Source organism: Aplidium turbinatum, chromosome 5 (assembly GCF_918807975.1).
Source record: "Aplidium turbinatum chromosome 5, kaAplTurb1.1, whole genome shotgun sequence".
Classification (NCBI taxonomy): Eukaryota; Metazoa; Chordata; class Ascidiacea; order Aplousobranchia; family Polyclinidae; genus Aplidium; species Aplidium turbinatum.
In genome coordinates, this window is record NC_137476.1 from 35,332,380 (window position 1) to 35,451,807 (window position 119,428).

General features: G+C 38.8%; 4 protein-coding genes across 4 annotated transcripts; 3 read left to right on the forward strand and 1 right to left on the reverse strand.

Annotated features, from left to right (window-relative positions):
* Positions 1-48,255: 48,255 nt before the first annotated feature.
* LOC145770445 (peroxisomal carnitine O-octanoyltransferase-like) lies at positions 48,256-61,310 on the forward strand. The gene is made up of 12 exons (XM_082582094.1): positions 48,256-48,388; positions 52,951-53,052; positions 53,329-53,462; positions 53,759-53,877; positions 55,595-55,746; positions 55,838-56,061; positions 56,919-57,132; positions 57,625-57,785; positions 58,048-58,145; positions 58,750-58,954; positions 59,402-59,506; positions 59,951-61,310. The coding sequence occupies exons 1-12, from the start codon at positions 48,274-48,276 to the stop codon at positions 60,146-60,148; spliced, it is 1,827 nt and encodes a 608-aa protein (XP_082438220.1). The 5' UTR covers positions 48,256-48,273; the 3' UTR covers positions 60,149-61,310.
* A 9,867-nt stretch (positions 61,311-71,177) lies between these two features.
* On the forward strand, positions 71,178-92,514 carry LOC145770089 (peroxisomal carnitine O-octanoyltransferase-like). Its single transcript, XM_082581676.1, has 12 exons — positions 71,178-71,311; positions 72,792-72,893; positions 76,559-76,692; positions 77,273-77,391; positions 77,805-77,956; positions 78,979-79,202; positions 80,976-81,189; positions 82,320-82,480; positions 83,161-83,258; positions 87,437-87,641; positions 89,020-89,124; positions 91,098-92,514. Exons 1-12 carry the CDS (start codon positions 71,203-71,205, stop codon positions 91,293-91,295), a joined length of 1,821 nt encoding a protein of 606 aa, XP_082437802.1. The 5' UTR covers positions 71,178-71,202; the 3' UTR covers positions 91,296-92,514.
* LOC145770090 (peroxisomal membrane protein PEX14-like) lies at positions 73,280-74,645 on the forward strand. Its single transcript, XM_082581677.1, has one exon. It carries the CDS (start codon positions 73,300-73,302, stop codon positions 74,416-74,418), a length of 1,119 nt encoding a protein of 372 aa, XP_082437803.1. The 5' UTR covers positions 73,280-73,299; the 3' UTR covers positions 74,419-74,645.
* Positions 92,515-95,995: 3,481 nt separating the features above from the next.
* Positions 95,996-115,712, reverse strand: LOC145770842 (solute carrier family 2, facilitated glucose transporter member 8-like). Its single transcript, XM_082582577.1, has 11 exons — positions 115,649-115,712; positions 113,433-113,604; positions 111,767-111,883; positions 110,826-110,915; positions 103,385-103,484; positions 102,574-102,734; positions 101,657-101,845; positions 99,409-99,514; positions 98,740-98,910; positions 97,797-97,993; positions 95,996-97,285 (listed from the first exon to the last, which is right to left on the reverse strand). The coding sequence occupies exons 1-11, from the start codon at positions 115,708-115,710 to the stop codon at positions 97,148-97,150; spliced, it is 1,503 nt and encodes a 500-aa protein (XP_082438703.1). The 5' UTR covers positions 115,711-115,712; the 3' UTR covers positions 95,996-97,147.
* Between the last annotated feature and the right edge of the window lie 3,716 nt (positions 115,713-119,428).

The window sequence follows — 119,428 nt, forward strand, 5'->3', positions numbered from 1 at the left end:
TTAGTTAATAAAATATTTTGAAATAATAATCTTTCCCACCCAACTGCTTCTGCCCATCCAACCAATTGATTATATATGACATGTTTATACCGATTTAGCTTTGCCATTTGTCTGCAGACGTTGAACCAACGTAAAAATAACGGATTTTGCTGTCTGGGAGCTCACTTGCCTTTCAGAAAAAAACACAACCTGTTCTGTCATTATTAATAACTGCATGGCTTGTGTGCTTTATTATTGCTCAGTAGTTTATACGTTGCATACAGCCGCGAGCATAAACAATACAAGCAGCAAAAAACCACCAAAATCTAATTGGTGTGATTAACGTAATCCGCAAGCAATAGCATGAAAAACGATTAAACAATGTGTCCTGTACCTGATTTGGTCAAGGTCATATCGAGCCACACAAATGTTGTAAAACAGGTGAAAAACTTAGTTAAAAACAACATGTCGTTAATACGCTGTTTACACATCAACCAGCAAGTTAAAAGAAATAATATTTCAATAAAATAGCCAATACTGTATGTGCAACACGTAAAACTGAAAAAGTATTATCCTCAAATTCTTTTACGTGTTCAGAAATTCGTCCACTTTCGAAGCTGTGTTTTCATTTGTATGGTGTGGTGAATATTTTTTACTTCCTGAATCATATTGAAATAAGTTTCATGCAAAACCAAAGCTTTCAGTAATAGGCTACAATGAATACAAGCAAGCCACCAGAGAAGATGTAGATGTCTGCTTCGAATCCTTGCATAAGTTCGCAAGACCAAACACAAACTAATGCAAAAACATACCGTCACATGGTTAGGAATAGAGAGTCCCACCTAGCCCAAATAGAACCCAATCATTTCCAAGCACACTTCTATGGTTCTATGGGATCGAACCGATGTCCTCTGATCGAAGGTCGGCTATTCTCCCATCCAGCCGAGTATAGACAATGCACAGTTGTTAGTATGATAGCAGGTCGCTTATCGTCAGCTCGTTTTGTCTTAATAATATTCTATAAATTATTCATATGCGACTATAAAGCTAACTACAGGACCATTGCTTGTTTGAATTAATCTTTTTTCTTTTTTATACATACGAGCAAGCCACGCAGTGTGATAAACAAGCTTAAAACTTACTTCTCCTTTTAAAGAAAATTGGACGATGACTAATGCAACAACCAGCAGTCTTCACCAATGCACATTACTATATTGATTCTATTTGTATTTTCAGTACCGGTACCAGCCCAGACAACCACTTTATCTGGTCCAGAACTTTACCAGATCTGCACCAGATGAAATGGCTATCTGGGAGGCATGTTTCAGGTATTAACATCACTACACTGTTTTAGAACAACACTGTAGCCTGTACGTTTATGTAAGACTACTAACTCTCCATTTTACTCAATTGTTTTGCTTAGGTTAGGCTGCTAAAAGCTTTATTGTTGTTTAAATCAACCATCTACTACGTTTGAACAACAAAACATAAATTTTTTATTGCTTCAAACCTACTACACATAGCCGTAGAAGAGTAAAAAATTTTGAGGGGGCGAACAAAATTTGCCCAAATTTTCCAAACTTTGCCCAAATTTTGCCTTTGCAAACATATTGTGAAAAACGCAATATTACTCACAACCTCTGAGATAGTGTAGTCTAAGAACTCCACAATTTCATCAACTTGGCAGTGTACAAAAACACAGGCAGCAAAACAAGGCTGAATTAACTTTAAACTTAATAAACCATCAAATTGAAATAATTTTCTTGTGGCACAAAAATATGTATATATATATATAGAGGCCTAACTGGATTCAACAACAAATTAAACTGAGAATTCAACAACAACTGGACAGCAGTGGCTAAATATCCATGCCCTCAGATCATTTCAAAATCTCAAGACTCAAGGTTCATAAATTTGCATTGAAAAAATCTAAAATGACAACCTATTTACTCATCAAACTAAAGTAACATTACTTACTCCATGCTACTTAAAACCTTGCAACCTGAAAAGAATTCGGCAGTTTATCATACTATGAGCATCAAATTTGCACCTTTGAAGAAAGCTAAGTTGCTATTAATTAGTATGAATATTGATCTCATTACAGTGAAGTTGTAGCCAATGTTTTTTCATTAACATCATTACCAAGATATTTTAAGTTCATGATGAAGCAACTACTGAAATCGTAGGCACTGAACTAAAACAACTCATAGGCCTATCCTAGTATCCTATAGGTAATAGTTTCAAACTCAATCCTTGCCAAAAAATACAGACAACATCATCAATATCATACTATCTACATTGCCCGATATATTAACTGCATGAATTGGATGCCAAAACAACATAACACTTGCCTGTATATTTGATCATTGATTGCTATAATACTGTGTCATTCATGGTAAATAGCTGAGCATATCAACCCTAGGACCAGTAAACACAAACAGCAGTTAATACAAAAAATTCTTTTTATAGAAAACAATTCAACTGTAGCCCACAAAAACATGAAATCAAACACTGGAAAATTCACAGGTACTAAAACGAAGCTTAACATTCTCCACAAATTGCAACATACCAAATACAATATTTTCCAAAATTGAAGATGGCACTGTTTACATTCATGGGAAAATTTTAATGTATGTCATACAAAATATTACACTATAACAATATACAAAGTTTTTAAACTGGTAAGATGTTCAAAACTCATGGTAAGATTGATTCTCTCAATAACTGGACATTTTTACAAATAAATTTATTAGTAGAATATAGATAAAGAAGCAAAAAACCTCATAAGATTACCAGTACAAAGCAGGGTTTCAAAATTCCACCAATGAAGAAATGTGTATATCCTAATGATTATTAGTAATAGCTTACCTCTGCCTTCTTATTGCATTATTTTACATTTTGCAGATATGATATATCATATGTATACTAAATCGAAGCTTAATATTCTGCCCAAATTGCAATATACCAAATACAAAAGTTTTAAAATTGATGACACTACATTTAACATTTAAAAAAAATGTTAATGTATTTCATATGATACAAAATGCAACACTATAAACAAATTCCTAAACTAGAAAGATTTTGAAAACTCATGGTAAGATTGATTTGCCCAATAACTGAACATTTTTGCCCAAATATTTTTACAAATAAATAGGCTATCATACATTAGTAGAATATAGAGAAAGAAGCAAAAAACCTCATCAGATTACCAGTACAAAGCAGGGTTTCAAAATTCCACCAGCGAAAAAATGTAGTGTATATCCTAATTCCAAATGAACTTCAGTGATAAGCTTACCGGTACCTCTGCTTGCTAATTGCATTTTTTTACATTGACACTCTGCAGATATATACTGAATCGTGAATCGAAGCTTAACATTCTGCCCAAATTGCAATATAACAAATACAAAAGTTCCAAAATTGATGACACTACATTTAACATTTAAAGAAAAATGTTAATGTATATATTACATACAAAATGCACATAAATTAATAAGCAAAAACCTCATAAGGTTATTAGCAGGCTACCCAGCAAGCTTAGAAATCTCACCTGTGAAGAAATGCAGCCTATGTACATGCTGGTGAATATCGGTACTAATAAGCTTAACTTTGCTTGCCAATTATGTTCTTTTACACTTTACTTTTTGCAGGTGGTGTTGAATCGAAACTTATCATTGTGCCCAAATTGCAATACCACATGCAACAATTTTCAAAATCGATGAAAATGCATTTTACATTGATTGGAAAATATTAATGTATATATCTCATAAATTATAACAATTACGTAAAGTTTCTAAACTGGTAAAATGTCGAAATATCATGATAAGATTGATTTGCCCAAATAAGTGCAGATTTTTGCCCAAATTCGCGGCGTTTTTTTTTCAGCGGGGGAGCGACCGCCCCCCTGCCCCCCCATCTCCTACGGCTATGCTACTACAAGTAGTATTGAAGTACATCTTAGTTCATAACACCTGGAAAAAAAGTAGATCTCAGTGAAGTAAGACTGCCACGTTTTGATCCCACAGTAAGCTCACAAATTATGTTTGATTAAGTAAACACCTTCTATCATTTCACGTAGGTTAATGCAGCATAACAGCCTCCAGTGTACTGTGTTTTAATTTTTACTCTCATTTAGTCAATGTATGTTTGCTGATTTGGTTACTGTGAAGTGCTTCACATCCGTTTAATATAAAACATTCGTCTTGCAAAAATAAGAAGCTCTCTAAGCAAAACACCTTGTTTGACGTAACAAATTGATAGTGGAAAATAACCTCGTTCACATCCATGAAAATGCTTTAAGTATATCAAAATTTACACATAAACAACTTGGAATTTCAAATATTAACAAAATACTACAGTCTAAATAACAAAAGCTGAATATTTTTAAAGTTTTAAGATTTTTTTTCTATTCTTAATTTATAGCAATTTTTAGTTTTTCAAAAATGTCTACATTTAAAAGTTTTGTTGTATGCGGCCTAAACATGCTGTGAGCTTCAAGTTGCTTATACCAGAAGGGTTCAGATATCATCTATCGATAAATAACCTACACACGTATGTGTGCTGTGCTGACGTGAAGCATCATTTTGGTCGTCCTCTTAAAGGCGTTGCTGTCACGTCATTAGAGCAATTTAAAAACTGCAACTTACCCCACATCAAAACACCCATGGACTTGGCGTGACATGTATTTATAGTTTCATGCTTTCAAAGCAACGCATTTTTGAATTCGTAATTTTCTCCTTTTTATTAAAGATTCAGAAAAGAATGCAACAAAATACCAAGCAAAGCACAAACAGGCATCTTAAACCTTTAACGCGCACGTTCTACCCCCAATAGTGTACCTTACAGAAATATTCTAATGAAACGGCTGGATGTGTTATGTTTTTCTTCAACATATACGGTTTACCATGCCAGTTCTTTTTGTCATATCTCTGTTAGTAGTATTTGTATATTAAAGTTTCTTTTAAGACGATAATAGGATCATTGACAAACGCTGCCTTTATATACATTTTCAATTATACTCTATTCATAGAAATAAGCAAGAGCTTTTGGTTACTTGTCTTATCAGTTAATTCACACATCTTAACAACCTTGAATGCTCAACATTAATTTCTCAACGAACAATAATGTCTTTTGTTAAAGTTTTGCAAGAAAAGTTTTCTTGTAACTTCAAAATTAATTTTTTCAATAGGTAGATTTAAGGTAAACGTATACCTTTCAACGTTTGTACGTTAAAGTTTGTACGTATGACGAATGACAAACGTTGCCTTCATAGTTCATATACATTTTCAATTATACTCTATTCATAGAAGTAAGTTTGAGCTTCTAATTACTGGTCTTAGTTCTGGTATTTAAGTAATTCACACATCTTGACAACGTTGAATGTGGAACATTGATTTTTCAACTAACAATAGCAAAATTTATTTTGTTAAAGTTTTGCAAGCAAAGTTTTCTTGTAACTTTAAAATTAATCTTTTTAACAGGTACATTTAGGGTAAACGTAGTTCACCACCCTGTTAAAAATTCTACGTCTCCGTAAACAAATGAAACCTCTGTTCAGATTTAAACGAGAGAAATGATTGATCATTTTTGCCACTTTAGACCGTGCGAAAATTGACAGTGATAGCAAGCTGTAATAAAATTAGGAGGTTGTTAATCTGAAAATGAAGTTTAACTTTTATTGAGAAATTCTGTAATTTAACCATGAAATCAAAGTCGTATTATAAATCATAATGTGCCAGTTTCATTCGTTCAATTGTTCAAATACTTTTCAAACTCTACATTATGAAGTTCTTTATCATTTCTATGTCGCATGCCAAATGCTAACATAACTGTACTTTAACAGATACGATCTTTTATGAACTGAGTTGAGATCTCTCTCACTCAAAATTCTGTCAAGCCCAATCGTTGATTTACTTTGATACGTTAAGAGAAGCCTTATACGATCTAAACTGAGAAGAACGTGATAAGCTATATCAGCTATATGCGGACACTTTTAGTCAAGTATGTAATTTTAAAAATGATAACATTAAAAATTTGATATATCAAGCAAAATGAAGCAAAGGATAAAAGGGTAAAGGAATGTTTGAAATTATGAAAATTCTATCATGTCAGATAGGCTACCATCAATTTCAATCATTGAATTTTTCACGCCTACAAACGATAGCTCAGAATGCATAAAATGCCAAGTTGGGTTATGTGTAAACAAACTACGCATAAACAAACTAGATAAAATATTTTTTTCTAATAATAATGATGCAGAAATAATACAGCCTATTCCCCGAGAGATTGCACATTGTTTCAAAGGTCAAAACTACAACAAAATTTTTCTGAAAAGAATTGAAATTATTTCTGCATGGTAATTAATACACAACTACGCTTTCATTTGGAAGCTTTGATACATGGCTGTGAAAAATGTAGTAGCCTACAATGACTTTGCAGTTGTTTGACACTAGACTGAGAATAAGTCACCTACAATTCCTATAACAAAAATATTTTTTTCCGGTTTTTCCTCTTTTCTACTTCCGTTTTGACATTTCAGCAATGTAATTTCACTTAAGAATTACCACAGATATTTAAATCACATCTCACAGCAGCCACTCCTCGTCTGTCTCTACCATCTACTACGATCGCTGTTACGACAAATTGTTAGACTTGGACTATGGCTAGATGAAGAATGTGCGATTTTGCTGCATTCTGTTCTGCTTGACATTTCAATAGAAACAAAATTATGCGTATATATTAAAAACTGTCAACGACTAACAAATGTATTTCATATAATTTGTTCTGCTTAGCCTTTTTCTTGAGGTAAAGCACTTTGTATAGTGTTGATGGTATTTACCGTTTAAAAACAAATCTGTTTGAATGTGTTAAAAACTTTTAGCTATAATTATTTTCTTTTTTCTTGTGAGGGCTTGAGACCAGCTATCGGCCAGAAAAGGCAATTCTGAAAAAACTCCAACCAGTTATCTGACGCTTACATCTGTACACTTCCGTGGCTTGTTATGGGGACTGATTTAGCTTGCAAACTAAAAACCTAACACTCCCTGACCTAACATTGTAAAAAGAGCGATTCAATATACTGTAAAATAAGCATATCTCAAAATTTAACAGCACCTTTAATATACGACTACTTCAATATTTTTGAAAACTTTTGAGAACAAATTTGAGAGAAATGCTTCGAGGGTTCTAAAATTTTTTGCACAGTTCTAAACTTCGTGTTTCGATACAACTGCAATATGGCATGTTCTTGTTTTGTCGCTTCTACTTTTTCCAGACCTCCTCTGTGTCATAGCAAATAATATATTTCGTTTTGATAGTCTTCCTGTACCGCCAGAAAAACCAACCAAAGTGTTTAAAATCAAGTTAATCAAACAAAAAATCTACTGAATCAAAGAAAAACAACAATTTTTAGAACACGTACTGCGGAAACGAAACTTAGAACATCTCTCTCTCAGTCTCACAAGCTAAATTGAAGGGAAACTTGACCATGGCAGACATTAACTTACTTAACTCAACAAACTGAGAAAGCCAACACCAATATACTCCTCATACACACAGAAAAATACCAAGAATTTTGGAAAAGTTTCATACAAGAGGCAGTCAATGATTGGAATCAAGTACGAAAATAAAAGGAGTCGGAAACAAAGCAGGAAATTAAAGAAAAATTTGCCGAGTTAATGACTTAAAGAAACAATAATGATCTTTTCGGACTTTTATTACTCGTTCCTTCCGTGCCGTTGTATATTTCGTGCTTATGCATAATTTATTTTACGACGACTAAGAACTTAATATCCGTAATTCATAAAACTCTAAACCTGGTTAATTTTAGAAATTTTGTAAAAGCAACTGCATCTAAACCTGAAAGCTTATTAGTATCCACAACGCGACAACCTTGCTGAGAGGTCACTACTCTTTACTTTTTCCTTGCACAATGGGGACGATTGTTTCAAAAGTATGCAGGGATTGCATGCAATTCATGCAAATGCGTGGCGCGTTTTACCCAAAATTTCAGAGAAGTTTATACTTTACACTGCAGCCATACAAAGGTCAAAACTTGCCGCAAGGATTCTCTAAATTTAATAAAAACATCACAACTGCACCTCGAAGTTAATTAGTTTAAACGAGTTCCTTTCTAAGAGGCTAAAGATGTATAAATTTTGTAGTCTTCAAGAACGATTCCCTTTAATGTCGAATTGTTCAAGTCCTTATGCAAAGAGTTTGACAAAACCTTTTTAGCTTAGCTATATGGCTGTACGTTTTGTATATCAACTATGTAAACTTGAAAAAAAAACATACAAAATCTATGTGACGAATATAGCCGACTATTTGCCTCGATTTTGCTCATGTATTTTGATTGTAGCAATTATACTGACGTCACATCATGAACTTAATGATGTTACGTCAAAGTTCTCCGTAAGCATTTTGTTTTCGTTGCAAACTATGAGCAGTTGAGCACCTTGCTGAAAAGCTAAAGCATACTTTGTAGAAGCTTACAAAACAAACACAACTGTGCCATTTTGAAGTTTTACTCATGAAGTGTTGAAGTATGTCTTTGTCAAAAGATATATCTGTTTAGTAACTTCTTTCACTTCATTATCGCAATCAATTGTAAGCGTGTTTCTTTGCCTAAATCTCCACAAGTAACTCTTTGTTTCATTTTTAACATCAATCACTGTCTTCACTAATGTCTACATAACAGTCACAGCACAAAAGAAATTGCAAACCCGTAGGGCTTGCAAGACCCTGACGAAGTGGCAGCAATAAATAAAGCTATATACCTCTTTTGGCATGTCACAAGGCTACGATTGTTTCATAGCACATCTTTTGCCTTTTTCTTTTCTGTTATTGAGCCAATTACCGAACAGAGCGGTTGGTTTCTTGCTTGCCAAATTTCGAGATCAAATTTCGAGATGAAATTTCTTTCATATTTGTTGCACCTACGTAGGTTGATTAATAAAATCAAAATAGTGCTGCAAAGAACAATGTTATATGTTTTGGTCTTGCTAATTTTAAATCAGTTTAGCAATTGCGAGCGACTTTCCATCCAGTCACGAGTGGGTCATGATCATCTGCTCCCTCCAAACAAAATTAAGAAAACCTAGTAGTTTTTACCATTTTTGTAAAAATTTCTCACAAGCTTTGGCTATTAATATTTATTAATCCGCTTACGTCTATAAATTATATTGACCCATCAATGGCATGAAACCTGTACAGTATTTCATACAGGGTGACCCAAAAAGATGCGTACCCATGAAAATTTCAATTGTGACTTTGATTGAAAAGCTATTTATTTCAAATTACAACCACACATCATTCAGTTTATGGAAGACCATTGACCAGAGCTTCAGCTTTTTCTGTCAATTTTTAGTCAATTTATGGCTTTCCCAAGATGTGTTCCAAATGTGAAAAAATTGAATAAAACATGGGTACGCATCTTTTCAGGTCACCCTGTATTAGCAGTGAATTTATGATAGCATGGGAAGTGATGATGCGGCTCAAAAACTGATAAAAATGCAATATTCCAAGGTAAAACATTGATTTAAGTTAAAAATCGTTTCGGTTATTCCAACTTCAATAGAGGTAGGAGGTGGGGTAAGCCTTTGGGGAAGATGGGGACACCTCGAAAGTATTTTTGAAGTTTCACTGCTACGTGAAAATCATAAAAAAAAAAACTGTTTGTGCTTATCTTCGTAGCCAGCTCAGTGGCCTAGGGGTTGCACCTTCGGCTCTAGGTCTATAGCGCTGGTGTGTCTGAGATCGATTCCAGATCAGGCCATAGTCTACCGAAGAATTTAAAAACGGGACCGATTGTGTTCTTTCTTGAATAATGCAGTGAGAATAAGTTGGGTAATAATATAATGCTCTAAAACTTGATTAAGAAACAAAATTTAAAAAATGAAGAAAAAAATAGTCCTGTCGCTAAAACACCTCAGCAGTTACAGAGCGACAAAAATAAAACAATAACATTGAGAAAAATAGCCAATAGAAATAGTTCAGCTCTTCTAAGAACTTTTACATGCAATAATTACCAGACGTTGTATGTGTCCGAAATCTACTTCTACTCAAGTTTTCCTAAAAAAATTATTGAAATTTTAAAGTCGTCATAAAAAAAAATTTATAACAAATATTTTCACCGCAACTTCTACATTTTTAATTTTTGATTAACTTTGGTCAAGTTAATTTTTTGGTCACAAAATACGCAAAAAGAAAAACAAACTAATTAATCGAAAACTTTTCAAAATATTCTAAAGGACAAGCCTCCAACACCCACAAACATATTTGCCTTTTTGGATCTGAATTGTACATTTTACGTATTTTCTTAAAACTGTTAGCTTCGTTGAAGTTAATGAGCCACTGAACTTTTTCTAGATCTTCCACTATCCTTTCCACATCACTAGAAACACAAATGGCGCCAGTATTATTATTATTATTGTAACTGTCTCCGCCGCCAGTGTAGCCAAATCGTTTAGCATTCGCTGGCTTCGATCAGTCTTTCAACAAGGTTGATAGGATCTCCATTCTGTTTTGTCCTTTGCGATGTTTTGCAATCGATGGAGATGTGGTGTGCTGAGCAGGGATCCCAGGCCAGCTTTTCTGATGTCAGATCTCAGCAGTTGTAATAAATTGGTACGGTGACGTCCGGTTCGGCCTTGGTACTTTTTGCTGCCAATTATTGCAAATTCAAGGGCTTTCTGGGGAGGTGAGTCCTGGTGAAGTCTCAGAATGTGTCCAAACATGTTCCATCTCATGGTAGAGATCTTGCAAGACAATGGTTCACTGTTGCATATTTTGTAGAGGTTTTTGTTCGAGATAAGACTGTTTGGTCAAGTATGACCAGTTATGACACGTAAATGTCTTCGATGACAGGCATCCAATCTTTCAAGACTTGCTTTGGTAACAGACCAGCTATTGCAGTTGTAGATCATAAATGGGATGCAGTACGCGTTGTACAATCTTAGTCGCAACTGTCCTACTACTACAACTGTCCTGTCAACTATCGTCCTCTTACACCCAGAGAAGACTCGCATTAGACTAGAACTAGAGTCAACCTTGTCCAGCCGTAGCCTAATCCCAGTTATATTAACCAAATAAGAGCAGAAGGCTAAAAGTCTACTTTTTTGTTTTGCTGCAGTCCCGAGTGCACAACCTTTTAATGACACGTAGTAGTTGCATTTTTCATTAAACGAAAAACCCTCATTCCAAAAGCTCTCTGGAACCATTTGGCTCGGAAAATTCAGACTTAGGCCTAACCCAGGCAAAAATAAAAATGCGACGTCGTTACTTACTTCCCTACAGAGCTCGTAAATTGCAATTTAATATCTTCGAACCTGTGCACTTTTGTTGGCGTGGGAGCTTGCATCTTGCTTGTCACCAGGGTCGTTGAAAAGATAATTTAGGCCCGCTATCAAAGAGATATTTGGGCCCAGTACCAAAGAGATATTTGGGCCCAGTACCAAAGAGATATTTGGGCCCGGTACCAAAGAGATATTTGGGTCCGATACCAAAGAGATATTTGGGCCCGGTACCAAAGAGATATTTGGGCCCGGTACCAAAGAGATATTTGGGCCCCAAATCAAGACAATTCTAAGAAAATTGCATCCAAAGAATAGGAGGTGGTATCACAAAGTTTTCGGGCCCGTTGGAAAGGTTGCAGGCTCTTAAAACCATCCCGGTGCAGGATCTAAAAATACCCCGTAGACCAGTGGTTCCCAACCTTTTTGTTGTCACGGACCCCTTTAGACAAATTATTAATTCTGCGGACCCCTACCTAAACTTTGCCTGACACTCACTTAACATACTATTGGCTATTGCAAAGAAATTTATTTTCACACGAGTCAGTTCAATCACAATAGGCCTACTATTGACTATTTGTAATAATTATGCTACTCAACTACTGTACTGTGTCATATTGCATTGCCGCTGTGATTTCTGCGGCAAATATCAGGTTAAACAGTTGCTCAAATAAGAAAATGAATGGATTGTTCAAGAAATGTCAGCAGTAGCCTATTTGAATATTAAAGTGACCCAAAGTGCCATGCCGAAACTTTTTCAACGTAAGCAAATTTAATGAGATGGTTGTTGTTGCCTTTCCTGAACTAAACGACTGAACTGCGGTTGAGTATTTGACAATGCAACACGCATGTCATCTTTATTCTTCAACGTCCACTGTCCAGGCGATTTCGATGTTGTTTTGTTGTAACAAGAGCTGAGAGTCCTGCCTCGCAAAGGTTAAGTGGTTATGAATGGTAACAAAACAAGAATCGCTTGCGTTGCCAAGAATGGGTAGGTTTGCAGTTGTGAGCACCAAAATTCTTCCACAGTTTTTGAATGAAATTCAATACGTAATAACTCTTTTGATCTCAAATCAATTAGGTCATCTTTACTGAGATCGTCATCGCTAATGTTGTTCAAGTTAAAAAGAAAAGGATTTCGAATCCATGTTTCAACTTCGTTCGGCAGGTGTTCTCAATTAAAATAACGTTGAAATGAGATTTGCAGGGTTTCAAGTGTGCGCAAAATTTTTCTCTCATAGAGATAAAAAGAGTCCATTCTCTTTCGAGTGTCATCCATTAAGATAAGATCTTCTAACATTGGAAAGTTAGCGCAATTACCTGCTTCCAATCAGCGTTTCCAAACCGGCAACTTGGCTAAAAACGCTTTCAGTTTTTCAGCTGCATCAATTATTGTCACACCTGGTCCTTGAACGCCACGATTAACATTGTTAATATGACCGAAAATATCGGCTAAGTATGCCATGCCGTATAGAAAACTTTTACTCTCGAACAATTTTGAGAGGGGACTTCCTTTTGCTTTCAAAAGAGTTGATACCTCATTTTTTAGCTGCTGCAGTCGTTTTAAAACTTCTTTAGATAACCAACGTACGGTACCTCAGAATGATACAAAACTACTCCGTAATCTGACCCTACTTCTTGACAGAGCGCTTTAAAAGTACGGTGGTTTATAGCTCTGCTTTTGATGAAATTAACGACTTTCACGCAATTCGTCAGAATTTCTTTGAGACTTGCTGGTAAAGTTTTTGCTGCTAAGGCGTACGTGTGCAAGAAGCAATAGGTAACTACCACGCGAGGAGCTTCGTTTTTTACTAAAGCAGAAATCCGGATTTGTTCCCGAGCATAGCTGGTGCTCCATCCGTGCATATAGGCTAGAACAAAGTTTTTTTTTTCCGAAATTCATCAAAGTAATCACGGACCTCCAAATGCTTTCTCACGGACCCCCAAGGGGTCCGCGAACCCCAGGTTAGGAACCACTGCAGTAGACCCTCTGTCTACCCTACAGCGTGCCACTCGCTGAAGTACCCTACGTTGCTACATAGCCTAAAAGCGAGATGGATTTTGTACAAACAGATAATGCATTTACATTTCAACTTGACAACATCACTGATTTGCTGACTGTCCCACAGCGAAAGGATAATAAGCAACGTTGAAAGCAAATGCAAGCTTTTAAAGCAATATTGAGAATGTACGCCTGTCATTACTTGTCTTTAGTGCACTTACTCCTACACAGTATAGGCTGTAATTTCAATTGGCAACTCCGCGGATGCAAAAACTGAACTAATTATGTCATAATTGCACGTAGGAAAGTGTACGACAGAATAAAGCTGAAAAAGGTTTTTCAAAAATCAAACTGAGTGGCCTTTGTGCTTATTCAACATCAAACTGGTGAAAGCATCGCCTGAAATAGTTTAAAGCAGGCCATTGTTGAAGCAGCCAGTTTAGCTTTGGACTTTTCACTGCTGTCCTAGACAGCAAATTTAGGTCTTTTTACATTGATCCAACATCTACAGACAAAGAATCAATATAAAAAGCACGGATTTTGCTGCCTAAAGCTTTACGCCATACACGGATTTAGAGCTACTCTTTTTCCTTTTGACGCCTTTGGAAATGATTTCTGAACTCGCGACGCATCCAGCGATAGAATTTTCAGTAGTTTTTATTTATTTGTTTGTGTTTCCAGCCTTCATTTGTCTCTCGGTGAAGTAAATTAGAATCGCGTTATGTGATTGTTAAGCCATAATCAATTGTTGCGGTTTCGTAATAATGAGTTCGATTAAACATGTCCATTTTATTATCATTTATCACAATTGAGTTTAGATACGAAACGAAACCACTATGCAGCGCCCTTTAGAAAATTAAAACAACTCACCGCCGCGACGCACAGTTTGAGAACCATCGACCAATTAAAATCATCCTTAAATTTTTGCTACATTGTAATAATAATAATGCTTTTATTTGCGCCCATTGCGATAACATACAGTACACTGCGATACAACAGACGACAGGAAGCAGCGAAGTGACATATAGTCTTCGAGTCAGCTTGCCATTAGTAAATGCCTAGACACATCAGCGTGCTCTGGAGCGGTGTCGAACCCACGTACTTTCGAACCTCGCGCAGACGTTTTCACCACTCGCTATGCAGCAGCCTACTAGCCTACTCTCAATAGTAATACCTATACAATTTAACCCATTCTAACGCATAAAGGTTTGGACAATAATGATGGAAGTAGGTTAAGGCATGAGAATTTGGTTAAAAATCTGCAAGTTTTGTTAAAAAACAGTTATAGCTTTGGCATGTAAGACCACTCATTCTTATCAAAGGTTTACTACAAACACTCTTCAAATAACTTAAAGCTTACACGATTTTGCTCAACTTTGATTGATATCTTTCAAGAAGAAGCTTACAATAATCTCCTGAATTAATGTGATGAAAAACAAATTTTCTTATCAATATGCTGCTTTAATAAATCGCGATTAATAATTAGTTGCTCATACTGCTGACGTCACAATTGAGATCGGACCCACCACGTACCCACCACATGAATCTAAGCAGCCAAGATATATTTTGTTTATTTTACAAACATTAAGTTGGATTTAATCGGCAGATATTACGAACGTTCTGACGAAGTGTTTTTGACCGCCTACCACCACGCTTCTAAATGGAAAAACAATTATTCTTAACACGATAAGCAACGCCTACTTTTTTAAGAAATGACCATCCTATTGTTTATAGTAGTTGAATAATTAGCCTAAAAGTAGCATATGAGTCTAAATTCAAAATAAAGCTTCAGACCAATAGTTTCCTAACCAGAGTCTATGAACACTTTGGAGGTTCCTGAAAAGTTTTATGAGCTCATTTTTGTATCAGTTCACTGCAAGGCATTTCAAAGCTTTTTTTATTGTGAGAGTATTAGAGAGTCCATTGGGCATTGAAACTACAAGCAGAATATCTACATTAAGCTCACCGTTAATTTAGTTTGTGACCTAAACACTAACAATTTGCGACCATGCTTGACATCACGACCCATAATTTGAGAAGTCCTGTACTGCTGGCCTATTACACATCCAACAAGGAAGAGGTGGAAACTAAGTAGGCTACAGCAACATGTAAAAACACGACACATCGTTAAAACGCTGATGAACATTATTGGGGTCCTATAAACATTTGGGCCACTAAAATAATCTCGGACCTGAATCCAAAGTATAGGCTACCCTCTGGATCTTCCCTAACAAGGCTCATCATCATCATTTTGTTCCTTCCTCGTATGGAGGGTTGGATACAATGCGCCATTGTTCTCGACCATGAGCTGTGCGTACTGCACATTCATAAGTTAATTTTGTCCATTTTGTGATGTTTGTTGTCCAAATCATTCTTGGTCTGCCTTTACTTCTTTTACCGTTTATCTTCCCTTCTATTAATGATCTTTTTAAGGAATTTTGCCTTATTGTGTGTCCGAAATACTTCAATTTTCTTCTTTTGATTGTTTGTAAGAGCATTTTGCTTGAATTGAATTTGGAGAGTACTTCATCGTTAGTGATCTTTGGTAACAAGGCTACTGGTGACATAAAAAGGGCAGCAATTTGTTCAAATAGACAGTAATTTGTTCAGGGTTGCAGATAGAGGTAGGCTACGCCATTGTTCATAGTAGTGACGCAGGCTAGTTAGATGGATCTCAATCACCGAGACCCATCAGTGTTTGTATTGTTTCGCTCAGCTACGTAATAATAGCAAATAGCGCTTTCTGCGACTTGCGACTATAAAATGAAAGAACAAACAGCATAGGCTGCGCCTCATTATCAACTGTTTTCCATGATACAACACACATTACACCAGTGGTGTGAACTGTGAACAGCGAAAGAGATTGTTTTGACTCTAGCCTTGCAAAGAAAAATTGCTTTCCCAAACAAGAAGTAGCCTCTAAGATTGTGAATAAGGGAGCGTTCTTCCTGGTTATCAGCACAAGGCTGAGCACCCACTAATTACCTATATAGCGAGCAATTGCTAACCGAGAACCATAACGGTGCGTGTAGCTTCCACGCTACTCATTTAGACTCAGCTAATCAACAGGTTTATAGCTAATATGCTTCTCATCAGCCAATTGTGGCAAGAATTGACAACGATAGGCCCCTTGTTTAGCCCATGTGGCTGGGCTCGTCAATATCGCACCTCTAATTTATGCCACAAGAGTATTCGACCACCACTTTTACCAGTCAGTTTGACTCTTATCCTTGCGGAAAAAGAGCCAACAAAACCAGCAAGCACCAGGGGAGGACAATGTGAAAAAGGAGCGCTCTTCCTGGCTATCAGCTTAAAGCTGAGCACTCACTATAGTAGGCTACTGTAGGCTACAGCGAGCAATTGCGATTCGCCAACCATAACAATACCATTAATACAACTGTATGTTTCTCGGTAGCCGATTGTAGCAAAAATTGCCAGCAATTGGGCAGCAAATGGCTATTGGCCAGCAAATGGCTATTGGGCTACTTGTTTCAAAGTGTTGTCAAATGGAAAATTTTGTCAAAATTTGGGAGAACTTAAGATTTGGAGAAAAAATTTTTCTTTTCGCTTGCTGCGAGCAAGGTTGCATTCCTAGAGGGTCTTAACCCCTCGAAATAAGAATAAGCTTACTGAAGTGAGGAGGCTCTGGGAGGGCTTGTTTAAGCTTTCATTTTCAGCCCATCTGGTTGAACAACAACTTCTCGATTGACGGTGAACAGCTTTCTCACAACAGAACCATAAACTTGTCAATTTACAGCAGCTTTCTCGAAATCCGCGAAGCTTCATCGGGAAGTGTGCAGCGTTACAACAGAATTAGATGTCTTGTCAGGAAAGTAGGTAAAATGTTTTTTTTTCATTGAGTTATTGCAAATCAAATAAAATTAATTATCTTTGTTCATATATTTAGTCATTCCAGTTGCTGAACCAGTCAATCTAGATCAGGGGTGGGGAACCTGCGGCCCGCGGGCCGAATGCGGCCCGCGTAACTGTTCTATGTGGCCCGCGTCAAAATTTCGTAAAATTTTTTTTTTTCTTTTGCAAAAGTGAAATCATTTGAAGCTAAATTACCTGTGGAAAGTACAACTTGAAAACAATAACACCGCACATTTTCCTACCTTGCAAGAGCAAAAGCTTTCTACAACAGCCAAATATAGGCTACCCATTGCCTATGTATGTGTCAATCTTATGGAGACATTTAATGCAAGATTTTTGGACATAAAGAGTAAAGAAATGGAGTTAGATATTTTTGCCTCTCCTTTCAATGTGGTTGCAACTGATGTTCCTAGTAACTTCCAACATGAAATCGTAGAGCTCACAGAGTGACGGTACGTTGAAAGCGATGTACCAAAATATTCCACTGCTCAACTTTTATCAACGCTACATAAATGCTGATGATTTTCCAGTCATGCGGAAACATGCTTTGAAACATGTGTCTCTGTTTGGAAGCACCTACCGTTGCGAGCAGTTTTTTTCCAAATTGAATTTAACAAAAAGTTGGCTTCGCTCCAGACTGACTGATAAAAACGTGGAGATGTAGTTAAGAGTTGCAACATCTTCCGTGTCAGCAGACATCACACGACTCACCAAAAATAAAAACTTTCAGAAATCCCACTAGCTGTGAAAGTGAAATAAATCATTGTCTACTTCGCTGCATTTTTTATCTGTAAATAAAATTTCGAAATTTTAGTGGCCCGCCTGTGTTATTTCTCATTTTATGTGGCCCGCAATACTAAAAAGGTTCCCCACCCCTGATCTAGATCATAAACAAGTGAAAACAATTTATTGATATTCGAGTTAGAATTCTTTTTGTGCTGGCACTAATATCTTTCTCTGATGCGCACAAATAAGACAAACAACAAAATTTTAGAAATAAATTCTGAATCGTCTTGAAGACAAACTGCGGATTTATTTCAAAATTAATATTTTATTTTCCAATTGTTGGCAATATTTCGCAGTCACTGAGTCTCTTATGTAGCGGACGCTATGATCACAAAATTTCTTTCAGCCTAATCAAAGCAATGTCGCTTCTACTTTGTTCGAAGTCTTTGCTATGTTTGGCGTATAGGCCTATTATTTTTCGTTGTGATTGTCAGAAATAAAAAACTAACTAAACTGAAAGTAACCTAAAATTTTTAATAAAATATTTGGCAACACTTCAACTTTTGAATATAGATTACCTTTTAAAGTTGCCAGATTGGGCGCTTTTACGCCCAATTGGGCTACTTATGATTTCTCTAGGCGCCAAAAATTCGTGTTGGGCGCGCTTTTTTGGCTGGCGCCCAACTGGGCTACTGTTTTTTTTAAATATAATAAGTTATAACTTTTTATGTAAAAATTGTCTCATGTTTAAGATTTTTACCTATACAGTAATTTGTAGTTATTTCATTGAGGAGCAGCGCTTTTGAAAGCCTCGGTCTGGCAAGGTTACTAATTAGGTATAAAGATGCCAATTTTCAAAAATGTGCATGTTTAGGCTTTGATATCTGGCAACTTTGGCAACCTAAGTGATCCAGGTTTCTATGAAAATACAGTCGACATCAGTTCAGTTTGTTTTTATTTGTGACCATGTGACCAATCTATGTCTTCATGTGACCAATCTATGTATTTGTGACCAATCTATGTCAAACATAGCAGGGGTCTAGAAAAAGGTAGAAGCGACAAAACACGGACGCTACAACGTGCATGATGCCAAAGCAGGACAATCAGTTATGGCATGGTCGCAACACTTTAATAAAATGTTTACAAATGTGGAAAGATGAGAAAAAAAGGCTAGTGAATTTTTTTTAACAATGTATATGAGTAAAAAAAAAAAAAAACAAGACAAAAAGATAGTTTCTACGTTGATTGACCTTGGTGAGTTATCAAAAGTTATGATGGTCTTGAGGGGAACACTCGGTGCTCTTCCACAAGACGCCCTGTTGGTCAACCAGACAAAATGATGACGTCACACACATTGGAATGGACTATTATGAAGGAGGAAGTGCGGGGTGGAATTGCAATGAAACACACCAGAAGAAAATTGTCTTCCATTTATTGATTTGTTGTTCAATTTAAAGAAATTTGCGATCGTTGAAAAGCACAAGCATAGATCTAACCAACTAAATTAATACAAAGTCCCAAGATACTACTAGCTCCATCTGGTGGCCACTTAAACTTGACCAAACTCAAACCATTATCAAAAGTTTATTTGCAATGATAAACACATTAAACGACAACCAATTAAAAGAACATGTTACTGTTTGTTGAAGTGCTAACTTTCATTTTTATACCTCATTTGATATACGAGCAATCGTTGTTCGAAGACAGCCTCCCAACGAAGCTTTTGCACAATGCATTTCAATGGCGAATCGATCGTCTTCCAGTTCACGCCCTGCATGTTCACGATAATTAATTTTCTCCCATTTATTCATTTCTTGCTCAATTTCAACAGATTTGCTATCGTTGAAAAGCACAAGCATAGATCTAACCAACTAAATTAATACCAAGTCCCAAAATACTACTAGCTCCATCTGGTGGCCACCTAAACTTGACCAAATTCAAACCATTATCAAAAGTTTATTTGCAATGATAAAAACATTAAACGACAACCAATTAAAAGAACATGTTACTGTTTATTGAAGTGCTAACTTTCATTTTTATACCTCATTTAATATACGAGCAATCGTTGTTCGAAGACAGCCTCCCAACGAAGCTTTTGCACAATGCATTTCAATGGCGAATCGATCGTCTTCCAGTTCACGCCCTGCATGTTCACGATAATTAATTGTCTCCCATTTATTCATTTCTTGCTCAATTTCAACAGATTTGCTATCGTTGAAAAGCACAAGCATAGATCTAACCAACTAAATTAATACAAAGTCCCAAAATACTACTAGCTCCATCTGGTGGCCACCTAAACTTGACCAAATTCAAACCATTATCAAAAGTTTATTTGCAATGATAAAATCATTAAACGACAGCCAATTAAAAGAACATGTTACTGGTTATTGAAGGGCTAACTTTCATTTTTATACATTATTTAATATATGAGCAATCGTTGTTCGAAGACAGCCTCCCAACGAAGCTTTTGCACAATGCATTTCAATGACGAATCGATCGTCTTTCTGGATTCACATTGCGTGATCGCGATAATTAATTGTCTCCCATTTATATAGAAAAAATGCTAAAGTCATAGAAAGGATTAGGATCAGGCACACAAATAGCCTAATTCGTGGTGTAATGGCTTGTCCGAATCAAGTAATCTAACAAACACTGATCAATAGGAAAGCGATGTGTGCTCTAGAGCGGTGTAGAACTTTGATCCTTTGGGAGGTCGTGGAAGAATTGTTGTCACTCGGCCCTCAGTCGACATCAACTGGAAAAAAGCTCGGTTAAGGAAGCAAGTGATGTCAGCTCTAAGTGCAGGAGCCAGAAAATTGTTCCTATTTGGATGGAGAAACCTCTGCAAATAATAAAAAGCAACAACAACCAGCGAGACAGTGGGTGCGGATACTTATGTTTTGTTCAATGCTTAGCCAAGAAATTTTTTCACAACACTTAGGCTAAGCCTAATAAACCTAGGCTTAAATATGGATCAAAGGTAAGTAACGAAACCGTAATGAAATGACTTGGGCTTGCATTCTCGTGTTCTTTCATTACCACACGAAGTCTTTTTCCTAAAGGCATCCGTGTGTGTAAACAAAATGATTCATAGGTCCAAACCTTAAACGTTGAAACACAAAAATCATTTTACAAACGTAAGTTAAAAAAATTATTTTGTTTCATCTGACATTGCACTTTTGTTAGCCTAGTTTGTTAGATCTATGCTTGTGCCAGTACCGGTCTTTGGGGTGTGCAAACCGTGCGATCGCACAGGGCCCGCAAATTAGGGGGCCCGCAATTTACTCAGAAAATGCAGTAATTTTGTCATTTCCAATGGAAAAATTCAACAAGTGAATTCAACAAAGGAATTAGCAACAAGAAAGACTCAATGGGTGCAACCTATTTCGTCCCCTGAAAAGATCGAGAAAAAAAAACAACATGGCCGAAGTTGCTGATCGGAGTTGCCGCAAACATTTCAAATTTCTCTCGATCTTTTCAGGGGACGAAATTTGATTTTGTTAACTCCGATTTCAGGGTACGAAATCGGGGTACGAATTTTTCAGGGAACGAAATAGGTTGCATCTAGACTCAACATAGCTTTATTTCCAAAAAACGCCCAAGAATGCATGATCTTATTCTTTTGCTATGCCACTGGACAGCACCATTTTACAGTAGGATAATATTCATACCCAAATTTTGAACATGCTCTCAAAATGCCCCAAATTCAAAGTAATATTTCAAAATTTTCTGGGGGAGGCCCCCCAGACCCCCCGCTGCTGGGTGTCAGACCGTCAAACCACCCCCTCCCCTTTCAAAATAGGCCTCCCCAGCTACGCTACTGAGTTGAATCATTGTCATTGGGGCCCGCAAATCATATTCCGCACAGGGCCCAAAATAGGTTCGACTCTCGGGGTGTGCGCTTGAGCAACGCATTTCAGGACTGCTCTCCATTCAGCGGCACCTAGTGAATGGAATAATTTCTCGGCAACAACACTTCAACAATCGGAAAACTTCACTCTGCCAATCTCGGTAACCGGCCCTGCGTCAAGTGCCTCTACAAGTATGCGAACAAGTACCAGGAATAACCTATCAAGGCTTTGTCAGTCCGAGGATAAAGATTCAAAACCAACCAAACCCTAAGACCGGCACTGCTTGTGCTTTTCAACGATAGCAAATCTGTTGAAATTGAGCAAGAAATGAATAAATGGGAGACAATTAATTACACTGGTCTACACAAAATTTCAGGTTTAGGTTTTGACAACCCATTTTAGCTAATTTTGGGGCGCTGAGTCCGAAAATGAACTCAGATTTTCTCTATCACATCACGTTTTTGAGATATGAAATATCCCTAATTTTTGAAAAAAATCAATTTTTGCCCCCCCTCTGTTGTCAAAACAAGGAATTCTGATGCAATAAACACTGTTTTACCTGCAATAATCTAGCTTTAATTAACAAACAAGCATTCTATATTATATTCACACAAATTTGCGTTGTCTTTATTAAAATTTCATGCCTTGGAATAAAAAATAGGCATGCAAAAGAGCAACCATAATAACATCAAACGCTACATTATGCTGACGAACATGTCGATAGGACAGTGACAAGGTATTTTCTGAATTATAACCTACAGTTCACACAATATGCACATAGACATTCCAATGGAGTGCAGAAATTCTGAAGACACACACAGAAATAGCAAAGTGCCAAAATAAAGATTGACTCAAAGGGACTTGGGCAGGGCGAGTTCAGAAACAGTCAAAAAAAGAGCTTTCATAAATATGAACTCTTTACTTATAAGCTTAAAAAGGCTCTTTTGAGGGACTTTCTTTTATGAGCAGCATCTGGAATTTCTCTTTTAAAACTACAACAATAGTCGGCCATCATGACAATCTCACCGACCTTGATAACGTTCCTGCATAATTTTAATATCCTGGTGGAAACGTTCACCCTGTTCTTCACTAACTTTCTCAAGGTTTTCTGGAAACTCATCCGCATGGCTTTTCAAATAGTGAACTTTGATGCTCATCCTGCATCCCAAATCTTCAAAACTAAGCAGTAGCTCCCTTAAAAGATCTTTATAATTTTCTGCTTTTCTGTTTCCCAAAAAATTTCTCACAACAGCACCGAAAGCATTCCAAGCTCTAGCCTCGAATGGCAACATTGAATTTACAAAATTTTCATCCTTTAACAATTGCCTGATTTGTGGTCCATTGAAAATCCCAGCTCTTTTTTTCTCTTCACTGAGACCAGGAAAAGCATAACATATATACTTAAAACTTAAAACTTCATGATCCAAAGCTTTTACATATTGTTTCATGAGACCAAATTTGATGTGAAGAGGAGGCAAGAGGATCTTTTTGATATCAACTAACTGATCACGTATGATATTTTTGTTTCCAGGTGTCAAGGTGAGCCTTGGAGGCCACTCTTCTTTGTTCCAGTGCTGATCCTTGGCCCTGCTGTCCCAGTAGTATAGGAAACATGGGTATTTGGTGTAGCCACTTTGTTGCCCCAGCAAAAAGTTCACCATTTTTAAATCTACACAGATGAGCCAACCATGCTCATGGTACTTTAACTTTTCAAGAAAGGTTTTGATGTCCTGATACTCTTCTTTCATTGTCACCAAATGTCCTATCGGAATAGAACCGTACACGTTACCATTGTGAAGTAGAACACACTTCAAACTTCGTTTGGAGCTATCAATGAAAAGTCTCCATTCGTCTGCATCATACTGTGGTAATCCCATTTCTAGAAGAAGCCCTTCTATATTGTTGCAATAAACGAAATTGGGCCCCTTGTTTAAAAAGTTGGCTCTTTTTTGGCCCTTTTTGAACGTGCAGTTGGCTCCTTGCCAAATTTACATCTGGTAACCCTGCTGCACAGAGATAGCAGCTGACCCACAGATAACGCCTGAGAAGCCAAGACAGGGAGTTCAAGCCAGCATGGAAAAACTCAACGCTACCAATCTCCACTATGTCCTATTACGATTATTATCATAACAGGAATTTTTTTTATTTTAAAGGAAATCTGAACCAATTTATGAATTTAGTGTAAAAATATCTCTATGTTTGAAAGTTTATAGCTGTCAGAAAATAATTTTATTTGACATTTTACTGCACTAAAAAGGGTAAAAATTGGTCAATTTCATTAATAATGGCAACGATAGAAAGAAAACTTGATGTGATAGAGAAAATCTAAGTTCATTTTCAGATTCAGCACCCCAAAGTTAGCCAAAATCAGTTGTCAAAACCCAAACCTGAAAAAAAAAGTTGAAATTTGTAGACCAGTGTTATCGTGATCACGCAGGGCGTGAACTGGAAGACGATCGATTCGCCATTGAAATGCATTGGGCAAAAGCTTCGTTGGGGAACTGTCTTCGAACAACGATTGCGCGCATATTGAATAAGATATACAAATGAAAGTTAGCACTTCAATAAACAGTAACATGTTCTTTTAATTGGTTGTCGTTTAATGTGTTTATCATTGCAAATAAACTTTTGATATTGGTTTGAATTTGGTCAAGTTTAAGTGGCCACCAGATGGAGCTAGTAGTATTTTGGGACTTTGTATTAACTTAGTTGGTTAGATCTATGCTTGTGCTTTTCAACGATCGCAAATTTCTTTAAATTGAACAACAAATCAATAAATGGGAGACAATTTTCTTCTGGTGTGTTTCATTGCAATTCCACCCCGCACTTCCTCCTTCATAATAGTCCATTCCAATGTGTGTGACGTTATCATTTTGTCTGGTTGACCAACAGGGCGTCTTGTGGAAGAGCACCGAACACTCTTGATGTGTTAGCTCATCACGAAAAGCAATTAAACCATTTTTTATGTTTAGGTACTTGTTGGTAGTTATTTTAACAAGCAGTTAAGTGAATGCATGGTTGCCAATCTGTCTGAAAGATGTGAAGAACTGGAAAAACACTTATAATTTGAGACTGATGATCAAGCACTCTGGAAGAATTTTGTATAACAACCTATCTCTTTACTGCTTAGGCTCCATTTTAGATCCTCCAAAAAATTGGGCTACTTTTTGCATAAGCTTAAGCTCTTTTTTATATCAACCTCTGCCAACTCCACTACCTTTGCAGTTTGCACTGCTGCAATGCTCTAGGGTTGCCAGATTGGGTGCTTTTACGCCCAATTGGGCTACTTTTGATTTCTCCAGGCGCCAAAAATTTGCGTTGGGCGCGCTTTTTTGGCTGGCGCCTAATTGGGCTACTTTTTTTTTTAAATATAATATAACTTTTTATGGAAAATTGTATCATGTTTAAGATTTTTACCTAATTCGTAGTTATTTCATTGAGGAGCAGCGTTTTTGGAGGCCTCGGTCAAGCAGGGTTACCAATTTGGTATAAAGATGCCAATTTTCAAAAATATGCATGTTTAGGCTTTAATATCTGGCAATCCTGGCAACTTAAGTGATCCAGGTTTTTATGAAAATGCAGTGGTCAATGGACATCAGTTCAGTTTGTTTTTATTTCTGACCATCACAACGAAAAACAACATATATCAAACATAGCACAGGGGTCTAGAAAAAGGTAGAAACGACAAAACACGGACGCTATAACGTGCATGATGCCGGTAGGCATTTTAACAAGCAGATTTCTAATGAACCACGAACCAATCAGAAACTACGCTGTGCATGACGTCATCAAGGTTGCGTTTTGGAAGAATAAAAGAAAAACGCAAATTCTAGCTAAATTAAATCAAAACTGTGCCTTCGGTTGTCTTGGCGCATTGGGTTAGGGCGGTGGTAGTCATTACAATGACGTGGGTTTGATTCCCACCTCTGTTATAGCTCTTTTTTTCTTCTGTAATTACCAGATAAAGTTTAAAGCAGGGAGTCGAACCGTTTGATTTTTCCGGTTCGGGTCCGGTTCTGGTTCAAAGATTGTTTCAAAATTAGGTTCAGTTTCGGTTTGGGTTCGAAGAATCTTAAAACCGGTTTTATAAGTTCCGGTTCGGGTCCGATAAAATTAAGCCTAGGCCTACTGTTGCCCAACTACTAACTAGCCCAATTGGGCGTGAAAACCGTAAGGTTGGCAACACTGATCTCAACACTGCTTTGCTCAATTAACTTGCCTTTTTTGTTTGTTGCACAAGTTTCAATCAAACTATATTGTCTATGATGTCACAGAACAGAAGTTGCTTACCTCAAAAAATTCCTCTCCAAAGCATCGATGATAGTGGATCGTGTATTACGGAATAGGCTATAATTCATCCGTACAATGTGGCCTCCGAGATAACAACATGCTACGTAGCCTACAACTTCACTTACCACAATGCGAACAATGACGTAATGCTGGAGTGAACCGCTTTTTTCAACCGGTTCGGGTTCGGTTAGGGTTTAAGCTAACTCAAATTTTCGGTTCAGTTCCGGTTAAGGTTCAGACAAAATCGCACCAAAACCGGTTTACAAAAATCCGGTTCGGGTTCGGTTCGACTCCCTGGTGTAATAATAATCAATTTTCTGGCTGAATGCTGGAAGGGTCAACAATTGGACAGACAACGTTGGTACAAATCAAACGTCATATAAAACCGTTCAAGTCTACTGAATATTACGTCATGGAAGTTGCTAGAAAATGTGCCAAAATTGCACCATCGTTCATAGACTTGTGTCAAACTTGTTAGGACTTGTTTGGGCCTGTTTAAACAGGAAATATTACATTAGCTTTAAACACCTGTTGAAATGACTTCATAATTGTCTTTCATTATTGCGTCACAGTACTGCATACGTGAATTTGAGATATTGCTATCTATTCTGGTCATTCGTAAAATGATTGTTTGAAAGTTGGCCGCACATTTAACTGTTGGCTTAGTGCTTGCTAGCTGGACAAAAGTTCCGTCTTTTATCCAATTAATCTGTTCTGTAGTGACAGTTTTCAGTGGTGTACGCGTTGCACCCCCCCTATTTTCGATAGCCTCGGGCTAATTTTACTGGAATACACTGTTTGAATAGACGTTTCGAAAGTGTGTTTATTTTTGGGTCATTGCATGCAGACGAACGGATTTGGGAATCTTACGTTACAATTTTCCCACGAAGAGATTATGGTTTACCGCTGTAACCATAAAAAATAAAAGACGATTTTGTTAGCTGGTAGGCCAAGAAGCACTTAGAAGCATAAAAAAAAATAAAAGACGAAGTTTGTAGTTGGTAGGCTAAGAAGCACTTAGAAGCAAAGAAATAATAAAAGAAGATCTTATTGGTTGGTAGTCTAAAGAAGCAAAGAAAATTAAAGACATTTCTTCTCGGTAGGCAACTGAAGAACTTTAAGCTAAACAGTAAAGACATTTCTTCTCAGTTTGGTACAGAAGAAAAATAACTTTGACATTTATCGGCAAGAAAGAAGATTAAAGGCAATCCATCTGTGCTTGAAGATTCAAGTCGAAGAATCCAAGCAAGTTTTGTGGACTTTAGGACTTCATACTCGTACAGCTACGGTATCGTGCATTTAAATTCTTTTTTGTATTTTTACGGTCTTTGCAGTTAAGTTTTTTATAACTACTGTAATTTTGTGTGTTTGTGTAACTTAATTTTTTAATTGTTAAATTTAGCCCTAACATTTAATATGTCTACACTCGGTGGTGACAGGGACTCGACCGCCGTCGACTCGACTGAGTTTAAGCCTGATGATGTTCTTTGCGGTCGGGCAGGCCATTCTGGGGAGGGACCCATTAACGACGAGGCTAAGTCAGTTCGAGAGGCCCGGCATCTTAGACGGGATATTTTGACTCAAATTGGGAAACTTTCTGTGGCCCTAGGTTCTTTGAGTGATAAGCAGGAACTGTTAATTTTTCGATCTAAGTTATCTACTTTAGAAGAGGAATTACGGCATTTCCATGCTCTTTTGACTAAAATCTTTAACTCTGCAATCTTGGCAGAACTTCGTGATAGGGTAGATCCCGAATTTAACTCGTTAAAAAATAACTTTGAACAAAAAGAAAGTGAGTTCTCAGATATGTTGGATGCTGACATACATCCTGAGGATAGCGCCTCAAATGTAAGCACTAGGATGTCTAGGACTTCGTCTCGGATAGTGGCACAAATTAACCTGCAGCTAAGACGAGAGGAGCTCCAGATCCAAGCTGAGGCCGAAGCAAGAGCTGCTGAGGCCATCGCGAGAGCTGAGGCCATTCGAGCTGAGGCTGCCGCGAGAGCTGAGGCCGAAGCGAGAGCGGCTGAGGTCGCCGCGAGAGCTGCTGAGTTCGCACTCAAAGACGCTCAGTTGAGGGCTGAACAACGAAAAGAGGTAGTTTTAGCTGAATATCGATCAGAGGCGGGCTCCCGGCGTAGCTCTAGGAAGGGCTCTTCTAGGCATTCCAGAAGTGAACATCAATCACAGTTTAATTTACCTAACCTTTTCCAGACGCCTGTTCAATCTGTAAGTGGACCTGTACAATCCACATGTTTTCCAGCTGTTTCAGGAGGTCTCGGGGCCGCGGCTAAGGGTCTTCCGAAGGCTGTAGAGCCAAGGTCTGCAAATTACAACCGAACTCCTCCCCCAGAGCGTACAGGTCACGGGGCCGCCATTAGCAGTAATGCTTTGTCGCCTTCACAGTTTTCTGCGCCGCTAGTTTTTGATCGCCCAGCTACACGTAATTTGGGTGGTTGTGAGAGGCGTATCGCGTCTCCTGATTTTAACGTGTGTGAGGATCGTGATCGGGCTGTGCATGTGACTGAGCCCACTCAGCCCCTTAAGGGATATAGCTTGTCTTCTCCCGCTAAATCGAGTTCTCAACAGCAGGATTGCTTTTTTGAATACCAAAATAGTAGGACGTTCTTCGATAAGGCGGCCTTGATTGGTTACGATGGTAATAATATGCCATTTGTCTTCTTTAAAAATCGTGTTATGGCCTTGATGGCAGCTTCGCCCTTTAAGGGAACTCGTTTGACTTTGTTGCAAGCAGCTTGTGTTAGAACAGCTGCACAAACGATTGCTAATTTGGTTTCCGACACTCCTGGCTTGTCAGAGGAAGACAGGATAGAAATGTCGTTAGCTCGCTTGTCCCAACGTTTTGGAGTTCGTGGAGGTCTTTTCGCAGAACCAGAAATTAGAAAGTATCGCTATGGTAGCAAATTGACTTCGATCTCTTCCAGTGATTTGAAAGAGTTTAAAGATGAATTGTCGCAGTGTTTGCTTTACGCGAAAGCTTATGGTCAGCGTGATAAATTAGAAGGACGTTTTGTTTTGGATTTGGCTAAGCGACTCCCGTTTGACGCTAAGCAGCGTTATCTTGACTTTTTAGGTGATCAGTATGGTAGCACTGAGGAACCTACCTTTCAGAGTTTGTTTGAATTTGTAGTACGAGAGGAAACGCGCAAGTCGACTGATTTTAGCATTATGCTAATGGGCGATTCTGGTGAGTCGCAGCAATTTAAAAAGTTTGGCAAAGGAAAATTGCCTTCATGTCCGGTTAGGCAGACGTCGGTAAAACCCCATGATAATGTGATTTCAGGGAGTTCGCAGTACTCGACTGCTGTTGGCGCACCGCGCGGCGGTGTGGCCAGACGTAGTGACATACCGGCATGTTTTTGTTGTTCATCACGTGGTCAAGTTGAATATCATTTTTTGTCTAATTGTAAAGAATTTTTGCGCTTGACACCTAAAGGTCGGAGAGATGTCATTGTGAAAGCTGGAAAATGCTTGAACTGTTTGCGCCAGCATATGGTTAAGGACTGTAATCATGCAAACAACTGTCGTCAGTGTGGGCCTAACAACGATAGGAAACACTATTTTCTTCTGCATGATTTTTATGTGACGTCACGTGATTCTCTGGATTCGGTCGGTAAAGATGATGCTGGTGCCAGAGTTCCTGTGCGTAATGTTAAGATTGGAAATGTTAAAGCAGCCTTTAACCGCGTTACTGCTGCTCGTGTTTTGAATCCAATGACTGGCAAATCGAAGTTGGTGTATTGTCAGCATGATCCTGGTTCGCAGTTGACCTTTGTTTCGAGTGACTTGGTGTGCGAACTTGGTCTTAAACCGTATGATAAAGCGTCGTTTAAAATGGATACTCTGGCTGGTCAGAAACCTACTTGTGCTGAACTTGTTAAACTCAACATTCAGTCGTTAGAGACGAATGAACTGTTTTGTGATATAACTTCGGTGGTTAACCCAGCTTGGGCTGACGATGTTAAGACTTTACCACATAAGCAGGATTTAAGTAGTTTCCGTCATTTTCATGACGTGAATATGTTTCATTTGAATGATTGTAGTACTGTAGATGTACTGATTGGAAACGACAACGCTTATTTGATGTGGGCAAAAGAAGAACGTGTTGGTGAAAATCGCAGTGTGGTAAGTCACCCTTAGTTGAAAGCGTTGCTAAAGTGTGCAGAGTGCAGACGTCTTCAGAGTCGGATGTCATCTCTGGCTTTCAGCGTAAAATTGAGTCTCGTGATATGGAAATAGCAGACCTGAATAAAGTCATTCAGGATTTGACTTTGCAAAATGAAACCTGTGAATTGTCTCGCAATGATATTTTGGCTAGAGAACTTGTCGAACCGAATATTGAGTTGAAAGATAGTCGATTTGAGATACCTGTTCCGTTGAAGGAAGTTATTGATTTACCTAACAATTTTGTATTGGCGTCAGATAGAGCTGCTGATTTAAAGAAGAAGGCTTTAAAACAATCTGAATTCCGAGGAACTTGTGTAAATGATGTAATGTCTTCTTGTCCTGAATTGTCTGACTTGTTAAACCCTCTGGCAGATGTCTTGGCTAGATTTCGGCTTGAAAGATTTGGTTTCATGGCTGATGTGACAAAATACTTTTTTCACATTTTGGACTCTTCGCTACGTAAGCCCAATTTTATTGAACTGCTTACGTACACAGGCAGTGCCGTTCGGATCGTGAACGAACGCCCTTTGGTACCTTTGAGTGACGACCCTAGGGATTTTACTGTCATCACCCCTGCCTCACTTTTGACCCCATACTTAGACCCATACTGTGCTGTTGGGCAACCACATGATCGTGACCAATTAAGAAGGGATTATCGGTTCAATTTGTCACTTTCTCAGCAGTTTTGGAGTAAATGGATCGATTTTTACTTGCCAGGTCTTCAGGGCCGGAAAAAATGGCTAAAAATGGCCGAGAATTTGGAGCCTGGTCAACTTGTAGTGGTAGGTTCTCTCCAAGACATTGGTAAACGTGGGAAGTATCAACTTGGGAGGGTGCATGAGGTAGTTCCACAAATTAGGAAAGGGAAGCCTGTGGTTCGTAGAGCCAAAGTTGCCGTCTGCAACTATGATGAGAGTACGGGGAAAGTGAAAGTAGACTACGTGTTGAGGGATATTTCGTGCCTCGCCCCCGTAAAGAACACCTAAGTGTTAGGGTTGAGCCTGGTTTTGTCTGCGGTGGCCGATACTTGTCTGAGCCCGGAACAGTCGGTTATTATCGCAACTATTGTATATAGCGTCATTTTGCGTGTACCTAATACCTATGGTACCAATTTCATGTATCGTCGTGTTTATTCTTATTGCTGTTCATTCTTTGCATGCCCTTTGTATTTGCGTATTAACTTAAACGTGAGTGATTCAAAAAATTTGTGTATCGTGTGTTTTATTCATTGGCTCACGATTGTCCTTCAATTCTTTTTTAGTTATGCCATGTTAGACTGTCATAACTAGGGGCCGCTATGTTACGGCCAATCTCTGTACAAATCAAACGTCATATAAAACCGTTCAAGTCTACTGAATATTACGTCATGGACGTTGCTAGAAAATGTGCCAAAATTGCACCATCGTTCATAGACTTGTGTCAAACTTGTTAGGACTTGTTTGGGCCTGTTTAAACAGGAAATATTACATTAGCTTTAAACACCTGTTGAAATGACTTCATAATTGTCTTTCATTATTGCGTCACAGTACTGCATACGTGAATTTGAGATATTGCTATCTATTCTGGTCATTCGTAAAATGATTGTTTGAAAGTTGGCCGCACATTTAACTGTTGGCTTAGTGCTTGCTAGCTGGACAAAAGTTCCGTCTTTTATCTAATTAATCTGTTCTGTAGTGACAGTTTTCAGTGGTGTACGCGTTGCACCCCCCCTATTTTCGATAGCCTCGGGCTAATTTTACTGGAATACACTGTTTGAATAGACGTTTCGAAAGTGTGTTTATTTTTGGGTCATTGCATGCAGACGAACGGATTTGGGAATCTTACGTTACAATTTTCCCACGAAGAGATTATGGTTTACCGCTGTGACCAAACGTAACATCCAATTGGTTCGTGGTTGGTTTGGACAGAAGTTCATGGATTGGATATCTGCATGTTAAAGTGCCTTCCCATGATGCCACAGCAGGACAATCAGTTATGGCATGGTGGCAACACTTTAATAAAGTTTTTACAAATGTAGAAAGATGAGAAAAATTGAATTTTTTTTAACAATTTGTATGAGTAAAAAAAAAAAAGATAGTTTCTACGTTGATCGACCTTGGTGGGTTATCAAAACTGTTGATGGTCTTGAGGGGAACACTCTTGATGCGTTAGCTCATCACAAACAGCAATTAAACTATTTTTTGTGTTACTTGGTGTGGTACCGGTACTTGTTTGTAGTTGTTTTAACGAACAGTTGAGTGAATGCATGGTTGCCAATCTGTCTGAAAGATGTGAAGAACTGGAAAAACACTTATAATTTGGGACTGATCATCAAGCGCTCTGGAAGAATTTTGTATAATTGCTTATCTCTTTGCTTAGGCTCCATTTTAAAAACCCCAAAAAATTGGGTTACGGTACTTTTGGGCTACTTTTTGCATAAGCTTGAACTCTTTTTTATATTAACCTCTGGCAACCCATTGAGCATTGAATGCTGGTAGCCACTTTAACAAGTCGAAATTCTGCCACTGCGAATGACTACAATGCAACAGTGTTGTCAGATTGGGCGATTTATCTGCAATTGGGCTACTTTTAGTTGGGCTTGGCGCCAAAAAATGTTGGTTTGCGACTTGCGCTTTTTTGGGCTACTTTTAGTCTCTGATTTGGCGCGAGACGGCGCCTAAATTTGGCAGAATTTTAAGTTGTTTGATAGTGAATTTTGAGTTGGCAGTACTGAATAATTGGTAGAATCCGACCAGCCTTTGAAAATGTGGGTAAAGTTTCGGTTTATTACGGAAAAAATGACGTTATTTTTTTGATTCGGCATGAGGATTGATTTTACTGCTGACCATTAGCAGCTTTGACTGTTGTTACAGCAATGCTGTATTCATTTTCATCCGGGAGAATGGAAGGACTGACTGGCGAGTGGCGAAAGCGAAATTGCACTTGTATCGAATATCGGAAATTATAGGGTAGTTATGATCTTGGTTTAGTACGGTACCGTACCATAATTTTTGAAGCTTTTATTGGTGTCTAAGCTATAAATTAAAGTGGGAAAAATTGAATGTCAGTGGAGAAACTTACTGAATGTAAACTGGTCTTCCTTGTATGATTGAAAAACAATGATAGATTCTTGTATTTTTTGTACCAAGGTGTACGAGTTTAGAAATGCTGCAGGGGAGTATAAATTTAGAGAAGTTGCTCAATTGGCACTAACAATGTAGCCTATACCAATCAGCAATGCATTACGGTAGTTGAGCGAGCCTTTTCGAGAGTTTCTGCAATCAAAACCAAACTGCGAAATCGTATCGGACTTCAACTTTTGTCAGCGATTGTGAGGATCAGAACTTTGCTGCAACAATTGGAAAAATGCTGTTTGATCCCCGGTCATCAATGCGGAAGCATGACAGCTCTATATATGAAAATGAAGCTTCAGCAGTTGATGATAGAATTTTGTTGGGTGTTGGTTCTTGGTAGTTCATCTGAGTTGACGGGCTTATGCTATGCATTAGCATCTACTATGGAACCATTTGTATCTTGAATTTGAAAATAGGAATTTGTATGAAGTTTGTATAGCATTGGCTCGTCTAAGTTTTTTTCTATTGAACATTGCTTGATTCAATATTGAACATTGTACTTATTGTATGTTGTATTAATGTATGTATTTTGTATCTACACAATCAGCATGATGGACAAAGATGTTGCTTTGCCCATGACTTTTGGGGGCGTGCCCAAAAACCCCCCTAGAAAGCCTGCGCCTTCGTTGCTCAACCGTCGACGTCGCGACGGCAAATTGGGCTACTTTTAAGTTGCTTTGGCGCATTTTTGGGCTCTTTTTTTAAAAAAAATCTGGCAACACTGCAATGCAACCGCCAACCAATCAGAACATGTTATAAGAGGCTACCGTCCAATTGTGACCCTTCTAGCACTCAGCCAGAGAGTTAATGCTTGTTTTGAACTTTATTTGGTAATTACAGAAGAAAAAGAGCAATAGCAGTAGTGGGAATCGAACCCGCGTCAATGAAATGACTACTTTCTAGCCCTAACCCTAACCCCTCAGCCAACCAGCTGAAAAAAATCCATCACTTAATTTGCTTTCTATCGTCTTCTTTTCGCCATTTTTTACGTCACTTAAACCGTAGCTTATGATTGGTTGGCGGTTTCATTCTAGTCAATTTCAGTGGCAGAATTTCGACTTGTTAAAGTGGCTACCCACAGCTGCACAGAGAAGCAGCGTTGCCAGATTGGGAAATAGGATATCAAATAAAAAAATTCTGGTGAAATTTAGAGGTCTTTAGTACCACGCTTTTTGACCTTGGAACCAGACAACGTTTTGGTGAAATCTGGTGAAATATTCCCCACTCAAGTTTTTCCAAAATTTTTTAAACTTTTTAGCAAAAAATCTCTGCTCGTGCAGAAAACGTTTTGCAAGAGGTTTGTGCATGCGTGATGGCTGTGTTCAGTTCAGAGTGACCAATTTGCGCTCTTTAATCAATCTTTTGAATCTGACAGCAGCACTGTACCAGCAATCGTGTAGCTTTTGCCACTGGCATGGTTGCAATCAGTGGCGAGACAATGCTTTTTGGAGAGTTATTTTTACTAAAAAACTGGCCAAAAAAGCAAGTTTTATATTTAAAATTAGTGAAGGAGGTTGTTTTTTTGCCCAAAAATTAGAAGTTTATCAACATCAGTGATCTTACATAGGCTACACAAGCATACAGTGGCCACTTGTTTCATTTTCATGGATATCCTGCGCAGGATATGCAAAACTCTTTCAAATTTTTTCATCGGGATGTTATTGCATTGTTTGTTTGTTTGTTTATCTTTATCCTGCATTGCGGGAAAGCGGACTTGAGCGCTATGCATCGGTGTACGCCTTCCGACGTACACCTGACCCACGCTGCAGCCGACGGCAATGTCTGTTTCCGATTGTCTACTCTATTTATGACTTAAATTTGGTACTACCCATTACTCGAAATCGATCACTGGGTAGAGGCAATTATCGTAAAGTTTCTTGCCCAGAGAAACAACAGCAAGTGCGGGTGGCTGGAGTCGAACATACAGGCTCTCGACTGCGAGCCTAACGCGCTAACCACTCGGCCACTGCTGCCATCTGCATCTTGGAGTGCATTTTAACCAGGGAGTCGAACCGAACCCGAACCGGATTTTTGTAAACCGGTTTTGGTGCGATTTTGTCTGAACCTTAACCGGAACTGAACCGAAAATTTGAGTTAGCTTAAACCCTAACCGAATCCGAACCGGTTGAAAAAAGCGGTTCACTCCAGCATTACGTCATTGTTCGCATTGTGGTAAGTGAAGTTGTAGGCTACGTAGCATGTTGTTATCTCGGAGGCCACATTGTACGGATGAATTATAGCCTATTCCGTAATACACGATCCACTATCATCGATGCTTTGGAGAGGAATTTTTTGAGGTAAGCAACTTCTGTTCTGTGACATCATAGACAATATAGTTTGATTGAAACTTGTGCAACAAACAAAAAAGGCAAGTTAATTGAGCAAAGCAGTGTTGAGATCAGTGTTGCCAACCTTACGGTTTTCACGCCCAATTGGGCTAGTTAGTAGTTGGGCAACAGTAAGCCTAGGCTTAATTTTATCGGACCCGAACCGGAACTTATAAAACCGGTTTTAAGATTCTTCGAACCCAAACCGAAACTGAACCTAATTTTGAAACAATCTTTGAACCAGAACCGGACCCGAACCGGAAAAATCAAACGGTTCGACTCCCTGATTTTAACCCTGGCCGTAAAAGTTTCCATTTTTAAAGTAAAAACAACAACTTTTTCGGTTAAAAACTTTTGCTGTTTATACTGATGATTATGACTGCTACAGTTAGGCTATAATCCGTGTATGCAATGTGTGACAAAACATATGTTTTGCATATTCGTTTCATTTTAGTCTTATGTCTCAAAAAGTCAAAAACTATTTGTATTTTTAGGCGAAATTGCTTTATTTAGGGTATTTTAAATATCTGGTAAAATTGAATGCGATCTGGTGAAATTTTAGTTACTTTTTGGTGCCAAGCAGCTTTCAACATCTGGCAACGCTGCAGAGCAGAGTGGTCTAGTGATGCAAGCCGCGCCGCGCCGCGTACGCGGCCGCTTTTGACTTTTTCGCCGCGTGCCGCGCCGCGCCGCGTGGAAGGTTGAAATGACAAAGCCGCGCCGCGCCGCTTGCCGCGTAAACTTTCAAGAAATTAATTTTTCGTAAACGTAAACTTTCAAGAAATTAAACTTTCGTAAACGTAAACTTTCAACTTTTCAAGAATCAGCTATGAAACTTCAAATTTAGATTGGAAACACGGATCAGTTATTTTTCCCTTCGGAAACCCTAAGATGGAAAGCTATGCAAATGCAAGGATGCCAGAGCTTGGTTTTTCCACCTAGATCTGGGTTTTTTTGACCACATCTGGGTTTTAAGTTTTTTTATTTCAAATTTAGGTAAATCTAGGTTTTTTTGTTTTTTAACTTTGTACAGAGCTTGCATGGTATTAAGGCACTGGGATTTTCGATAAATGGTCCACACTGCAACACAAAAATGATAAGGCACCGGCAGTGGTGGGCACTAGTTACTTTGAAAGTAACTGAGTTACAGTTACAGTTACTTCGCTCAAAAAGTAACTAGTTTCAGTTACAGTTACCGTTTTTTAAAAAGTAACTAGTTACAGTTACAGTTACTAGTTGCAGTTACTTTTCAAAGAAAATGGATGTATATGAGTACTGATCTAGAACTATTCTTCTTTCTATGAAGTACAAGATAAAAAATACATGATAAAGGGCAAGATGATACTTTGTTCGTAGCTGTTGCCTAACTGCAAAACAGCGACCACTCTGCTAGCTGTCCACATACTATAATGCTTCTAAGAATCCATAATCTAACCCCAAAACCAAAACGTCCGTCAACCGAATTGAAAACAATAAAAAATTGAAAAAAACGACATGCACAGGACACTCCGTGATAAGCAATAGAGCGTGTCAATATTTTTATACGGGTATCTAAAATGAACGAAGAGTCACAACATCAATTTCTTTTCAGAAAGATCTTTTTCAAAATTAATGTTGATCGCTAAGTCCAGCTTGCTTTGGCTCCAAAATATCCTTTCCAAGGGAGAGCAGTCTTGCAACAGCAGCACTGGAGGGGATAGGGGTATTGTATGGTTTGGTTTTTGAATGGTTTTTGAATCTTTATCCTCGGACTGACAAAGCCTTGATAGGTTATTCCTGGTACTTGTTCGCATACTTGTAGAGGCTCTTGACGCAGGGCCGGTTACCGAGATTGGCAGAGTGAAGTTTTCCGATTGTTGAAGTGTTGTTGCGGAGAAATTATTCCATTCACTAGGTGCCGCTGAATGGAGAGCAGTCCTGAAATGCGTTGCTCAAGCGCACACCCCGAGAGTCGAACCAGCGCCGCGTGATCTTGAGCCCGACGCGTAACCACTGAGCTAACGGGGTGGACGCAAGAACAAACGCCTCATGGCTTCATTGGGGAATGCATCAGACGCAACTGCCTTTGTTGGGTTACGTTCAAAAAATTCATTTAAAATTTTTGCGGCACTAACTTCCTTTTATTTTGTGTTTTCAAATAACAGAGCAAAAAAGTCATCTGTTGCATGCCTGTCAACATCAGTGTCGCTGTTGCTTGCTGCATCGTCGATGTTGAAATTGCTGTGGTTCTGTAATAGGTTAACAATTTAGGGATGTAGAGGCGTCTTAATTTCTTCACCCTTGTAAAGCCAAGAAAGTCGGAATTGTGGGTGAAAAGCAGCAGCTAACTGGCAGTCACTATCATCAAAAACATGGCCAAATCTGTTTTCCAAAGATTTCAACAGTCGGGTTGTAATGGCAGGCAGACAGCCACCTTGTCGCTGTTTCGAAGTTCTTGTAGTCTTTTCCTCGTCATGCCCATATATGCCTTCTCTTCTGATTGCAGAATGTCCAGATATTGGCATATTGGTGGCATTACCAGTGGGGTTTGTTTCAGTCTCTGATACTTTAGACAAAAACTAATCCATATTGATTTTCCACTACTGACTACCGCGTCTACCTGTGTTCAAAGCTATATAACCAAAATCTACAAAAAAAGAATCGCTTTACAAAAAAGGAGAAGCTGAAATTTCTAAAAACAGACAGCTTAGTGGGGGAACAAACAACGGATTGTGGCGTCACAGACATCAATCCGTATAGAACACTGTAAAATCCTACCTCGCAGTTTACGCGGCCTCCTTTCTGTCGCTGGTACACCGCAAAATCCTATCTCGCAGTTTACACAGCTCCTTTCTGTACACAACCTCGCTTCTTGTCGCCAAATGCCTATAATCTCTTCCAAACAAATAATTTGACCACTACAAAAAAACTGCCATAAACTGAAAAACAAACGACCAATTTTTGTTTCGGAAATCAAGTAACTGTAACTAGTAACTGTTGAAAAACGATAAAATAGTAGCTAGTTACCGCTTATCGTTACTTTTTCAAAAAAGTAACGAAGTTACAGTTACTCAAAAAGTAACTAGTTATGTAACTAGTTACTTTTTTAACTAGTTACTGCCCACCTCTGGGCACCGGTAATGTTTTTTGCATCAGCTACTGCAGTCAGTGAGGTACAGGATGCTCAAGAAATGATCCAACTTTATGAAAATGTGGATGACTAAAAATTGGAGTAGTACAACTATTTGTGTTACTGAACATTTATTTATTGTGAATTTGAGTTATTCTTTTCAACATTAAGTTCAAATGAAAAAGGCTAAGCAGGGTTTATTGCTAAGAACCAAGTTATCGTAGTTGTACAACAAACTGTAAGCAGTATGCAGGCATGATGATTCTCCTCAGCCGCAGTCTACAACTCACACTGCAAAAATTTTAGTTCAAAAGTCAAAACTAACTTTAATGGCTAGCCTATAGCCTACACTCATACATCTAGTTAGTTTTAGAAATTTTGGTTAAACACACACTGAACCTTGCTAGCTAGACGCTTTACCTTAAAAGTAATTTTGAACCAAAATCTTTGCTGTGAGCCCATATAGGCTTACCAAGCTCTTGTTTTTGTATATATATAGTTATATTACATTATATATTAACTACCATACCAACATAAGCATGGATATCATTTTGTATAATTATATATATAAGTATTTAAAATAGTGCTGAAAGCACACGCAGGTTTTTTTAACCGCTTTACTACATATTTTCTGGACCTGGGTTTTTTTTGCCTCATCTGGGTTTTTTTTAGCACACAATCTAAGTTTATTGGAAATTTGTCGCTGGCATCCCTGTGCAAATGCAAATTGCAAATGGCTTGCAGTTGACAGGGTTTTAGGGCTTGCTTGTCAGGGAAGCTGTACGAATGTTTTTGGTTAGTAGCCTAGCTGATAAGCTCAGTTACCAGGCTATAGGCCTAGCGCAACTACCGCATTATTTACTATATCAGTTAGCCCAGTGAGTTCAGGCTATAAGTTTTACTCTTGTGTGTGTAGTTCATATAGCCACTGGCATTACCGGTATAATTGCATTATTGCTTACAAAAAGTGTTCAAAAGTCCTGATACTGGATCCAGGAACATTCTATTTGTCTTAGTTTGTATTATGTCTTAGAACTTAGATGCATTGCTGATAAGAGAATATGATCTGGTTAGCCTGGCCAATTAGTGCACAACTGTATTGGTACTAGGTTACCAGTTATATGCCATGGATGCTTTTTCCTACAATTGACTTTCTAAACAATAACTCGTTAAAATATTTTTTTTTAATTTTGTAATTTGCGGTGTGCGGTGCGGTGCAGTGTCAAAGTTCCAGATAAATTGCGGTGTGCGGTGCGGTGCGCGGATAGATGAGTCAGTTGCGGTGCGGTGTGCGGATAAAAATTTTGGGTTCGCTGCATCTCTAGAGTGGTCGGCTGATCGCAGTCAGACAGCGTTGCCAGATGGGGAAACAGGATACCAAATAAAAAAATTCTGGTGGAATTTAGAGGTCTTTGGTGCCAAGCTTTTTGACCTTGGAACCAGACAACTTTTTGGTGAAATCTGGTGAAATTTTCCCCACTCAAGTTTTACAAAATTTTTTAAACATTTCAGCCAAAACTCTCCTCGTACAGAAAACGTATTGCAAGAGATTTGGGTGCTGGTTTAGCATCGGCCGCCTTGGTCAGTGACGTCAGAAAAATGTGTGACGTCATGCAAAAAAACGCAACTACTTTTAAGAAGGGTGCAAAAACGCGGAATAGAAATAAAAGCGGCTTTCTCATTTCTGCTTCAGCTTTCTCATTTCTGCTTAGATAGCTGGAAAGCACGATGCTTCATCTACCCGAATGATTTAATTGCCAAGGCGATTCGATCATTGTTCATCATAAGCCGCCACTCGTTTGCTGTGATCGGTGAATAGTGCCTCCACCAAATATGCTGTAGCTTTCTCATTTCTGCTCGGATTTTAACAATTTTCCTATTGTTGGAAAGCACGATACTGCATCTATCCGAATTAATTGGTTGCAAGTTTAAAGTATGCATTATATTGATCTAGCGCTAACTTAAACTTTACTATTTTGTACCAATTCTCCGCAATTCATTTTTTACAATAAAAATACCAAACCAACATAAACTAAAAGAGTATTATATGTCTTGCTTTATTAACCTAATAACTTTCACGTTTATATGTTATCTACAAAACCAGCAATCGTTGTTCAAACGTAACCGCTCGACGAAGCTTTTTTCCAATGCATTTTTCAAGGCGATTCGATCGTGGTTCGGTATAAGCCGCCCACAGTTTGCTGTGATCGGTGAATATTGCCTCCACCAAATATGCTGTAGCTTTCTCATTTCTGTTCGGATTTTAACAATTTTCCTATCGTGGGATGGCATTATGCTTCATCTACCCGAATGGATTAATTGCCAATCTAAAGTAGGCATTATATTTATGTAGCGCTAACTTAAATTTTACTATATTGTACCAATTCTCAGCAATTCATTTTTTACAATAAAAATACCAAACCAACACAAATTAAAAGAGTATGTCTTGGTTTATTCATATGTTAACTTTTACCTTTATATCTAATCCACAAAAGGAGCAATCGTTGTTCAAACGTAACCGCTCGATGAAGCTTTTTACCAAAACAATGCAAACACAAAGCGATCAATTTCGAGTGTTCATTTTACGCCGCCCACAGTTTGATGTGATCAGTGAATACTGCCTCCACCAAATGTGCTGTAGCTTTCTCATTTCTGCTCGGATTTTAACAATTTTACTATCGTTGGATGGTCTTATGCTTCATCTACCCGAATGGATTAATTACCAATCTAAAGCAGGCATTATATTTATGTAGCGCTAACTTAAACTTTTCTACTTTGTACCAATTCTCCGCAATTCATTTTTTACAATAAAAATACCAAACTAACATAAATTATAAGAGTATGTCTTGGTTTATTCATATATTAACTTTCCCATTTATATCTAATGCACAAAAGGAGCAATCGTTGTTCAAACGTAACCGCTCGACGAAGCTTTTACCAAAACAATGCAAACACAAAGCGATCAATTTCGAGTGTTTCATTATACGCCGCCCACAGTTTGATGTGATCAGTGAATACTGCCTCCACCAAATGTGCTGTAGCTTTCTTATTTCTGCGCGGATTTGAGAAATTTTACCATCGTTGGAAAGCACGATACTGCATCTATCCGAATTAATTGGTTGCAAGTTTAAAGTATGCATTATATTGATCTAGCGCTAACTTAAACTTTACTATTTTGTACCAATTCTCCGCAATTCATTTTTTACAATAAAAATACCAAACCAACATAAACTAAAAGAGTATTATATGTCTTGCTTTATTAACCTAATAACTTTCACGTTTATATGTTATCTACAAAACCAGCAATCGTTGTTCAAACGTAACCGCTCGACGAAGCTTTTTTCCAATGCATTTTTCAAGGCGATTCGATCGTGGTTCGGTATAAGCCGCCCACAGTTTGCTGTGATCGGTGAATATTGCCTCCACCAAATATGCTGTAGCTTTCTCATTTCTGTTCGGATTTTAACAATTTTCCTATCGTGGGATGGCATTATGCTTCATCTACCCGAATGGATTAATTGCCAATCTAAAGTAGGCATTATATTTATGTAGCGCTAACTTAAATTTTACTATATTGTACCAATTCTCAGCAATTCATTTTTTACAATAAAAATACCAAACCAACACAAATTAAAAGAGTATGTCTTGGTTTATTCATATGTTAACTTTTACCTTTATATCTAATCCACAAAAGGAGCAATCGTTGTTCAAACGTAACCGCTCGATGAAGCTTTTTACCAAAACAATGCAAACACAAAGCGATCAATTTCGAGTGTTCATTTTACGCCGCCCACAGTTTGATGTGATCAGTGAATACTGCCTCCACCAAATGTGCTGTAGCTTTCTCATTTCTGCTCGGATTTTAACAATTTTACTATCGTTGGATGGTCTTATGCTTCATCTACCCGAATGGATTAATTACCAATCTAAAGCAGGCATTATATTTATGTAGCGCTAACTTAAACTTTTCTACTTTGTACCAATTCTCCGCAATTCATTTTTTACAATAAAAATACCAAACTAACATAAATTATAAGAGTATGTCTTGGTTTATTCATATATTAACTTTCCCATTTATATCTAATGCACAAAAGGAGCAATCGTTGTTCAAACGTAACCGCTCGACGAAGCTTTTACCAAAACAATGCAAACACAAAGCGATCAATTTCGAGTGTTTCATTATACGCCGCCCACAGTTTGATGTGATCAGTGAATACTGCCTCCACCAAATGTGCTGTAGCTTTCTTATTTCTGCGCGGATTTGAGAAATTTTACCATCGTTGGAAAGCACGATACTGCATCTATCCGAATTAATTGGTTGCAAGTTTAAAGTATGCATTATATTGATCTAGCGCTAACTTAAACTTTACTATTTTGTACCAATTCTCCGCAATTCATTTTTTACAATAAAAATACCAAACCAACATAAACTAAAAGAGTATGTCTTGCTTTATTAACCTAATAACTTTCACGTTTATATGTTATCTACAAAACCAGCAATCGTTGTTCAAACGTAACCGCTCGACGAAGCTTTTTTCCAATGCATTTTTCAAGGCGATTCGATCGTGGTTCGGTATAAGCCGCCCACAGTTTGCTGTGATCGGTGAATATTGCCTCCACCAAATATGCTGTAGCTTTCTCATTTCTGTTCGGATTTTAACAATTTTCCTATCGTGGGATGGCATTATGCTTCATCTACCCGAATGGATTAATTGCCAATCTAAAGTAGGCATTATATTTATGTAGCGCTAACTTAAACTTTACTACTTTGTACCAATTCTCAGCAATTCATTTTTTACCATAAAAATACCAAACCAACACAAATTAAAAGAGTATGTCTTGGTTTATTCATATGTTAACTTTTACCTTTATATCTAATCCACAAAAGGAGCAATCGTTGTTCAAACGTAACCGCTCGATGAAGCTTTTTACCAAAACAATGCAAACACAAAGCGATCAATTTCGAGTGTTCATTTTACGCCGCCCACAGTTTGATGTGATCAGTGAATACTGCCTCTACCAAATGTGCTGTAGCTTTCTCATTTCTGCTCGGATTTTAACAATTTTACTATCGTTGGATGGTCTTATGCTTCATCTACCCGAATGGATTAATTGCCAATCTAAAGTAGGCATTATATTTGTGTAGCGCTAATTTAAACTTTACTACTTTGTATCAATTCTCTGCAATTCATTTTTTACAATAAAAATACCAAATCAACATAAATTAAAAGAGTATTTCTTGGTTTATTCATATATTAACTTTCACATTAATATCTAATCCACAAAACGAGCAACCGTTGTTCAAACTGGTATAAAATATTATTGTTATAAAAGAGAATTGGTACAAAATAGTAAAGTTTAAGTTAGCGATACATAAATATAATGCCTACTTTAGATTGGCAATCAATCCATTCGGGTAGATGAAGCAAAATGCCATCCAACGATAGTAAAATTGTTAGAATCCGAGCAGAAATGAGAAAGCTACAGCATATTTGGTGGAGGCAGTATTCACCGATCACAGCAAACTGTGGGCGGCTTATACTGAACCACGATCGAATCGCCTTGAAAAATGCATTGGAAAAAAGCTTCGTCGAGCGGTTACGTTTGAACAACGATTGCTCGTTTTGTAGATAACATATAAACGTGAAAGTTATTAGGTTAATAAAGCAAGACATACTCTTATAATTTATGTTAGTTTGGTAATTTTATTGTAAAAAATGTATTGCTGAGAATTGGTACAAAATAGTAAAGTTTGAGTTAGCGCTAGATCAATATAATGCATACTTTAAACTGGCAACTAATTAATTCGGATAGATGCAGTATCGTGCTTTCCAACAATGGTGAAATTTCTCAAATCCGCGCAGAAATGAGAAAGCTACAGCACATTTGGTGGAGGCAGTATTCACTGATCACATCAAACTGTGGGCGGCGTATAATGAACACTCGAAATTGATCGCTTTGTGTTTGCATTGTTTTGGTAAAAGCTTCGTCGACCGGTTACGTTTGAACAACGATTGCTCCTTTTGTGCATTAGATATAAATAGGAAAGTTAATATATAAATAAACCAAGACATACTCTTATAATTTATGTTGGTTTGGTATTTTTATTGTAAAAATGAATTGCTGAGAATTGGTACAAAGTAGTAAAGTTTAAGTTAGCGCTACATAAATATAATGCCTTCTTTAGATTGGTAATTAATCCATTCGGGTAGATGAAGCATAATGCCATCCAACGATAGTAAAATTGTTAAAATCCGAGCAGAAATGAGAAAGCTACAGCATATTTGGTGGAGGCAATATTCACCGATCACAGCAAACTGTGGGCGGCTTATACTGAACCACGATCGAATCGCCTTGAAAAATGCATTGGAAAAAAGCTTCGTCGAGCGGTTACGTTTGAACAACGATTTCTCGTTTTGTAGATAACATATAAACGTGAAAGTTGTTAGGTTAATAAAACAAGGCATATTCTTTTAATTTGTGTTGATTTGGTATTTTTATTGTAAAAAATGAATTGCTGAGAATTGGTACAAAATAGTAAAGTTTAAGTTAGCGCTAGATCAATATAATGCATACTTTAAACTTGCAACCAATTAATTCGGATAGATGCAGTATCGTGCTTTCCAACGATGGTAAAATTTCTCAAATCCGCGCAGAAATGAGAAAGCTACAGCACATTTGGTGGAGGCAGTATTCACTGATCACATCAAACTGTGGGCGGCGTATAATGAACTCGAAATTGATCGCTTTGTGTTTGCATTGTTTTGGTAAAAAGCTTCGTCGAGCGGTTACGTTTGAACAACGATTGCTCGTTTTGTAGATAACATATAAACGTGAAAGTTGTTAGGTTAATAAAGCAAGACATACCCTTTTAATTTGTGTTGGTTTAGTAGTTTTATTTTAAAAATTGAATTGCTAAGAATTGGTACAAAATAGTAAAGTTTAAGTTATAGCGCTACATAAATATAATGCCTACTTTAGACTGGCAACTAATCCATTCGAGTAGATGAGGCATCATGCTTTCCAACGATAGGAAAACTGTTAAAATCCGAGCAGAAATGAGAAAGCTACAGCATATTTGGTGGAGGCACTATTCACCGATCAAAGCAAACGGGTGGCGGCTTATGATGAACAATGATCGAATCGCCTTGGCAATTAAATCATTCGGGTAGATGAAGCATCGCGCTTTCCAACTATCTAAGCAGAAATGAGAAAGCTGGAGACAGTATTCACTACAAATATTTAAAAATCAATAGCCATTCCGCTTTTACTGCTATTCCGCGTTTTTGCACCCTTCCTAAAAGTAGTTGCGTTTTTTTGCATGACGTCACACATTTTTGTGACGTCACTAACCAAGGCGGCCGATGCTAAACCAGCACCGAGATTTGCGCATGTGTGATGGCAGTGTATTGCAAGTTCAGAGTGACCAATTTGCGCTCTTCAATCAATCTTTTGAATTTGACAGCAGCACTGTACCAGCAATCGTGTAGCTTTTGCCACTGGCAAGGTTGCAGGCAGTGGCGAGACACTGCTTTTTGGAGAGTTCTTTTTACCAAAAAACTGGCCCAAATCAATGACAAGTTTGAAGGAGGTTGTTTTTTGCCCAAAAACTAGAAGCTTATCAACATCAGTGACCTTATATAGGCTACAGGCCACTTATTTCATTTTCTTGGACATCCTGAGCAGGATATGCAAAAGTCTTTCATTTTTTTTCATCGGGATGTTATTGCATCTTTGAGTGCATTTTAACCCTGGCAGTAAATGTTGCCGGTTTTGAAGTAAAAATAGCAACTTTTTTGGTTAAGAACTTTTGATGTTTACTGGTAAATATGACTGCTACAATCAATCATCAATCAATCATTTTATTTTTCGTCATTAACGCGTTCGGGACAAAAGAGATACTAACTACAAAAATCGATTTAAACCTACCAGCACGTTAACAAACGGGAAAAGGTGGCAAAACCTTGAAAGTTTTAAAACATGCCTGAATGAAAAATTATGTAGTAGGCTATATATCAGTAGTTGGCACGGCCACAAAACCCAAAAAAAACAAATAGCAAAAAATAAAGGCAGTGGCTATTTGACCGGCGCCGGTCTTTGAATCTGAAACACTATTTGACCGGTCATGACGTCACTCTATAGGCACTTCTTTCTTTTTCTCTTTCAAAGCAAAAGACGAGAAGAGTGCGTATATAACTTGTAAATTCGACGATTATCTTCAACTGATTGGATGACGCGTGGGTTACGTCTCTGGTTGCTGATGCGTCGTTCGCGTCGAATGATGTGTGACCGTGTTTGCCGAACGTCGAATGCGTCGTTCGGCAAACACGGTCACATCGCAAAAATGTAATGCGTCGTTCGGAAAACACGGTCACATCCTCTTACTCATAGTTGAAAAGACATAAAAAATTTGGCTGTAGGCTTCCGAAAATAAAAATTGACTACAAAAATGCAGCAGCCTAACGATTGAGTCACTTCGGGTCAAAATTTAGTTAAAAATTAAAAAAAAAAACGCTTCCACGAAGTATCGAACTCATTCCCTCTGGAACACCAACCAGAGACTTGACCCACGCGCCATCCAATCAGTTGAAGATAATCGTCAAATTTACAAGTTATATACGCACTCTTCTCGTCTTTTGCTTTGAAAGAGAAAAAGAAAGAAGTGCCTATAGAGTGACGTCATGAACGGTCAAATAGTGTTTCAGATTCAAAGACCGGCGCCGGTCAAATAGCCACTGCCAAAAATAAAACAAAAACAGAAAGAAGCACACATGTAGTAATGAATGACAGCCTAATGAAAAGTGTTGTGAATTGAATTTGCCAATTTTCCATTGAACAGTTATAATCGTGTATGCAATGTGTGACAAAACATGTATTTTCCATTTTCGGTTCATTTTAGTCTTATGTCTCAAAAATAATTTGTATTTTTAGGTAAAATTGCTTTATTTAGAGTGTTTTAAATATCTGGTGAAATTGTATGCAATCTGGTGAAATTTTAGTTACTTTTTGGTGCCAAGCAGCTTCCAGCATCTGGCAACGCTGCAGTCAGATGGTGGCATTGGTGGGGACATTTCTCCCCAATTTGAAGACCTGAAATTTTAGCACCCGCTGCTAGCGTTGTTTTCCTAGCTTACACTGATTCAACTACGAGCAGCCCTCAAGTATCTTAGTATTTATTCAATGTTTGCTAGGCTTGTTTTCTCAACATGCGACAGGATTTTTAAACAATGTAAGCAGCAATCAGTATGTGTTGTGAGCTAGAGAATACAATTAAAAATGACAATAAAATCAAATGTCAAACAAAACCGAATGCATTTATTTGCTATTGCTGTGTTTTTATCTGTATTCCTGTGCCTAGCTTAATCTTACAATTCTGGTAAATGATTTTGCTTTTTCATGCACCATTTTCCACACATCACTGGCCTAGTTTTGCTTAACCAAACTTCAAATTGTGGTCCCTAGGTTTCTTTAGTTTAGTGTAGCGGTGGCATATAACAAGATCTACTACAGTGTTACTTTTGAAGAAAATGGTTACCAGAAAAAAAAGGATAAAAACGTTTTCATTGGAAGAGTCACTTCCGAATTTACTTGTTCCTCCTCTTGAGGAAACAATACAAAAGTATTTGTACTCAGTACAAGCAGGTAAATTATCTTATTTAAACTAGGCTAACTAATTTGTTATATGTGCTGCTCTATAACTATGGGTATCCTACTTTGTAGTAGCTTTTAAGTGACCTAGGTCAAGCAAAACTTTTCATTCAAATGATTCAATTTAGCAGTATCTAGCCTCTACTAGGGTCCATGTGCAAATTTATGACCATCGACGTATTTGCATCCATTTTACAAGTATTTTGCATTAGAAATTAACAGTTTGTTTATCAATTCAATTTTATTTTTCATTGCTGGTGCGAACATGTAGAGAACAGCAAAGTAAACACAAATTTGTCACCAACAAAAGGGAAAGATGGCAAAACCAAAAGGTTTAAAATATGCAAAAACATTGTTTGGATGTCACTGTTTTTAATTTGCACAGCCACCAAAACTAGAAAACAGACAAAAAAGTTTATGTGAAATATAGTACAAAAATAAGGCTACAATTACAATCAACACTTGCCAGTGCAACAAGGGCGATTTTAAACATGAGCTGAAGTTAAACTAAACAAGTCCAATATTTTGTTATTACAACTTACAAGTGTAAGTTTTATTTGGTAATTGGTTTTCAAAGTATGCTTTTAGAAAAACTCCTTTTTTATAATAAAATATGGCATCATGACTTTCAAGTGGCATAAAAATAAATGTGGCAACAAGAAGTTCTTTTATCAGGGTCTACGTGTTGTTACTGTTATCGCATCATATACTACAGTAGCCTACATGTTTTTTACAGATCATTTTATTAGGTGGATAGCGTAGAATTATTCTGCTACAGTTACTGTGGTGTTCGGACACATTTTGGAATTAAAAAAGCAATCACAAAATGCTCTATTGTAATTTTAATACACACAACAATGCCACCGAATCATTACACGCTTAAGAGTATGATAATATCTTTTTATCAAAAAAATGTAACTGTTTAAGTTAACAAATACAATTTTCAGAGGTCCTTCAATATTCACAAATTTGCACATGGACTATATAATACAGTAGGTATATACTCCTGTAAGCTTTTAAGCTTACTTCGTAATACTTGAAACACTTCCTGCTGCATTGATTGTTTCTTTGGGGAGGAGCTAGTTGATAAAAGCTGATACTGTGGTCGCTGTGCAAACCAAAAATTGATATGCTACTATTAAGTATGGCTTCTATAAGTTATGTATGGGAATACAAAATAATTCAGATAATATGCGGTGAAGTGATCGGTGATCTGACAGAGAAAGCGGTAATCTAACAATGAAATTTTCTACGGTTCGAGAAAAAGTTTTCTCTGCCTATAAATTGTTGAATGGTAGTTTAATTAATTAATACAAAATAAGTTATATATTGACACATAAAAATCGGAATGGCCCGTTTCGGCGAGTCCGATTCGGCGAGTCCGATTCGACTAGTCCGATTCGGCGAGTTCCCTATTCGGCGAGAGCCCTTTTCGGCGAGTGCCCTATTCGGCGAGTTTTTGACATTTTTAAAAGGAAATTATCGGGTCCGTTTTTACATCGTTTTAACATCGCTAAACGTTGAAATCGTGCAGAAAGGAATAAAAATAAAATGTTTGAACTATTAATTAAATTAAAATTCGTCATGTCAGTTCAGTTGTTTTTATTTCTGACCATCATATGAAAAACAATACACGTCAACATAGCAAAGGTAGAAGCGACAATTCACGTCAACATAGCAAAGGTGTAGAAAAAGGTAGAAGCGACAAAACGCGAACGTTAAAACGTGCTTGTGACCGAAGTAAGTTATTGAGTTGAAAGAAATTTGGCAAGGTTGCATCACCTTCAAAAAAATTTAAGATATGAAGGAAAAATAAAACAAAGAAAATGTTACAAAAAAAATAATGTTTATGTCTATAAGTTAGTACTTTTGAATAGTTAAAATCATAGGCGCCTAACTATTTTTTTGGCCGTGGGGGCGAAAGCGTGTTTCATCAGCAGCAACGTAAATTCAGCGAAATGTCACGCAGATGGATGACGTAATTATGTCGTCACACTAGGATTGCTTTTATTGCCACACTCGGAGTTATGGCTACGTTCGACCTACCATTAATTATTATAAACAAAGCTCGACCAAAACACATGCTATGCGTCTGCGTTGGCTAGCGGTTGATGGACTGCGACTCTTTAAGCTAAGCGCAACATACAGTTTAGCAACGAACTAGATTTATTAGCATGAAACAAGAGACGAAAAGGTTTACTAAAAGAAACTGTAAATGGAATGAAAATACTAACTTGATCATATGCTTGAAAATATACCTGTTGAAAGCAAAATCATTCATGTTTACATCAATTCAACAGCACGTCACCTTTAATAAATTTAAAAGTTGCTGACATCCGTAAATAGCCCTTGAAAAATAGTTACAGAGAGACGTTTGATTAAGTTTTCGACTTGACATTGCTCCCTTTTCACTACAATATCGCAACTTATCGCTGACCAGCTTTCAAGTTTCAATTCGCTGTAATACGCCCGTTTTCGTGTTGCAGATGAAACAATAAAAGATGCGCATATTCCCCGCCTTTGATCGGGTTTCTATGGCAACGGACGTGTGTGCGCCATGCAGTTTGCGCGAGTCTGTTGTTGTATTGATTATGCCGCTTGTGCGACTGTGGGCAGTGCGGTTTGTACCAGCCCTTGTTACGTTGGTTAGTGGTAACCTCGGGCCGAGACTTCAAGTTCATTTTCACAGCAACCGATTCACTGCCGCGACAATTCTCTGCAGAGGTTTCGACTTTCGAAAGCGACAGGAGGCTGTTTGCAAGCGCATTAAGTTAAACGCACGCTGCGTCAACGTAGCAAATTATGTTGTTTTTGGGTGCATTCAACATCTGATGACATTGAATCGACGCAAAATGGTAGATTTTGCTATGTCACAAGCAGCAAAATCAGTCATTTTTACATTGATTCAACGTCTGCAGACGTTAAATCAACGTAAAAATGACAGATTTTTTTGTCTGGGATGGGATTGTAGCATCGCTACTCCTTCTAGTGATTATTTACTGCGAAGCTGTTGCGGTTTGTATTTAAAAATGTTTTCCTGCTGCCGATCGCTAGTTCATCTATTGTTTTATGTATCAATGCCGCATAAAAAGTTGCTCCCACGCGGAAATATGCGTGGGGGCCTGGCCCCCACGGCTTAGGCGCCTATGGTTAAAATGATTAGTTTGGATCAACAAATGTGTGACCTACACTCCTACAGCTTAGATTGAAAGGAAATTATCGGGTAGGCTACCGTAGCCTAGTTATACCGACCAGCAAAAATTTGTTCCAAGAACCCAGTTAGCCTAACAGTTTATTTTTACATTGTAGTAACAGAATGAAAAGGCTAACCAAATGTGTGGCCTATCGTTTTAACGTCGCTAAACGTTGAAATCGTGTAGAAAAGGGTGCTTTTGCTGACTAGGATACGTTGAAACTGAGAAACATTCACAGAAGCCCTACGATACGTTGCATTTTTAAGATAATGTATTCAGACGTTGAATCAATGTACAAATGAAATGTTATGCTAAATGGGTTCTTGGAACAAATCGTAGGGCTTCTGTGAATGTTTCTCAGTTTCAAACGTATCCTAGTCAGCAAAAGCTCCCTTTTCTACACGATTTCAACGTTTAGCGACGTTAACACGATAGGCCACACTGCCCACACATTTGTTTAGCCTTTTCATTCTGTTACTACAATGTAAAAATGAACTGTGTTCTTGGAACAATTTTTTGCTGGTCGGGATAACTAGGCTACGGTACCCGATAATTTCCTTTCAATCCAAGCTGTAGGCCACACATTTGTTGGTCCAAACTAATCATTTTAACTATTCAAAAGTACTAACTTATAGACATAAACATGATCTATTTTATTTTTTTTGTAACATTTTCTTTGTTTTATTTTTCCTTCATATCTTAAATTTTTCTGAAAGTGTTGCGACCGTGCCAAATTTCTTTCAACTCAATAACTTACTTCGGTCACAAGCACGTTTTAACGTTCGCGTTTTGTCGCTTCTACCTTTTTCTACACCTTTGCTATGTTGACGTATTGTTTTTGATATCATGATCAGAAAGAAAAACAACTGAACTGACATGACGAATTCAAGCACGTTTTAACGTTCGCGTTTTGTCGCTTCTACCTTTGCTATGTTGACGTGTATTGTTTTTCATATGATGGTCAGAAATAAAACCAACCGAACTGACATGACGCATTTTAATTTAATAGTTCAAACATTTTATTTTTATTCCTTTCTGCACGATTTCAACGTTTAGCGACGTTAAAACGATGTAAAAACGGCAATTATAATTAGGCTACGGTACCCGATAATTTCCTTTCAAAAATTTCAAAACTTCGCCGAATAGGCCACTCGCCGAAAAGGGCTCTCGCCGAATAGGGAACTCGCCGAATCGGACTAGTCGAATCGGACTCGCCGAATCGGACTCGCCGAATAGTAGCAGACCCCATAAAAATGATGCTGATGAATCAAAACAATGTTATATTAACAAAAAGGCATGTTTTTGAAAGGGATTTATTTTCTTGTACTGGTACTGTATGCTATGTATCATTTTTTGTTTCAGTTGCAACTTATGATGAACATCGTTACTCAAAAAAAGTTTGTAAAGAGTTTATGGAAAAACAAGGGCCGTTTTTGCAGGCACAACTAAAGAAAAGAGAAAGTGGTAACGCTTGGATCCATTAAAGTATTTAACTACTCCTATAGTCTGGCTGGTATTCAACTTAATTGTATTATATATAATTTAGTATGGAGTAATTATTTGTTGTGTTTGTCATGAATAAGCAATAAGCCTCCAGTATAGTAGGCAACTATTGCAATTAAGGTTTGCTTAGTTGTCAGTTTTATATATGACTTCAGTCAAGTGTTGAAGTTATACTTGTATGTGAAATGTGAACATTAGATCACCTGCTTCTGATGCAACTTGCTTCTGCATATTTAGTTCATAAGAATTGGGTAGAAGAGATTTGGTTGGACAATGGCTATCTTGAGCTTCGAGTACCCTTGCCAATGATAAATTTTGCTGGGTCATGCACTTTTCATGAGAGATTCTGGCCACTTCAACATGGTACACAGGTAGAATGATGGCAGTGAAACTATATTAAGCTGCTGAATATGTCATCAATATTTGAAATTAGAAAATTCATGTGCTTTTTTTATAAAGAAATAAATTATAAATTGCATCAAAACATTGTCAACCAACATTTTTTAAGCTAAACTTCACTACATTGTACTTGCAAATGGAAGATTCTTTACTAGCAAGAGTAAAATAGGACATTTCGTAGGCTTGCAATTTGTTGTTTTTATGTTGTCAACTGCCAACAGGTTCATGTTTGCAATATTTTTTACATTAACATGTTTTTTTGACTTAGATTGAAAGAGCTGCATTTGACCTACACGCTTCTACTGTATTTTGGAAGATGTTGGTAAATGAACAAGTTGAGCCGCATCGCAACAGTAAGGGGAATCCCTTTTCAATGCATCAACTCAGGTATAACTGGATAAACACTCTTGTTGCATTAGTGCAACTGCATTTTATATTTACACATGCTAGCATACATTTCCTTGTTTTTGACTAACCATCATGATCTAGCCCAGCGTTTCTTAACCGGGGGTGCTAGCACCCCTTGGGGGTGCTGGAATAGACTGTAGGGGGTGCTAAATGCGTGCAGTATAATATCAAAAAATGCCATTTTACTTTTATGCATTTTTTCGTCTTTTTGCCAGTATCAGCAGTTGTCATATCAATGATTGCTGTTTCGAAGTAGCCTACATGATTTGCTGTTGTTGTAGTCATCTCCCAGTCAAGTACTCAAATTGATCCTGAGTGGATTGTGCGAACTTAGGCTACCTGGTGGGTGCTTTGTTGTAGTAGTTGCTCACCTCTCGCTTCCAGAAACCACTATGGCAAAATACTTTACCATAAATCACTCATATCCAGAGTGGATACAGCAGCCCTTCTTGGCAGACATGAGTGATAATAATAGACTAAAGGAGGAGCTGATTGACATGCAGGTGAATCAGAGTTGTCGGACAAAATTTCGTCCTTCCGCTTGCTGATTTCTTGTGTGATCAGTTGACAGCATATCCTGCATTGGCACGAGCAGCATTGGAATTGATCGTGCCATTTCCGACTAACTACCTGTGTGAAAAGGCGTTCTCCACCATGCTCCAAATCAAAACAATTGGCCGGAGCCGCCTTCAACATGGGTTGCTCCACGGTATGAGAGTGGCTTTGACCACCACGAAGCCTCGGATAGAGAAATTGGTCACACATAAGCAACAACATAAATCACATTGATACATGTGTATAGTTACCCAGCTGGGTAACTTATACTTATGTATGCTTAAGTTTGTCCATGTTCTTTCACTATTCTTGGGTTTTCCTATTTCTTTTATCACCAATGACGACAGTAGTTTTGAAAAATAAACAAAATGATCAATTTGTACTTCGCTTTCCTTTCAATACTGCAGGCAAAAGTTTAATGGCGGCGCCGAAATTTTGACATGCTTTTTGATCGCTTGCGGTATTTTTTGTCGCTTAACAAACTGTGCGGTTGTTTTAAGAGAGTTGATTCACTTACATATGGTTAAATTTAATTTCTGTTGGTGAATGAAAGCCAAATACCAAATCCTGAATTTACTTCATTAAAACAACTGCATGGTTTGTTAAACAACAAGAGACTTCATTACAAAATATATCGCCAGCGATCTGAAGGCATGTCAAAATTTCGGCTTCTACTAAACTTTTGGTCGGCACTATAGCAGTCGTATGTCAACGATAGTTAGGGGGTGCTAGACTGTTCAGGCCTGTTTACAGGGGTGCTAGAGTCAGAAAAGGTTAAGAAACGCTGATCTAGCCTATTTACTACAAAGAAGTAAGAACTAGTAAAATTTACAGTGTTTTACTACTATGTTGTAATTTAAGTGAACCACAGCTGAAAATGATATGGATGCAACTTTAAAAACCTAAAATTAAAAAGCATTACAAAAATACAAAGTTTTTTTCATTCTTTTGGTTTTACATTATATTTACTGTACCGGTATACTAAACTCTGTCATTTACTTAGTTTGATATTTTTGTATTTTCGTTTTTCGAGTGAAGTTTTAGTGACTTTTTTAAATTTATGTATTCTCAGCTATGTCACAGATGCAGCGATTGGCTGTTTCTTTCCCTTATCATTTAAAGATATTTATGATTTCTTCAGGACAGCTTTCAACACATGCCGCATTCCACATCGTGGAAAAGATGAACTGATAAGTTGTTTCAAAACTGCTTCTGAGGGAAGTGTACCTTCACATGGGATTGTAATATGCAAAGGACATTTGTTCAAGATTGAATTACTTGATTCTCAAACAGGTGATTTGTTATCGGACCAGGACCTGATATTACATAAAGTCGAAGCACTGGCGTATGTGGAATGTGACTGAAAATGCTTTTTAAACTTCAGGCAAACCTTACACTCCGCCTCAATTCGAAAAGTCTCTGCATTCAATTGTGAACAAATGTGACGCCACAGAGGGTCAGAAAGTAGCTGCATTCACTGCGTTGGATCGAGATACCTGGGCCGACTTGAGAGATCATTTGATCAGCAGAAGTGAAAAGAACCGCCAGTGTCTTCATGATATCGAGACGTCGGTTTTCGCTCTGTCTCTTGATGACGTCATATCTAAGGTCAGTGATTTTGCACATTGTTATAAAATGTTTGTATTTGTTTGCGATGTTGTAACAAATGCGTTCTACTTCTTTGTGGATCGTTGGGTTACCGATCTACCACACACTAGTTTTCCGTACAGTATAATACAGTTGATCTACCGTGCATAAATTTTAGTTAACTTAATTACCGTGTCCTGATATGTCTTTTCTTGGTTGAATGGGTTTATTAGTCATCAAGCCCTTCAAGTGCTAACTGAACAAGTTGATGCAAAGAAATTCATTTTCACACGAGTCAGTTTAATCATATACACTATACAGTATAGCTAAACCAAGCTAGAACATTACTTCGATGTCACCTTCACAGAACAACCATCCACCGATTTACTAGACCTTGATTACAAATAGAACTGACCAAGTTGATCTTGTTAATATTTAATTGTATTTGTACACAGTCAAACATATTCTTAAGTAAATTAATGAAATCCCTTTGAAAGCACAGCGTTGCCTTGTTGTCTCTATATAAAAGTGGTAAACCCAGATTCGTCGTCGGCTCCAGCTCGTGTCCGAGCATCGGTTTTGTCTTCAAGTCGGATTTGGTTTTGCATGCCCAGTCTATGGTGGAATCCAAGATTACATGAGAAAAAAATTCAACCGAATGCGCCTAATGATGATGGCCACCAAGACGATGGCATGATAACATCCGGGCATGGACTGAACTCAATTATGGCGACAATCATAAGCAAAGGGATGTAAGTTCACCACAGATTTTTGCTGCAAGGAAAGATTCGGCCACCCTTACTAGTGGAAACAAAACTAAGTGTAGCTGATGATGTACGTAGCCGCATGTTTTCCTTCAGTGTATTCTCATTAATTAGGACTTTGGTGATTTACTGCACAATGCTTTGACTGGAGACCCAGCACAGCGGTGGAGAGACAAGTCGTACTCTGCAGTGTGGAACTCCAATGGGGGGTACGCGGGAAGTGGGGAGCACAGCGCTGTGGATGGAATGGTGATTGTTATGTTTAATGAGTTTGTTCTTCAATATGTAAATCGCTGTGGTGGAAAATGGAATGGATCATGTGATACAAGTAAGGATACGTTGATGACATTTCTATAATTTATCAGTTTTATTTAATCTCATTCTTAAGTCTACTATTTTTATAATTACAGAATCAACCAATTGAATCAATCAATCACTGGTTTATTTTTTTTCTCAAATTATCACGACAAATACACTGGTACATTACATAGAAGTGAGAGAGGAAGGAAGCGAAAGACCTTATGAGGTCACCAAGTCAGCTTCCACCCCGGCGGCAGTATTTTACAAAAAAATACTACCAATGAAAATTATACTGAAAACACTTAGAGAAAATAATGAAACGTTGAATAAGGTAAATGGTAGCATGGCATGGATGCTATACGTAGATGCACACATGGTACATTTAAAGCTTTTGCCCCATTATAGTTGCTGTTTCATGCTTCTTTCTTGCGAGTGGATGTTACTCTTTGCAGTTTATAAAATAGTGTGAGCTGTTGCGACTTGAGCATTCTAAAGTTGTAATATGTTTCGATTCTCGCAGGCAAATCTTGTCTGGTTGACGAGCTGACATTCGATTTGGACGAGCGGCTTTGTGAAGGTATTGAGAGGGGAAGAGAAAGTGGGAATAAGTTCAACTCCTCTGCTCATGTGATCTGCCCTTCGTACGAGGGTGTAGGGAAAGTGGAACTTCAGAAGAACAGTGTAAGCATGGTTGGGATAATTGTGCCTGTGAAAAGCTTTGACGTTCAATCAGGATCGCGACAAAAAATTTGTGTTCAATTCAATCTGTCAATCTTAGTTCAATTTTCTGGCCAGAAACACTGGAAGACGATAGAAATTAATTACCGAGCAAATTGTGTTGTACGTTCTCGTAAAATACTTTAGTGACATTGATTTCAGATTTCTCCAGCATATTCAAGACTCTATATATTCAATATCAGAATTTAACTTGATGCTTCAATAGGTATATCCGGAAGCTTTCGTTCAGATCTGCTTGCAGCTAACTTACATGAAGCTTTTCAACAAACCTGCAAGTACATATGCAACTGCAACAACGCGACAGTACGTTTGCTAATATTGCATTGGGCTTTTGTCGTATTGAGGCTTATGCTTTGTTGTGGAAAACTTATGCAAACGGGAAGATAAGAAAGGAAATCTTCGTGTTCACCTTCAAGCATATCTTGATCCGTGTATGACGTATGGCTATATTTTTAAAGTATGATCTACTTTTGAGCACGTACCGATCTTTAGTGTGATGTGGTGTCTCGCTGCAGTGTACTCACATGACTTGGTACGGTAACTGACTCGCTGCAGTGTACCCACACATTCGATATGCTGACTGACTCGGTGCATATTTAATCATTGGATAGGGCTCCTATTCATGCTGTAATATAAGAGATGTAGTCTGGTGCAGTGGAGTAGACCGAAACTGAATCATTTAAAAGTCAGCTGCATAGCAGCTATGGTGAAATTCGTGGTACGAAACTTCAAAAGGACCATGGTTCGAAACCGTCCAAAAGCCTGCTGTTGTGTCTTTGGCATGCCATAATGGCATTGCTGAAGGTGAACACGAAGATGAACTTGATCTTTGACTTTATCTAGATCTTCAACCATCTGGACCGGACCAAAAATCATTAAAATGAAATATTTCACCTTCTCCTTTCAGATTCTACCACGGTCGCACGGAAACCTGCAGAACCTGCATACCGGAGGTAGTTGACTTCTGTAGAGCGTTCATCTCCCAGAAACCCCATCAAGAACTGATCCTCCTACTCCAGGATGGCTATGATAAGTTGTATCGTCTCATGAGGGATTGCCAGGATAACAAAGGATGTGATAGACATCTCTACGGCCTCTCCCTGGCTGCTATTGTAAGTTCATGTTAGGTTTGTTTGGAACGTGTATTGATCGTTGTGAATGAAAGAACGTGATGTTTTGTAGAAAGTTTTACAATTTATTGAGAAAACAAGACTTGTTTCCAGAAATAGTAGTAATAACAATAAATATTGAAAAGGTTTGGGTGTTCATCAGGATAGTTCTCGTTTCTGATTGCAACTATAACAATAGCATTTGCAAAATTTCATAAAAATATTTTCTTTTTGTCATAGCACATGACTGGGGAACTGTGTTGCTAAAGCTAGTGCAATTCGCTATTACCACAGCGAACTCGCAACATCAGGCTAAAACAGGCCGTTAAAATCGACATGGTGAAGTAAGCAACGATCATGCTGCTAAAAGTGAAACTTAATCTATTTTATAAAAACATGTTTTTCAATTTTTAAACTTTAAAAAAGTAAACGCTCTCCTACAATAAACAGGAGGAAGGCATCCCTCTTCCAAAGATCTTCACCGATCCCATGTACACTAAGACCGGTGGGAATGGAAACTTCATTCTTTCAACAAGCTTTGTGGGATTTTTTAATGTAAGTTGGAAAATATTTTTCAACACAGTCCTCTAAGTTCTAAACTGTTTATTTTTGAAAAGATTATATTCTCAAATGTTTCTGAAACTTGAGCTAGTTGTTGTGGACGAATAATGCTTCTATTTTTACGTTCCTTGTTGTCAAGTCATCCTTCTCTGTGTCTTCTCACTGTGCTTTGTTTTATTTTCTCTTTTTTTTTCGTCACTACCATATTTCAAACTTGCTTTTCTAAATCTTTCTCGTACATTTCGTTCAAGATGACCGGGAGCAACCAATTATATAAACCTTCTTTTGAGCTTGTGTGGACGGGGATGTATCCTTTTTCTACCCCAGCTTCACGATGGCCCTAAAGTATATGACGTTGTATCAGTACTTGTAATACATTGTATCAACGTCAAATGCATGCAAATAACAACGGACTAAAAACCTTTACTGCTCTTCCAGTCCAGCGGAGCTGTGTGTCCGATGGTGAAAGATGGGATCGGGATGTTTTCACGCATAAATGATCACCGCATTGTCATCACACTAACCCAGTGGATGAATTCCAAAGAGGTTGACGTAGAGAGGTTCCGCGTCATGTTTGGAAAAGTCGTTCCACAAGTTTTTCAACTGTTTCAGTTGTTAAGAAAAGCTAAAATTTAGTTTTGTGTCTTCATTGTTCCAACTGAATTAGTTGAATCAATATATTTTATTGCAAATCCATCTGCTTGTGACGTAATTGTGTGAGATGTATTTTTTTATTTATTGATTTCAAATTTGATTTTTTATAGGCAGCAGAGGAGGGTATCCGCTACTTTAAAAGTAACGCGCTATCGTTATATATAATACGCCAAAAGAGCGGCGCTACCGCTATTCGAGCTACCAGTCGATGAAAATTAACACCCTACCGCTACTCAGACCAAACGTAGCGCGCGCTACTTTTGTTTCAAACTGACTCTGGAAAACTCTATTCAAGAACCTTGTAAAGTCAAAATGACCTTCAAAAAGAATGATATCACCTTTCAATAGTACATTCGTTTGCACTAACATTTCAATGTCGTCATGGAAAACAAGTATAAGGTGAAACTTTATTCTTATTTAATGGTTCCATCAAAATTTTCTGAAAATGATCATTATTTCCACTTTAAATTGAAAAGTAGTAGGTGGCGGAAATACGACTAAAGCAAATGTAGCGCTTCTTCGTAACCGTTACATTGGGAAAAAATAACGTTGCTACTTCAGCGCTATCGCTACCACAAAAGTAGCGCGCTACTGCCCACCTCTGATAGGCAATTAGGCTATAATCATTCTCCTAATCAAGTAATATTATGAAGATTATACACATTATATCAATTACTATGATATATCATTTGGGCTTGGGCTAATACCGTTTCCCTTTGCATTGTTGTTGATTGTGGGTTTATAATAACGTCCTTTCATGTAGCGCGGTATCCGTCAGATACGCGTTTCACTCAGCGCTTTGCATGAAGATATGACCCATACACAGCACAATGACGCATGTAGCGGGTAGCCTATTAAACGATGGTATGATATGTACGATAATATTGATATGGCAAACCACCAAGTGCAATATGATTAGTGATTAGAAATGCTGCTAGTTTTATTCTGTAATTTTATTCTGCTATTTGCCAAAGCTGTAATTATTTGCACTTTATTTTCTGTGTTCGCAAAACCACATTAATTATTGTCATAAAAATGTGTATGTTTTAACGTTTATCGATTATTTCTAGGTCTAAAATTATTGTTTATTTCTTCATTTAAAATGCCCATGCTCCTGTGAAAATAAATCTCAAATTCGTTTAAATTAGCCGATAGGGGGTACAATGGCAATGCTTAGTTACGAAAATTTAATATCATCTTATTGAGTCTCGACGATAGCGAAAACGTGCGATCGTAAGTTAATAGTCGCAATAGTTTCTATAACCTCAGCAAACCCTGCTGCTCATGAGGGTTGATCATTTCTAGGTTGAAGGCCGTTAAGAGGATCTGAGCTTCGTACCAATGAGATCCTCTGGCTCCAAATTGAGACACTTGTAGCCCGCCCTATCTAACGATTACGAGGTGGTTTATTCAAGTTGCGTGGCCCTTGGAATGGTTACTGGCCCCTAAATTCAACCCGGGCCCTGAGCCAAAAATACCTCCTGGACCTCCCTGTCAATGCTACTGCCTAGGTGCCTTTGCTTGAGACAGAATTGAGACCTTTTCAGAATTAAATAGTCATATCTCAGTAGCCAGGGTATAACATCTCCAAACTACATTGGCGATATCTGCAACAAAAGCTGTTCGAAGAATTCACGCAGCCGTTGATAAATTGACGCTTGCAATTCAAAAAACGTCCAACCGATAACTGGTTCAGGTTATTTATTGTTAGTTTTGAGGCTTTCCATCATAAAGTAGGCTAATGTGCTCACGCAAGGTTCATGCCGCTACAAGATAAGTTCTTTAGCCTATCCACTCCGTCCCCAGACAGTAAAATCAGTCATTTTATATTAATCTGCATACTTGTAGAGGCTCTTGACACAGGGCCGGTTACCGAGATTGACAAAGTGAAGTTTCCAATTGTTGAAGTGTTGCTGCCGGGAAATTATTACATCCACTAGGTGCCGCTGAATAGAGAGCAGTCCTTAACGTGCGTTGCTCAAGCGCACACCCCGAGAGTCGAACCAGCGCCGCTTGATCTTGAAGTTTTGTTGTTCATGAAGTCACGCGCGGACCATTGCTCCTTTAAAACGCAGAAAAGTAACTTTATTCACGGTGTGTTTGCAAGGTCGGGTTAAGGTAGACCTGCACACATTGCATTTACTTGAATTCTCCCACTAATGTTACTTGCTGGACCCGCCCTTGGGGTAAAAGGAGAAAGAAGTTTAAATTTAGGTTCAACATAGACTGCTTGAGAAAGCTAATTGTTTGAAATAAAATGTTTCAGATGATCACGTCATTTTATTTGTTACGATAGCGCCATATAGCCTAAGCCTACCCTAGGCTATGAAAGAGTGGATAAAACTTCCACAACAACACAATGAATGACAGGAGGTTAGATTCTGGCACAATCAGGATGGTAGATATTTAAGTGGTAAGACAGTCCATGGACTTCTAAATAGTAGAATCTGGACTGGAAACGCAGTGACCAACAGTGGGCCAACAGCCAAGTAGGCTAACTAACCCTGTTGGCCAACTGTTTGGCCTACTGTTGGTCACTGCGTTTTCAGTCCAGATTCTACTATTTAGAAGTCCATGGACAGTCACTACACTATGACGTACAGTAGGCCTAGGGCCTATTTGAAGAGGTTCGCCACGAAATATTTTTACGCTCATGATTTGCAGTCAGTTTCAATAAATAATCGTTAAATTTCTTTTTTTAATTCAAATAGGCCTACTTTTTCATTTTTTTAAGACCAGTTCCATAAATATCAACACTTGTTAGGTCTTGGACAATTTCTGGCCTCTCAATTTTAAATTTCTTTGATGAAAAAGCAATTGTCTTGAAGTTTCCAATGGACATTTTCAGAGATGTCATAGCCTATATAAGTAGGATAAGTATCAGAGGAAGGGCCGTAGCAACAAAGAACGTGGCCCCCTCCGAACATAAGTCCGAGGGGCCCTTACAACGCAAAAACTGGAATGGTGGTATTTATTTTACACAACATGCAGGGTTCATATTATGTATACACAGTAGAGGGCAAAGTTTCGCTAACCGCTAACTGGCGAAGCTAACGCTTTGGTTAGCGGATGAGCACGTTTGCTAATATTTAGAAATTTTAGCGGACTCGTTAGCAAAAGTAAATTTATTGGAAATCCGCTGATTTCTTTGTTGAAAGCTAACTTTTACGTTAGCTGCGCCCTCCACTTTGTATACATAGGTCTACAGTGACAGTGTGTAGCTTACATGTATTCCATAATTAACTTACACAAAGCGCTTCTTTCGAGCCTTGTTCTGCACAAACTGCTTAATCAATGCGTCATAGTCCAGGGATCTGGCAATCTTGTTTTCGATGGTAATAGTTTGTTTATCTTTATCCTGCAGCAATGGCCGAGTGGTTAGCGCGTTGGGCTCGCAGTCGAGAGCCTGCATGTTCGACTCCAGCCACCCGCACTTGCTGTTGTTTCTCTGGGCAAGAAACTTTACGATAATTGCCTCTACCCAGTGATCGATTTCGAGTAATGGGTAGTACCAAATTTAAGTCATAAGTAGAGTAGACAACCGGAAACAGACATTGCCGTCGGCTGCAGCGTGGGTCAGGTGTACGTGGGAAGGCGTACACCGATGCATAGCGCTCAAGTCCGCTTTCCCGCAATGCAGGATAAAGATAAACAAACAAACAAACAATTGCAAGAGCAGAAAGCCTGTCATCTGTCATGGTTGAGCGTAGTCTATTCTTGATCAGTTTCATTCTACTGAAGGTCCTTTCAGCACTGGCGACAGTAACTTGTGTGGTCAGAAGAATTCTGATGCAAAGATTCGGATATATCTCCTGAAGGCTGTTCTTGTACATTAAAAAATTGCTTGCCATGACAAGTCCTCTCTCTTTCTCGATGACATAAATAAAACGATTCAGCTCCATTATTAGTTTGTTGGCATCAATGTCTCCCATTTTTCTATTAAAATTTTTGCAGTGATTGTCCAGTTCCATTGTCCGCCCTGTTAGCTCAGTGGTTACGCACCCAGCTTAAGACAACGCGGCGCAAGTTCGACTCTCGTGTTGTGCACTTGAGCAATGCATTTCAGGACTGTTCTCCATTCAGCGACACCTAGTGAATGGAATAATTCCCTGGCAACAACACTTCAACAATCGAAAACTTTACTTTGCCAATCTCGGTAACCGACCCTGCGTCAAAAGCCTCTAGGCTACACATAGGCCTACGCGTAACTACCAGGAATGACCTATCGAGGTTTGGTCAGTCCGAGGATAAAGATTTAAAACCAACCAAACCAGCCATTTTTTCTGATAGCCTACACTTCTTCACGCTGCTAGCGTTGTACAGAAATCCTAACAACTTGTACCAAGGCCTATGAGAGGGGGGTACGGAGGGTACGGCGTACCCTTGAGGGCTCAGGACTGTTATTGTCGGGGGGCCCGAAATTGTGATTTTATAGTTTACGCGCAAAATTGTTTGGTTAAAACCATCCTAATCGACTAAATTCAAACATAAAAGTTGTTATTCTTTAGTCCTGGGGAGCCGTAATGTAGAAAAAGGACCCGGAAAGGTAATTGAGTGCATTGCGAGCAAATTAGTGGCCCAATGTGGTGATTTAATGCTTTACCTGCAAAAATGTTTTGTTAATAGCACCCTAAATTAAATCATAAAAGTTGGTTATTCTTTTGTCCGGGGGGGGGAGGCATAGGTTAGCAAAAGCATATGGTTGAGAAAAACCTGGGCTTTTTTTAAGCACACAAAAAAAAAGAAAAAACTACTAAATCCAACGTTTTCGACACCACATAGCCTAGTGCCTCATCAGGAATAATTATAGGCTACATTTAAGAGAAATGAACTTGAAAATTTTACATTAAAGCTGTAGAAGCGACACCTTTCAACAGCGCCATCAACAACTGACACACGAATTCAATGCAGGATACACAAATTGGCGAGGAACAGATCACATGATATGCACAACACAATACACTAAACAATAGTTTTATTGCAGCCCGATCTGATTATTGCGCACAGATATCCAATTCTGCAGTAAAATTTTGTATGGTATGTAATATGCCTAAGTAAACATCACGCGTTTTGCCAAAGACAAAGGGGGTCCGAAGTGAGAGGGGGGCCCGAAATGACTCTTTGTACCCCTAGTAAAAATTTCTCTCAGAGGCCCTGACTTGTACCACTCCACGAGTTGGTCAAACCGCAAAAAACAGGAGATATGGCATGATCAGTGAGAACAAGAAAAAATTGCGATTTGAATTTTTTCTTCAGCAGAAAGACGACTCGAATCATTAGCACATTCGTAACCAAACATTCTCTTCCTACAACGCACCGTTTTTTTTTTTTTTTGGAAACACCTGCTCAATACCACTAAGCTCTACTATTTCGCGTGCATTTGTGACCACGTAGTTATATCCTGTATTTTGATAGTCTTCCAAAAACTTCGGCGGAGGGGCCCTCATTCCTTGCGGGGGACCCCTCCGATCGGAGGGCGGTTGCTACGCCTCTGATCAGAGGTGTAGGTTACGGATCCAAGATTTTTAAGAACAGGATTCGATCCTATTCTTGCTTTTTGTGATCCGGCAATTTCTAGATGTTTCAGATCCGGATTAATTTTATGTATAAAATTTTATTATGAAAGTATTTCATCACACGCATAGGCGTAGCCAGGGGGGGCGAAAGGGGCCATGGCCCCCCCCCAAATTTTCCAAGTTTGGATTTCGAAGTTGAGCCCTTTGTTGAAAATGTAATAAAATTTGCAGAAATTTATTATGTTTTCCAAGACATCTGGCTATTAACACCCCCAGGACTTGTTTTAGACACACAAAAAGGCACCAATAGATTTTGCAAATCGTAAATCGCGCAAACTTTACGCGATTTACGTTTCTTTTAACTAATTTGTGGAAGCAATTCCAGAATGGCTTATTCTCTTGGTTTTTGTGTAGTTTTTGAGTTTTTGTGTAGCTGAGTTTTCGGTGTTCTCTAATTTTAGCCGCAGTTTTTGCCCGTTCGTGTGTAAGAGCTACCTTTAATAAGTTAATAGCTGTTTATCTGCTAATAAATTTCATACAAATATTACCCTAAAAGTGTTTCCAGAAAGCGCTATAATCCATTATTTGAGTGCAATTTTTCAAAAATTTTCCGGAGGAGCATGCCCCCGAACCCCCCTAGAATACGCGTGCCTTCGGCACGCTCTAACCCCACCACTTTCATTGCTTCCCTTGCTCAACCCACCAGGATATGCCACTGCACATCAAGTGGCGATGGCTTAAATCAAACACTTTGCCGTCCTCTTCAATTCATCAAATATTTGGCCCCCCCAAATTTTTTTTCTGGCTACGCCACTGATCACACGGCAATTCACACTTTTGTCTAAGAGTACCGTAGCCTAGTTTGCAAAACGCATTCATTAAATTCAGTAGTCTACCCTATAGCCTACTCTTTTGTAGGTTTGATTGATTGATCGAATCTATATTCTCGGACTGGGAAAGCTTCTTGCAGAGCTTAATCCTGGCAGTTTCGCATACTTGTAGAGGCTTTGAATCACTGACGCAGGCTGGTCACCGAGATTGACAGAGTGCAGTTTCCGATTGTTGAAGTCTTGTTGCCGGGGTACTATTCCATCCATTAGATGCCGCTGTGGTGTGGCTTATAGGCCTATGTTGCTTAGCCTCAGGGGTGCATTCCTAAAATTTTATTTGGAGGGCTCTAACACTTACCTGTGTTGTTATAGACAAAGTATGTATAAGTAATCGGTGTAGGTTAGCCAACAATGTTTACCTTTTCTAAAAGGAAACACTGTTCAGTTTGTTTTTACTTCTGAACATCATCTCGAAAAACAACTCATGCTAAAACATAGCTTGAGGTACAGAAAAAGGTACAGAAAAGAAGCAACAACACGTGAAAACGTGGTTGAATCCGATATAAAATTATAAGTTTAAAATTTGACTTGGTTGCTACACTGCAATCTCCTTTGCTTTTTTTTACGACGTAGGCCTACACTTGAAACTCGATTTGCATGAGCTAATTCCAATCTCTTAACTCAATTGTAAACTTATTTGTATGAGCCAATCCTAAGCACACTTGCAAAAACATTGACTGCAATAGGAAAGTAAGGAAATGCAATTCTTGAAATGAGCGCTTGTGGTTGCAGTTGCAGATTTGCTATATAAAAAACAATAAGCTGCCAATGTGACAGTTACACTAAAATCTCATTTAGTTATTAACAAACAGTTTAAAAAACTCCAATTACAGCAAAAGCATATTCCAAGTTGGTGCAAACGAGATTACACAAAACAAATAGCCTGTCTGCCAGGTCTTTGGTTTTATGGGCTAAGTTATAAGCACCACGACAGTCCTTGATTTTAGCCAGCAAACAGTTTTTGCAGAGATCTGAGTTCATTCAATGTGGGCAGCTTAGAATGCTTAACTTGAATATCCACAGCCGACCGATGAGTCTGCAACCACTTCTGAGTTGCCGCAATGCCATTCCATAAATGAGGAGGTGGTCCATTGATGCTGATGAACAACAATGCTGAAACAAGTGATATGGTCAGCCGTGATCGTAGCGGTGTGATGACCAAGTTCATTTGTGAAAATCCACGTTCGGCTTCAGCAGAACTTATAGCAATCATGTTTAGTACCTACTACGTTCTTGAGCAACTTTATCGTATCTGGTATATGACAAAGATTGTCAACATACAATCGAAAAACGTGGTTGAATCCGATATAAAATTATAAGTTTAAAATTTGACTTGGTTGCTACACTGCAATCTCCTTTGCTTTTTTTTACGACGTAGGCCTACACTTGAAACTCGATTTGCATGAGCTAATTCCAATCTCTTAACTCAATTGTAAACTTATTTGTATGAGCCAATCCTAAGCACACTTGCAAAAACATTGACTGCAATAGGAAAGTAAGGAAATGCAATTCTTGAAATGAGCGCTTGTGGTTGCAGATTTGCTATATAAAAAACAATAAGCTGCCAATGTGACAGTTACACTAAAATCTCATTTAGTTATTAACAAACAGTTTAAAAAACTCCAATTACAGCAAAAGCATATTCCAAGTTGGTGCAAACGAGATTACACAAAACAAATAGCCTGTCTGCCAGGTCTTTGGTTTTATGGGCTAAGTTATAAGCACCACGACAGTCCTTGATTTTAGCCAGCAAACAGTTTTTGCAGAGATCTGAGTTCATTCAATGTGGGCAGCTTAGAATGCTTAACTTGAATATCCACAGCCGACCGATGAGTCTGCAACCACTTCTGAGTTGCCGCAATGCCATTCCATAAATGAGGAGGTGGTCCATTGATGCTGATGAACAACAATGCTGAAACAAGTGATATGGTCAGCCGTGATCGTAGCGGTGTGATGACCAAGTTCATTTGTGAAAATCCACGTTCGGCTTCAGCAGAACTTATAGCAATCATGTTTAGTACCTACTACGTTCTTGAGCAACTTTATCGTATCTGGTATATGACAAAGATTGTCAACATACAATCGAAAAACGTGGTTGAATCCGATATAAAATTATAAGTTTAAAATTTGACTTGGTTGCTACACTGCAATCTCCTTTGCTTTTTTTTACGACGTAGGCCTACACTTGAAACTCGATTTGCATGAGCTAATTCCAATCTCTTAACTCAATTGTAAACTTATTTGTATGAGCCAATCCTAAGCACACTTGCAAAAACATTGACTGCAATAGGAAAGTAAGGAAATGCAATTCTTGAAATGAGCGCTTGTGGTTGCAGATTTGCTATATAAAAAACAATAAGCTGCCAATGTGACAGTTACACTAAAATCTCATTTAGTTATTAACAAACAGTTTAAAAAACTCCAATTACAGCAAAAGCATATTCCAAGTTGGTGCAAACGAGATTACACAAAACAAATAGCCTGTCTGCCAGGTCTTTGGTTTTATGGGCTAAGTTATAAGCACCACGACAGTCCTTGATTTTAGCCAGCAAACAGTTTTTGCAGAGATCTGAGTTCATTCAATGTGGGCAGCTTAGAATGCTTAACTTGAATATCCACAGCCGACCGATGAGTCTGCAACCACTTCTGAGTTGCCGCAATGCCATTCCATAAATGAGGAGGTGGTCCATTGATGCTGATGAACAACAATGCTGAAACAAGTGATATGGTCAGCCGTGATCGTAGCGGTGTGATGACCAAGTTCATTTGTGAAAATCCACGTTCGGCTTCAGCAGAACTTATAGCAATCATGTTTAGTACCTACTACGTTCTTGAGCAACTTTATCGTATCTGGTATATGACAAAGATTGTCAACATACAATCGAAAATCGGAAATAGGAGTGATGACATGAAATCTCTCCTCTATTTTTCGTAATCTCTGCTCCCCTTCTTGCCATGGAACTTCGACTGCAGCAGGCCATAACTCTGGTACAATAATTTCCAAACTCTTCACAGAATTTTTATTGTTGGTGTCCACCATCCTGCTTCCAATGTTGTCAACCAAAGCTTGAATAAACCGATTACGATCAAAAGAAGGGTAGTCTCTACGTCGAGCTTTGAACTGGTCCAATGTTGTGCCTTTAAAGGAGTAGTTTTTTGTACTTCCGGAACTCAAGTTAACAACTTCATCAAACGAATACTTTCCTTCTTGAATAGCTTTTTTTATTTGAAGTAGAGAATTAACAGTCCATTTGACATGACGATTAGCTACTACGAAGTTGATATTCCCAGTCTGGAGAGTTTCTGACAAAAGTGATAATTGGCGATTGCTATCAACTTATGTTCGTGTTTTTTTGCAGTTCTGTTGTGAGAAAGCTGTTAAAGTGTTACTTGTTCAGTCGAGAAGTTGTTGTTCAGCCAGGAATACTGAAAAATGGAAGCTTGAACGAGCCCCCCCCCCCCCCCTACATCAAGCCTTTTCGCATTTCGGGGGGCTGAGCTCCCCCGAGCCCCCCCCCCCCCCCCCAGGAATGCAACCCTGCTTAGCCTAACTACATCATGCATTATTGTCTGATTACCGTACCTCTTTTTGGTTCTAACTTCTTATATAACAAGCATCCTGACTTGCCATATGCAATTTATCTTCATTCAATTGCATGCTACAATTGCGTTAGCCTAATCAAAATCTTAGTGTGAGTGTTGCCACTAACTCAATGGTTAAAAAGTTTTTCTGGGTTTGGAAATGTTGCCAGGAGTTTATTCAAAATGTATGTTTTTGTGTTCAAAATTAAAGAAAATCATGCAAATTTGAGTTCCGGATCTCGATTCTATCAAAAAATTGGATCCGGTGAAAAACAGTAGGCTAAGATCCGGATCCTGTTCATGTACCCCCTCTGTTAAATGTAGATGATTTATGGTTGTTTTAATTCAACCTGACGCTTTAAGAGAAATTTAATTCCTTTACTACTTTCGCAATAACCAATCTCATTTTGAAGCTACTCAGCGTTTCATTTTGTCCCACCCACCACTTTGATCTTAACGCGGCAAAAAATTGACCTTTTTTCCTTTGGGTTTAGTAGGCTACCATTGCAAGCAGCTTATAAAGTACGGTAGACAAAACAACTTTAACACAAAGACTTTGGTTAGAGATTTTAGAAGATGCACAGTTTAAAACAATTTAAATATAGGCTACTTTAATTTAGTCTGTTGTGTGTGAGGATGGTAACTTGCGAATTGCGATGGGCTACAAGCATAGCCCAAACAATACGAAAAAAAGTAGCACCTAAACAGGTTCTTCTCGTGTCCTTAATGTGACGAATGACAAGCATCGACAAATTTCATTTAAACTAAAGATAGGCTGATGCTTAATAAAAAAATAAATATTTGCTGCAGTGGTAGTCTACGAGCAGTTTTAATTGGCTTATTTTACTTAGCTTGAGATCGTAAAAGTTAAAATTTAACTTATGATACATAACTTCTAGAATTTTGTGTTGTAGAATAGGAGTTGGTGGGACTTGTGTTTTCAGTATTCCTCTGGCAACTCTGCAATAATAAGGTTTCCTCCGCTAAAAGCCACCAGTTCGTTTCGCGTTTGTTGCTGTCTGCGGTCAGGAGTTCTCTCAAAATTCAAATGTCTGTTGGAAAAGCAAAAACATTTTCGCTAGAAGATGAGCTTCCTAGTCTTCATGTTCCAGCTCTTGAGACAACAATCGAAAAATATTTGCAATCTGTAAAAGCAGGTAAAGTGAACTTTTGATACCGTACTGCACTTGCAATCATTCTTTCTCTACAATGATGTAGTAACCTTGTGATTGTTTTACAACCGAGTAGCAGAGCTGGCAGAAAGATAAAGTAAAAAGCAGTCAAAACGAAAATTTTGAAAAAAGAAAAGCCAACAAATTTTCTAAAATAAAGTAGGCTACCGTAGGTCAAATAGTAAAATAAAAGCATTTTTCTATCAAAACTTTAGTGAATTTTTAGCATCATCTGCACAAAGCATCGTCGTTGTTGCGACAACTGTTACGTTAGTTTAACCGGTTACATTGCATTAACAGTAGCTAATAGCCTAACTTTTGCCCATTATTGTGTTTGTCTGCCTGTCAGCTCAGTGGTTTTGCGCCAGACTCAAGATCAAGTGGCGTTGGCTCGCCTTTCGGGGTGTGCGTTTCAGCAACGCATTCTAAGGACTGCTCTCCATTCAGCGGCACCTCGTGGATAGAATAATTCCCTGGCAGCAACACTTCAACAATCGGGAACACCACTCTGTCATTCTCAGCAACCAGCCCTTCGTCAGTCAGTGGTTCAAAGCCACTACAATTATGCGAAACTGCCAGGATTAAGCGGATAAAGATCAAATCAATCATCAGCCTGCTGTGTAACAATTGGCTGACGCAGTTTTGTCACAACATTGTAGTGATTTAAAGTATACATTTCTGTAAAAATTCAATTCTTATTCGATGTATTTGGTCAAATACGAAGTGTGCGTCTTGGTCAAAAGACAATTAATTTGGCCTGAAAATGCACAAAAAACGATCAAAGCAAGACTAAGTTAGTCAAATATTTTTGAAGGCAAGTACGGTTTTGATTTGTTTTAAATCTTTATCATCGGACTGATAAACCTTGTTAGGTCATTCCTGGCAGTTTCGCATAACTGTTGAGGCTTTTCACGCAGGGCCTGTTACCGAGATTGACAGAGTGAAGTTTCCGATTGTTGAAATGTTGTTGTCGGGGAATTATTCCATCTACTAGGTGCCGCTGAATGGACAGTAGTCCTGAAATGCGTAGCTCAAGCGCACACCCCGAGAGCCGAACCAATGCTGCGTGATCTTTAGTCGGGCGCCTGAGCTAACGGGGCTGATGCCCATCTCCTTATTTGTTTTATCACATCAACTTTTACATTGAATACTGAAAAGTTTGGGTGTTCATCAGGATAATTATCGTTTGTAGCACTAGTTGCAACGTTCATCTGATGAAAGTGAAAGTAAAAGCAATAAATCAACCTGTTTGTCGTTGGTTTTACTTTCAGTTTCATCAGATGAACGTTGCAAGTAGTGCTAGAAACTTTTAGATTGTCCATTTTGTCTTATCAACTTTCTTTCGTTGAAACTCTGAAACCTTTCAAAAAGATTTCTAGATTCGCTGCTGACCTATAGTCTTATGCATTTTTTGAATTCGTTTTTTTAATTTATCAACATTTATTTTTGTGTACTTTTACTTCAGTTGCAACAGAAGATGAATACGAAATTACAGCAAAAATTTGCAAAGAATTCGTTAGTAAGGAGGGGTCGATTTTGCAAGCAAAACTAAAGAACAGAGAAAAAGGTAACAATCGATGACTACCATCAAATAGTGTGGCATTAAAGGATGGATGCACCAACAACAGATCGTCCATCGATTAAGCAAATCGGTTGATTAAGTAGCTTATTTGGTGTGGGCTACTACGTTTCTTTTATGCATCAACGGTAGTCCGCTAATGAAAATTATTGATCCACAGATAAAATTTGCACACATTGACTCTTGATTACCTAATCAGACGATTAGCTTACTCGGTTGTGAAAAGATCTTCAGTTTAGCAGGCCATAGCCTAAAGAAGGGTTGTAGAGCAGGGCTTCTCAAACTATGGGTCGCGACCCCAAATGGGGTATCTTATCTTTGTGTTGGCTCTTTCTTTGTTTCCACAAAGATAAGAGTTAAACTGACTGACATTTGCTTGTGGAATATTATTCAAATGTCTGCTGAAAATACCGAAATTCCAACAAGTGTTCCAGTCTTGGAACAAAACGATTCTCGTAATGACTTAGTCCACACTGCTGTAAAGTTTCTTCAAAACCCTAAAGTTCAATCTAGTCCACTGGAACAGAAGAAAAACTTTCTGAAAAAGAAAGGTTTAACAGATGCTGAAATTGATAGAGCTGTGGAGTTGGCTGGTGTTTCCACTGTAACTCCTGTAGTTGAAAACCACTTATCAATATCACCACACCAACCTATTCCGATTCAACCACTTCCAGTTTCAGGATGGGTTCGGATACGGGAATATTCATCTCTTGCCGTCTTAGTCGCAGGAATTGCTTATGGGTTATACTCATTATACAAGAAATTCATTGAACCATTCTTCTTGAAACGGCAATCAGAAGAAGATAAGAAATGGGATAAAATGCAGAAAGATGTCTCTAAAATAAATACTGAAGTTACAGCAAGTTTGCAGAAAGTGCAGGACATAGTGAGCAAACTGCAACAGCAAATCACCGAACAAAATACCAAAATACTGAGCATGTCAAGTAATTTGGAGTTGTACAGGGATGCGGTTGAAGATGACACGTCTGAAAAGGCCGTCAGCACATTGCGTGGAGACATAACGTCACTCAAAGGACTCTTGCTCAATGCAAAGCAATTTCCTGCCAGCCCGGCCATTCAACCTGCTATACCGAGCTGGCAAATGCAGCCTACAATGTCATCATCATCGAGCTCACTGATACCAAACGGCGTGTTGCCAAGCTCCACGCCAACAGGCAAATTCTCAACCTCCGAGCCACGCCGGCTTCCAAGCGATGTTAAGTCAGAGAACAGTGAAAACAAAAATTCAGGGGCGCACAGAAAGAAAAATCCGGCCGATCTTGAACAAGATGAAGACGAATATTGTGCCAACGGCCCTCTCAACGGTGAAGATGTGCCTGACAGTACAGACAAGCTTCTCAACGGCCATTCTGGTGGTATTTCCCTGGTTGGAACCGAGACCACTACCACGCCTGAAGTGCTTGATCGTCCAGAAATAGTCATTGGCAGCCCTGTGAAGCCATTGTCTGCGGCCGAAGATAGTTCTGTTATTGACGATTCTGAAATTGATTAAACTTTGCAAAACTAATCATCTGCTCGTGTACTTTTGAATTGATTTGCTATTTCCACGTTCAATTTCCTATTTTGGTCGCCTATCGCTTTTTATACATGAGATTTATTGGAATTCTAATTGAGTTTACTACTGATGTAAATTGCTTACCGTTGGTCACAGCGGTAAACCATAATCTCTTCGTGGGAAAATTGTAACGTAAGATTCCCAAATCCGTTCGTCTGCATGCAATGACCCAAAAATAAACACACTTTCGAAACGTCTAAAAAAAAAAAAAAAAAAAAAAAAAAAAAAAAAAAAAAAAAACCCAGCCTCATGGGCGAAACACGTGTCTATCGCTGTCAATTCTTGCTACAAATCGGCTGCCGAGAAACATATTGTTGATTGGATGGTCTGAATGGCTTAGCGTGGAAGCTACACCGTTATGGTTGGCGAATCGCAGCTGCTCGCTGTACTAGTGAGTGCTCAGCCTTGTGCTGATAGCCGGGAAGAACGCCCCTTTCTTCACAATGTCCTCTGCCCTGGCGCCTGCTGGTTTTGTTGGCTCTTTCTTTGTTTCCACAAAGATAAGAGTTAAACTGACTGGTAAAGCGGTGGTCGAATAAATTTGTGGCAGAATACGGTGCGATACTGATGAGCCCAGCCTCATGGGCGAAACACGTGTCTATCGCTGTCAATTCTTGCTACAAATCGGCTGCCGAGAAACAAATTGATGCATTGTTACGCTATCATTGCTGTAACGTGCTGACCAAAAGTAACCTTATCGCTCGCATTATGATTTCAGAGTAGCTTATCAACTAGTTTCTGAAGGAACCAGTTACAAGATTAATTGACTATGGATCAGTGGTTAGGTTCCGTAGATTCATGCGGTAACAATTGCAAGCACAAAGAAAACAATTGAAAAGTCAGAAAGAAAAAGAAAATATAATGATCAAAATGATCCGTTTTAATGTCATTAACGTGGATGTCCCCATAATGCAACAAAACTTTAATTGCAACAAAACTGTTGGTGTTTTATTTAAATCCAAGATGTTGAAACTTGACTTTAATCCGATCATATATTTAAATGAAAAACGTATCTGCTTTGAGACCTAGTGAAATATTTAGGAGTAATAATTAACGACTTGCTATCCGATGATGAAGACACGAAACGACAATTACGGTCGTTGTATTGTGCTGGAAACATGTTAAAAGCAAGGTTTTCCAAATGTTCGATTGCTGTTAAAAATGTGTTGTTTCGTTCCTATTGTATTCCTTTTTATGCCTGTCAACTATGGTGCAACTATTTTTCAACCAATAGTAATCGCTTACGTGTTGGATACAATAATTGTTGCAGAATGTTGTTTAATCTGCGGAGACGACGCAGCATCACCTCTGCATTCGTTGATAACAATACCACAACTTTTCAAGCTCTCATTCGTAAAAAATTATACCAGTTTGTAACACGATGTAACTTGTTTTCCAATCAATGAATTAATGAAATAATGCCAACAGACTGTTACTATCAATCTTTGTATGTGGTACAATGCAACTCAGCTCTCCACAACTTTGCAAGCTCTCATTCGTAAAAATTATACCAGTTTGTAACACGATGTAACTTGTTTTCCAATCAATGAATTTATGAAATAATGCCAACAGACTGTTACTATCAATCTTTGTATGTGGTACAATGCAACTCAGCTCTTCGGAGTTGAGTATCTGCTTTGTTTCTACATTTTATGTTTGATTGTAAAATGGACCATGTTGAGTCTGATGTAAATAAATAAATAAATAAATAAATGGGGTCGCATAGAAATATATTTTTCAAAATGGGGTCGCAGAGCAAAAAAGTTTGAGAAGCCCTGTTGTAGAGCATTCTTTCTCTAGAGCAGCTTGCTGTTCATAATCATGAGAAAAATCAAGGTCTATGTTTGAAGGAGTGCCACTCTGCAATCTACATCATACCTTTAAGTGTCTTGCCAAAGACACAGCCACATGTTCTTGAGCGGTGTCGAACCGGCGCCCTTTCGAACGTCGAACCAGGGCTCTCGCAACTCTCTGTGCGGCCAACTAAAAGATCTACTTCAATGCATTCAACCCTAAGGTTGGAACAATTGCGCTTTAAGTGATTAAGCTTGGCTTTAATTATTATTCTTTTAAATAGCTCATAAGAATTGGGTTGAAGAGATTTGGTTGGACAAAGGTTATCTAGAAGTACGAACGCCCATCCAGTACACCAACTTTTCTGGGACGTCTACTTATCACGAGAGATTCTGGCCGCTTGAAAATGGAACTCAAGTAAGCTTTATTGGTTGTTGTTCAGTTTACACACCACAAAACAACATTTACAAACGAAACATAAACATTACGTAACAAAACCTCGAATATATGATCTAATCTCGGCTCATTATAGTTCAACATACAACGCAGTTAGCTGAACTGAATAAAGCAAAACCGAGTAACTTACATTATTACACTGAAGCCATTGCTTCACTGCTTCAGTGCTAGTGTAAGCAAGAACGTACTTCATTTTTCAGCTGGCCTACTGTATTTGAAAGGTTTTTGGTATAACCCTGGGATTTTGGACTCACCTGCAGGCTATCAAAATAGCAACAGGTAGCCTACTCTCATTTTCCGCTTGGCCAGTGAGGTGGTTAGTTTAAATAGCTTTATGGACAAATTGGTAAAGTTTCTATTTAGTCCGACGACCTTTCTTTTGGTCGTAGGACAACTCAGCAATTACATTCCAGCTAATGCCAAGTCAGCAAATGAGATTTACTGTACGTGCTCACGTGCTCGATCATTGCTTGCCAAACGTTAGGCTATATTGTGACGCCATTTGCCGCAACGCTTTATTTTATGTGCTTTTTTTCAACAGATTGAAAGAGCTGCATTTGACCTACATGCTTCTACTGTATTTTGGAAGATGTTGGTAAATGAACAAGTTGAGCCGCATCGCAACAGTAAGGGGAATCCCTTTTCAATGCATCAACTCAGGTATAATTTCTATAGCCTATCTTCTTTGCCGTTTCATCTCGTTTTACTTGCTTTACTTGTTTAAATTTGCAGCTGAACTCAACTGTTCAAGTTTGTTTTCGATAAGTAGGCAACGAAACTACATAACAATAATAATCATGTTTTATTTTGCGCCCATTGCAACAGCATACAGTCGACTGCGATCGCAGATGCGATACAGCATGAAGCAACTAAGTGACTTTAGTCTTCGAGTCAGGTGCTCCCTTTTTTTTAGCATACCATAAAGTGTCTTTGCCGAGACACAGCGCACGGTTAACTCGTCAGTTACCGCAAGTACTGACTTGGTATGCTAAACTTGCTGCATTAAGAATATTCAATCTTTTGTACTAGTAGCCCAATATTTATTGTACCATTAACATATCAGGATTTTACAGAACGGCTTTCAACACATGCCGCATTCCACATCGTGGAAAAGATGAACTGATGAGTTGTTTCAAAACTGCTTCTGAGGGAAGCGTACCTTCACATGGGATTGTAATATGCAAAGGACATTTGTTCAAGATTGAATTACTTGATTCTCAAACAGGTGATTTAAAAGTTTAACCATTGCTGTGGATAAAAAAATAGTTTTCCTAATTTACGTTTCTCCAATTAACTTTGATGTTTTATTATCTACAGTTTTGCCATCGAATTCAGTCTTGGAAAATATTAGCCTACTAAAATGAACTTGCAGCACAGTTACTCTCAAACTTTACTTGACACTACAAAACTAGTAAACATGACAAAGTAAAGCGTCCTACGAATGGTATTCCTCAGGAATCGGTCCTGGTTCCCCCATCTGTTCAACATTTGCATGACGATCTGAAACACGAAATTCGAAGTACGCTCACGCGAATTTACAACGATGACAACCTGTTTTCATACATATCTGAGGCCGATTTCTAAACGGATTTCAGGCGTCTCAGCACCGTTTGGAGTCAGATGCAAACATAATTTACATTTCACCTTTTTAAAGTTTTATTTTTTCATATTTGTAACACTTCAACAAGTGAAACTTCACTTTTTCTGTCTTGGTGACTGACCCTGTGTCAAAGGTTCAAAGCCTCTCTAGGTGCAAAATATTTGCGAAAAGTGCAGAATTAAACTTCTTCTGTAGGTTTCTCAGTCCGAGGATGAAATTTCTACACATGGTCAATCTTCAGGTTATGAGAATGACTGTGCCAAGAAAGACATCCGTGCGACTCACCTACCAACACGCTGACGTCGTGACTGTAAACATCTTTTGGTGCACGTAATAAATTATCCAAAGGGGGGGGAGGGGGTATGGCGTTGTATTTGTTCTAGATATGCGTTATTCTCAGCGCTTTACAAAGCAAACAGTGTTAGCGCAGCCGTGAAGAAACGCAATTCAAACATCAACACTGAAAAAGAGCAAATAGTTTGCGTGATATTAATATTTTTCGTCTAAAATAGTCCCGATCTCAATAAGTGTGACGCCAAAACTTGAAATGGAACCTAAATTAGGGGCAAATGCTTTTGGCTTTGATGTTTATAATATACAGGTGCTGTAATATTTTTTGATTGACTCAATATTTATAAAAACTTCAGGCAAACCTTACACTCCGCCTCAATTCGAAAAGGCTCTGCATTCAATTGTGAGCAAATGTGACGCCACAGAGGGTCAGAAAGTTGCTGCATTCACTGCGTTGGATCGAGATACCTGGGCCGACTTGAGAGATCATTTAATCAGCAGAAGTGAAAAGAACCGCCAGTATCTTCATGATATCGAGACGTCGGTGTTCGCTCTGTCTCTTGATGACGTCATATCCAAGGTCGGTACATCAATGCCAAAGCTGGGATATGTGAAATCGTTTGCAATAGTATTAAACCATAGATGACTTACTACTAGATTTGAAACTCAGCAATCGTGCAAAGTAAGTTATCTATGATTAAACTCAATAAAGTTTGTTAAATGCGATGGGATGGCATAGCGGATACGGCGCTCGCTTGCGAAATCGTGAAATCCTGTTTCGACTGCCAGCTTGGTTTTAACTGCCTGCCGGTTGTTAAAAACAGTATTCACCTTTATTCAAGATGTAATAGGCCACATTTGATAGATTAATTATTGCTAAAGGAAAGCGTTAGTAAAATTGTAATTGCTGAAATGAAATAACTGGTCACCCCACTCTCAGTTTTGCCTTAGCCTTAATGTAATGAAAACCTTTTATCAGCCCTGATGTTTGAAACCAATTACTTTTTTGATGTTTTCGCTTAATGTTGCTTCGTAGCTCTTTATATACTCATGCTTGAGGCCAGTAGCGTTGACAGGGAGGTCCAGGGGTGTTCTTGGATTCGGGCCTGGTATGATTTAGGGGCGTGTAATCTTTTCAAGTGGCCCGAAGCTTGAAGAAAACGTATTGTTGGAATGTAGTGCGTTTTATTAGATGTGTCTTGGTTTGGGGGCCGAGGGTCTCATTGCCACCGCACTCGTATTTATTGCTCACTACGGACACGCTCGCGCTTGCGGCTGTGTCTGTGGTAAGGCATTTAAAGACATGCTTAAAAGTGCACAAAGATATACCTTTAACAACTACCGGGAGTGAGGCCGGATACGACGTATCGAATCACATGCCTTCTGACCTTTGTACGTACTTAGTCTCGCTTTGTCTCATTTGTAGTTCCAATAAATTGCGCATCTGCATTTCCAGGAAGATCTCCACCAATTCGAGGATGTGCAAATACTTTTTTTAAGTTTTTGCTTGCTGAGCAGTTTTGCAAACAAATAGCTTTGTGGTATTTTTCACTACAGCTATGTATTGTACACAAAATTGGTGCTTTGTCAAATATTTGTCCAAAGACTTGCGTTTGTGATGAACAACATTCTAATATTCTTGAGTACTCTTTCGTGGCGACGGCAATAACCTTTTTTGGCTTTATAGGTCAAAGTGCACATGCGTCACATGGTTGTGGGTGTGTCAGAGTTCTAGCTTTTTCTATCCACAGATGTAGGGTTGCCAAGTGATATAAAGTCAAATTTACCTTACAATTTTCATTTTATGTATATTGCAGATATGTAATTCCTGATTAGGTAATTGTCGAAAACGTTAGAGTTTATTTTTAATTATGTTATATTTGTGTATATAATACACCATGTTGAACCCGCTGAAGTTACTTTGTTTTATTTCTCTATGATATAATGTTATACAAAAACAAAAACTGTCCCATTTCTATCTGGCTATTAGATTTTTGTAAAATTATTCATCCCTAAAGATATCATTCCAGTTTTAGGACACCTTTTGGCATGTTTGAGTTGCTTTTTTGTACAGTATTTCAAACAGAAACAGCGATGTGTATCAAACGAAGCTTGAAAAAAATTTAACTTGCACTGACTTGAAACTGGGCTATCTTCCTATTTTCTTTATCCACATATTTTTTCAAAATTATTGCCGGGAAGACATATTTATGTAAAAGCCTACGTCTACCTGAGATACGGTATGCGGCTCTAAAAACAAAATGCAAAAGAAGCGTAGCTTGGAAGGCTACAGTGGTTTACGATGGGCTAATATCGGCCGTGGTACGCTTATTTTAAAAGTTTTTCACTTTAGGATTTCGGCGATTTGCTGCACAATGCTTTGACTGGAGACCCAGCACAGCGGTGGAGAGACAAGTCGTACGCTGCAGTGTGGAGCACCAATGGGGGATACGCAGCCAGTGGGGAGCACAGCGCAGTGGATGGGATGGTGATGATTATGTTTAATGAGTTTGTTCTCCAATATCTGAATCGCTGTGGTGGAAAGTGGAATGGATCAAAAAATTTCGGTAACTGCATTTTTCTGGTTACACCTCGGTTGCTATAACATAATCAAATGCTTTACTTTGAAGAAGACAAAATTCTAACCACTTAAGATATCATCATCATCATCATCATCCGTTCAGTCGTTTACGACTCTCGGTCACTCTATACGTCATCTTTCTCCACATCTCTCGATCCCACGCAGCCTCCTTCAATTCATGCACTCCCATGCCACTGTCATTTACAATCGTGTCAAGCCATCTTGTTTTCGGGCGCCCCCTTCCTCTTCCTCCGCTCACCAAACCAAGCATGATGTCTTTTTCCATTGATTTGCTTCTCATTATGTGGCCAAAATATGAAAGTTTCTGCCTGACGATTCTAGCTTCTAGGGATATGTCCGGTTTAATTTGTTCAAGAATTTTCTCGTTTGTTATTTTGGCTGTCCAAAACTTAAGATAGGCGTAAGTTATTTTACCGTTTTATTTGGTGCAAGTTCAGTTCACCAAGCCATAGCACTAAAAAGACCGTAGGCATTTCTCTCTTGAACAATTTACTGTCCATATAAAATCATGAAAGAAATCAAGGGCTGCAATCGACGGCATGTCTTTATCTTGCCAATGACACTGTCACATTCTCTTGAGCGGTATCAAACCTTCTAAAGGGTGTCCTCCTTTACAATACTTTACAGTTTGCATATTTGTAGTCTGTAGGTCGCTGCAGCAGATGGGGTGTTTTGACCGGTAGACACTTTAACATAGGACAATTTTGCTTTTGAACCTTCAGCTGACTGCAGCAGGATAACCCATCCAGTGCTCAGCCTGAGAGTTGATTCTTCCTTTGAATCTTTTTTGTTAATTACAGAAGGAAAAAAAGTAATGCCAGTGGTGGGAATCGAACCTACGTCATTGAAATGTCTACTTCCCTAAACCTCAAACCGCTAGGCTACGCTGCCGACGCCAAAACGTATATAAGTTACATGACTGCAATCAGCTGATTTGAATCTTGCCTTCTGATTGGTTCATAAACCTCATCTGCTGCAGCGACCTGCAGATTAAAAATACGCTTACGGTTCAACGAAATCAGATAAAGACCAACTACAGTAGCTGGCATTAGACCAAAAATTTATTGGACATAAATTTAACCACAATCCATGCAGGCGAATCTTGTCTGAGCGAAGAATTGATATTCGATTTGGACGAGCGGCTTTGTGAAGGTATTGAGAGAGGAAGAGAAAGTGGGAATAAGTTCAAATCCTCTGCTCACGTGATCTGCCCTTCGTACGAGGGTGTTGGAAAGGTGGAACTGAAAAAGTTGATGGTAAGCGTAGGCTAAAAACTGAAACTGCTGTGAAATATTTTCACCTTCAGATGTTACTCATAGCCTGAAGATGGCGACTTGTTTTCGTACATTTTATAAACAGTACATTCAACTTTTAAGCGAGCGGTTTATTATGTCGTCAAATTATTACCTGACTACTTGTCATTATGCAAAAAAGAACACAATTGGTAAGCTACCGTTTTTAAAGTCTTCTGTTTGACCCGAACTATTGTGATGTTGCTGGAGTGCCTGGTTCAGCTATCCAGGAGTTGCGAGGTTTGGCGGATAATAATTTATTCATTTCTGTGAAAATGAATAACTTTTAAAGAACATTTACACAATAAGAACAGATATTTAATCGTAAGCAGACTAATTCCACACCAAACTAATAATAGACGATACATGGAAATTGGAAAACAAACAAAACATCGGATAACCGGGAAACCTCTGAACCATTCAGAGGCAGATTCAGCAAGGGGGAAAGGGGATTTAAAACAAAACACAACCATGGGAAGATTTTGTAAATAATACCGTGAGTAAAGTCATTTTTCTGAGATTTGGGAAGGCAATTGCCCCCCCCCCCCCCCCCAAATGCGCCACTGGGATCATTGCACTGGGAATGTTTCCTATGTTCATGATTCTGTTCATTTAATATCAGTGAAACTTGGTTTTCAATCTAGGTATATCCGGAGGCTTTCGTTCAGATCTGCTTGCAGCTAACCTACATGAAGCTTTTCAACAAACCGGGATGTACATATGCAACTGCAACAACGCGACAGTAAGTTTACTAATATTGCATTGGGCTCATCGCTGGATTGAATATTTCGTGCAACATTGAGTAGCAGCTTTCCTGATGTATTTTCATGTCGGCGATACAAATCAAAGTTACTTCTGTTTGAACATAAATGCCATGAACGTAACCACGGGAAGCTTGGGGACCAACGGTATTGCAACGTTCTGATGCCATTGTTGTTGTTGACATTGACGTTGACATTGACATTGTTGACATTAAATGTTGAACGGCATTTCATAAATGTTTGGTTTCATTCAGCAGCTACATTTTTGAACGAGTTCTTTACTTCATATATTTAAATTTTAACCCCCCCTCCCCCCTTCCCAAATAGTTGCTTTCCCCCCCTAAAATTATCTTTCTAGCTACGTCACTGCGTAAAGGTCGACTGCAATGACACTTCTCCAATTTGCATTCTTAGTTGAACTCGTTATGAAACAAAAAAAATCTTGCAACAAAACAATTTCTTGCGATTCTCGAAATTCAAAACCCAACAAGAATAAGCGGCTGTGTCTTTGGTAGGACACTTGATGACAGACTTGGAGAGGGGTTCAATGGTTGGTGTCCTTGTAAATTTTCAACCACCTGGCGAAGTAACTGATGATGATGGCGTATGAGCGATCTTTCCAGGCTAGATTGGAGGGCAGGAAATCTTCAGCCACTCGGCAGTCTCGTCGTCCAGGATTCTCAGACCATGCGCACCGTGTGGAGGCCGGTGGGTTAGGCAGTGGTGGATGACATGGTCTGCGGTCTGTTCCGTGGCACCACACTCGCATTCTGATGAAGGAGCCAGGCCCCATTTGTGCATGTCCGAACGAAAGCGGCCGACGCCAGTTCGCAGGCGGTTAAGCCTGACCCACGCAAGCCTTGCGAGGGACATCCCTGGTGGACGGGGATCGGCGTTGGGTATGAAGTCACGGAGCGTGGAGGTGTGATTTTGCCACTCCGTGTTCCACATGTGGTTCGTCCAGTGTGCCGCACTTAAACTAAGTTCTTCTGCGTGCTTAAGGAGTTGTTGTGCGGCAGGCACAAAGGGGCGTCTTGATTTCAAGCGCTGCTTTATAGGTGGTGGTCTCTTGAGTGTTGCATGGAGGAGATGATCGGGGTCCAAAGCGCGGCGAGCGAGAGAAATCGTGGCTCCTTTACGGCGTAGCTCAGCGGGTTGGATGCCTGCTAGGATGGGTAGGCAGTCCGTTGGAGTGGGACGCAGGCATCCAGTCACAGTACGCAGTGCGTCGTTAATGGCGGTATCAATCTGGTGGGTGTGAGAACTACGACACCAGACCGGCGCGCAGTACTCAGCGGTGGAATGAACAAGGGCTAGGGTAGCTGTACGAAGAGTTTTAGCACCAGCTCCCCAGCCGGAACCCGCCAATCGCCTCAAAAGTGCGACGCGTGTAGATAGTTTTTTGCGCAGTGACTTCAAGTGCCGGCGGTACGTGAGTGACCTGTCCAGGGTTATGCCGAGGTATGTAGGTTCGGCACAGTAGGGCAGGCGTTCCCCATCAATCTTGATGTTTATCTCACGCTGTGCCTCCCGGTTGTTAAGGTGGAAGGCCGCCGACACTGTCTTTGGCTTGCTGAGCTGTAGCTTCCATTTCTGGAGGTATGCTGATAGTGTTTGCATGTCTTGGCTGAGGTTCCTCTCCACTGACTGCCAGTTTCCTGCTGAGTGCAGGAGTGCCAGGTCGTCTGCGTAAGCATACTTCCTGGAGGTGGTGGGGGGCAAGTCGTAGGTGTATATGTTGAACAGGAGAGGAGCCAAGACTGAGCCCTGTGGGACGCCGTTTTTAAGTCGGCGTAGTCTGCTTCGACGACCGCTACCGGTTGTGAGGGTAAAACTGCGGTTTTGCACAAGTTCCATCATCATATGGACCATGTGTCTGTCAGGGAGCAGACGGAGTAACTTGCAGGTAAGGCCGCTATGCCATACGGTGTCATAGGCAGCCGTGAGATCAACAAACACGGCGCCAGCCTTCTTCTTAGCCGAGAAGCTGTCCTCAATGTCTTGGGTCATAAGTGTGACCTGATCTACGGTTGATCGTCCGTGTCGGAAACCAGCTTGTTCACGGGGGAGCTGCGGATCTATTATTGGTTCGACACGGGCGTAGATGAGTCTCTCGAGGATCTTGAAGGGGATGCAGAGCAGTGAGATTGGACGGTAACTCTTCGGGTCCCCTGGGGGCTTCTTCGGCTTAGGGACTGCAACCACAAGGGCTCTTCTCCAGATTCTGGGAATTCTCAGGTGGCGCAAACAGCAGGAAAGGAAGTCTTTTAACCAGGACTTTAAGGAGGCAGCAGCATGGAGTATCAACTCCGGGCATAGGTGGTCAGGGCCCGGGGCTTTACCTGGCTTTATGTGCTGGAGGGCGGCGGAAAATTCTTCCGGGGTGAACTCACCCGAGATGTTGTCCCCGTCTGGGGTTGTTACCCTCCAGAGGTCCGTCATTTCTTGCAAGACGGATCTATCAGATTCACGGTCTCTCGATTTGTATTTCCCGTTCTCCACAAGTTGTGAGGCGATGGAGTTTGCTGAAACGGGACATTGTTGACGAGAGGCACGTGATCTGCCAGTTAGGTTGTTCAGTGTACTCCATGCTATGCGGCTGGAGTGCGTGAAGTCGATTGATTCAACGGCTTCTGTCCAGCGCTCCTTCCTCTTTAAGTCCAGCCTTGCCAGCAGAGCTGTGGCTGAGCTGTTGGTGTCATTGCCCTGAGGGGCGTGGAGGAAGTCGGAGTAGAGGCTTTCGCACTCCTTATCCCAGCACGGTATGTAGGTCTTTCGTCGGCCGCGGGGGATGGATTGTTTTGCCGCTGATGTTATTGCATCACAAAAGTCCTGGTAGGCTTCTTCCACGTTGTTGGTGTGAGGGGATGGGAGATACTGTGTGGCTTCATTGGTGAGGAGGCTATAGTACTCCCAGTTAGCCATTCTGAAGTTCCATCGATTAACAGGCTTGCTCGGGACAGGCATTATGAGCGTTGGAGCCGTGATAATCGAGGGTCGATGTTGGGACCTGGGGAACTTCTCTAGCACACGTCTGTCCGGTTGGCAATTATCGGGGTCATCACTTGCGAAAGCCAGATCGGGGTTTGTACCAGTGTTCCAGCGTCCGGAGAAGAAGCTCGCTGCACCCTTGGGATCGTGCAGTAGGGTGAGGTTGTTATTGGCTGACCATGAGGCCAGGCTTTCTCCGTCGGTGTTGGTGGTGTTGTAGCCCCAATCAACGTGGTGGCAATTAAAATCGCCAGCATAGAGGCTGGGTTGGGGGAACACTGGGATGGCTGTTGGTGTTAAGCGTGAGGGTGGTGGCTTATAGACATTGATGATGTGATAGCCTGATATGTCTATGCATAACCACTCTATCTCCGACTGGGCACTGGATTGGTCTATTGGCGTCCAGCTCAGTTGCTCATGGACAAACGTGGCGAGGCCGTGTTTCCTGCTGATGGTTGCGCCTGCGAGTGTGAAGTTGGGTAATACCAACTTATCCACAGATGTGCAGTGGGTCTCCTGGAGGAGAATAACGAGGGCCTGATGTTTTGTGGCCAGATACTCGATGATGCTGAGCTTGCTGGCCGTGATGCCCTCGGTGTTCAGCTGCAGTACGGTGGGTCGTCGGTACTTTTCGACAGAGGAGCTGCCGCGCCCTGACAAGGGCGTTTCCCTATCCACCCTGGGCTGAACCTGGGCCTGGTTTGCTCGAGTGTGACAAGCTTCGTTTCGCATATCTTTCCTCAAAGATATGGTACTGACGGGAGGGACCACGAGAAGGTGCTTGTTCTTCCCCCCCGAAGTAACTGAATATGACAAATAAAATTCTTGTAAACCAAAGCTTTTAAACGTTTTCGGTTGAATTACCCCTTGTCGATTGTCTTCGGATATATTTACCTCTGTACAAACCACCCTTGGTATGGGAAGCCTAGTCTTCATTGGTAATGACACCAGACACTGTCTGACTGACGAGTGCCCTGATATAGCGACAGGAGAGAAAAAATGATTAACTTTTCACATTTGAGATTTCGAGCATATGATAAGTCTGACTTTTGTTTACTCCTGCACTACTGCATTACCCATTTAATATTCACCCATATATAATATTTACCTCCAAAAGGTAAAATTTCTCCTGGTTAATAAAAGGAAATATTCAACCTTCTCCTTTCAGATTCTACCACGGTCGCACTGAAACCTGCAGAACCTGCATCCCGGAGGTAGTTGACTTCTGTAGAGCGTTCATCTCCCAGAAACCCCATCAAGAACTGATCCTCCTCCTCCAGGATGGTTATGATAAGTTGTATCGTCTCATGAGGGATTGCCAGGATAACAAAGGGTGTGACAGGCATCTTTACGGTCTCTCCCTGGCTGCTATTGTAAGTGCAAGTCAGGCTTTTAAAAATAGCCTATGATGTGAATATTTTGTTTCAAAGTCAGTAACATTCGGCTATTTCTAATTTTTCTCTTTAAGCTCCATAGTTGGGTAAATATAGTGCGTGCGTCCCTCTTGCTCATGATACTTTATTACAAGTTGTTCGCCTCATTAGCTCGGTTGGTGAAGCTCTCGACTTTGTACTCGAGGAAACTTCAAGATCAAGCGGCGCTGGTTCGGTTCTCGGGGTGTGCGTTTGAGCAAAGCAAACTCCTCTCCATTCAGCGCACGTAGTGGATGGAAAATCTCACAGACAACAAGACTTCTACAAAGCGGAAACTTCAATCTGCCAATCTCGGTGACAAACATTGCGTCAGTGGTTCAAAGCCTCTACAATTCTACATGTATGCGAAACTGCTAGATATAACCTATAAGAGGATTTGTCAGTCCGAGGATAAAGATTCAATGCAATCAAACCAATCATCATTAAGTGATAGCTAACTTTTGTTTATTTCAACGTGTTGTCTGTCAGGCAAAACTGACTTCTTAAAAGATACGTTATAAGATTTAACACATTCACAAACAGTACATGATAATATTGGCATGTGGTTGAAGTTAGGGTATGGTAGTACGTGAATTATTTTAAACTACTTACTAACAGTCTCAATAAAGTCTTTATTGTAATCTGTTTGAGCGATTGACTGATTCGAAATCAATTATCGAACTCCTCATTATACATTTCAGAGTACCAGCCTAACAATTATTAAAGAAGCATGTGTTTTTCGTTTAATTTGGCATGTTCCATTCCATGGCCACCTAAAGATATGGCCTGATTTGTCACATTTTGCAGAAATTTCCAAGTTTTCCTAACTTTGGGCGAACGTTCAAATAAATTTTTCTAAAAATTAGATTTTTACGCTTTCTTTATTTTTTTCCCCAGATGACACAATAGGTTTTAACATTCTCACATGTTGAAAAACAAAGAAAATTTGATTTCGAAGATTTTAGTCAGACTGTTAATTTTCAATAACAGTCTGATTTTGCGTTTTTCAACTTACTTTTTCTCATTTGCTTCTGCTTCCCCAAGGCAACAAAAAAGTTTTATGTCATTAGGAAACCGCAAAAAGTAAAAGCATCTCAAAAAATGTCAGTCAAGCACTAGCAGTAGCTGTAATCAAAATCTGCAAAATGTGACAAATCAGGCCGTATCTCCAGGTGGCCATGTTCCATTCTTATGAAAGTTGAAATGTAGTAAACGGCACTTCGCTCTCCGTTCTGTGGATATTCTATACATTCCATTCTATTATTCTATTTCCATTCTGGAATATTCTATTCTGTTTATGAGAGTTGAACTTTATTAAACGCCCTCCTATAACAAACAGGAGGAAGGCATCCCTCCTCCAAAGATCTTCACCGATCCCATGTACACTAAGACCGGTGGGAATGGAAACTTCATTCTTTCCACAAGCTTTGCAGGATTTTTCAACGTAAGTTTATTTTCATAATATAGATTCATGAACTGAGCTGCTCGGTTGTTTCAAATTGTTCAACTTGATTGTTTCGGAAAACTTACTGAGTAGAATGACCAGCTGGGCAAGATTTTTGGATCAAGACCAAATGAACCTGCTTGAACACCCCGCTAAACTGAATGTTCAAACAACACTTCTCGGAAAATAGAACTGGCCGCACTACTTTGATTAAGCCTAGAAATCTTATAATCTAGTACACAGTTTCCCAACCTGGAGTTCGCGGAACCCTTGGGGCCCGTGAGGGGTCAGTGAGTGTCTTGGTATTTTCTGCATGTAGGCTACTTTAAATCTCGATTGTTTGCACAACGAAGAAGAGAATAATAAGTATAATCAAAATTGATTCGCGACAGACTACCCTCATCATTTACAGACTAGAATCATCGTTTTTAATTGTTTTTGTTGTGTCTTAGTTTGTTGTATTTTGTTTGTTTTCTTATGCTACAAACCTGTTTCTTGCACGTTCAAGTCTCACACGTTTCGTTTAAGACACTTTGTTTCATTAAAATCTTTAGTCACTGGGCATTTAGTCACTTCCCTCTTTTCAAAACGCAGATAAAACAAGTAATTTTTCTCTCTTTTAGCAAACAAATTTTGCTCGTTTCGCTCTCTCTATCACATTCCATTGACCTATCATCAGCCGCACAAGAATCGCTTGCTTTTAGCAGTAGCCTATATACAAACATCTAAGAAATTCTACGTTGTTGAAAATTTATCGTCGTTCTGTGTATGGCCTATCCGATGTTACTATAAAGGTACCGGCCCGCAAGGTAGAAAATTTATCAAAATAATCCGTGACTAAAGAAAAGTTGAAAACCACCGATCACCTTGCTCTAATTAAAGGAGTAGCCTTTATGGGAAATCTTTAACAATTTACTTTGCCATGAAAGATTCGTACTTAACCCAGTGGGTCCAAACCTGGAGGTAAATTACTCCTGGGTAAATAGGCTATCCAGGGGTTGGCAAAGTTGTTCAAAGAACGAGCCGCTCGCGGATAAACCATAAACACCAGGGAGCCGCAAAATCAGTTGACATAACATAACAGCAATAAAAACACAATGATTGTTTATCCATATGAGTTATGCACTTGACTCACTAATCTCTGAAAATTTGGACGATAAGTTGTTAATGCTGTGCGAATTAATTCTTCCACTTGTCAAGGTTGCACGATGTTTTGATTTTACAAAGTTATAAATTCTTGTAAAAATGAATAAGTAAGTTCTGATACTAACTACTACTTCTAAGCTTCAACTAATCGCTGCTTAGCGACTTTACTAAACTTCCAATTGTTGCTGACTGAACGCAAAATGAGCCAGGAGAGGCACAATGTTGCTTTTGCAACGTCACAATTCTATTGTTTAACAATGGCTACAGTAAAAGAGAGACTCTTTTTTGATCTTTGTGTTGTATTGGCCGCAAATTAGATTTGGAAGACAGTGTAGGCTAAGTCACAAATTTTAATTTATACCAACCGATTTTTGCGCCCCTATCAGTGTGGCGCCCATGGCTCGAGCCATACCTGCTATACCCTAGGTACGCCACTGCTTCCGAGATACAGTTATAAATTATAATCTTAACTTTTTTGTAATATTACGATTCATTGAAGAGCCGCATGCGGCTCGCGAGCCGCAGTTTGCCCACCGTTGGATACGATATTAAGGGGAAAAGGTATCACAACGTTAGAAGGGAAATATACTTTGTTTCCAATCATTACCCATCACTACAAAAAACCACTGTAAATTTTGAAGTTCTCCTGTACCACACAGAGGTGTAATTCCTTTTGCAGGAAAGAGAGCTATAGGTAGGTACGTCGAGTAGGGGAAGTGAACTACCAATGCATTTAGTACACCGTAAAAATTATGCTTGTGCTATGTTTTGTCAACGCCAAATAAATGCAAATAACAACCGACTATAAATCTTTACTGCTCCTCCAGTCCAGCGGAGCTGTGTGTCCGATGGTGGAAGATGGGATCGGGATGTTTTCACGCATAAATGACCACCGCATTGTCATCACACTAACCCAGTGGATGAATTCCAAGGAGGTTGACGTAGAGAGGTTTGGCGTCATGTTCGGAGAAGTCATTCCACAAGTTTTCCAACTGTTTGGATCCATTGCTGAGAAGAAGATGTAATTCCTGATTGTTTAGTTGCAAATTTTACTTATTTTCTTTGGCTACATAAAAACCAATACTTAATTTTGTAATTTTAAGTAAACTGCTGTATGTTTACTTGAAGTAACGTTATTTTGATGATACCAATATCTTGAATTTTGGCTCTAATTACTTGTCATGTAATTTCCGTTTGAGCCAAAGTTTGGTTCGAACTCTGCTTTATTGCTATAATGTGTTTCAACTTTTAAAACGTTAAATTTTTCTTTCACGAAATGAAAATCTTTGAAGAACAAGAAAGACTAAGGAATATTCATTGCATTAGAAACAGGTTTTGCTTTATGACCCTTGCCAGTTGTGAATGTCGCTGGTTTTAGCTGAAACAACTGACTAGCTTGATTGGATCATTCCACTTCGTTTCCATGGTGACCGAGTAAATAACCTGCCTTTAATGCAATGACGTCATGATTTGGCCCTTGTTACCTCACCACAGCTTTTATGAGCATCTACAATGCCCATTGCCCAGTGTTGTATAATTTTTACGTTACAAATTATCTTTGTTGGAATTGAAAACTTTACCAGTTTACCTCGTGTCCATTACGCAACAACTTACCAATGCAAAACATATCCAGCTGTGACTTTTCAATCATTATTGTATATCTTTTATGATCTGTTTTCGTGTGTGTTTCATTTCAGTTCCTATGCTCTGAGACTGAATGTCCAAACTTTCTACCTCTTGTGAGGAGACAGTAACCCGGACTTGCCTTTTGCAGGTTGATTTTTGCAATTGTCACATGACATCCGCGAACTGATTGCATGAGCGTTTGTGAAGTCCCGGAGCATTATTAACCGACAAATTTCCAGACAGCTAAATCTGTCATTTTACAATCAATGTTTTACGTTGATTTATTGATTCAACGTCTGCAGACGTTGAATCAATGTAAAAATGACAGATTTTGCTGTTGGTGTTGGGGTTATTAGAAAAGTTTTCTATCTTCCCGTGAAGTTTTTCTATGTCATCGCAAGTGTTGCTTTGGCTTTTATTGTCAGTGAAATATAACTAAATTGATGAATGTGATCGTCAAGGTAATCGTATACCACCAGACCTAACTTCCAACTATCTAATCACCAATCGTTGCATGACGCAATGCTTACGAGGATGAGTATTTAAATGAATTGTATGTTCATTGCGTCACTTTTGACAACATTGCTTGCATTTTATTAAATAAAACAAGCTTAACTAATTGTATTCACCGAGGTTGACAGTTAAAAGTTTTTCCTTCTAGTTGCAGTGTTGCCGGTACATGATTCCAGAGATGTACGTAAACGCCGCAAAGTAGACTTTTTGTTTACGCTAACGCTTGGCCACATTTTTTTGGATAGTTGTCGCTTGAGGCTACGCCGTAAAGTTTTCGCGGTTTTTTAGCGCATAGCGTCAACGCATACTTTTTAATGTATTTTTTTCGCTACAACACGCCAATACCTTCCAGCGCTGCAGTTGAAAGAATGTTTTCAATGGGCAAAGACATATTGGAACCAAAACACAGCAAAATATCAGATGAACACTTTCAGATGCTTGTGGTTCTTCGTGGAAATTCAAAATAAAACTTGTTTGTTTCGAGTGGTTTATACCGTGTGAATGTTTGGCACCTAGCTAACAAAATGAGTTTAGGCTAGTGTATGCGCTGACGCTGCCAACTTTTTTTACAAGTTACGTTGACGCATACGGCGTATGGTTTTTCGAACGTTTGCGCATACATCACTGCATGATTCCATAGAAGCACTTTTTGTTGTATGCAGCTCAGCAAGTTATTAAAACACTTCCTGCATTGCTAGCCATACCATTCAAATATAAATGTAAGCATTTTTATCGGCATAAAATATATACTGTATATAGGCTATATGACATTAAATAATTTTACACTAATAGGAAGCGTATACAATAATACATTGACACGACAGAATGTCACACACCAGCCATAACGCTGTGGACACTTGTCTAAATGTTGTAGCCTACTGTCAATTAAAATGACAATAAGCTATTGAGATTATGTCAGCTTCGGCAGATATTAAAATCTATGCGAGTATCACGACAACCAGTACCGACGATAAAAAGGCAACACAAACAAAATATTGCACAGTACATAACATATCATAAAAAAGTACTAATCACTTAAACATCTCAGCATGGAATAAGCTACTTGAGAAACTATTTTATACAGCGTTGATCACAACCTAGTTTGACAAGGGAAGATTTACTTGTAAATTTAAAAAATTTTCTCAGCACAGTTTTACACACTTTCAAAGGCTTTGAGCCACTGACGCAGGCCCGGTCACCAAGATTGACAAAGGAAGTTTCCACTTGTTGAAATGTGTTTGGTGAATGCAAGTTCTTTCATCCACTAAGTATTGCTCAATTTAGAGCTGTCGTTTCAATGCGTTGGTCAAGTACACAAAAGTTGAGCTATAATAATTTAAACTTCCGTGTCTTTACTCCAGGGGTAGCCTAGAATTTTTCTTCGACCAATATCAAGAAGCAAAAACAATTGTATGATTCGAGAAAAAATTCGATGGCGTATTGCAAAAACAATTGCTTGAAATCAGTGATGCGTTACCAAGTAATCTGCCTGCAAAGCCGATAAATGTAAATTCCAAAAGTAGCCGATGGCGCACGCATATACAATTCATTGCTATAACAAATAAACTATGTGAGTTGTTGAAATAAAATAACTACTGTACTTACCAAAAAATCTCTGGTAAAATTCTGCGTATGACAAGAGAACATCAAATTTATAATAACAAAAGGCAGCGTAGTCTCATCTTATCAGTCACTAGACTACTCTAGCAGTTGCTCCGATATGCTTGTGTGACAATGTCAACATGAAATCATATCTTCCGCTGATTTCATATCATGAAATCATATCTTTCATCACAAATTTTGTAAGAGCCATTAAAGCTTTGAAGCAGTCAACCAATCAGAAGAAAAAGTAGAATATCGTTTCAACCAATCAGAAGTTAGAGGTAGAACAGAGAAAAACGCAAACAGTTTTGATAGAAAGTAAATTACATGAGCGTTCCGCTGTAGCCAGCGTGGCCTAGAAGGCATAGGTGGGCAAAGTTACTTTCAAAAGTAACTGAGTTACAGTTACAGTTACTTGGCCAAAATAGTAACTGAGTTACCGTTACAGTTACCGATTTTAAAAAGTAACTAGTTACCGTTACTAGTTACTTTCAGTTACTTACAAATCTGAACATAAAATTACAAGTATGCGAAACTGCCAGGATTAAGTTCTGCAAGAAGCTTTCCCAGTCCGAGGATAAAGATTTAATCAATCAATGATGTGGTCTGCGGTCTGTTCCTCAGCACCACATTCACAGGAGGAGGAAGAGGCCATTTCCCATTGGTGCATGGTTGAGCGGAAAAGCCCGACGCCGCATGGAGACGGTTGAGGCACATCCATGCCTGTCTTGGTAGTGTCAGGTCGATGGAACGTGTGTCGGCGTCGGGGATGAACGAATAAAGTCTGGTGATGAACAAGTGCTGCAATGAAAACAATATTTTTACTGCAGCACTTGACGGAATGGGAGTGTTATGTTTTTAAAACAGTTTTTTCATCGGTCCAATTGTGAATCTGGATCCGCTTAACTTGTCCTCAGGGCTCCGCTTCCAAATACTCCTGTAACAGATTCAACGCGCATTGCTTTCTTTTCTTGGTTTTTTCGTAAAGTGGTGCAAAAAGTCCTCCGTGGCTCTACCTACCACCATCCACTTCAGTGTCGCTGCTACTCCCCTCTTCAGCAGAGCAGTTTGCTTCTACAATTGCTTGAAGCATGTTCTGTTTTATTTTGGTCTTCAATTCAGCAGTGTCGCCTAATGATCAGGCATTAAACACAGATAAGTCTAAATTGTGGGTGGAATGCAGTCGCAAGCTGAAAGTCGCTGTCCTCGAACCAATGACCAAATCTGGTTTGTATTGCTTCCACAAGAACGTCCACCAACGGCAAGCAAACAGCAATGCTGTTGCTGGTTTTAATGTCAGACAATCTTTTCAGAAGCATTGCAAGCGTTACACTAAATGCAATAAATTTCAACTTCTTGAAGGTAACTAACTAACTGACTATAAGCATCAACAAATTGCTTTTAATCGCTGGGTGTTTCTTGATGCTTATGGTCAGTTAGTTAGTTACCTTCAAGAAGTTGAAATTTACTGCGTTTTTATAAATATTTTCAGGTTCCTGATGAGGGCTTAAGTTAAACCGAAAACGTTTGACTGTTAAACTCATTTGTAAATACAGTATGTAAAATATATTATTATAATGCTCAACCCTGTTGTATTGTTGTGTCTTGCCTGTCTTTGGTAAATATTGATTAATCGCCAAAAACAATTAATTTAGCCAAATCAGTTATCAAAAATCGCCAAAAAAGAGCCAAATCATAAATATGAAGCTAAACGTCTTAAAATATCGCCAGATTTCTGGACTTTGGCGATAAATTCGCCAATATGGCAACCCTTCTCCACCAGACCACAAAACAAAATAGAACCGCGCATGCGCAGTGCTGCGCCGATACATCTGCGAGAAAAATGCATTATTGCGCAAAACGCAGCGAACACGCACTAAGCAAGACACAAACACGTGCAGAGAAATAAACGGCAATTAAAAACTGAAATTTCAATACAAAAGTAACTTGTAACTGTAACTGTTGAAAAAGTGCTAAAATAGGAACTAGTTACCGCGTTTCGTTACTTTTGGAAAATAGTAACGAAGTTACCGTTACAGTTACTCAAAAAGTAACTAGTTACTTTTGTAACTAGTTACTGCCCACCTCTGCTAGAAGGTTAGGGCTAGAGAATATATTCCGATGACGTGGGTTCGATTCCCATTCTTCATAAAACTTTTTTCTTCTCAGTTCAAAGCACGTATCAACTCTCTGGCTGAGTGCTAAAAAGGTCACAATTGGATGGTAGCCATGCACTTAAACATGTTCTGATTGGTTGACGATTTCATTGGGTCTTCTTACTGAGAATTGACAGGTTAAAATGGCTGCGCAAAGCTCATGAGCGATCAGTAGCGGTAAATATTTTTTAAAGGCATGTGCATGATCGCGAGTCGTATACAAAATACTGAGATGATTGCAACAGTTTCTACAAGGCAAAAGAACACAAGCATATAAAAATAGAGGGCATGAATTCCGCTTCACATAATCTTGCAGGTATGTGGGTTGCGTCCTTTAGTCCACACACAGTGTAAGCAATGTTGACGGAATTTGTGCACAATAGTAGCTACTGGTCTATTTGGTATACCAACCCCTTTTAGAACAAACATCTCTAGAGAAAATGTGTCACCTTAGCACCAACAGAAGAAACACACGTACACCAACATTTACACACAACCATGGCTGTGGAGTCGGACAAAAAATACACTATTCCAATTTCGGCTTCAGTGTTGCTGGATATTTTAAGGTTGCCAGATGTTTTTATCTGTTGTTGCAGTTTTTTTTTAGTTTAAGTTCACTTAAGTTGTGATCGAAATTGAAACGACGACTTTCACAAAAACTAACAAGACTAAACACTTCTATTTTCTGATAAAGTGCTAGAGCGCAATACAGAAAACAAAAAGGAATATTTTGATAAAAGAATGCAAACAAAACTCTTATCGTTCATCGTTTTGTATGAAGTCGAAGTTGTCCTTTTTTTAACAACTCCGACTCCGGACGTCAAAATCTCTCCGATACCACGACCCCGACTCCACAGCCCTGCACACAACAGAACAATTGATCTACAAACAATAGCTAGTCTACCAGCAATCATAATGGTTTTCCAACACAGACAATGGCATAACTGACAATTAACAATTCGACCATCTGTCGTCATCGTTCAACCCCCTCGAAAATAAGCTTCTATCTCCTCTAGGGACTTCCCCTTCGTCTCGGGCATGCAGATGGCGAAAAAGAGAATTGACAAAGCGCAGTTTGCCGCAAAGAACCAAAACGTACCTTGAGGTGTCATGGTTACCTGAAGAAGCAAATCAATTATTTGAAAACTTATCATTGTCATTGCCGTCCTTAACCCATGCAGTGTTGCCAATCCTCCCTCGTTTTAGTAAAACGGATATTGAAATATTTATGTTTTTATGTTGTCGGCTGAATGGCCGAGAAACGAAAATACTTGTGCAATAATTAATGAATCGTCAGTTCGATACCGCTCCGGAGCACGGGACTGTATCAATAAGTACATGACAGCAGCTGACTCTCGATGACTGCATGACCTTTGTTGCTTCCGATCATCTGTTGAATTGCATGTGGGATGCACAGTGTATTTATGCTGTCACAATGGGTGCAAAATGAAACACGATTATTGTTATTACTGTACACTGTTTACAACGGTTTACTCAAAATATTTTGTCCCCGATTAAATTTTATCCGTTCAAAGACAGTTTAAAATGAAGCGAAATTCTTCACAAGTGAAATTTCGAAACGAAATTAAAAAAGACGAGTCTACAAAAAACGATAGAATAATTTTTTACCATCATATCATTGAATTCCCGAGTTAGAATGAACACCAAAAACAAATTAAAACCAGTCGCCAACCCCGCTGCATTGCCTCTTGCCCGTACAGGTATTATCTCTCCTACAAGAAGCCATGCAATTGGCCCGATGCCGATGGAATAGGCGGCTATAAACACCACCATACTAATCAATGCCAACGATGTCAGGCCTGATACTAGAAAAAAAAAATTGATTGAATAAAAAGAATGAAATCATTCTAAGCTTATTTAGTATGTATTGTGATAGCGTACATAGAATTGCATGTTGTAGTGGAGCGTTAGAATAATAATGTGTTGAAATAATAATAGAATAATGTGTTAAGCTTATTACAAATCAAGGATTTAGTATCAAAGATAGTGTTAAGATATCTCTGACTTAATACAAATTGAGGTTTAGCTCAATGTATTGACGTTTACGATCTACTGCAATCAAGTCAAGTCGTTTACGTTAATAGCAACGTTAGAATTTTGATTTTTAAAAAACCTTCAGTCAACTTAAGTATTTATAGACACATCACAAAAAGAAATTTAGTGTACCGGTAACCTACCGGTACTGGTTTCTCTTGTCCCTTTGAGGACCATTAATTTTCCCGAAAAAAAAAAATTAGGTAAAATTTGTTGGTTTACACTTTATATGTCATACAAACAACAACAACAACTAGCCTACGCAAAGAAAAATATATATATATTGTTTTATTTGTTTTGAAGGATAGACATCTAATACTATGTTAGAGTATCAGCAGTGACAATTTTTTTAAAGTTAACTGCGGAGTAATCGGCTAAGTGCATGGGATGGGACACATATGTCCCAGCAGTTCTCAAAGGGTTGTATTTGGAGCCGCACCATAATAGTACGGTCCATCATCATTGTATTTGTATATTATGTAACATCTAGACTACATTATGACAACTCTGTTCTTACCGTGGTATGTGTTAGAAAGTCCAGTGATGGTCCCATTTGGCCCAATATCGAGCCCCATACTCATTTCGTCAACGTATGACGAATGGGCTGTTTGTAGTTGAAAGTATGCTCCAAAAGCAGTCAGGCTTAGCGTCATAAACACTGCTCCAACAATTAGAAGTATTTTTCTTCCTAAAAATTGGCAGTTTTGGTGACGATTTTTTTGTGGTATTAAATCTTCTCTGAATATTACAGTGGCATGTCACGAAGAATAACTTCTTTTTTTTTTCGAAAAGTAAAAGTTTACCGTAAATCAAGCACCAGAGCAAGCGAAACCACTTGGCCACTTAGCTGATCGAAAGGACCGGGTATAAGCGAAAACAAAGAGCATAGACAACCCTGATCTAAACCACCTGCTTGAAGATCAATTAATCAAGAAGCGATTAACTGGTGCAACTACATGCCAGCGACTTGAAATAGAATTTAAAGGACAGATTATGTTTGGGGTGACAACCACTGAACAGAAGGCAACATTCTTGGTTTGGGACATTTATAGTTGCTTTGTAACTTTTATAATTTGATTTAGCTTTGATTCTTAAACCAGTGATGATATTTTGCTAATTTCTAAACTTTATCATCTCAGAAGCTACTTGTAAATGTTGGTTTGAAAGCAAATAAATTCAAACAAACCTGTTCGGTCAATGATTAAACATGACACAAAAGTGAATAGTACTTGCGCCCCTGCGATTGAGAGCAAGGCCACGGTAAGTTGGGAATTGCTCGTGAAACCAGCTTCCTAAGAAAAACAACACAAAGTAGGATAAGCCATGCAAGCAATGTTTAGTTTTGTCATATTGATGTTAATCACTAGCCTTTCACAACTATATGAACCCCATGGGCCAGTTGGTTTCCAACACGTTTTTAAGGCGACCCATTTAAAAAAAATCAGTTCGGTGAAATCTTGCGACCCAAGCAAACTGTCGTAATATTTTACAAGCCATACAAGATTGCGTTGCAAACAAACAGCACCACAAAAGCAGTAACTTTTACCGCAAATAATATGTTTATCAAATCACTAATGAGATAGCTGTGCTCGTTTGCTGTCAGTGGGTTTTTGAAATCGAGGCGTTATTTTGCTTAGGCATAGCCACATGTCGGCTTCAACTTCCAGCCGGTTCGCAGTTTAGTTTTCAATACACACATGGCGCTAAATCCAGTCTAATAAAGCCAAGTTGTTGCAAATGGAATCTGTTTTTGAATCACTAAATTTGAAAACTGTGGGATACACTTTGTACATGGAAGCCCAAAAGTGGATGTTTGCAGAATCTTTGGGGTATTTATCTTTTAAGGACACATAAGAAATACGGTTTGTTGCTTCTGTCGTTCTGTCCATGAACTGTTCTGCAACAAGGATGGGAAGTTGAGGCAGATCTTTTCCAGCAAATGGATCAATTATCCAATCACTTTGGCTATTAGGTGGTAGAGATTCTCCAGAGTAGTGCACAAACTTTTTGGCAAGCTGTTCCATGTGTCCAATCATGGTTTGCTTAATATCAACTTCCTTGCCACAAATATATTGCGTCAGCTGAGGAAACATATTGTAGCCTACTCATCTCTGGTGACTGGTGACATAACTTTTCCAGAGAATGAGTTTTTTTTTTGTGGTAAGCAGAAACTTTTGCGGTGTGATCAATCACCGTAAAAAATCATTACTTTGCATGTAGATAAATTTAGGGAATTCAGAGAGTCAAATCTATCGGCAAGGTAAGCAACTTTTGCGTTAAAATCTTCTTGCAAAAACTTTTCAGGTAATCCCACACAGTTCTGTTGCCTCAGGAAGATAGCAATCTCCTCCCACAAATCACAAACTCGCTTCAGGACCCGACCTTGTGACAACCATCGCACTTCAGTGTGCAGCAGCAATGCTTGATAACCAGAATCCATGTCAGTGCACAAATACGAAATCAAACGCTGATTTAGTGGCCTTGCTTTGATGAAGTTTACACACTTCACAACATCATTCAAAATTTCGTGCAGTTCTTGAGACAGTTTTTTGCATCAAGGGCCTCTCTGTGGAGAAAGCAATGAGTCCATACAGCACTTGGGGCTTTGACTTACCACACCAGATTATGTGTGACCAGTGCTGTTATCGAAGATATACGGCGGTATACGCAGTATACTCGCTGCTTTTTCGAGCAACTATAGTATACCCTTTGGTTTTCCAAAGAGAGTGCCTATGCTATCCTTACTGATTCTTGACAACTAAGCTACTAGATCCCAAATTTGTAAAGAGGATAAAGATGTAGATTCCTCTCGACAGGCTGTTTGGAATGTATTTATAGAAAAATAAACAATTTTATACTTCTTGTCCAATTTTGATGTTGATAATTCATGTTATGGTAGAATAAAGATTTGTATTTTGCAAATTGTTTATTATTTATCATTTTAGCAAATTTGGCAGTATACCCTGTGCTACGAATACAGCAATGTGTGTGACCCAACGTGTGGAAAACTTTGTCATGGTTTGTCCTACATAATGTTCGTGACATATAGTGCACGTTGCAATGTATCCCGTAATTTTGGCAAGTTAATTTAGGTTTGAGACTGAAATTTTTGTTAAAACGAAAACTGTTAAAAGTTCTTGCACTCCGAACATGCTACGAACCTTTCCAATGTCTCGACATGAAACGCTTCATGACTTGTGTTTATATTTTCCAGTTTTGTGATCGATTTCTTAACGTTTTACATTTTTTATTGATATTTTTTCGCCTAAGATACAATATGCCTGAAAAACAAGCGACCCAAAAAAAAAATCAGGCGACCCAACTTTCGGTCGCGACCCATGCGTTGGGAACCACAGCATAGGCAATGAGTAACACCAACAATAATGGCTTTTCTTTTCCACTGTGACAACACAATGTACAGTTTTATGACTTACAATAAAAAGCGTTTTGGCATAGAACATGACACAATTGATTCCACTCAGCTGTTGGAAGTACATGGCTGCTAGGGAAAGGAGAGTTGGAGTCCTTAATCCTTTTTCTTTAATTATTTCTAGCCACCCAGCGGATTTCACTTCTTCGCTTAAACTTTCTTCCAGAATTTGGAATTCATCAGCAATGTTGGCCTAGGAGAGAAATAATTTTAATAAATATAAAATAGACCTGGGCCTAATCATCATCAGTCGTTATCTCTGCCTGCGGCAGATTGCGCATCAACATGGGTTATTTGCTTCCAAGAGTGGCGATTTTGAGCCAACACGCCCAGTGTCTTCAAGTTGAGTCCGGGCCTAATACTGTAAAATAATTTGTGAATAAACTTTTTTTGCAACAGGGCTAATAAAACCTTACTCTGGTGTTTTGAATTTATTTACAAAATCTTCAAAATGACTTTATAGAGCTGTCTAGTAGGGGAAGGGCTAATCAGTTGATATACTTTTCAAATTCAGTATTTTATTATTAAAAATGCACAGAGAATACTTCATTTATTTAGTGTTTGTATACTTCAGTCAATAATGCCCGAAAAGGATGCAATCACAAAAATAATTTTGGAAAAGCATTCTCACGGGAATAGCTTCCTCCTATTACAAACATTATTACACATAGCCTATGGGTGCTACGCAACATATATTTTATAACTTGAATCGGTAAAGAATATCAATTAAAAAAATTTTTTCATATCTCAAAAATGTGATGAGCAAAAATTAACACAAAATTCAGAGTCAGCGCCCCCAAATGACCCTAAACTCATTAGAAAAAAACTCCATGCAGGAAAAATAGTGTTGACCAGTGTAATTGAGAACAGTTCCTGCACTGCAGTAAGGAATTGAAGTCACAACAAGCGAAGTCGTTTTACGTTTTTTCCACGTAATCTTTGAAGAGCTTGTTTTGCTTCTGTGTAATTCTTTTGCATCATCAGGAACCTTGGAGTCTCCGGGATGAGAAAGGAAGAAGCAAAGAGGATAATGGGAGCAATTGTTGCAGCAGCTGCTAACCACCTCCAAGATACCGCGGTTCCTGTTGTTCAAGTAAAATAAAGAGAACACTTAAAAAATTATACCAAAAAAAACAATTTTCTTGATTTGGCGCATAATACAAGTTTGTCAACCATGAACCAGCTTCAATCTGACAACAATAAATGGCTTGCACAAATTTGAAATATAAGAAAGCTTATATCTCTTGTTGATGCTGCTACAAGCGGTGATGATGATTAATGGTGTCAAGTTTGTTTAGATTGTTGTTTAATGGTACATATAGGCTGCATAGCGGAGTGGTGAGAGCCCTGGAACGGCAATCGAAAGGGCGCCGGTTCGACACCGCTCAATAGCATGCGGCTGTGTCTTTGTTAAGACACTTAAAGGCATGTCTGAAGGTGCACACGAAGATTGGCTTCCTTGCCTTCCCGTCTACTTAATCTAAATCTTCAACCACCTGGTGTAAGCCTGGATACGACAAACAAAACAATGGTATATAGAATTTTGCACCATCTGCAGCCACTGCTTTGTGATGTGTTCATTTAAACTTATCAAACATTGTCACAAAAAGAAAAACACTAAACCATACTTTCCATAGACAATATAAAGCCGGTGGCACAGACAATAGCGGCAAGGAGAAAAAGTTGCTCTCGAGAAGACAAACCGAATTCAGATGATGAATATTGTACTTACCAATTCCATATATAATCAATATCCCAGTCACAATACTCAGTTGTGTCCCTGAACCCAACATTCCACGAAGTTTCGCAGTGGATACCTCTCCGACGTAAACCTATCCAATGCATTAAGCATATGATATCACAATAGAGAACAAAGTTAAAAAGATATACGGTATGCATCGCTATGCGACCTTACTAAAGAATGATAAAGTTTTGGTAGAGAGTTTGTTTTGTTGAACCATAGAGAAATAAAACAGATTAACCCGCTAAGGTTACTCTGTTTTATCCCTCTATGCTTTCTAAAGAAACAGGGTGATGAGGGGCAACTGAATCCAAAAAATTATTACTACTCCCTAAACCCAATGAAGCTTTTAACCTTTTTTCTTGCAGACTTTGGATATCTAAATAGGTTGAAGCAGTCATATTTCAGCAAACAGGCCTTTCTCATATCCATAGGGGAATTATGCCTCCAATGAGACCAGTTTTAGTGACCAAATGTCAATTCTGTTAATACATTTGCATCGTTTACGATAAAGCATTTGCTTTGTAACGTATTTGGATAATTTAAACATGTGTTAGTGTTACTTCAAACTAACAATCACAGTTTATTTACCAGCTCTTCTTTAATGTTTTCCGATGACTACCCATGTAGCTAAGATAGGGCAAAAGTTTTCAAGCAAATAATTTTTTGATAATATAAATTATTGTTTAAGTTGGTTGACAGGTTCTTTACTTGTACTGAAATATTCCTTTTATTGAAATGCAACGCGACTGGTACGGTAATCAACGCATTGACTCAGAGCAAACCATTTGTAATTAGATCACCTGCTGATAGCATATGGGTATGCGACGTAATTGTAATAGACGCAATTGATTGCACCATCCTGCAATCGTAATCGATTTCATGAGAAAAAATAAACCTACTGTACAATCATAATCACAAGATAATCGAGTTGAATGTTGCTCATGATAGCTCGAAGCTGCAGGATTTCGTCTGACTCTCTTCAGGAGCTATTGTCAGAAAAAAAATAAACATAAAAGTGGCGAAGTATTTACAGTAAAAGAAAAACGAAATGTGAATCTGCTAATCAGAATAATTGAAAATTAACGAAGAAATTTAAAGGCATAAACGAATTCCTTTTGACGGCATCAGATTGGATCAAGAGTTTTTATAAAGATTGCTTCCAGCTTGAAGGCACGAATCAACAGGCTTGTCCATGGGACATTTTTTTCTGTCCCATCCCATCCCATAGCAATTCATGCCTGTCCCGTCCCATCCCATCCCATGGGATTCCCATCAAAATACAATTCAATAAATGTTATTAAATTTATGGAAATTTAAGTCTAATGTGTACTAGATAGGACTAAATGTACAAAAAGAGATAAAACGACAAAATTTATTGACTTTGTTAACTTTAAAGTTCAGAAACGTTGTCTATCTATGACAATTCATTATCATTGGCACTCATATTCCGAGTCACTGTGCTCATTCAGTAAATTTTCAATTTCCTGCTCTTCCACTTCAACTGCTTCTGATAGTGATGATTTAGTTAGTTCGGATAGTTTCTCAACCATTTTCTTGTTACAAGCAAATCTGCTATACACAGAGTTTATAACAACAGCAGGTAACATCCGCTTTCGTAACTTACTCAACAACAATCCTGCTGCACTAAATAAGCGCTCTACCGCTAGTCAGGTTCGTTATGTAATTTCGTTCAAAATTTTTGGAGATTAGCAAACCTATACATTTTCGGAAAGCTTAGACCATGAGGAATCCGAAAAACGTTGATTACATTTGCAGAGATGTTCCCATGGCCGTCATTTTGAATTTTCAAAATGGCCGCAGCAAAATATAGATTTTGATATATCTTGGCTCCTAATAAACTTAGAAACTTTATCAAACATGCTAATTCTATGTTTTAAGGGTCAAGAAATGTATTAGAAGCATACCTACTTACCAAACGTTAACCACTTTGCAATTATCCGCCATATTGGTTTTCAAAACTGCCGCCGAAGTTATATTTCGTTACATTACTACTTATATTATATATACAGTGTTACGTCGTATTTGTCCGCCCACAAAAAAGTATTTGTCCGTAATTAAGTATAAAAAATGAAAATAATGAAATAAAAAAGTATTGACTCGTCTTTGTTGTCCACCTACTGGAAAGGCACCACACATGGAACAATCACTGCAGTGTATCAGAAAGCAAATGTTCCAGAAGAACTAGTCGCACCAAAGCTCGAACTTACTGCAGCTAAGAACTTATCAATCCTTCCATATCATGTGCCCATTAAGCCATGTGCCAAGCCCAAACCAGAACTTGACAACAGAGCGCGGAGGTTTGAGGCCAACACAACAGGTGTTGCTCAGTCATAGGAACTGACCCAGTTAGGGTGGGTTACAGCATCTACTTTGTCCAGGGCAAGAGAAAATGATAAACAAAGCAAGATCCCCGGATGGGCAGGATACAAGTCACTCATCTCATCTTGCCAACCACTCACTCACGTTGGTGCACTGCCTCTGCTACCTGAAGTTGCTCACGAGTGGCCTACTATGCTGACTGTGATTCTACAAGTATCCCAGCTGAAGACGTTTGTCGTTGGTCAGGGGTACCCAACTGTGATAACCTTCGACATGGCCCTCTACGAAAATGCAACGCAGTTGCTAGACGCACCGGTCGACCTGAAAAGAGAAATTGTTTCCAGATTGTGTGAGCTGCATGCTGTGATGGCTGCACTAAGAGCTCTCGGAACTTCCATAGAGAACTCTGGGATTGATGATGCCTGGATAGAAGCCGATGTGTATGGATCTGCAACCACAAGAAAAATTCTCAAGTGTGCGCATTGTAAGAGAACTCTTTGTGCACACATCCACACTTACATAGCTTTGTATGAACTGGCCTCAGTTATTCACAAAGAAGCCACATCTGAAGATTATCTGCTCAAGATCAGCAGATAAGGTACAGGAGGCATGTACATCGTCATCTGATAACAGAAACAGTGGTCCTGAATCCATCTCGACTGCTCATGACCATCTGGAACGAATCCTCATAGATGAAGATGTGATGCAGCAATCGAAAGCATGGGAAACGGAAAAGTCCTCTAATGCGATGTTCAATTGTTCAAGTCAATGATGAACTATGTTCACCGTGTGGAAACGATCTTATTCTTTGTCGAGGCATCCCGGAATGCAGATCCCAATCTACATTTGCAAGCTGGTGAGGAACTGAATAAGTCCTAGATCGGAAAAATTACAAGCGTCTTTGGTCACCGTATATTGCAGATATGCATGACCTGAAGATCAACCACCCAGAGACTTGGTGGGAACTTCAAGAAGGCAATGTATCTGTTACCAAGGGTGAGATCCTATTTGTGTCCATTGGTGCAGATCGTGCATGCGAGTAGTTCAGCAAGATGATGAAAGTCCGCTCTGGACTAATTGGCATTTCTAACAACACCAATGCCCGGCAACGGTTTTTCCTGGCTGCACCAATGATGCCGCGCCTCTCAGATAAGCTCAAAGAGCAGTTTGGAGACACTTCTTCCAAAAAAAATTCACCCTGAAGTACAACCAGCCATTGTCAGGAAAGAGCATGAAGCTGTTGACAAGATAAAAGCTACACGGAAATCCAATCGCAGTTGAAGGTGATGAGTTGTATAACTTCATCACACACGCATGTGTTCCACAAGAAAATGTCAAACAGATCCAGACCGTCGATGAGCAGGGACAACAGAGTAGCCTATGTTGCAGAACGCATTAATGGTTATGTCAGCTTATAGGCACCAGTTAAGAAGCAGAACAACCCCATGCACATGTCAAGAAACAAGAAGTAAACAGTCAAGGTTCGTGACCAGTCGATCGATCTGAAAGAAACGAAAGATCTCTACGGGCGCTTCATGGTCCTATCCAAATCAAGCCGAGGCATTGACCAGAAGAAGGCTATCGATAACTAGTATGAGTTCACCCTCACACCAAGAGCACTATTCGTTCCAGATGGATCAGTTCTACCATGCACTGATAAATCAAAGCTCATCCATTGCCTGCAGCATCTGGTTGAAACTGATGGAACAGAGCAGAGAGTTGACACTGCTAATACAGAACTGTTATCATCGGGACCGCACATGAGTCAGAAATTGCCATTGTCAATAGCATGGTGGTTGTTCAGAAGATGACAAAGAATACGGGGCCATCACGACAGTCAAAGATCTTAGCCAACACTTCAATGACAAGCTCATGACGTTGACAGCAGACTTTGACGAGATTATTCTGGTGTTCGACACGTACAAGTCTGACTCTTTGAAACAGAAAACTAGAGCAAGACGACGAAAAGACAAAGATTCCGTCTAATACCATATCATGGATGACACCAGAATCAAGCACATTCCACTGAGTAGGTTCCTGTCCCGACCAAACGAAAGCAGATTTGACAGAGCATCTTGCTGAAGAAGTAATCGAGTGGGCTGCGTAGTGGAGTGGTGTGAACGTCTGCACGACGTTCGAAAGGACGTGGGTTCGACACCGCTCAAGAGCACGCGGCTGTGTCTCGGCAAAGACACTTAATGGCAGCCAAAATAAGGGGAGCAGCTGACTCGAAGATTATATGTCACTTCGCTGCTTCCTGTAGTCTGTTGTATCTCATCTGTGATCGCAGTGTACTGTATGTTATCGCAATGGGCGCAAATAAAAAAACTATTATTATTAATCGGATACAACTAGCGTTCTCCAAAACTGGTGATAACTTCAGCGTCAGGCCACACCGGAAGCAATCGGAACATCACGTTGGAAGTGAACAATCACGAAGAAGCCTTGATGATCTTGCCTTGACACCTTGATGATCTGCCTCGCAGCATCAGCATCACAGCGGAGTCCTGGTGGGCAGTTAGTCTTCCTTAGTCTGGACACAGACGTTCTTGTCCTTGCTGTTGCAAACTACGACCAACTCTGCAAACACTCGTCCATTTCCATGCTATCAGGTACACTGGTGATCGCACCAATATGGAGAGCTCTAGGACAAGAGAAGGCGAAAGCAGTACCCGTATTCCATGCTTTCAGTACTTGAAGGCAGGAATTGAAACAATCAGTGCACTAATGCAATTACCTGAGGACAGCACACTATCTCAGACTGTGAAAGAAATGCTGGCCAGCTTTGAATGCACGATGTGGCCTACTGCCCGAAAGGTGTCCACAAAAACAACATTCCAGAACTGAGATGGCACCTGTTTTGCAAGAACTTGGCGGAGAATCAAAACTTGCCTCCAACATTGGTGCATTAGAGGAGCACGTTGAACGCGTGCGAGTTCAGAGTCGTGTCTGGTGCCAAGCCACTGTCATGTGACAACAGCTCCTTGATCCACTTCGGCATGGCTACCATCAGCATGAAAGTGGGATTTCACCTATCACCACAAAGATTCTACCTGCACCACAAGCCACTATCCAGCTTGACCGATGCCAATGCAAAACCAACTGGTCAACCCAGAGATGTTCGCGTCGAAGGAACAACTTTACCTGCAACGACTTGTGCCTGTGTGGGACAGACTGCGAAAATGACGTTGATTGTAATGCTGGAAATAAGACTCAGGACAGCTGTTGGACAATTGAATTGTTTTTTTGTTTGTCCAAAATATGACAGTGGCGTGCAGGCTTGCTTCTAATGAATTTCTTAGTCAACATAACTTAGCAATAGCATGTTATTGTTGAATGAAGTTTATATTTCAACTAGTAAGTATTAATGTAACGAAATATAATTCTTGTGCCATTTTGAAAAGCAATATGGCGGATAATTGCAAAGTGGTTAACGCTAAGTATTAGCTTCTAATGGATTTCTTGACCCTTAAAACATAGAATTAGCATGTTTGATAAAGTTTCTAAGTTTATTAGGAGCCGAGATATATCAAAATCTATATTTTGCTGCGGCCATTTTGAAAATTCAAAATGGTGGCCATGCGGACATCTCTGCAAATGTAATCAACGTTTTTCGGATTCCTCATGGTCTAAGCTTTCCGAAAATGTATAGGTTTGCTAATCTCCAAAAATTTTGAACGAAATTCCTTTTTTTGACATAGTGAACCTGACTACGCTGCCGATGACACTGGTATGGCCAACACAATTTTCGCACCAGCTTTTAGCAGTGGAAACCTGTGTTCATTTTTCCAATAATCTAATGGTTGTGAACTTGGTTGCCGTAATTTTTGAAATGTGTTGACTTCCTTCTCAATGCAATTGCTCATTATAGGGGTACCAAATTTAAGTGCTTTGTTTGGTGGAGGAACAAAAAGTAAGTCAAAATCACTTGTTGGATTTTGTTCTACAGTTCCTGCTACTTCACATACATCAGATGATTCAGATGAAAGATTTAAATCCTTTATGAATGAAATCACAGTTGCAACAACAGACTTAGAAAAAGCGATCCAGCTATTGGCCCATTTATTGATGTCTACATTCCTTTTCTTCTGAGTAACTGACTTGACCATGTCTTCTATTTTGGCTGAAATGTCAACTCCAGTAAGGAATGCAGCACTAACTGCCAAAGAACTGCCGCAATATGGCCAAAGTTTTTCTTCAATAATACTGTGAAAGTTCTGACAATACTTCTTTACCATGCTGCTGGACGTTTCTTTGTTTCGGAATCAAACAACATGTCCTGAAAATAATTAGAAAAGGAAACAATACAACAAGAAATAAACCAAATCTTGCTTGCAAAACTGCAAATGACAAAAGCATATCTAGTGACTCTGCAATTGAACAACATCTGCAGGATAACGAAAAACATGCTTTGAACTTTATGCTAAAATATTTCCAATTTTGGCTAAAGGCCGTTCCTCGTTTCACCTCGCAGCACTAGAAGCAATCTTTATACAAACTCTGGAATTCAATTTTATATGCCGACAAAAACAATTCGCTTGTGCCTTAAAACTTCTTCGTTAATTTTTAATTATTCTAATTAGCCAAATTTACAATTTATTTTTCTACTATGAATACTTCACTACTTTTAGGCTTATTTTATTCTGACAATACACCAGCTCAGTGGCCGAGTAGCTTCGCCTTCGGCTCTATAGTGCTGGTAGATCTGGGATCAGTTCCACATCGGGTCAAACCGAAGATTTTAACAACGGCACGATAGTGTTCTATTTTGCATAATGCAGTGAGGATAATTCGGGTAATAATGTGATGACATCGTAAACCTGATCCAAAATTAAACATGAGCCCTGTTTATAAAAGACCTTAGCTGTTAGAGCAACAATAAATAAAACCATAATATTATATTATCATTCTGACGATAGCTCTTGAAGAGAGCCAGATGAAAACATGTAGCCTCGAACTACGTGCAACACTCTACCCGCAATTTTTAGGTTTGTGCCACTAATCAACTCCATAGATATTCCGTAAATGAAGACATTGTCTTTGTAACCGCATTAGTGCACTACCAGCACATTGCAATGTCATATCATACCGGAACAATTAGGGATGATATTCCGACTCCGAATCCAGTAATAATCCTTCCCACATACAGCATCCAAACGTGGTTTGCAAGGGCAATGAACTATAAAGCAGCGAAAAGGTTTAATTTCTTTCCTTAGCGTTAAGAACTGCACACACTTTGATTTGAACTTTAAATTTTTAACCATAAACAGTAACACATCACTAAGGAACGACTTGCTTTGCGTTGAATAAATGGTATCCTAATTCAAACTACCGTAGTACTAAAAAATACGTTACAGTAAAAAAGCTACTTTCAATCGTATATGCCAGGGGTCACCAAACTACAGCCCGCGGGACGGAACCGGCCCGCGAACTGATTTCATCCGGCCAGCCACGTGCTGCGGATATAACAGCTGCACTACAACTGTTGAGGAAAAAAGTTACCAAGCTTTTTGTAAAAGACTGACATTGCTGTTTATCATTACGCCACCACAAATGGGGACAGCCTAGGCCAAATTTGGAAAAATGTAATGTTTTCTCAAGAGCACGATGCCCTGTAGTGTATCACAGAAGGGGATAACTTTTCCAGCAAGCTTTCGATTTTCATCACAACTTTGCTATTCCACCGCTGACTTTGTTATTTATTGTGCTCAATTCAAGTCATTGTAGACTCTACGTCTACATAGTTGTATATCTTTTCGCAATTTGCATCCGGCCGCAGCTGTTAATCTCGCAGCAATTCGGCCCTCAGAAAAAAAATTTTGGTGACCCCTGGTATATGCGGTACAGTTCATCGTTTTTCTTCTACTGTGTAAGAAGCACATCGTAAAAGGGCAACACAAAAACTCAAAAATATGTAAATAATTGTAATGTTTTTTTGTTTTGTTTTTTCATTTTACTTGTCATAACTAGGGATGGTAAGTCATAACATGTGAAGGTAACGTTCAGAAGACAACATTCCATTCAACTCACAGCCAGTCCAATGACATAAGGGACTGCCGATATGATTGACGTTCGCTTTCGACCAATAGCCTGCATGATGAACCCAGCTATGACTCCGCCCACCATCCCACCGAGCGTGACAAGTGCCTGGAAAAAAACAGAAGAAATAAATGCAGCAAAGCTCAGTGTTCTGTAAACTAATGACGCTGTGTCTTCACAAATAACCCAAACGTATGGATAAACTAGAAAACAAGCCAGTAAGAAAATTCTGTTTATAATTTATTCATAAAAGAAGTGCCCTATAATGGCCATAATAGACAATTGTTTGCCGGCAAAGCCTTCTATCTCTTACAGTCTTTAAATCAATAGCCAAGTAGGCTACTTTGCTTGCCGTATTGCGCTTTATTTGTGCAATTATCTTGTCTTGTGCTGCCTCGGTCTTGCGTAGCTAATCTGCTTGGACAATTCTTCTCTGAACAATGGATATTTTCTTGTTTTAAATACTTGACCTTCTGTGCTGTGTAATTTTTCGGTTATCATTTCGTATGTGAGCAAGGTAAAGCAGTTCTTAAACGTTCAGATTAGACTAAACGTTTGTTGCTATAATGCATGTTTCTTTAGCATTTCTTATTTAAGGTTTGAAAAAGGCTAGATGCATAGCCGAAAACGTTTGTTGTTTGTTTTTATAATGCTAAACGCTGTGCTGTTGCTCAGTCGTGTCTGTTCAACGTGAGATCTGCTGGCGAAAATAACTTTAAGTTGATATTTGACAAAGAACTTTGCAAGTATCTCCTTCCAATGTGGAACAAGTTATTGAGTTAAGTTACTTGGATAAATAGCGGTTTCATTTTTAATTTCAGTTGTTTCTTTTCCTAACTTATCAGTAAGGCGAAAAATATTACTTGCTATAACACACTAGGGGTCTGATAAAAAGTACAGTAAAAGCATCGCAAAGCAAACGTTAGAGCGTGCTCAAGACCGAAATGATTTACTAAATCACCTACAAAAATTTGGCACGGTCGCAACAACACTGATGAGACCAGACTAATGATCAACACAACTCGGTCAGTTGCTGTAAACGTTAGCTACACTCCGCTGCTAAGAAACATGTAAGATTACTGTAAAATGCACCAACAGCAGATTACCTAAGCGACCGATTAAGCCAATCAAATTGGTTAATCAAGGATCAGTCTGCGCTACGTTCCTTGGTAAACCTGGAATTAGGATTCCAATCAGCAGATCACGGTTGATGCATGAAGATAAAAGGTTAATCCGAGGATTAATATGCCTAATAGGAAGATTTTCTTAATTAGTGAATGATCTACTGTTCGTGGTTCCAACCCTTAATTCAGCGATTTTCAACCCTTTTTTGAGCCACGAAATACTTTATTCATTAAAAGAATCTTGGGCAAGACCTAGCAAAATTTTATAATAATGAAGTGAAATAAATAACATAACAATTTGTTCACTTTTAGTTTTTCTCAGTGCAATGTCTATAGGCCTGTTTGAATGAGCACAAAGTTGGTATTAGAGCAGGAATTGCAGAAAGACAAACTCTTGTAATTTTGATTTTTCATTTGTGTTCCATGGAACACTATACAAAATAATATATTTCCTGCGGAACACCTGACCACCTTTCACGGAATAGTAGTGTTTCGAGAAACATCGCTTGAAAATCGCTGCTTAATCAACTTACCCCAAACCACGACGCTTGTGAAGGGAGAAGATGTATCGCATTTTCAGAGGTATCTTTTTGTATGTCTGGAATCAATGGAGACGATAGTCCGAGCATTGTTCCTACTGATATAGAGCCAAGAAAAACCACCAGTGAAGACGCGTACATGCAGATGTTGCTTCCACCATTTCCACTGCAAGCGTCATTGGAACATTTAAAAGATCGCAATGAATAGTGAGATTATCAGTTACCGCAGTGGCAACTCATTGAATAATAACTGTACTAGTACAAACAGCCAAAGTATAATTCAGTTTTAGCAAGATTAAACCAATGGCTGTACCACATGCAAGGATGTAAAGTAGTGTAACCTGTATAGAGCGTTAATAATTTTTCTTCTAATTTTCTCAACAAAACTCTGTTGTTTGTAAGGATAAATACATTACACATATGACCACCTCAGTGGCAGAGTACTTTCAACTCTGATGCTGGTAGATCTGATTTCAAATCCAGATCAGGTCATATCAACTAGTTCAAAACAGTAGGGGAAGGTGAAGTAAGATGAGCACCGTTTTGCTCAAGTCAATTGTGCAAAAAAAATGATTTGTTTTGGAAAATTTTAAAAATGTGGTATTGAAGCAGTAGTTGATCAGCCAACATACTAACTTTATGCAATGCTGTCGTGTCACAGCCAAGCACAACACAAAAGTCAGGCACAGTATTTGCTATGATGCAATATTGTTTCTACAATAGTCAAACTATGATGCAATATTGATTTTATGGACATTTAATTTTTAGCAATGCTACTAGAATTATACTACCGTACCTCACCTTTCTCGTAACATTGCTACTATTACTCAACGAAATATCCTAGAAACTTAAAAGACGTGTAAAACTATCCTGCAAAACTTCTTTGAACGCAACACGTCCGAACTTTGCAACCCAGCGCGCGAAAAGACTTTTGATATTGCTGGAGCTCTTGGCATTTATGACGTATATTCTAGCAGTGTTTCCACTTTTTGGTCATTTTGAAAAAATAAAAAATAAATGAAACATTGGACTTTGGGCCTTGCCAGCGCCCTTGAAAAAAAATTTTTTTCGGTAATTTTTTTAAAAATGTATTCTTGAGTGTTCAGTTTACGCATTTTAATGCTTAATTCCAGTTTGAAAATTTCATTGAATATGCCTTTAAGCTTGTCTTGATTATTCAGAGGTAAACGATGAAAGTGTACCCCTTTCACGTTTCTTCCGTTACTACAACCGGGAGCCATACAAAAAAAACATCTCAACGCGTAAAACTCAAGTATAAAATTGTTCTTTGTATATGTAGCCCACTTGTTTATTGTTTATTTGTATGCAAACTAGTGGTTCTGAATTCTGCCTGAACAACCAACTACGTCATCAAAGATTTTGACCAATCAGAATCCTTTAAATCAATATCCCTTTTATTAGATGTTTGGGCTAATGACAAACCCAAAAAAAATTTTATTGTTACAAATCGCTTTTTCTCATAAAGATCTATGAATACAAAAGCTATATATTTTCGTTGCAGTGCACCTTTAAAACATTGTTTTTTCATCTAATATGAAACTAAAAAAACACAAATTCAACAGTTTAAACATTATGTAAGGATTGTAAGCTAAGGCTATTTCGTTTAGGGTAAGTTGAGCAACTTCTCCAAAATATTTCAAGTAACATTGCACACTTTACCCAACATGATTTTCCGAACAAAATTACAAATATTTAAAAAACTACAAGACAAACTAATCTGAACTTTTGATTTAATCCTCACCTTTTATATCTACCAACACAAAAAAAAAATTTGATTTACAAAGTATAACAATAAAATTATTCAGTTTTTGACTACAACAAAAAGTTAGAATTTTCGAGATAAACAGTATAATTGCGTGCCAATGTAAAATGCGATTCTCGCTGGACATAACAAATACATTGACTGAAGTGGCTTAATAGGTGATATATTTCGGATAAAGAAAAAATATATTCCGCGCAATCGTTTTTTCCAAAACAGAAGTTGCTCATTTTACCCCATTCCACACTTTACCACAGTCTCTCCTACCCGATTGTGTTTTTTCTTGCGTAAAGTCAACGCTGGATGATAATGGGTTTGCACATTTAACGAAGCAAATTAAAAAAAGTACAATAGTTGTAAGGTCTTACCAGTTGTAGAACAACAAAAAATACAACCTTATATTTAATATCATAATACACAAGAAACGTACTTTTGACTTTCATCTTGCTTAGGACCAACTAACGGTTTCATTTCAATGTTCTTTGTCTTCATGATGTATGTTGGGTCCACCTAGTAGGCTACCAACCTAACACACCGGAAGAGGATGACGTTCTCATTTATTAAATTGTAACTTTAATTGACTAATTTTACTTTTAAACACAAATTTAATATCTACCAAATAAGAGAAATGGTTAGGTTGGTTAAAACACTTGATACATGAAAACTTTTACTTGGTAAAAAAAGCTTTTGAATGGTGTTAAATTTGCCTGGACAGCTCAAGTGATGAGCTCACTTCAAAATTTCAACCCAGTTTGGAGTTTACGATGTCATTGCATTATTACCTGACTTATTCTCATTGCGTTATGCAAGAAAGAACACAATCCGTACCGATTTTAAAGTTTTGGTTTGACCAGGCCCGGATTAAGGGGGGGGGGGGGGCAGAAGGTGCAGGTGCCCCGCTCCCCCCCCCCCCGACTTCTGAAAAGCCCCCTACGTGGAAAAAATGTGATTTTGTGTTAATTTTTTTTCTTTCAGTTTTTGACGTTTCTGCAAAATGCTGTCCAGTGCTGGATTAATGCTACTGTAGACGTATGTTCCGGACAATAGATCGTTCACCAAATCAAACGTCACATAAAACCGTTCAGGTCAACTGAATCTTTGCGTCTGACGTAATGGACTATAGCTAGAAATTAACAAAGATTGCATCATTGGTCACACTTGCTGAAACATTACATCATCGTTAAATCTTGAATTACGAGATATGGTGTAAGCCAAATCTAACAGGTGCTTGAATAGCTTCATAATGGTTATCATTATTACGTCACAGCAACTGCTTACGTGCGTTTGAGATATTGCAATCTATTCTCGTCATTTTAAAATTGTAGCTTGAAGAATTGGTGGCATATTTAACTGTTTTGCTTAGTGCTTACCAGCTGGACGAAATGTCCGTCTTTATCTCAGTAATTTGCATTGTAGTGACAAGTTTAGTGGTGTATCGCGTTGCACTCCAATTTCGACAGCCAGTGGGCTATTCTCGGCTAAAAATACAATTCTCGAATAGATGTTTTTAGAAGAGTGTTTCTTTTCGGTCATTACATACAGACGAACGAATCCGGGAACTTTATCTTACAATTTTCCCACGAAGAGATTATGGTTTACCGCTGTGACCATAAATAATAAAGACGTTGTTTTTCGCGCTGTAGGCGCGAAAAAAGTTTTGCACGGGGGCCCCCTGATCTAAAAGTGCCCCGGGCCCCCCATCATCTAAATCCGGCCCTGGGTTTAACCTTGTCTGGAATCGATCTCAGGTATATACCAGCATCAGAGCCGAAGGCGAAATCACTCGGTAGCCCAGCTGCAACAAAGCAAACCCTTGTAACGTAAAACCACCAACTTTATTCACGTAGCCTAGCCTGCTCCAACGCTCGTCGTCCTTGCATAACGATCCCACATGGTCAGATTTTTAGACGTAGCTTCTTGTTGCAATCATGTACCTTATCTCAGTCGCCTTTCCTGCAGCAACTCTGCCAACCCAATTTATTATACCCTGGGCAAAGGTGAGCGGGGTTTTCAACAACCAGCTGAAGCCGGGAGTCGAACCAGGTTTGCATAACTTGGAAAGCCAACGCCATAATTTGGAAAGCCTTACGCCATCCCACCGCTTAGGGTAAAGGTAAAGGTGAGGAAATAGTATTTTGAAGGCGTGGGTCGATTCTAACTCTCTGCCAATACTTTTTTTTCTGTAACTGAATTGAGTGCAAGAATGATCTTAATGACTGCAATCAGTTTTCATAAAGGAAATTGTCCTACCTTTCTTAACCGGTCGCGCCGCGGCGCAATGGTTGCAGCTGGTTCGCGCGGAAAACTGTCCTACGTTTCAACGTCTACCGCTCTGCTATTGTTTCGTTCCAGAGAAGTTGACTTGAAAAAATAAAAGGACATAATATACTGTACAACAGTAGATGGAATGGCGCAATGGATAAGGCGTTGGCTTTCCAACTTAGTAAACCTGGTTCCATTCTCGGCTTGAACTGGTTGTTGAAAACACCGCTACCTAGTCTATCTACTAGGCAGTCTATCTACTACTAAGCCTAGGGTGTAATAGGCAGTCTATCTACTATCTACTACTAGTCAGTCTATCTATCTAGCCTACTAGGCCATAGGCCTAGGGTGTAATAAATTGGGTGGGCATAATTGCTGCAGGAAAGGCGACCAAGATAAAGGAACTGGCCACCCTACAGTACTATCCTTAGTGTCGAAGGCTTTGTAGCCTACAATGAGAACCTTATTTTTTAATACCTGACACTTAAATCAGGTATCGGACCACCTTTACCTTACTGTAAAACATTATTTGACTTCAGAACGTTGCCTTTGGGTTGCTTTTCTCATCCCTTGCCTAGAGGACTAGTATTCTAAAAGGTTTTAACCTGTTTAAAAAATTGATCTGGTCCTGTTTTGAGAACATAATAGAAGTGTTTTGTTTGACCTTAAGAACTACATAGGCCTACTGACGGTTACCTTTACAAATATACAGTGGATACAAATGACTTGTTTTAGCCTGATGCTGCGAGTGCACTGTGGTAGTAGCGGTTTGCACTAGCTTTCGGAACACAATTCCCTCGTCTTGTGCTATGCTTTACAACGATCATGCTGCTAAAAGCGAAACTCAATCTATCGCAGAATGTAGGTTACCCACAACCATTTCGTCACTCCTAGTTAGCTTAAAAAAGCCTCAGGCTAAATATTGCTTTAAATCATTGCAAGTAGCCTATATCCATTGCTGACGCTTTTGCAGTTTACATATTTAGGTTGCAGTTTTTGCTTTAATTATATTATATCCTAATACACTGATAAACGATTAAAAACTTTCAAATCAGTTAAATAAAGCACATGTAGGCCTATTATTGTATGGCCCAGTACTTTGGCATGGCAAGCTGTTTGCATGGCATATTGTCAAACGTTCTCTAAAAGTAGTCCACAAGAAGCTACGCTTACAGTAGAAACACCGATCATAATTAATTTGTAGGCTTGTAGTGTGTAGGCCTATAGTAGCCTACATGTATGTACCAGGATGTTACAGCTCACACTTGGTTACTCAACTTTGTATCCGAAACAGATTCTTAACACAGTAAGTTACGTTGTCGTAAAGTCTTTGATGGGTAAGATTCTTTCTATTAAACCTAAGTAATGCTGACAGAAATTTCCCTTATCGTACCTTAACTTTCTCAAAATTATTTCTTATTTTGAAGACAACAACTTAGCTACAAAGGAAAATAAACCTAATCTTTCTGGCATTGATAGTATCAAAACTAATGTTGTTTTGTTGATAATTTGTATCAAAAAAGTGGCCATGGGACCTTTTAGACAACGTTTGACTCCTAACACTCACACAATTCTGCTTACTAGGCCTACATTAAAGCAGTGGTTCAAAGTTGCTGTTATGCTGGCAAGACAAGACCAACCTAGTGACGAAAATGAAGTTTATCTCTATACCTGCGTAATAGGCTCGTCCACTCCACTGCTAACACAGTACACAACAATGTCACAATAGCTTTTAAACTGAAAGTACATAAAGTTAGTTACTTCCAAACCAGCATACGCTACAAAATACCACGGATACTGTACTGTGTTGTTGTGAAGGGCAACAAACGTGACAGAACATTAAGACGGCTGCAACTGAGTGAACTTTTGTATCTTTAACAAAAACATTAAATTGCTGTTACATTACGTTGTTCATATCTTGTGCTGGTCATGGAGAATTTTATATAAA

Bases quoted from the DNA above. Each gene is read 5' to 3' on its own strand.
- LOC145770445 (XM_082582094.1), top strand. From the start codon at position 48,274: ATGGTTACCAGAAAAAAAAGGATAAAAACGTTTTCATTGGAAGAGTCA. The intron at 48,389-52,950 runs GTAAATTATCTT...TTTTTGTTTCAG, and splicing joins TTTGTACTCAGTACAAGCAG to TTGCAACTTATGATGAACAT. The intron at 53,878-55,594 runs GTATAACTGGAT...TGATTTCTTCAG, and splicing joins TTTTCAATGCATCAACTCAG to GACAGCTTTCAACACATGCC.
- LOC145770089 (XM_082581676.1), top strand. From the start codon at position 71,203: ATGTCTGTTGGAAAAGCAAAAACATTTTCGCTAGAAGATGAGCTTCCT. The intron at 77,957-78,978 runs GTGATTTAAAAG...TAAAAACTTCAG, and splicing joins ATTACTTGATTCTCAAACAG to GCAAACCTTACACTCCGCCT. The intron at 83,259-87,436 runs GTAAGTTTACTA...TTCTCCTTTCAG, and splicing joins GCAACTGCAACAACGCGACA to ATTCTACCACGGTCGCACTG.
- LOC145770090 (XM_082581677.1), top strand. From the start codon at position 73,300: ATGTCTGCTGAAAATACCGAAATTCCAACAAGTGTTCCAGTCTTGGAA.
- LOC145770842 (XM_082582577.1), bottom strand. From the start codon at position 115,710: ATGAAGACAAAGAACATTGAAATGAAACCGTTAGTTGGTCCTAAGCAA. The intron at 113,605-115,648 runs GTACGTTTCTTG...TGACGCTTGCAG, and splicing joins AAGCAAGATGAAAGTCAAAA to TGGAAATGGTGGAAGCAACA. The intron at 103,485-110,825 runs GTATGATATGAC...TGCATTGGATAG, and splicing joins TATCATCCCTAATTGTTCCG to GTTTACGTCGGAGAGGTATC.